At 30.3% G+C, this 113,434-nt stretch overlaps 2 protein-coding genes across 2 annotated transcripts; one reads left to right on the top strand and one right to left on the bottom strand.

The window, feature by feature from the left end:
* Window positions 1–15,147: 15,147 nt before the first annotated feature.
* LOC127286674 (proline-, glutamic acid- and leucine-rich protein 1-like) lies at window positions 15,148–75,914 on the top strand. The gene is made up of 7 exons (XM_051313187.1): window positions 15,148–15,355; window positions 24,178–24,576; window positions 53,546–53,907; window positions 64,638–64,814; window positions 74,048–74,315; window positions 74,419–74,571; window positions 74,896–75,914. The coding sequence occupies exons 1-7, from the start codon at window positions 15,263–15,265 to the stop codon at window positions 75,193–75,195; spliced, it is 1,752 nt and encodes a 583-aa protein (XP_051169144.1). The 5' UTR covers window positions 15,148–15,262; the 3' UTR covers window positions 75,196–75,914.
* Window positions 75,915–93,419: 17,505 nt separating this feature from the next.
* LOC127287187 (uncharacterized) lies at window positions 93,420–96,606 on the bottom strand. Its single transcript, XM_051313997.1, has 4 exons — window positions 96,569–96,606; window positions 95,675–95,942; window positions 94,290–94,639; window positions 93,420–94,192 (listed from the first exon to the last, which is right to left on the bottom strand). The coding sequence occupies exons 2-4, from the start codon at window positions 95,935–95,937 to the stop codon at window positions 93,960–93,962; spliced, it is 846 nt and encodes a 281-aa protein (XP_051169954.1). The 5' UTR covers window positions 95,938–95,942; window positions 96,569–96,606; the 3' UTR covers window positions 93,420–93,959.
* Window positions 96,607–113,434: the final 16,828 nt, after the last annotated feature.

Below are 113,434 nucleotides of genomic sequence, written 5' to 3'. Positions count from 1 at the left end.
AGCTGAATATTTAATTGTGCGAGATTTGTTGATGCTTCTTTTGCCGCTTTGTCAGCTGCTTCATTGCCACCGATACCCAAGTGACCAGGGATCCAGACTAACACTGTCGGGCGTTTCAAGTCAGAAAAGACCCTTAGGCGGTTTCTAATTGCGAGAATTATGTAGCATTTTATATTATAAATATTCTTAGAGTTTAAGTTTTTGAGAACGCTAAGTGAGTCTGAGAAGATTACTGTATTAGTGAGATTAGAATTAATTATATAATCAAGTGTAAATAAAATAGCCAATGCTTCAAGAGAAAAGATAGTGGCAAATTTAGAAATCTTGAATTTAGAAGTTATATTTAGACTGGGACAAACGAAAGCGCAACCTGCCAAGTTGTCCTTGTCTGACTTCGAGCCGTCAGTGTAAAAGAAGGTATGAGTAGGAAAGTTCATATTAGTTAGTTCTTTAAATGAAGCTGAAGGGTTTTGGGACCCTTGGAGTGATTTACCCAAATCAAGATAGATTTGGGGAGTGAAAATATGATCCTCAAAGAGGAATTCGAAATAAGGATCAAGATCCTTAGTTCTGATTAATTCGCTGTATAACTTTGATTTCGCTCATAGGCAATTAAAAGGGGATAGTTAAATTGGGCAGCAAGCCTGTCCGGTAAGGGGTGATTATGGATAGAAGAGATTCTATATAAGTACTTTTTTGCGAGAAAATTATATCTTGTTCTTATGGGGGGTTTAAAGCATTCTGCTAACATTACATTGTTAGGAGTGCTCTTCCTGTAGCCAACGGCTAGTCGAAGAGCTTGGTTTCGAATTTTTTCAAGGCGGGAAAGATTCTTATGGGACTTAAAGTTTGTAGCAGTGAATCCATAATCATAACCGCTTCTAATTAAGGAGTCAAATATTTGAAGCAGTAGTTTAGGGTCTGCCCCCCACCACGTGCCTCTAAGAACTCTTAAAACATTTAAAATTTTTCTACTTTTATCACATAAATAATTAAAATGGCAGTCGGATGAACCGGATTGATGAAAATTAATACAAAGATACATAGCTGAAGGGGAGGGTTTAATTAATACATTATTTAATGATAAGGTAAGAGTAGGGTCATCTAGATCAAGTTTTTTGTTACTAAAAATAACTAATTTTGTTTTTTCCGGACAGACTTCCAGGCCTCTATCCGATAAGTAAGTGGAGAGTGAATTAAGACTGTCTTGGAGAGAAGTTATTATTTGGTTGATGTTGGGGGAGCGACAAGTAACCGTCAGGTCATCCGCGAATTCAGAGATTATACAATCTGCAGGAATACAAGTATAAAGGTTCCTAGTGTAGATAGCGTAATTAATGGGGCTAAGAATGCTACCTTGAGGTAGTCCAACAGTGCTAATTTTATGGCCAATAATTTCACCGTTAATTTTTACAAGCATATTTTTACATTTTATTGAGTTGTAAATAAAGTGGGATATAGACTCAGGGATACCTATAGATCGGAGATCTTTCACTAGGATAGTAGGGATTACGCTTGGGAAAGCACCTTTAAGGTCAAGGAAGAGCGCGCCTGTAAATTCACGCTCGGCAAGACCGGTCCATATTTTCTGTTGAAACCAATGCAAGGTTATCTGTACAAGATTTACCTTTTCTAAAACCGTATTGAAATGGACTGAGGATCTTGTTGCGTTCAACAAACCAATTTAATCTATTGTATATAATTTTTTCAGTGACTTTAAACAAACAGGAGGCTAAGGAAATTGGACGGAATTTACCAGGAGTGGATTTTGGAAGAAAAAAGATGAGAAAGTTGTTCCAAGAGGGGGGAAAAACACGGTTTGAAATAATTCTGTTAAGTACCCACACAGCACAACATCTTACACTAGGCCTACAGCAGGCTTACATGTAAGGTTTGTAAGGTAACATCGTAAGCCCATAGTAGACTTACAGTAAACCTAAAATGTCCGCCTTACAGTAAGCTTACATGGTAGGGTCGAGGTAAGCTTACATGGTAGGGTCGAGGTAAGCTTACACGGTAAGGTCGAGGTAAGCTTACACGGTAAGGTCGAGGTAAGCTTACATGGTAGGGTCGAGGTAAGCTTACATGGTAGGGTCGAGGTAAGCTTACATGGTAGGGTCGAGGTAAGCTTACACGGTAAGGTCGAGGTAAGCTTATGAGTAAAGGCTGTGGTAAGGTTATTATTAAGTTGTAAGGTTGAGGTAAGGTTGTGGTAAGCTTACAAAGTAAGGCAAGTTATATTCAAATAATAATATTAATAATAAATAAATATTCAATAAAAAAATTTTTCTTTTGCCTTATTCTATTTTGGGAACCTATCATTTCGCAGAAAGTTTTGAAAACAAATTTGGGAGGAGTAGGATTCGAACCCGGGACCGAAGTATATACCTAACAACCTAACCAACTGAGCTAAACGGGGAACTGACAATGAGAAAAGTAATCTTACTTTTAAAGTGGAACCAAGAAGATAATCAACTCCTTAAAAGCAAGATTACTTTTCTCATTGTCAGTTCCCCGTTTAGCTCAATTGGTTAGGTTGTTAGGTATATACTTCGGTCCCGGGTTCGAATCCTACTCCTCCCAAATTTGTTTTCAAAACTTTCTGCGAAATGATAGGTTCCCAAAATAGAATAAGGCAAAAGAAAAATTTTTTTATTGAATATTTATTTATTATTAATATTATTATTTGAATATAACTTGCCTTACCTTGTAAGCTTACCACAACCTTACCTCAACCTTACAACTTAATAATAACCTTACCACAGCCTTTACTCATAAGCTTACCTCGACCTTACCGTGTAAGCTTACCTCGACCCTACCATGTAAGCTTACCTCGACCCTACCATGTAAGCTTACCTCGACCCTACCATGTAAGCTTACCTCGACCTTACCGTGTAAGCTTACCTCGACCTTACCGTGTAAGCTTACCTCGACCCTACCATGTAAGCTTACCTCGACCCTACCATGTAAGCTTACTGTAAGGCGGACATTTTAGGTTTACTGTAAGTCTACTATGGGCTTACGATGTTACCTTACAAACCTTACATGTAAGCCTGCTGTAGGCCTGGTGTAAGATGTTGTGCTGTGTGGGTATTGATAAAAAGACAAGCAGAGCTTCATCTGGGAAATGTTTAATAATATTATAATCTATTTTATCAAGGCCTGGTGATGATTTGATTTTACATGAATTTATTGCTATTTTAAGTTCTTCAAATGAGAAGGGTGCTTCTAAAAATGGATTAGGGTCAAAATTATTTGGAAAATTATCATGGAAAACTGTGGGAGGATATAATTCGTCAACTAAGGAATGTAGTTTATTTATTACTTCACTGTCTGCCGAGCATGAAGCTATTGGTGGTTGAGTAAAGCGATCTTTAAAATTTTTAATAACTGACCAAATTTTTGAAATAGGAGTATGTCGATCTAAGGAGTCACAAAAAGTTTTAAAAGATTGCCGTTTAGTTTCATTGATTGTTCGTTTAACTATTGCTTCGGATTTTTTGTATTCAAGAAAATGTTTGTAATCAGAACATTTTTTGTAGTTTGTTAATGCTAATTTACGTTGTTTAATTGCTTCATCGCATTTACTGTTCCACCAAGGCGCTGGGGTGAAGGGACGTTTGTTTGGGATGATGTTGCGCGGTGTGTTGTGTGAATGTTTACGCTGGGGGCAAGCAAATTCAATTGAGTCATCGACAAGATCTGTAAAGTATTTGTAGTCGGAAATCGGATCTGTTGTGTTTAAATTATTAGTGTCAGATTCTACGGCCAAACGGAGTTTTTCTGTGAAAAATGTCCATTTGATTGTTTTAAGGTTATATTTGTGAGAGGAAAATGTAGAGATGGGTATAGTGATACCTAAGGATGTAAATATTGGAAAGTGGTCACTACCCATTGCGTCATTGTGAACAGTCCATGAAGAAAGTGTATAAAGGTTTGGAGAAATGAGGCTTAGGTCAAGTACCGATCCAGGATTAGGAGGACGACCTACAAAAGTAGGAGGACCATTATTCAATAGAATAAGGTCGGCAGTATCTAATTGTTCACAAAGATTGTATCCGTTCGGGCAGGTGTGGGAGCTTTCCCAAAGAGTACTATGACTATTGAAGTCACCCCCTATAAAAACAGAGCTGAAGCCAGAATTTTTAACATAATTGAAAAAAAGTTTCCAATAGTTAATAGGTGTTTGTTTGCCCGGAACTCTATAAACTGAAATTATTAAAAGTTTTCCCAAAGAGGAATCAATGGACACCGCTAGTGTCTCAAACATATCCTCCTGGGAAAAAATTGTATCAATTTTCGTAAAAACTAAATTTTTACGGATGGCTATCACAAGACCACCACCCTTATTAACGGATCTGTCTAATCTAATAAGATTAAAGTATTTGAAGGCCTTTCTCCAATAGGATCCTAAACTCTTGCGTTGCGTATGCATTGCGTCGGTTGCTATTGGCAACCAATGCTAAAATCAACGCGTCAGTCACGCAACGCAAAAGTTTAGGTTCCTATTGGAGAAAGGCCTTGAGTGTATTAAGATTATCGCGTTTATTCGGCTTCAGGTATGTTTCGCACAGGAGGAGGACATCGAATTCGTTGGAGAGTTTATGGATTTCGTGAGTCTTGTTAGAGACACCACGACAATTCCATTGGAGCAGATTTAATTTAGGGAGATTGGCCATCTTTTTGCGATGTAGGACCTAGTAAAAGGCGGAGGTTTTCTAAAATGTTTGTGAGAAGTGCTTGATTATGTTTTACAGTTTCAGGGGGTAAGTTGGAAGATTTATCAGTGACCTGGTTATTCAACCAAGAAGTGAAAAAAGAAAATGACTCTGTGTTTGAAGAAGAGTGAAAGTTGGATAGAAATGATGATGACTGTGTTGGTGTATTGTCTGTAATGTTTGAAAGGGCAAAGCCATTAGGCAACGAACTGGGAGATCTCCCGTTGTTCCAATTGGTTGCAAAAAAAGATGATGATGTGTTTTTGGGTTATTTGTGTTCTTTGGATGTAGGAGAAATTGGAGAGCGAGTTTTTTGAGAAGATATTTGAGCAAAAGAGCGTCTTTGAGAATGAGCCTTGTCAGGTTGTGTTGTAGAGGGGGTTGGCGAATCTCCTAAATTAGGGAAATCAGAGAAGTTGAATTTACTGGATAAATTTTTATTTGGACGAAGGATTCGTTTAGCTTCTTCAAATGACATTTTATGTGTTGTTGCATAATATCTAATCTCCTTTTGAAATGAATATTCTTGGCACTGTCTGGATGTTGTTTTGTGCGGACCGTTGCAGTTTAAGCATTTCGGAGGTGCTGATGCGTGAGGGCAAGGATTCGATTCATCATGTGCGTTTGTAGTGCCACATTGGTGACATCTAGTTTTTGACCTACAATTTTTTGCAATGTGACCAAAACGCAGACATTTTAGACACATGCGAGGGTCGGGTACGTACGGTCGAACAGGACTACTACCTTTAAAGATGGCGACGCGCTCTGGAAGGGTGGTTCCCTGAAATGTCAAAAGGACGGTGGTAGATGGTTCGTAGGTAACTTTGTTATCAACGACCTTTTTGCGGTTGAATCGCAAAGCGTTTACAATCTTGCAATCTATGTTGCTATGACCAATAATTTCCGCGTTTTCAAGTATCTCTTCAGTGGATATATCTAGACCGATATTATTCACGATTCCCTGGCACGTGACAAAACATGAATGGATGATTGCAATTAAGCCTCTCGATTTCAGAGAATTATCGGATACGATCTGATTTGCCGCTCTACCACTGTTCATCACGACGCGAACTTTACCGCGACCGCTCGGGTGAATACTCACTACTTTACCTGGGTAAAAATTGTGCAGTATTTTACCAATCGAGACGTGATTGAGGTCCTTTGACGCATCTGATGATTTCGGATCACGTTGAATGAAAACCGGACAATTGCCTTTGTTGGAGTTTTCGTACTTCGGAAATTTACTTTCGTTACGCGAATTATTTTTTTTGGGGATTTAATTTTTCCGCCTGATGTTTAGGAGGGAAGTGAATTTATCGCCGGGAAGCTCGTTGTCGCGTAAAAGTTTTAAATTGTGGTCTGAATCAAGTGACGAATCTGAATTTTGACGAGATCTTACATTTTTAAAATTCTGACGAATAGAAAGCAAACCTCTCGCAGCTCTCTCTTCCTCCGACCCAATGTCATCTGGACCAGGATTCTCGCTGAAATCCATCGGGTCCTCCAAGCCAGAGGCCATGCCTCGGCTACACATGCGCAGCCCAACGGCTCACGCTAACCTAAAAAATTTCTATACAAGAAGGTGTAATGCCTGTGAAGCAGGCAGTATAAATACGCTAAGAGTTTATAAGAGGAACTCAGCACTCGCTGAGATCGATAAAAAGCACCACTAAGCACAGAAAGACCTAAGAACGGTATAATACTACGTGTATTACGTGCCAAGTTTTCTACACGATGTATATTACATTTGATCACGTGATTTAAGAGCGGCAATTTTAAATTCTTCATTAAAATACATCATTCATTACTTTACACTATTGAAAGAGAAAGTTGTTAATATAAACAAAATTAGGTAATTATTAATTATTTTAACAATTATAAAACAAAATTTTTAATTATTGAAATGTTTTTATAACGGTTTTATTTCTAAGTTGGTTTCACAGATAAGAGTGAACACCGGGCCACGTGCATAATAACATAACCTATATTCTAAGTATTATATTGTCAGTCTAGTCGTTTGGTATCTCCCAAAATAAACAATTTTTAAATAAAAACTTTATAAACAATAACAAACAATAATAATACGCTTATAGCCAGTGTTTTTCATAATGTTTTGACAAATTAAACATTTAGCAACATTTTTATCAGTGCCTAGCTCTTTCATCCGCTCAAATTCCATTTTTTCCCAGGGCAAACCCTCTTTAAAAGATTTTCTTTTACTTTTTCTGACCATTTCTATTTTATTTTAAGACTTTAATTTAAATAGAATGATAAGAAAAATTCGTTATGGCAAAAATCAGAGGATCATATATAGATGTCAAAATGTCAATGGTTTTCTACATGGTTTTATACATTTTATACGTATACTACGTCGAAAACGTATTATACGTACAAAACTTCGTGTGACGCGTCACAACCCATCACTGCTCGGGAAGTATGCAGTGTCCTTGCTTTTCCGTGCGAAAAAAGGACACTGCATACTTCCCGAGTATACACTTTATCAAAAGTGCGCTAAAAATTATAATTCGGAAACGGCCATACCATAAAGGCGTTTCTCCAATATGGTCCCAAACTCTTGCGTTGCGTGACTGACGCGTTGATTTTAGCATAGGTTGCCAATAGCAACCGACGCAACGCATACGCAACGCAAGAGTTTAGGATCTTATTGGAGAAACGCCTTGAAGGCCTTTCTCCAATATGTTCCTAAATGTTTGCGTTGCGTGACTGACGCGTTGGTTCGTAACCGCAGTGACGTCATCAAAGCATTGATACCAATTGCGAACAAAAAGTTTGGTTTATGATTTTAAGACACTGAATTATTTAATTATAAATGAAGGGTAGAATGACAAAAGGGGTCAAGCGCCAATTTATCGAAAATGAGGTTTTTGCATAAAAAAATCAAGAAAATTCATTTACACATTTCTGTAGAAGGATTTCCTTTTTTATTGCGTATTTAAATCAGTTTTTAATAAAAATTAAATTAATAAAATAGCCTCAAATTTACTTTATTGCAACCTGATTGAAAAACAAAAGAAAGTGGTGTTCAATTTTGATCAAAAATATTATTTTTTAGGTTTTATTTTAATATTTTATTTTAATTTTATTTTAATTAATAAAATTAATAATAATAATAATATATTTTCAATTTTAAACAATTTTAAAATCATTTTATTGTTATTAATTTTTAAATATTTTTATGACTATACTAAGTTAACAATTGAATTTAAAGATGAAAGTATTGCTCAATTCCAAAGCAAGCAATTAATTCGTAATTTTCTTGAAAACAAACAATTTTTTAAAGGAATTTTTTTTCTATTCATTTCGTCGATTCCATAGAAAGAAACTAATTTTCCAGTTTTTCTTTAAATGTAGGTTTATTTCAACAAATTGTTGTTTATTTATTAAAACATACTAATATATCGAAACGGTTTTCTCAGTTTTTTTTAAATAACCTGCAAAATTTTTAAAAATGTTTTGTTCGCTTTTGGTATCAATGCTTTGATGACGTCACTGCGCTTACAAACCAACGCGTCAGTCCACGCAACGCAAACATTTAGGAACCTATTGGAGAAAGGGCGAAGCTTCCGTAGAAAGACCTTTAGGATATGGTCACACCTCGGTAGATAGCGAGGCTACCTGACAGGCTGTGTCTAGTGTTCTAAAGACAGTAAATTACGTCAAGAAGAGAAAGAAGATTACGGTAATTTACCGGTAAATTACCGGATCGTTTTTTCTCTGAGAATTTATGAGAATTTTTACTTGTACTTTTATCCTTGTCTGACACGTGCGTTGTCATAACAACGTGTATGACGAGGATGAAAGTACAGACATATGTTCCTGACTGTACAATTATTATTATAATGGAAAATATCTTTGTTACAATATATAATATATATATTAATATTGATATAATATTACATTATTATATTGAATCAGGTACATTTATATGCCTGCACTTTTATCCTTGTCTAACACACATGTTGCCATGACGACGCACGTGTTAGACAATGATAAAAGTGCAGGCATATATACCCGACTGTCATCTTGTCAGTAAGAACACAGAGAAAATTAGGGTGCAGTCCCATGGACCAGATTAGCAGATCAGACGTTGACCAATAAAAAAACAGTCTCTAACGGAAATGCAAAATTTGCCGCGAGAGACTAACTTTTGATTGGCTGAAATCTATTCTGCTAATCTGCTCCATGGGACTGCACCCTAACAGTCTATTATATTCATTGTTCAAATTATTAATTTAATAACATGTCGGTCGTTTATTTATAACTTAAGGCGCTTGTATACCTCACCGATCCCGATTATACTTCTGTCGTGTACACAGAAAAAACCTGAATTCAAATTGAGTATAGATTCTATACTCAATTTGATTCGCAACAAAAATGAAACTGGTTGTTTCATTTCGAGTTCTAAGGTAAAAGTATCAAAATGAAACAGGCAAGTTTCATTTTGAGAAAAAGAAAAATGGAAAAATATTGTGTAATAACGAATAATTTTGCACAAAAACATGAAATATAATAATTACAAAGAAGTAAATAACACGCTAGACTTAATATATTTGATTAAAAATTGCTTGTAATCGCGTAATAAAATAATAAAGGAAATATGTTTTTAGGTTAGAAAAATGAAAACATGTGTTTTGACAACAGGAACGGTACTGCCAACTTAAATAATAGCGGTAAATTTAAAAACTTATGAAATTAATTATTATCTACGTAAATAATAATAAATAATTTTTATTTAAAAACTTCTAAATATTCGTACTGGTCAAAATAATCTTTCTGGTGTTGTTGAAATATTAGAAACAATAATTGAAATACAAAATTACTCTGCTTATGATGCCAACTTAGAAATCTGAAATTCCAGCCAATATCATTTTGAATAACATGAAGTTTGTCCCATATTCATTTCGATACCCAAAAGAAAATGAGTTGCAACAAAAATGAGTCCAAGTTTTTTCTGTGTACCATTGGAGTAAAAGAGACAAAAAGATATTTCCGTCTCTTTTACTCCAATGATACACGACGCAAGTATACTCGGGATGGGTGAGGTATACAAGCGCCTTTGCATACTATAAAAATACATATTTAAATTTAAAAAAGGCCATTATCAATCACTTAAATGAATATTCTCATATATTCTCATAAATTCTCTTTTTTTCGGTAATTTACCGCAATTTTCTTTCTTACCTTCTCAGGTTTCAATTTTACCGAGAATTTTAAAACACTAGCTGTGTCAGTTCATCGAGATATTTCGAGTTCAAGATATGACGTCAGAGGCCTGGAGGGACAACAAACAGACGACTTCTTCTTCTTCTTCTTAATGACTTGAGGCACAGCCAACTGTCAGAACAATAAACTTAGAAGACGAAAAAGTTCTAGAATACACTATATGCTACACTGTTGGTAATACAGGTTAGACAACAGCAAAGTAAATCCAGCTTATTGTAAATGGAAATTGAGATTGAATCAAATATATTGTTCGCTTGGAAACGGACAAGTCGAGTACAAGGAAAATGACTTTGCCATACGTTGAATCTATTCATGAATCATAATAAACTCCCATGAGAAGAATACATGTGAGAATTGAATTCAAAGCGTATAGGCCATACATTGATATATATAATTGATCTCAATAGCAATTTCTAAGTTTCAATCGGAAAAAATAACACAATGGTTGCTTAAAGTAAGACTACCGCAGTCAGGCTCCCTCTGGGCAAAGCAATGAGAGACAAACTCAAGTTGAGAGAGAAACATCAATTGTACTTGTAGCGCGGGAAAATGTCAACACCGGGTTTCAAACACTTTAAATATACTTAAACCTTGAACAAGGGGTATACAGTTAAGATATTAAACTGTCGAAGACCACAACACTACAAGGTGACACCACAAATATACAAAAGATGTTTACATAGTTCTACAAAGCATTGTAAACCGCAGAGGTCACAGCACAATAACAGTGAGTCGTCTCAAACTCAGATAAAACCAGAAAAATTTATGAAAGAACACGCGGAACAGAATGAAGTAATAAAATAGATTCTCAGGATGACACAAAAATTTTAGATATTTCACAAAAGGTTACGATGAGCGAGGGTAGAAGTCACACTCGCTTATAGAACAAAACTCAGAACTGATCAGGATTAGAACAAACTTCGAAGAACACATCAGAGAGCACGTGGTAGAACGAACGTTTTAATAAAAAGGTTATATAGTTGCTTTCAGAAGCAGAACAAATCATAAGTATTTACTACACAGAACTTGACTAAGATGAACTAAAACTTGTTTGAAAAAATAATAGGTAGAACAAAATCGATTAAAAATGCATGGAGTGCCGGAACATATTCCGTCCGGTCACTACCGCTGCCAAGTTAGCTCCAAAACTCACACAAATATGTCACATTTCGAATGTTCTCCAATGAAAAAAAATCCAAACAGACGACACAATGTATTCTTATGGGCACGAAGTAGTATAAGGAGACCCCACTGTCCGGGAAAGCTGAAGCCGTTTTCCCCGTTTCTCTTACAATTAACGGAGGTGTCGAACCCTAACGGGAAAATTTGATACCTCCGAAATTTCGTCTGCTAAAAGTGACATGAGCGATGTAAACATGGAGACTCTCCATGGATATAAACATGATATAATTATTTATATTGTGTAAAAACACAGTAACGAAGTAAAATTAGTAACTGCAAGTGAATATAAATTATTAAACTGTTTATATTTTATTTTAATTATGGTTGTGATAAAAATATACTTCAATAAGATTTATATTTAAAATGAAACTCATCATTATTATTTGGATTTCATTGAACCCTGCTAAAAATAAAATCAGAAATCAGTCTCAAAACGTCAGAAATCCTGACGTTTTGAGACTATTTTGATGTTCTGTGATGCTGCTGACTAATTCTGACTTAAATAGTTTTTATGGGCCTGACGTTTTCTAAAAAGTGACGATTTCTCACTACGTTTTATTTTTTTTATAAAAAGGGTTCCAAGAGAGGTACCAAGGCCACTCAAACCCACCATATAACTCTATTATATTATATGTATATTCCCTTTTTCCAACAGAAGGGTCCTTTCGAGGGTCCATCAGGTTTTATGACATTTTAATGCAAAATAAAAAATTATTTAAATTTAAATAAATATTTTTTTAAATGTTATATTTGTAATTTATAGATTTTAACGATTCCAATGATATAAAACATTATGTAAAAACTCTAAAATTACATAATGATTATACAATAAATACTCCATTAATTAAAATTAATTCTCAATAATTTAAAAATATTTGCAAAAAATTTTATATCGTTGTAATTGTATTAACATGTACATTACGAATATAATATTTAAAAATCATTTTTTTCAAATGCAACAATTTTTAATTTTGCAATGAAAAGCCATAAAACCATAAAAGATCCTTCTGGCCTATACTTTTCTTTTTGTCCTTTTCTAACGTACATATAATATATATGGAATCAAGTTTGTAAGACAAGGACAGAAAAGGGAAGGCGTCAATGACTACGACTATACTTTTAAAGTCCCTACTTCAAATTTGTATTTATTATTTTACAGTAAGCTAGTTTCCTTACATTTAGTTATAAGAAAGCAACATATGTTGAAAACCTATTCTTACCATTGTGTTAACTCTATATATATATATATTTGAAAAAAATTAGAAATCGCTGGCTATTTCACATAAAAGTTTATTTTTTTACAACTATAGATGAGCAAAAACATTCTGGTCTCTTGTAAAATAGAATATATGAATTGATCGCTCAATCAATCTCTGAGCGAATTTGATCCAGTTTCCACTAAATATAAATTTCATTTGAACCAAATATTACATCTAATTATAGTGCAGTATGCTAAAAAGAGAAATTAAAATTAGTAATTATTTAGTTGATTTGTGGAAGAATTATGTTAAATTGAATTTTAATAATATAGTAATTAATATATGCATATTAATTAATTCTTATCATTATAATTAATTATAATAGTGATGAATGTGCTAAAACGTGAGCGAAAAACCTGATAAAATTCGCTCAGAGTTTACTTGAGACAATCCGGCAGTATCTTATTATTCTAGACTATTTTATTTGTATATTACACATATTCTTTTAAGTTCGAATTCAAATAATATTTACATACGAATTTTTTGTTTAATTAAATATTTGCTGAAGCAAATTTTATTAATTGAATACATTAATATATGATAATTGGACTACAAATGTTTTTTGATCAATATAACAATATACCTATTACTATTTTAACTTTACTTGTTAATTTTTAAAAATTATAAAATTTTTTAAAAATAATAATAATAATTATCAACAAAATATGTTGATAAAATTGAAAAAAAGTAATAAGATCTTCTATTTTCATAAAACCGTATTCTATTTTTAAGATCTCAGTTAGGTTAGTTTAGCTCAGGGGTTAGGTATTCGGTTTGCGTTCGTTAGGTTGTGAGTTCGATTCCCTGCGTTTGCGAGATTTTCTTCGATAGGAGTAAATAAATATAATAAATTGTAAAAATAATAATTAAGAATGTGTAACGTAAAGATAAAAAAATGTTGTACGATAATTTATTTTTTTAATGATAAAATATTGATTTTTTTTAATTTTTAAATATTTGTAGTCAGAATTCATGAGAAGTAAGTCAGGAATCTTCAAAACTATTTTATAGAAAGAAATGTCATTTAACATCACAAATAGTCACAGGGTTTAATGATTTATGGTATGGCAAAAAAAAGGGTCTCCGACCCTCATAAAAAATCTGACTACTATTGACGATTCTTTGACTAAACCTCACTTATTGTGGTGTTCTGTGACTGCAATCGTAACAAAAACAGTCTCAAAACGTCAGAGATCCTGACTAATTTTTTGACGTTTTGTGATTTTATTTTTAGCAGGGAAAATAGTTTTGTAAATAGATTTATATTTTGTATTGCCTTTAGCACAATTTGTTTTGCAAACTTTTATTGAACCACTAATCATATTTCCTTACACGGAGAGAAATCTGGTGCGATTTACGCATGAGCATGTCCTTAGGAATATAGTAACAGACGCTTTCAAGCAAAAATCCTAAGTGAGCGAGGTATTATTGTATGAGTCTCACCTGATATTCAGATGGAATCTTATGGTTTTTGCTTGGAAGTGTCCATGCTATATTCCTATGGACTTGCTCATGCGCAAATCGCAGCAGATTTCTCTCCGTGTACTTTTCTTTAAATTATTTACAAAAACCAGAAGAAACAAACCGATATAAAAGCAGTTTATGCAGGTTACGTCACGGCATCCATTTTGCGAAAGTTCTATGTGTTAGTAACTGTATGTACACATTTTGTGTCAGTGTGGGTAACTAGTTCCCAACTTTTCCGATAGGTTCGACACCTCCGTTAATTGTAACTATTGTAAGAGAAACGGGGAAATCAGCTTCAACTTTTTGTGGGCTTAATATAGCAGTGGGGTCTCCTTATTGGGATCTGAAATACTGCGATACGCCATCTGGTGAGAGCCTTGTTGTGGTGGCCATGTTTTCATTCCGTGTTTCTCTAACATATACAAAAGAAAGAGATAAAAAACCAAGATGGTTGTCACAAGAAGGCTCAGGGGTGGGTCAGTTTCGCGTGATTTCTGATCCCAATACTACTTCGTGCTTATGGGGAAGAACATTTGTTTCCACTTTCATCAATTTTATTAACATTTTAAACATGGAAAACGCTTGTTGACATATAATAAAATTAAAATGTGTGTTGATAATTAATTTTGATATATATTTGATTCAATTGCATTGATAGATTCTCTCAATTCGTGATAAAATATAAATATTGAGGTTAGAAAAGTTTGTTTACTAATAACATTTTACATTTTAACAACATTATTAAACAATATCCAGTATGCATGTTATTAAAAAAGATATAAAATATATATGGGAATTACCGCAGCAGTAAAATATTTCAAGTTAGTAAACAAACACCCCTAACCTCAAAATTTATATTTTATCACGAATTGAGAGAATCTATCAATGCAATTGAATCAAATATATAACAAAATTAATTATCAACACACATTTTAATTTTATTATATGTCAACAAGCGTTTTCCATGTTTAAAATATGAATATAACTGATGAAAGTGGAAACAAATTTTCTTCCCCATAAGAATACATTGTGTCGTCTGATTGTTGTGCCTCCAGGCCTCTGACGTCACATCTAGAATCGACTCTGACGTCACAAGTGAAAGAGCCTAATAACGTATAAGAGTGAGAGAAATAAGAACATGTTTTATTTCTCTCACTCTTATACGTTATATTACATGATAGACAGGTAGCCTCGCTATCTACCGAGGTGTGACCGTACCCTTATACGTTACCATGACGACCCTACTAATAGCAGAGCTGTGGCCGCTCCCTTACATCCACGCGAAACTATTTTGCGTTTACCTTTATGTCATAAACAAGAGCACGTTTTAACCTAAAAGAAAACAAATTAGCCGGCGATAATTTGTGATTGCGGTTAGTTTAAGATTTTACAATGACAAACTCCACAGAAATATTTAATTTGATCAATGGATCTAGTAAGGAGTACAATACATTAGAAAATTTGATTTTGTTAGAGACATCAGAGGTATTCATTTTTACATTTTACATTTTACATTGTTTCTCATTTTGTTTATTTTATTTTTTTATTATTTCTTTTCTATTCACTACTTACTATTTTTATGTCGTTTTTTGTCTATTATAAGTACTTTAAATTAATTTTTAACCTACTCGAGGCAGATGATAATTTGTCACGAGTCCGTTGATACTAAAAACTCTTTTCTCCAAAATATGTTTTTCCGTTGTAGGGCAGTATTGTGCTTTTAACCCGAGTTTTATGGCTTAAAACAATGATTTGAACAACTCAAATTTAAAAACTATATATTTGATACCTCCCGTTCATAAAATGCTAACATAAATGTTGTAAAATTATTCTAATTTTAAAAATAAGTGCAATATAAAGTTAACGAAAAAAAATTATGCAAGATAGTTCTTTTTCAATATTCAGTGCCAGACAATTCTAATTGTTTGCATGCAATATAATTTTATACAAAATTAAGAATTATAATAATTATAATTATATTAGAAATAAGTTTATTATATTATAAAACAATATAAGTTTAATTGAATAATAGATCGACTAATTATTTAAAAATGCATTTTAAATATATTAGGTCTGCCGTGTTTTCTAAAAACTTAGGTAACTGCAAAAAAATCGAAAAATGAGTTTTTTATATCGTTGGAATCGTGGAAAAAAGATACACCTGTTAATGCAAATTATTTTTAAAAATTGTTAATATTATTAATAATAATTTTTGCATAAATAATTGAAAATACCGGTAACTGCAAAAATTGATGAGTGATAATTTGAGAAACTTAGGTAACTGCTATAAAAACTTGGGTGTCTTTGGGTGTTGTGACGTATTTTGTAGGTAGTGATTTGAAGAACTTAGGTAACTGCACCAGTGCCTAAGTTTCTCAAAACACGGACCTCATTTTTCGAGCCCTCGTCGCATGGAAAACTTAGGTAACTACAGAGTGCTATCAGAGCACTGCAGTTACCTAAGTTTTCTATGCGACGAGGCCTCGAAAAAGGAGGTCCGTGTTTTGAAGGACCAAGTAACTGCAAAATCTTATACATTTCTTTAAAATTACAATGTTTTTTGTGCAATTAATAATTTGTAATGACAATAAATAATGAAATAAAAAACTCCAATACTATATATATATATATATATATATATAATTATACCTAAATAATAATTTATCAATTATTGAAAAATTAAGTATTAATTTTAATAAATAACATAAAAGCATTAATAAATTAAGAAAATGAAGTTCAGTAATATGTTTATTTCATGATTAATATATAATTAATTTAGTTCAATTATTTAAAAAATTAAAATCGTTTTTAATTATTTAAATAAACGTTAATAAAGCAGCGAACTACATTACCTACAATAATTTGACTTTAATATTGTAAAATTAAAATAAATTCAATCATTTAGTTTAATATTTGTAAAAACCAATAATTATAATGATAACTTTCTCATCTTATTAAATAATTACACTTTATTATTTATTATTTATTTTTATATTATTTTTTTTTATTTTATTTAATATAATTATTTAATATATTTTTACTATTTTTTAATTTTTTTTATGTATTTTATTTTATTTTATATTATTATTTAATATATTCTGAGTTAATACAATATTTGACTCTAATATTGTATAATTAAAATAAATTTAACCATAAAATTAAATATTTGTAAAAAACAATAATTATAGTGACAACTTTCGCAGCTTATTACTACATTTTACTACATTTTTAATAATTTATTGAATGTTTAAACAAATACAACATTTATTTTTACATAATTAAAAAGAATAAATTTAGACGAATCGAAGGAACAAAACGGCATTTAAAAATTTTAATTAGGCTTTGCGGTACATATCAATGAAGTTTAAACAGTTTTTCGCGTTTTTCTCGAAATCTTTCATTCTGCAGTTACCTAAGTTTTTAGAAAACACGGCAGAGGTATTCTATTTTCAAATGTATGAAATAAAAGAACCTCGCACCGCATACATGGAAAATTGGGGTCCGGTGAAATTTCGTAATTTCGTACCTTTTGACCTCTTAAACAGAAAATTTTAACGTCAAAATTTAAAAAAAATGAACCGATTTTTTGGTAATATTTAAGTTTAGAAAAATAGTTTCTTCGCTTTTAACACTGTTTTCTTAAACTTAAAACCTAATTGAGCTGCCGGATCAAAGAAAAGCACATACCTAATGTAATTCAAATGGGTTATGTGCCCTTATTTGATCCGGAAGTTCAATTAACAAAAAATCTGTCAATTTTTTTTAATTTTGTCATTAACATTTTTTGGTCAAAAGGTATAAAATTACAAAGTTTTAAGAAATTTCACCGAACTCCAATTTCCCATGGTTGCGGTGCGGGGTTATTTTTGAAAATAGAATAAAAAACCACTGCCAAGTTGAAGTATGAGTTTTTTGATTCACTTCACGAACAGTTTGCTTCCTTATGGAGATTTTTTGTGATCAATTTATAGTGACTTATTTAGTATTATAATAATATTTGAGAAAAGGTGTTAAGTTGTTGCTCGGCAATTGCAAAAATACATTTTTAACATCAATAACATCGTAATATTTTATAACAAAAGATTCAATACTAAGCCAATAAATTTATTCTTAAATATTTTCTACGTTGGTTATGATAACTTTAAAGTTGCATAAAGTTTTTTAAACAAATAATGCAAAGAAATTAGGTTTTTCAAAATTTTTCTGTTTTAAAAGGTCAATAACTTTGGACAGAATAACAGTAGAATGTTCGCTAAAAGTTCAAAAGATGCGCCTTGAGAACTTTACAAAATTAAATTTATTAATTAAAGAAAAGAAATATATATACAGCACGGACGTATCTTACGTACGGCAGAGTAGGTGTGAATGGGGACAAGAGGTCTTTGAGGCTTAATTTACAGTTTTAAAATTAAGTTCGACGTCAAGATTATAACTTAGTATTCTGAGTATTGCCAAGCTTTTATCTTGAAAATTGTCAGCAAGATAAAAAAAGTTATCGCTAAATGCATAAAAACTTGAAAATCAAAGTCAAACTGTTTCAGTATTTTGTCTCGCATTTGAGAGAAAACAGACTTAAAAATCATACAAAATTTTTTTCTTATTCCTTATGAAAATACAATACAATACATTTTTAAAAATATAGGGTAAGTCCGGGGCAGTTGGCCATGCGGGAGAGATAGCCAATTCAAATATTTTATAGAATTTGCTGCTAGGTATCGCTTATTAAATATTAGTTTGCTTTGTTTTGTGGCAAAACACAATTAAAAGAAAAAACTTCACGAAAAATATTGAAAAAGTATGTAAAAATCTGATTTGTTATTTTGACTAGTTCGGAAAAAAAGTGATGAGTTTACATTTCTCACTGGTGTTATGTTATTTTATAGAATAATTTTGAATTTCATGTTTTTCTGTAAAGTACATGAGCCAAGCTTTGTCATAACTTTATATTTATTCAAAAAATTTATTTATTTATTTAAATTTTAGTTGTGTCAATTTGTCTCCTGACATTAGGAGAGATGGCCATGTTTTTTCGAGGTGAGATGGCCATACTGTTTAAGTTATTGGCACCCTTGAGATTAATGTGTTCGCTAAAAAAACATTAATTCTGTGACAAATTACATTTTTTATGACATACATTACAACAAGACACTCCAAAAAAGATTTTCAAATTTAAATATGATCAAATAAAATAATCCCTATTGTGTAATTAAATCTTAAAAACATTTATAAACAAACATAACACAGGTCTACAAAGTAAGACTTTTTTATATATAGCGGAGTGGTTTCCAATGTATTTTTGTGTGCTGAACCCGATTCCGGGTTCCAAAATTGCGTATCACATCAGGATTTTGAATAAAGTGGAGGTAAAGTCTCCAAAAACAGTGCTTTTGAGGGTTTTCATTATTTTTTTATCCTTAACCAGACGTGCTAGACACTTCTATATATGCTTAAATTGAAGCATACATCGTACACTTTAAGACTCATTTACGCAGGATTAAAAAAAGATTTAAAATTTTGAAAAAAATGTGGGTAAAAACCCAAAAAATCTTTTTAGGTGACTTGAACCTATTTTTTTTTTTAAATTTCAAATTTTTTTTCCTTGCGCATATGAGTCTTAAAGTGTAAGATATAAGCTTTAATTTAAACCTATTTAGAAGTCTCTTATTACGTCAGGTTAAGGAGAAAAAAAATACTGAAAACCCTCAAAAACACGGGTTTTGGAGTCTTTACCCCCACTTTACTCAAAATCCTGACGTGATACGCAATTTTGTAACCCGGGATAGTTTTCAAGACACAAAAATAAATTGGAAACCACTCTGATATCTCAAAAAAATACCTTGTAGACTTGTTGTGGTGAGACAGACAAACAGAGAGCGCTTATAGAAGACTGGATTCAGTGAATTGATTGTCACCTTTGGCTTCATGAAAATTGCACTGAATTTAATGATAAATGTTCGAAATGTGGTCAGAAGAAGAAAAGAAGACATTAATCACTTTAAATTAAGAATTCTGATAAAGCGAAAAGCCAAAGAATGATTTTAAAGTTTTGGCCATTTCTCCCGTACGCCTATGGCCATTTCCCCGTACATTCCGGGAGAGATGGCCAAACGTGTTTTTTAAAAAATATTAATTTTAAGATTGTTTACATTTAAAAAATTTATCATTTCTATTATTATTTGTAAGTTAAATGTTCAATGTTTAATTAGCAATAAAAGTTAATACATAAATCACTTTCTTCTTATTTTTACAGGCCTTTAAAAAAAACTATGGCCAACTCCCCCGGACTTACCCTAACTGAAAAAATTTGTTCCTATTGGATTACTAAACTATTTTCAAAGTGTAAAATTGTATAATAAATGTGTTCGTCCATATATATATATATATATATATACCTCCATTCTGTTTAACAAAATATGCAGGCATAAAATAAAAAAAATAAAAGACATAAACCAATCAAATTTAATCAATTTATAAGAAAATTTTTAGGTTTGTCCGTCATATTGGATCCACCCTTTTTGAATTTTAAAAATCGGACTTCGAATTCATATTCAGCGACAAGAAACACCTTTCTTTACCAAGTTTAACGAAAATCCGTTAAAATTTGTTAAAGTTATTCAAGTTTTTACATTATTACTTTTTGAATGATTGATTTTTAAAGTTTTATGATACAATACCATTCAATTGGTTGAACTAGGTTGAACCATTCAGTTTCATGCGATTAAAGCTTATCTAAATTTTTTTCTGCTCCATAAAATTAATTTAGGGAGTGTAAATAACAACTTAATACAAAAGAAACCCCCAAATATTACCTTTTAAAGAATGAAACTTACGTAATTTGTAAAAAATAGAAATTTTGTCCCCATTTACCCCAACTGACCCTAGGTGTCAATAGATTTTTAAAATTATGAACAAAAAACGATTTTTAAAAAATTTTAAATGCAAAAAATGCAAAAATATAGTTATAGTTAGTTAGTTATAGTGCCCACATTCTCAAAGAATATAAAATCCATGCCGAGTTCTGGGTAGGTTAACAATAGTTCTAGAGTTCTATAACTTTTGTTTCAATAGTTCTGTATATTAACAACAAAAAACATGATATTAAAAAAATAAAGTGCTAACTTCATCAAACACTAAAATTTTTGCAAAAAAGAGTTCTGACATTATTCCGATAGTAAGGAGGGGAAGTTGGGGGAATTGGAGCCCCTTAAGGAAAATGATTAAAAAAACCAACTTATTGTTATAATAAAATATTGTTTTGATCATTTTTTACTCCTTTTGTTATTTAACTTTAATTATAATTAATTAGGAATTAAGAACAAAAAAGAAAGTTTGCAAAAAAAATGTTTTCTGAAAATTGCATCTTCTCCTATTACCCTACCTGTGGGGTATTGGGAGCTCTCACTTGAAATTCTAATAAAATGATATAATTTATATTTTCTTTATATTATTATATTATATAACACAAATATTGATTCTTAGCAATTAAATATGCAACAATATCAAATTTTATAAATGAATCTTGTTCAATTTTCAAAAAAATAAGAAAAGCCATATCGAGATAACGAAACTCTGCTGGCTGGCACAATTCTCTTATTACTCCAAAGAATTTTCAAAGGCCACAATTTGAAAAAAATAAGAAAAACATAAACAAATTTAATTATTACCTCTATTTTTATTCATGTATCTAAATCCACACATATTTATCTCTAATAAAATCACAAAACATAATTAAATAATAAATTTTTAACTATTAACTTTGATCTCCAGAAATATTTTCCATTTAAGGGGGAGCGACACCTTTGAGGTCTAGTTTGAACCTGTTTTTCATGAATTTTTTTAAGACACAGGAATAAAGTAAACAAAATTTGGTTTCGAGGATTTTATTTGTTAACTTTTTCAGTTTACGAAAATATATTTATACTTAAAAAAAGTTTCAATTTGTTGCCTATAAAGGGCGCCAAAGTTGATCCTCTTTCTCTGCAGGGCAAGATTCCGGATAGAGCGTTTAAGATAAAACAAAAATTCAAAATTTTTCTAATCTGTGATAAATTTAGCTTTAAAGTACGTAGGATATTTTAAAAATATTAATTTTTGTGGATTTGGCAGCTGTTTGAAAGAAAAACTCGAATTTTAGGGCAAAATTTTTTCAAAAAATCTATTGCCCAAAAAATCAATCCGATCAAAACTGTTTGAGCTAGACTCATTTCGAGAAAAACACGTTTAAAGTTTTGACAAACACTCGCAGCGCTCTTGGACACCTGCAGATTTCGATTTTTTTCACATGAAATAACTTCGAAATCACTTCTCATGATATAATTTCTATTCTATACATCATAAACTATCGTTTAAACAAAAAAAAATCGATTTTTTTCGGATCAAATGTGTCACTCCCCCTTAAGAAGAAAAACTCGAAAACTTGATTTTTCCTTGTAGTTTCTACAAATCTGTCAGAAATGTGACCGTTTGTCTTCGTATGACATACAGGGAGATTGTTCAATTTTTCAGAGTTATTTACATGAAATTCAAAGTCTCTGTGTACTTAAAATTTTAAAGCTTTCATTATCCACTCTCTCCGATTACCACTAGCTTTGCCTACAGTGTTCTACAATTCTTTTATTAAAAAAATAGTTCCGCAAAATTTCAAAAATTATTTAAAAATTTTTAATTTTGAAAAATTTCAAATTTTAGTGGAATTAACCAAAGTTCTGGCATCTTCATTAATTTGACACCAATTGTATCGCAATTTCAGGTAACTAAACAAAATTTTCTGTACTTTCAAAAAATGAAGAAACGAATTTTTTTTACATTTCTTTTATATATTTATAACTTTTATCAATTTCCCTGACTACCTGAAATTGCCCGGGTAAATTAAACGGGGAAACTCGTGTAAATGCATTTTTTTTCAAGATTGTTTTACAAAAAAATAGTAAAGTTTATTGAATTGAAATAAAGCATACCTTAAAATGCAGCTTACAGGTCTCAAATCTCAACCGAAATTAAAAAATAAAATTTTTATCTTTAACCCCTTCACTGTTATTGACCTCTATAGAGGCATAAAAATATCGTGCCACCAGTGTGTATGACCGCTATAGTAGCATCTAGAAAAAAATAAGTAGACACAATACGATAAACTTGTCAATGGGTATTCTTAGGTATGGTAACATCAAGTTTTTTTTTAAAAAATTTTTTTTACCACATACGGGGCACGGAAGCTTTATTTCTGCTACACAGCGAAGGGGTTAAAATACACAAATACGCTTTGCATGACGAAGAGAAAATTAAAAAAAAATTTTTGAAAATTTGGGACTATTTTGAAAAAAAATCAATTTTTTTTATAAACAATCTACAAAAAAAATTATTTAAAAATCTAAAAAAACAGCTCGTCATGCAATATCCATTAAGTTAAAAAAGATTTCTGGTAAGTTTCATAAAAATCGGTTAAAAATTATCTGAGCTCCATTGCATGGTGCGCGAAAAAACACGTTTTGAGAAAAACGGGTTTAAAGTTTTCGATACAAAAAAATTAGTGTTTTAACTATTGCCGTTATTATGTTATGACGTTATGACATTATGTATTCGAAAATAACTATTGCACTAAAACCACGATTTACTATCACTTGACAATGACAATTAATAAAATTATATTGACAAGAAACCGAAACAATATAGAGAGATCTCGTGCTCATCGTTAACTGCATTTGGTAGCATCTGAAGTGCTAAACTTATGTATACTATAGATATTCATATACATCTATTTGTAGATTTTTTTAAAACGAGTTTCCCCCCTTAAGAATATGTTCGAAAAACATAACCTCAACCATTATTGTAAAATTTCGTGTTACAATATATAAATAAAATTATTAAAAAAATCAAAATATAACATCACTATGAGTAACATTACGTAAAAAAATTTTAATGTATAAAAAAATATGTAGCTAAAACCGTTCATACTTCAAGAAAGAGTCTCTAGCGGGTTAAGTAAACAGTTTTGAAATTCCCTGCAGACAATTTATACTCAAATGTTAGATAATGTGAATATCGTCCTCTTTCAATTTACTATTAAAAATGATTAAACAATAATTTTTTTTGCTTTCTCTAATATTTTAATGGCTTTAATAGACCTAATTTAGTATGTATAACAAATTGCAATATTAAAAATATTGAATTTAGAAAAAAATTTCTGAGAAAAAACATGCGTTTTTTTATCTTCTATGAAGTAGTGCTTTTGAAAAATCCAAATTTACGCTCTAGCGTACTGGTTTTTATTGTATCCAGCTCCTCAATTTGTTTACGTTTTTCTGTTTTAGGAAAAGACTCATGAAGAATTAATTATAACAAGAATAAATACCGAGCTTAAAAAAAGACATTCATGTGTTAATGGATTTAAATTAGTTCATTACATTCTACCAAAAATATCAGATGAAAATTTACTTAAATATGGATTACTGTGGATTACAAAATCAATACAGATTTTGGGCAGTATTGAAAATAATATTTCTGAAGTAACTTTTGCTTGTCAAACTTTAGCTGATTTAGTAGTTTCATGTAAAAGAAAATCCGAATTACATAAGCATATATCGATGCAAAATGTGAAACAAATTATAACCAGCATTAATAATTTGAGAGAAAACGAAACATGCGGCGCCATTTATTATCTCATTGCAGTTCTTCTTTGGCATTATTCTGAAGTCTGTGAGCGATATCAAGTAAGAGGAATTAAATCAAATATTGACATTGCACAAACACGCAACTGAAAACAAGTAAATTTTATTTTTATTTAAATTATTAAAATATCTAAAGGTAATTTATTATATTTGTGATCTCCTACTGTCGGCTAAGCAGTAGTTAATTTATGTTTCATCTTTAAAATGTAGCTATACAGTGAGTTCTCGCGGAGCAACTCACGAAACATTAAAACTCAAGAAGCATTCAGAATTTTATAGGGGGCTTATTTGCAAAGTATTCAGTTTCAAGTGAGCACGCGTCATTACTTAGTGGTGTGCAATACCACCAAGTATTGTTAGGTTTTTTCAAAAACTGTAGGAGAGGGTGGAGGTTGAAATTTTTTGAAAAATTTAAACAGTGAATTTTTGAATACTTTTAACAGAAAGATGAAAAAAAATTGACCTATATGTTTTCGAAAAGTATTTTCCTGCTCTTTCGAATGGTGCAAAAATGTTTTCAAAAAATTCAAAATTTGACCTTTTTTTTGAAAATCAGTAATTTTTTGACCTTTTTTTAAGTTTGGTCTCTTTCTTTCATATAGGGCTCGTTGGATGCGGAACTACGTCAGCTTTCAATTGGTACCTTCAGGATTGCAATAACTTTATTTATTTGTGAAATATTTCATTCTTTATTAACTTTTTTAATTAATATCTCAAAAATAACGAAAAAGGACGTCTCAATATTTTTTGTGGTGAAAATACACATTTTTAACTTTCAAAACAAAAATAAATAAATAAAAAAAACTGAACTTAAAAAAAAATTCGAAAGAAAGTTTAATTTTCAAAGAAAGAGTTAAAATTGGAATTTTTTGAAAATTTTTTTGCACTATTTGAAAGAGAAGGAAAAAACTTTTCGAAAACATAAAGGACAATTTTTTTTTCCTTTTTCTGTTTAAAAGTTACAAGTCTTCAAAAATTCACTGTTTAAATTATTCAAAAAAATTCAACCCCCTCCCTCTCCGACAGTTTTTAAAAAACCTAACAATACTTGGTGGTTATAGTACTCACCCCTAGGGCTAAACTATGTGCAAGTTACAGCCCGATCCGTTCAACTTTTTTTTTCACTTAGTACGCTACAGGAATTTTACCCCACCGATATTTTAATTTATTAATAGTTATTTAAATTACAATTAGTATTTTTTAATTTTATATAATATATATAATATCTGTATGATTAACTGTATCGGGGATATTCCACTTGTTACTATTAATTGTTTTCTCCACACAATTACATCGTCTTCCGCTGGGAGAAATTTATGAAGTTCATGAAGCATTTCATATGAAAATACGTTGTCATTTCTCGGATTTTTCTCATAATTCGGTAAATTGTAGTGATAGTGGTGCTAAATAAGTGTACAAAATTTGAATTTGAAATTTTTAATATTTTTCGAGATATTTACAATAACAAATTAGAGCAATATTTTCTTGTTTTACTTATAACTTTTTCCCAACTAAAAATAGAGAAAAATGTTGAGAATGTTTTTACGCAAAAGACCTTAAACTTTTAGAAAAAATAAAATTTGTTTATAACTTTTAAACAATTTGTTTAAAAAATAAAATTTGTTTATAACTTTTAAACAATTTGTTTAAAAAATAAAATTTGTTTATAACTTTTAAACAATTTGTTTAAAAAATAAAATTTGTTTATAACTTTTAAACATGTTCTCCCTCATTTTGAAGTGCGAAAAACATTATAAATATTGTTTAAGTCATAATAAATCGATGGTTAAATTTGTGAGATGTCATTATTTTTTGTTCTCGAGATATTAATTAATACATTCATTTTTTATTTGGAAGATCATCTAATTCTGTATCAAATAAAACCAGTGTAAATAGCATTTTTAACAATTCAAATTATTAACAGATGATTATTGAAAATCGTTGTTTCAGTACCCCACGGCACAACTCGGCAGAGGTTGCCTATACCTACTAGGCATGGCATTTTTCAGTCTTTCTCTAAATAACATTTTATAATTAATTTTCGATTCTTAGTAATACTTAATATTCTTTTTTTGACGCAGAATTAGATAATTTTGCAAATAGAAAAAGAATTGACAATTTATCTTCATTTCTTCAATTATTTAAATAATTTTTATTATTAATTGAACACCCGTTTTTCCAAAACAGTTCATATAGGGCTCGTTGGATGCGGATTTCGATAAGCATTGGAATGGTATTTTTAAAATTATTCTAATTTTATTTGTTCGTAAAATATTTCATATTTTACTAACTTTTGTTAGTTAATTAATTAATATCTCGAAAACACGAAATAATGCCACCTTAAAAATTTAACCATCGATTTATTATGACTTAAACAATATTTATAATGTTCTTCGCACTTCAAAATGAGGGAGAACATGTTTAAAAGTTATAAACAAATTTTATTTTTTAAACAAATTATTTAAAAACTAATATTTTTTTTCTAAAAGTTTAAGGTCTTTTACGTAAAAAACATTCTCAACATTTTTCTCTATTTTTAGTAGGGAAAAAGTTATAAGTAAAGCAAAAAAATATTGCTCAAATTTGTTATTGTAAACATCTCGAAAAATATTAAAAATTTAAAATTTGTACACTTATTTAGCACCACTATCACTACAATTTACTGAATTTTGAGTAAAATCCGAGACATGACCCCGTATTATCATATGAAATGCCTCACACATATATTGTAATTATATGTTAGGCTCAAAACCCGAAAACGCTCACTAAGCAAAAAAATCGACCACAACGCGTTCTGGCTCCTTCAATTTATCAAAAACCCAAAATTCGTGTCGTGGCACTATGCATGTGAACTTAGCCCCCCACTTTTAAAAAATTGAATTTTTTTTTAGAGTTCTGACTTTCTAAAGAATAGTTCTAGAGTTCCTGATAAGTTTTAGAAATAGTTCCGGCGATTAAGTACTACAAAAGACCCTGATAAAAGTTTTTCCTAAACTCAAAATTGAAGAAACTACAAAACTTTGAAAATTCAGAAAAAAATTATTTATTTAAAAATTGAGTTCCAAGAGTTCTGATGGGAGTTCTGTATGACACCTTTGGAGTTCCAAGAGTTCTGACGAGAGTTCTGTTTGCCCCCCACAGAGTTCTACTAAAATCTCAGATAAATTTTTTTTATAAACTCAAAATTAAAAAAACTGCAGAACTTTAAAATTTCATAAAAAAATTATTTATTTACAATTTGAGTTCCAAGAGTTCTGATGAGAGTTCTGTTTGCCCCCCACAGAGTTCTACAAAAAACACTAATAAATTGTTTTTCTAAACTTAAAATTGAAGAAACTACAGAACTTTAAAATTTCATAAAAAAATTATTTCACTTAAATTGAGTTCCAAGAGTTCTGATGGGAGTTCTGTATGACACCTTTGGAGTTCCAAGAGTTCTGATGAGAGTTGTGATTGCCCCCCAAAGATTTCTCCAAAAAAAAACTAATAAATTTTTTTTCTAACATCAAAATTGAAGAAAATACAGAACTTTAAAGTTTAAAAAAAAATTATTTCACTTAAATTGAGTTCTAAGAGTTCTGATGGGAGTTCTGTATGACAACTTTAGTTCCAAGAGTTCTGATGAGAGTTCTGTTTGCCCCCCACTGAGTTTAGAAAAAAATGTATTAAAGTTTTTTGTAAAAATCAGTGAAAGGCAAACAGAACTCTCATCAGAACTGTTGGAACTCCATAGGTGTCATACAGAACTCCCATCAGAACTCTTGGAACTCAATTTAAGTGAAATAAATTTTTATTGAACCTTTAAAGTTCTGTAGTATCTTTAATTTTGAGTTTAAAAAAAAAATTTATTAGTGTTTTTTGTAGAACTCAGTGGGGGGGGCAAACAGAACCCTCATCAGAACTCTTGGAACTCCAAAGGTGTCACACAGAACTCCCATCAGAACTCTTGAACTCAATTTAAGTGGAATAATTTTTTTTAAACTTTAAAGTTCTGTAGTTTCTTCAATTTTGAGTTAAGAAAAACAATTTATTAGTGTTTTTTGTAGAACTCAGTGGGGAGCAAACAGAACTCTTATCAGAACTCTTGCTACTCAAAAGGTGTCATACAGAACTCATAGAACTGAATTTAAGTGAAATAATTTTTTTTAAACTTTAAAGTTCTGTATTTTCTTCAATTTTGAGTTTAGAAAAAAAATTTATTAGTTTTTTTTTTTGTAGAAATCTTTGGGGGGCAATCAGAACTCTCATCAGAACTCTTGGAACTCCAAAGGTGTCATACAGAACTCCCATCAGAACTCTTGGAACTCAAATTTTAAATAAATAATTTTTTTCTGAATTTTCAAAGTTTTGTAGTTTCTTCAATTTTGAGTTTAGGAAAAACTTTTATCAGGGTCTTTTGTAGTACTCAATGGGGGGCAAATAGAACTCCCATTGGAACTCGTGTAATTCGTGACTATAAAATTTTTTTGAATTTAAAAACAATATTTTAACTGTATATGGGCAGAACTATTTTTGAAAAGTATAGAGAACTCTATAACTCTGTGAGAATTATTCAGAACTCTAAAAAAAATTTCATTTTTTCAGAAGTGGGGGGCTTCGTGAAGTTAGCTCCCGATTATGAAAAATCGATATTTTTAAGACTTAATCGCCGGATCTATTTCTAAAACTTATTAGGAACTCTAGAACTATTCTTTAGAAAGTCAGAACTCTAAAAAAAAATTCAATTTTTTAAAAGTGGGGGGCTAAGTTCACATGCATAGTGCCACTAGCAAAAAAAATTGAAGGAACATCTTTTATGTCTATGAATTCCTTGGCCACCTTCTTTTGTACCCAATTTATAAAGCCCGGAAGAATTGACATCCATAACAGTCGCTAACACATTTCTTGGAGCAACTCGTCCTCTATCAACGTCAGGCACTCTGTTTGCAACATTGGTGCCAATTGCAGCTTCCGAAAATTTGGAGTTGGAGAAAGAAACCATTTTTGTGCCTGTTTTTCCTGTCCACATTTAGCACCTTCCCTCTCAGCAATTATGTTTCTCCTACTTGAACAGATCTTGCAAATAATTCTTTTGCCCAAGCCTTGATCGTTGTCGTCAGTAATTCCACTATTAGCATGAATAAATTTATGACACTCATCAGTTTGTAGATTCCGTGGTTTCATTTTCACATATTACACAATATTTTTGTGCAACTTCTACATCTTCATTATTTTCAGCATCACTAATTTGTTGATCGCTTTCTTTATTAGCATCTTCTTGATCCCTTTTCTTTAAGGACGAAAGAAGTACTTCAAATTGTTCCTCAGTTTCGATAGAAGCATACGCGTCACTAGTAAGAGTTAAGGCTGCCAATCCGATTGGCCTCATAAGGACTTCTCTTTATAACGGAATGAATGGCTCGGTTTTTTTTTACTTTGTACTAATCGGAGAACCCCTGACCACCTTTCTGAGTTGTTATCAGCCATCCATGTTACCAGCATATCGCGGACATCTTTGTTCGACCGTTCAACTAAACCTTGGCTCTAAAAGTGTCGCGGCTTGCCGTGAACAATTTTCATCCCTGGCCACATTTCGGTTAAATTTTTAATTATATTATTACAAAATTCACGGCCATTGTCACTCTGGAGTATAAGAGGAGCTCCAAATAAACAAAAAATATCCAAGATTTGATAAGCCACTTCTTCAGCAGTCTTTGTTTTAAGTGGACGAAGAATTGTAAATTTTGTCAAATGGTCTTGATAATTTATGATGGACTTCAGAATTGCAATAACTTAATTTATTTGTAAAATATTTCATTTTTTATTAACATTAATTAATTAATTAATATCTTGAAAATAACAAAAATAATATATTTATAATGTATTTATAATAATTCATTCTTTTAATTTTATGTAATTAAATTTAAAAAATAATAATTATATAATAATATTAATAATTATTACAATTAAGTTAAATTTATTAAACTAAATGTGGTAACAAATAAATAATTAAATATATTCGCAATATTTTCTAAATTTCACTTTTGACCGTTTTGAATTTGCCACAACGCGTTGTGACTGTTTTTGCTAATGCTACGACACTAATTTCGGGTTTCTGATAAATTGAAGGAGCCAGAACGCGTTGTGGTCGATTTTTTACTCAGTGAGAGTTTTCGGGTGTTGAGCCTAACATATATACTTCATAAAATCCAAAAAGAGGGTAATATCCGCTGAATGATTCGCGAGTTTTATGTACTCGAAATTTTCAGAAAATTGAATGGTTTGCAAGAACTTACTGACCGAATTCATTTCAAATTAGGCAGGCTGAATATTTCCATGCTGAAAATTTATTTCATGTACGAAATTTTATTTTTTAATAATTTTTAGACGACACGTATTTCTTTATTTGTCTAAAAATTTTTCTTTGTTAAGTTACAACGATTTTAATTTTTCAAATCGGAAAAGTCATTTATCTTAATATTAAGAAAATAATTCTTTCAAGTGTCATATTTTTTAGACTAATTGGAATATGTAATTATTTCTTTTCAGGTCTAAAAGAGCTTTAACTCTTCTTTAAAAATCCGGTAAGAAAATTAAAAAATATTGATAAATAAAAAATTGGTCAAGTGCGAGTTACACACTCGCTTACCTAGGGTTCCATTCACGATTATTTAAATGTTTATATATATATTTAAAAAAAATTATTTTCCTATAATTTTCTTTCAATTTGCTAGTAAATATATAGATATATATGTACACAGTTTGAGATGAACAATTTTTAAAAAATTGTTAAAGTTTAGATAAAAAGGAATTTTGAGTTTTTGTAGCGAAGCAATATTTAAGGGGGGAACACCAGTTGTAACTTTCGAAATATCGATTTTTTTTTTGGTGCATTTTCTTAAAGTATACATATTTAGAAATGTGTCTGTAAATTTCAAAGTTGATCCGGTGAAAAATAAATGAGATATACAGAACACTGCAGCGGCGCGTCCCGTGGCTTCATACAAGGTGGCCAGCCATACCTGACCCTAACGACAGATGGCCTTTTCCTATGATTTAGAAACGGCAACCACTGCGGAAGAGTTATTATATGGTCCAGGAATCGATGACTCTTTGTAACTTAGAAACAAAATTTCTTCTGAACAAAAAAAAGTAAGTTGAAACTTTTAATGCGTTTTTCTCAAAATGACATTTTCCAAGTCGGTGACCACGATTACTCGAATACCATTAAACCGATTTATTTAAAATTTAGTGTGCTTCATTTACACATATAAGTCTAGTTCGTGATCGAAGGATTTTTTTTTTTAATCAAAACTTTTTTTTATATAGCTGAAAATCGACCGTATTTTTTTAACGAAAATCATACTTTTGACTTTGACAGGTCGCCATTTTGTCAAATTTTTTTTTTTTTTTAAATCCTTCGATCACGAACTAGATAATCTTATAATAAATGTAAATCAATTTCATTTTTGTATTTCAGACGAAGTATACTTGCAGAATGCTGGTCACCGCAATTCGCCTTTTTTCTTAAGACGCCACTTCAATGGCTCATATCTCCAAAAGTTTTTGTTAAAAAAATTTTTTTTTTCTTTTAAATTACAGCTTTTTACATGTACTTTTAACTAATAAATAGTATTCTTTAAAAAGATTCATTGTTCTTTTGGAAAATATTCTTGAAAAAAGCATTATTTTTTGAGTTACAACTGGTGTTCCCCCCTTAAGTCAATTTCAAAAGGGTTAGATATATTTTCGTGAGATATACACATGAAATTAAATATGTGTACTAAGTTTCAGCTTCTTAGTTCTAAAACTGTGAAAGTTTGCTATAATTCTGTGGTTGAAAGGCATAACAGCATAACTGACATTTTTATCAAATTTGAGATAACACCAGATTCTAGTACATTTAGTAATGCTTTCCAAAGATTCATAGTTGAAAAATCATTTATGTAACTATTCAAGTAGAAAATGATGAAAAACCTAATCGCATAACTGCACTTTTGGCAATAGGCAATAGGCATAAGCGCATAACTGCATTCAGAATAAAAAAACAATTGACGTAATCTACAAAATTAAAGTAATATTTTAAAATAAAAATATTATTTATTTATTTATTATTTATTTTTATCTTATAATAAGGAATTTCAGAAAAAATAAAATTTTTTATTAGTTTGACTAATTTTTTGATTTTCTCTTTTCATTAATTCTTTTGAATCACAGGTATCTTCATTCTTCTCGATATCTTCACAAAAAATATTAAATTTGAGAAATTACGGAAATGTAAACATAAAACCTAACCAATTTTATTACCTATTTTTAAAAAATATTCGTTTGATTTTTTTCATAGATACAATAAACATAAATAATAATTTTATTCTTTTGCCTTCATTATAATCATCTTCTTCAGATATATTTGTTTCAGACTCAGATTCGAACGTCGCTATTAAATCCATTTTGACAATTTATTATGACATGAAAAATAGAATGAAGTTGGTTACATATTTAAACTTTAACAGCATAAACACATAACTGCAAAAAAACTTTCAATTTGACTAAGAATATATTAAATTTCATATGAATTCGTGCGTTTTATAAAATGTGATAAACGTATTTTAAAAATACATTAAATAATGAGACTAAATGCCGAATACCAAACACATCCGTTGATTTTCTGATTTGACAGAGCTAAATGAATATTAAAACTCATATTTTTCAAAATCGTGACAAATGCAGTTGTGCTGTTATGCCTTTCAACCACAGAATTTTCCTTTAATCTACCCGCAAAAATACCTATGTATACAAAGTTTGAGCTTTGCTCTAACTATATTGCTCTAAAACTATAAAAGTTAATGGGGGGCACTCTTTTCTACGAAATTTCGAGTTTTTGGAATGTATTTTTAGTAAATTGACTACTAAAGTGGGGAAAAACTGCAACGATATCAATTTTTCTTACTCTCACTACTAAAATTTGTCTCAGGATCGAAAATTAAATTTCACTAAAAAATATTTCGTTGAATGTCTATGCAAGTGGTTACCCATCCAAGTACTAATCGCGTCCAACGCTTAACTTGCTTAACTTCCGTGAACCGATGAGAACTTTTTTTTAAATATATACTTTATTATCACAGTTTTAACATACAAAAATATTTATAACAATAGATAGTTCTGTAAGTGTCTTATTTTAATATCACGTAGTACCCGCTGAATAGAATTCAGCTTAAACCCACCAATTCAGTTTGTTTTTCGTTTATACAATATTAAAGATTTAATGTGAGATTTTCTTTGATTTATAGCGAAAAGATGCATTAATACAATATTTTATAATGGGAAAATATAATTAACAAAATCCAACATACCTTTACGCTTTACATATACAGCGTCGGTCATTGAAAAAGTTAAGTACCTGATATGGTAATTAATGTTTGAGTTTAAATGGAAAATAATGTCTATTCATTTCTTTGATATTTTTAGTTAGTTCGTTTGACGATAAGTTATGTTCATAAAATTTTTCTGCTAAAGACAATGCGTACTCTCTAAACATTTCGTTGTTAGTATTTTCTTGCTGTTCAGAAATCTTTGTATATCTGTCGGCATTTAATATAAATCTTAATCGTTTATTCTCGTATAGAGTGTTTGTGGGTAATACTACGTGTTTTTAAATCAGTCATATTCAAACAAACATTTAAATATTTATAGTGAATGGTTATTAGTAATTCTTTTTTTATGAATACCTGATCTTTCATAGAACGAAAAAAATCTGTAGGTCACTAAAAAAATTAATTTGTATTAAAGAAACAGAGAATTAAAAAAAGCCACATGCGTTCATTACTACGTACAGGCTTACATTACATATGTCTAATACTACGCGAGCATTATTATGAACGTTTTTAATTCTACACATCAATAAGAATCAAATTGTCTTTTAAAATTATTGATATTAACTTTTAATTAATTTTAAAGATACAAAATAAATCTTTTTACTTTATTATTATTACATTTTTTTAGTTTTTTTGCCCGTTTTTGCGCACATTTTCCACGGTAAGCAATAAGGTTTCCCTCGTGTAATTCAGTCTGTCAGTTTTTGGCATTATGCTATCACGAAAATGAAATTTTCACAAATTCGTTACATTGTGCTCCACGAACACGATCTGTTAAGAATAATCTTAGGTTATGTTATTTTCGACGGCGTAGCAATAGACGCATGCGTGAAAATTCCTGTGTGTAATTCTAATTGTAAGTTTAAAATTAAAAATAAAAATCGTAAAAACATGATATTTAATTTACATTTATAAATTCTACTGTTATTACTTTATTTGAAAAAAATTTAACATAAAATAATTAATTACTAAATACATACATATAATTATATTTCTAAAAGCACTCTCAACTTACTAATGCAACTTTTTATGCCTTCGTCTGACATAGCGATTTTCAAAATGAAATAAAATATTTAAAAAATAAGTTTTATTTAAGATTTTTCAGTAAAAATAATAATTAATATTAATCAAAGTTTTATTATACATATTTTATAGTCCATTTTTTAAAATAAAGCTTATTTTTAGTATTTGTTCGGGATTCTAGGAGTTAATTAACAAAACACAATAAAACACTTGAGTACGCAATAAAGAAAACTAAATTTATTAAACTATTTAAAATCTTCGTCCAATATTTTATACATATAAATAGTTTGTCGCGACTTATTTTAAGGATCGAATAAGGAACCCACTTGGGTCTGGCCTATACCGTGTCGTCGTTATCTCTGAAAAAACCTCTCTCCCTTCTACACGCTATAGTTCCTGACTCTCACAAATAATTACAGAGGTCACTAAATATTTCCTGAAAATTCAAATTCTATTGGGATCTGAAATCATAGGGAATTATGGGGAAACTGACCTCGTTGCGTCAGCCATCTTGATTTTTTATCTCTTTCTTCTACATATATTTTAAAAAGGATGAAACGAAAAATGGCTGACACAACGAGGTCGTCACCAGATGGCGTATCGCAGTATTTCAGATCCCAATAACTTTCTAACAGTATTTTAAATGAAATTCGTAGTAATCGGAGCGTTCATAGCAATACCCACAAACACCCTAGATATTGTATCGCACCTAACCTCACTTTTACTGACACGAAGCAACACAAATACACTCAAATTTTACAAAAAAAAAAACAGAAATAATATTCATTTGAAGCCGATTCTCAATAACTAAAAGAATCATAAGCTTGAATATAAGAGATGTACCTGATATAATATATTTTTTTGGGCGGGGGTTTCATAGACAAGCTCACATGTGCTCAGGAGAGTACTATATGCTTTAAGCGCCCCTAACTTCAAAAGAAAATAAAGTATTTTCGATGCATAATCTAACCGGATTGTAAAATTTTAAACACAGAAGAAGAAAAATAACCTAAAGTAAAGCCTCATTAATATTATTTATGATTCAATTATAATTTAATTAATAATTGTTGCGTTTAATTTGGGGCTTCATCTAACCCTTTTTAGTTACGACACTGAGTCACGTCGAATTTTTCTTTACTTGACACACAAAGAGAAAAACCATGCGTTTTTAGTATGAAGAAGCATACGTTTAATGTATGAAACTTTCTCATACGATTGCAGTATGACATTCATAGTTTCTTAGTAAGAAGTTCATACGCCGAACGTATTGAAGATAAACATACTACGATTGTATGAACTTCATACTCTGTCGGTATACTTCTCATACAACTGACTATTAAGCCACGCTCACTTTCACTTTGCATATTTCTGAAACACCTGACCGCTTTAAATTCTTTGTTTAGTTTTGAATTAATTAAATCATTTTTCATTATACTTTACAGATAAAATAAAAATTAATACATTATGTATTCTTATTATTATTTATAAAATTATAAAAAATTATTAATAAAAGGAAAACAATTATTTGATAAATCGATTATTAAATTTATATTGCATATAATTCGTTTAATATCAAACAACAAAATCAATAAATTATTAATTATATTATAAATATTATATTATTTGTAACATATATTTAAACTCGACCAAAATTTAAATGTAAACCATGTTTATGACAACATCTCTAAAAATTTTAGCCACATTGATCCATTATTTACAAAGAAAATTGAAAAAAACTGTTTTTGACGTACCAGAGTAAATTTTTTCTTGAAATAGAATGCTGATTTTTATATAGATAGGACAGTTTTAAAAAGAAAGTGTAATTGTTACTTCGTTTACTCATGTTTTTAAGTATAATATCCAATAATTTAAAATATTTTAAAATTTCATAAACAATTTTTATTTAAATTTCTTGCGATTGCTTAATTTAAACCGTGGGACATTAAACACTGGGATAGGCAAAAATTTAAGTTTATGAAACGTGGACTTTGGCAACACTGATTATAAGTTGTGTCAGCTATACGTATGCGCATTTATACTTACACAGCTACTAAAAATGTGATTTTTTTATGCTACAAAACAATAAAAAATTCAAAATTTATAATCAATAATTATTAAAAATATTGTTCGACGACATTTTAAAAGTAACACTTGATAAGAGAACGACTATTTAAATTTTGCTCCAAATTGTTTTTAGGTTATGACCAAATTATGACGTATGATCAGCAGTACTGTAAACATGAAAAAAAATAATAGCAATTTTTTATATATGAAGCTTGACATCGTATTATAAAAATGTAAAATATTATTAAATTAGGAGTGTTTTGCAACATTTGTTAACGTTATTTAATGCAAAAAATGTATCTACAAAGTATGAAGCAGAATATTATTATTGAAATAATTATTCGGTACTTAAAAGTAGGTGTCCCACTGTTAAACTCAATCCTTCAAAACAAGAGAAATCTATTAAGTTTCAAAAACTTCAAATTTTTTTATTTAATCACAATATAATCTTAATAGAATCTGTGCATTGTGTAGAGAAGAGTTCAAACTTTATGGTAATACCAAAAAGTGTTCAAAAATATATAAAATTGACATATTAATATGTCTTTGAAAAAAAAGTGTCCCACTGTTTGTCCCTCTCCCCTATATATATAAAAAATAATAGCAATTTTTTATATATGAAGCCAAATTCGAAGACCATCTGCAATTGCATCTCCGTTTTTTAGTACCAATTGAGACTAGCTTTCATGAATTTTTTCAAATTTTTGTAGTACATAAGTCGTTTTTGAGATGTGAATTTTTCAAAATTTGATAATTTTAATTACTTTTAATTTTTGAATGCTCATAACTTTCTTAAAAATGCATCAATTTTAAAAAAGTTTTTGTTTCAAAATGTGTGTTTTAAACGTACTTTTCAAAAAATATTGAAATTTGTTTTCAAAATAAATACTTTATTATATTTATTTTATTGCATTTCTACTATTAAATTTTTAAGTTTTAAAGATAAAGTTATTTTTCTCAATTGACGTACTGATCGATTTTTTTGAAAAATGTTTTCAAAAAAACTATTTCATCTTACGAAAATTTGTATACTTACTTTTTAAAAAAATGGAGCATGAAACACTTATTTCTTTTTTTATTTATCACTATCTCATTAATTTAAATTATTATAAACTAGCAAAATATGCGCGCATATTTTATGAATGAGAAAGAAGAGCAGTATATTGGGATCTGTACTACTTGTATGAAAGTGAGCTGCTACTTTCTTATTGAGCAGCTTGATTTTATACGAGTCATAGCAACATCTTAATTTATTAGACATTTTACCTTGTGATGTAATGATGTTAGTAACGTCGATTTTTGGAGCAAGATCAAACTTACTCATTGGTTTTGGGGTAAGATTAACATTTATGTATATTAGAGTAAAAAAATCGAACAAGTTCGAGTTACACTCGCATTAAAACCGAGGGTTCCGTACCCCTAAACCTAAAATATGTGGCGTTGAAAGTGTAATGGCCAATGGAAAAATTCCAATTTTGCTTAATTTTTCCAGTAAATGTTGAAGGTAAAATGATCATTTTTCCTGGTCTAACATTCTCTCCTTTCGATTTATTATTAATAAAATCCATTAATCCACAATACAATTCTGCTCGAAGCTTTTTTTGTAAGGCAGTAATATTGCGAATGCCTTGAGATGGTTTTATGTTTACAGTCCATCCCTGATCATCTGAAGGAAACAGTAAAGGATAAGTCATAGGGTCAACATTCGCACTGAGGCTGGAAATTGGAATACTTTTGGAATCTTTAGGATGCACAGTGGGATAGATTGCAAATCTAGGTGGACAAAATTGATAACTCAGTGGTTTCTTGATATATTTATATAAAACTTGGTATCTAAGGGTTTTAAAGGTCACTGATTACGAATTTCAAGTTAGTTTTTACATTTCCAAAATGGCGAATCCAATATGGCCGCCGAATTTTGAAAAACATTATGGATTTTTATAAAACTTGGTATCTAAGGGTTTTTGAGGTCGCTGATTACGAATCTTAAGTTAGTTTTTACATTTTCAAAATGGCAAATCCAATATGGCGGCCGAATTTCGAAAAACATTATAGATATAGTTAAAACTAGGTATCTAAGGGTTTTTGAGGTCGCTGATTACAAATCTGAATTTATTTTTTACATTTTCAAAGTGGCGAATCCAATATGGCGGCCGAATTTTGAAAATCATGATGGATTTTTATAAAACTCAGAATCTGAGGGTTTTTGAACTAGCTGATTACGAATCTGAAGTTAGTTTTTGCATTTTTAAAATGGCGAATTCAATATAGATGACAAATTTTGAAAAACATGATGAATTTTTTTGAAACTTCTTAACTATAGGATTTTGAGATCGCTGATTACTAATAATCGAAAAATTCTTTGCAGTTTCGAATCGATAAGTGTCAAATAAATGTTATGCATCATATTGAATAAAGTTTAAAATATAAATTCACAATCAACAAATAATTGTATTTGTTACAAACAATTGATAATAACAATAAATAAACAATAAGTAATTAATAATTTAAAAATTAACTCATTTAAAAAAGGGTTTAGTTTTTATCATCTTTGGTCAACGAGTCGAGAACGAGTAGCGGCAACACTTCATCGGGTAGTTCTTTCTGACATTTTTTTGGCAAACCTCGTAATTGAGCAATGATAGGATCTGTCTGTTGAAGCATCATTTTCATTAAGTCAGTCGTTGTATCTATGCGACTGCATTTTCTTGTGTGTCTGTCTCGAACTTGTCTATATATTTTATTACTGGCTTCTTGAGCCTCTTCGGACATCATGCCTATTGGGAGAATAATCGCTTCAGCAACTGCACCTCCATGAATCAGGATTTTGTGTACGCTCACTGGCATCCGATACCATGAATATTTTTCAACGTACAAATTTGCCGTGTCCTTCGCATAATTATTAAAATTCGTTATGTTCAAAGAGTACCCACTAGATAAAGCTATCAAAATAATTCCAAACCTTCTAATCAAATTTTCATCAACTCCTGTGATACTGGCTGAATCTTTGTAATTTTCAAAAAAAATTCTTGCTACATTTCCAGTGTTGGATGTGCCTTTCCCTTGAACTACTTTGTCAACTCTAATTCCCATTTTTTGATGTAGCTCGTGATGTACTCGTTTTTTCCGCGTTTCTATTGTAGCAGCTTGTTCTGAAGTAATGCCTCGAATGGTAAGTTTTTGTAACTCTAGTTTGTAGGATACATGAAGAGCTAATTCCAAAAACTTTATCCAAGCGTGTAGCGTTGTCAAACCATACTTCAGATTATCCACGTTTATATCAGTATGTTTTTTGTTCCTAAGGTTGTTCATTTCCGTCGGTTTTGATTTGCACAAATAGCACGTTTGTGTCGATTTATTATCAGTCAAAGCATTTATTGCTTTCACGTCAAGCATAGTTAGGTGCATAATGAACGTACATTTCACGTTGAATTCGTGTCCATCTTTTTGTATTAAAATATCGAAGTCAGATAAGTTAGAAATTTCAGTTTCTATTGCAGCGATTTCTTGACGGATCAGCTCTGCCGTTTCTTTCTCATATAAAAATTTGATTGGCCTACATAATCGCGTGGACGATGGCCTTGGATTTTGCCATACAATTTGCTGATTTTCATTTTTGTTATTCTCATTACAGTTTTCAAAAAGTCCAATAAGGCTTGGTTAGTGTCATCCGCAAGAGAATCAGTAGGTTTTTGCATATATTCTGAGTACCCCGAACTTCCATCTGCACCCCATTTGCAAACTAATTGAACTGTTCTAACTTCAGGTGACAATTTGATACTGTGCAAAAGTCGTGTTGCGGTATGTTGCAATAAATTTTGTAAAGGTACTTGAGCACCTGGAAACATTTTAAAAGGCGTAGAATACTATTTATAGCTTTTTCGGCTATTTTTACTCACCTCTGTTTGACACAGTCACCCCCTCTGGAGTACACTGCAGTTTCACTTTCTTAACTTCTTCATAAGATGGATAAATATTCGAGTTTCGTTTTTTAGCTCCCAGCCGGGTTTGAAGGTACATTTCCTTTGTCATTCCTGCATTAAAAATATACGCTAAAGCTTCCTCTGGAGTATATGGAATAACTCCTACTGCTAATTGAGCTTTCTTCAAATCACGACGCATATATACTGCTTGAGAAGATGATAATTGAGTAGATTGGACAAGGAGATCTGCTGCAGCTCTCTTTCCTTCATCATACAAAACAGTTTTTGTGACAAATAGTAACTGCTCGCTTGAAACAGTACTTTTTATTTCTTCTACTCTTCTTTTTTTCGTTTTTAAACTACATTCGTTAAAATCCTTTTTTGGGCGACCGACACTACTTCTTTCTGAAATATTTTAATTGCAAGATAGTGGAACACATATTTGTCTTCAAGATTAATAAAAATTAATATTAAAAAATAAATTACTGGAAGTATTTGTTAAGCAAAACTGTAAATCAAGCCATTTTTCATTTTTTGTCAAAAACTTTGTGTGTATTCCACGTACTCCAACAGCTTTCCACCTTGTGGATAAATTGCTGTAAAATCCATCAATTTTCGTCTTGATTTCTCTTTCAAACAACTCTTCTTCAATCCAATTTTTGCCTATTTTATCTTTTAAAAAGTTTAAAAGACATGCTGCTGCTTCAGTCGTGTACCTCATGCATGAAAAAGAGGAATCTTTAATTTTAGTGTACAAATCACGATTTGTAACACAAATATTCACAGCTAAGGAACCCATTATTCCTAAAATAAAGTAAACAAATATAGTTATTTTTTGTCTTTATTTTTTGAATTTGATGAATTTCAAAATTTTTTTATATCATTAAAATTACATTAATTATTATGACAATTTAACTACATCAGCACACAAAGATAGCGAATAAATTATATTTTAATCTATGAAACAGAAGATACTGATAGTTAAATTGATTTCTTTAAGAGCACTGAATTTAACCTTAACCGTAATGTCATCTTTAAAATCAAATATAAGACAAAGTAAGCAAAAGTAGGCTGTATATTTTTTTGTGCTTTTAGTTTATGTATTTAGTTGTCAGAAAATGTAAAGAAAAAATTAATAAAGTTTAATAATTTTTATTTCTATACTTTTTAATCGATGTATAATTGTCTTTGGTATGTACTTACCGTAATTGATGGTTTTAACTATTATAAATTAGACTAAACGAAACTGACAAAGCAATAAAGTTAACTCATACAATCCACAATAATACTAAAAAGGAATATATCCAATTTTAAAAGATATTGCGTGTTAAACACGTCTAAATCGGAGACTGAAAATCAAAGAATAATGAGATATTGGCAAAACCACATTGTTTACACATGAATATAGCTACTTAAAATAACTTTTGGGTTTCTATACTTCAGGGCACTTCTAAAAAAATACTTTAGATTAAGTTTTTTTGTGCATTAGCATGGATTTGTCGACTTTCATTTTTGGTATTTTGTCCACCTAGATTTGCAATCTATCCCACTGTGGGATGTATACATATATCGCGTTCAATAAGAGATTCACCATCTTCGCTAACAAATACAATTGCTACTTCATTACAAGATGGAACATTCAACTTGTTTTGATCTAATAACCTGTCGCGTTTAATCTACATTTCAATATTTCTTACAGACTTATTTGATGATTTAGCTTGTTCTTCTTCTTTAAACTCAAAATCTCGCATCATTTTAAATGCTTTAGCATATGGAATTATCTCTCTAAGTAAAATATCAATTTCCGATAATAATTTCATCAAACATTTATTATTATATTCGTTATTTAATCTTTCGTTTACAGCTGCATTTGAATCAATTATATACAATTGGCCATATTTACGACTATCGTCATCATTTGGATGAATACAGTATGTACAATGATATACTTGTCCATGAATGCAGAAAACATACGGACCTTTTCCTTTTGGAACTTCTAATTTAGCTCCCATGCTAGCAAAAGCAAATGAACTGTTATACGAACGAATATTTTCTCTTGTAATTTTTACCTACAGAGGTAGAGTCACATAATAAATTGGTTAAATACTCAGGAAAAGGAGTTAAGTCATTTAACTTTACTTTCTCTTTGTGACAACAGCTATAAAAATTATTATCTGAAGACCTTTCACACAAATAATTTTTAGAAATATTTTTTTCATCAAATTCATCTAAAAATATAATTGCAGTTCTTAATGTTTCTAACTGTTTAGTATTCTTTTTATTTATTTATTTGTTAAATCTTTTTCTTGACGCTCTTTTTTTATTAACCTCCGTTTCCAATAAAAATTTAATATTCTTACATAGTACATTCCTTTGTTGGCGTTCTTTTTTTCAACCTCTGTTTCTGTCAAAATTTTTACATTTTTACGCATTAAATCGTTTTCTAGATGCTTTTTCTTTTCGATTTCTGTTTCTAAAAACAATTTTTTATTCTTACATTCTAAATTCCTTTGTTGACGCTCTTTTTTTAATCTCTGTTTCTGTCAAAATTTTTACATTTTTACGCATTAAATCATTTTCTAGACGCTGCTTTTTTTCGATTTCTGCTTCTAAACGCAATTTTTTATTCTTACTTTCTAAATTTCTTCGTTGGCGCTCTTTTTTTCCACTTTCTGTTTCTGTTATAATTTTATCATATTTTCATTTTAAATCGTTTTCTAGACGCTGCTTTTTTCAATTTCTGCTTCTAATAATTTTTTTACATAGCAAATTTCTGATTTGACGCTCTCTCTTTTCTATTTCTGTTTCTTGTCGATTACGTTTTCTCTGCCTATCCTTTTCTTGTGTTTCTTTTTTTTGTTCTATTGTTTCCGGAAACCTAGCCTTTTTTTCTTTCTTTATCTTTTAAAGTATAAGGTCTTTTTGTTTATTTTCTATGTACAGTGGAAATTTTAAATCTAATTGCTCCATCGATTTAGGAAAAAGGGTAAAATTCGGATTTCTGCACTTCAATTCTTCGCTGTGGACAATACAAAGTCGCTTTCAATCGTTTTCAATAATTAAGTTTCTAGGTTCAGACGTTATTTTTGCAGGAAAAGGAAATAAACAATTCTTTTTAAACATTAAGCTTAAATGCTGTCTCATTCTGCTGTAAGCGTAATCAGGAGTATTCGGCATTATTCACAATATTATTATTTTTATTAAGTATATTTATAATTCGTAAACTCAATTATTGCTTAATTACTATTAAAACTAATCAAATGTTATTGTGTTGTGCTTACGAAAACTCCCGCAAACACAACACAATAACAATTGATTAGTTTTAATAGTAATTAAGCAATAATTGAGTTTACGAATTATAAATATACTTAATAAAAATAATAATATTATGAATAATAATTATATTACAACTATTAATATTATTACAATCGCAATATTAAAAAAAATAACACCTACATTTACAGGCAAACACCTCACTCTATAATTATTAATTAAAGTTTAATAAAAGCTTAATTTAAAAAAATTTTCCATAAATTAACTATTTAAATACTTATTTATCAATTTTAATCATTTATTTCATCATATTTCACTAACTTATTATGATATTTGGCCTCGGACCGAACTGGACCAAGTTGGGACTCTACTCGGTCCAAACACAGTCCACACAATCCGCCAGCGAAAATCAATCACCACAATAAGTTTTCGTGTTCGAAAAAATTCTTTAAGAAAAATATTTCCTTTTTAAATAATACACCTACTCTGAAATTTAATTTTTAAGTCATTTGTCACCCAAATTCTTTTCAAATTATTTTTATCTTTATTCTTTACAAGAACAATTTAACACTTTTTTCAATTTAAACAAAGAATTAATTATTTAAAGAAATAAAAATTAAATTAACTCTGTAACAAAATAAATTTATAACTAAAATATATTTTTATTTGAAATTACAAATGAAAATAATACTTACAAAAAATACTTCCTGAAAAATATCACCACAAATACACCTAGTTTGAAAATGAATCTCTTATTATTTCTCAGAATAGTTATTTTTTTTATAATTTTTAAACACTTAATTTAGAAAAAATCACTTACCTAGTCTTCATTTGTCACCCAATTTCTTCTCAAAAGAACAATTTAACACTTTTTTTAAATTTAAACAGAGAATTAATTACTTAAAGACATAAAAATAAAAAGAAGTCCGTAACAAAAAATAGTTTACAACGAAAATATATTTTGTTTAGAAAATACAAATCGTAGAAAATTTACTTCAAAATTCGAGATCTGAATCTTCACAAGAGAATGCGATAAAAACCTAAAGTTCAAGTTATAACAAGGGAGAAAGAGAAAGAGAGCGCGAGAAAATGTGAAGAACAAAAAAGATGAAACAACGGCAGTCATCGATTGCGTCCTGTAAGGGGAAGTTGTATAGCCCCACTCTACAGGCCGAGCCATAAACTCGGAGCTCGAGGGACGCATGCACTGAGCGGGGCCTGAGCGACGTTCTTGGGCCTAATGACATTTTCTATTTTTGGCCCTTAATGAGTTTTTCACGAAAATTATATTTTTAAATATTAACAATTTTTATTTTTTTTATCATATTCTTATTCCTTGGAAGTTTCACGATTACGAGCATATGTTGTTCAAATTAAAAATGTCAATATTTAAAAATTTTATAATTTTCGTGAAAAACTCTTTAAGGGCCATAAATATAAAACGTCATTAAGCCCAAGAACGCCGCTCAGGCCCCCTCGGTGCATGCGTCCCTCGAGCTCCGAATTTATGTCCCGGCCGGTAGAGTATGGGTATACAACTTCCCCATAAGGACGCAATCAATCATCGCCCGAAACAACATGAAACGTACCGTGGCTCCTCCCTAAACCAATAGCAAATTCTTACTGTCGAACTGTAACGCCTTTTTTCTTTCTATCTAAGAAGAGTCATATAAAACTATCCTTCACAGCTGATCGAGCCTGGACAGAATGAACGAATGAAAGAATCCTAAGATTATTATAGTAACTAGCTAAAAGAAACGCGCGTGGTATCTATGATTTTTTATGAAAAATTAAAAATTTATTTTTATTTGACGAAAAGTTATTGGAATTTTGATCTCACAAAATTATAATATTATTTTTGAAATCGTTACTGTATTACTATTTCAATATTATGGTGTCATAATAATATAATACATATTATTGTACAGTCAATATGACCTTTAAATTCTGTACTCAAATAAAGATTATATGCTACGGTAATCGAATTGTTAGCAATTATATTTAATTGACCCATCTCAGGATCCATGCAGGGTGAATTCCTATTTTGTTTACCACAAGGCCCATGAACTTAAAATCGCTTTACAATGTTAAAAAGTTCTGGATTCTTTATTTCGTCTGTGATTTCAGCACATATCATTTTATTTAAAGTTTCTGAATCGCAGATTTGTACACGTAAAAATATAATTAAACGCACATGTGGCAATCCCCGCTTTTTTCTTCTTTATGAAAGACGATACATATAAAATTGTAAATGAATAAAATTACAAGTACCTTGAGTATGCTTAAGGTTAACAGTCCATCCAGGATCACCATAAGGAAACATTGTAGGATATGTCATGGGATCAAAATTTTCACTAACAATAAGACTCGAAATTATTTTCTCATTATTTGCTGTTGTGCATACTGAATGTCCATCAACATGTAAATCCCTCTTCAATTTCGGTAGATAATTTCTTCATCTTACATGACAAATTCTTTTCTTTGAGTATTTTTTTTCTTTTTCAGTAGACAGAACTCTGTTTTCATTTTTACTGGCAAAAGTCTTACAAAAATATGAAAGGTTTAGACCACCATTTTGAAGTTCTTTAGCTCGATTTCTGAAAAGACAATTCCAATCATTCTCTACAAATCGAAATCCTAATATTAGACATTCTAACTGCCGGAAAATGATTTAATTAATTGTTTTCTAAAAATGATATCAAGTGCTTGCTCATTATATTATTATCAGTTTCATAAATTAATCTTTTAATTTACACGGTTAACCAATACAGATGTTGCAAATGCTATTTCATATACTTCACACTTAACTGTACCAATCGGTTGTTGATCAAGAGCTTCAAAAACTACTGTTGGTTGAAAAGGGAACAATCTAATTGAATATTCTACTTGGAAGAACATTCAAACACCCTGCATTAAGACTTTCAAAAATATAAAGTTTTATTCCATCAAAATAGACAAAACCAATAACCTAAATCGTATTACCACTAAAAACTATTTTAATATGTTTAACTTCTTCTTTAATTGGAAAAATTAAATGAAGCCTTTGTAAATACAAAGTACTTTGCATAACGAAAAAATAATTTGTATCTTTTCTCAATCATTTTTAAAATTTATACATATGAGAGATTCTTTTTCAATCGCCCCAGCCCAAAAAGTCAGTGTTCTGGGATTGGCTTCATACTTTGGTAAATTGTTGTCCTATATGATAGTAATAAATCCCTAAAATATAAACTAATTAAAAAAATATTTGTAGAAAGTAGAGGGGGTTGAACTTTTGACGTTAAGGGTAACATTGTCATTTTCAAATCCGTTTAACTATGACAAAAGTTAATGGATTTTAATTTATCTATAATGAATTTTATTGCATTTTTCACGTACTTTTCAAAAATGTATACGAAATTTAAAAAAAAAAAATTTTAACCCCTTTTTTCAAAATCAACCCTTATTTTTCGATTTTCACCCCTTCGGGTATTTTTTTTTTTTTTTTTTTATTTTCATTGGAAAGCTGAGGTTTTTTCCGATGAGCTATGTAAATATGAAAATGGGACAACAATAATTTTGTGAGAAACAGAATATTAAAGTAGGCGGTGCCGATAAGGGTGCCGTTAAGGGTAACATTGTCATTTTCAAATCTGTATAACTATGACAAAAGTTAATGGATTTTAATTTATCTATAATGAATTTTATTGCATTTTTCACGTACTTTTCAAAAATGTATACAAAATTTAAAAAAAAAATTTTGACCCCTTTTTTTCAAAATCAACCCTTATTTTTCGATTTTCACCCCTTCGGGAATTTTTTTTTGTTTTTTTTTATTTTCATTGGAAAGCTGAGGTTTTTTCCCATGAGCTATGTAAATATGAAAATGGGACAACAATAATTTTGTGAGAAACATAATATTAAATTAGGCGGTGCCTATCTAAATCCTCAAAGATGATCTCCAGGTACACCCCTTATCGGCACCGCCTACTTTAATATTCTGTTACTCACAAAATTATTGTTGTCCCATTTTCATATTTACATAGCTCATCGGAAAAAAACCTCAGCTTTCCAATGAAAATAAAAAAAAAAAAAAAAATACCCGAAGTGGTGAAAATCGAAAAATAAGGGTTGATTTTGAAAAAAAGGTGTTAAAATTTTTTTTTTAAATTTCGTATACATTTTTGAAAAGTACGTGAAAAATGCAATAAAATTCATTATAGATAAATTAAAATCCATTAACTTTTGTCATAGTTAAAACGGATTTGAAAATGACAATGTTACCCTTAACGTCAAAACTTCAACCCTCTCTACTTTCTACAAATATTTTTTTAATTAGTTTATATTTTAGGGATTTATTACTATCATATAGGACAACAATTTACCAAAGTATGAAGCCAATCCCAGAACATTGACTTTTTGGGCTGGGGCGATTGAAAAAGAATCTCTCATATGCATATAATTTAAAATTTCATTTACATATTCAATAATTTTTAAATCTTTATTACTTAAAATAAAATACTCTTTTATGTTCGACATGGTAACCTTCTTCAAATTTTAAGCTCCTGGTAAAGTCACTTTTCAAAACAAATCTTCCATTTCAGTTTCCCGCTTTAAAAAATTTATTTGGGTGATTCTCTCAAAAAGAACTAATGACGCTTTCACGGTAATCTGTTCAAAAATAATAAAATTGATTGAAATTATTAATAATTCTGTAAGCCATACGTTAAGTTTTAACAATTTTCAATTCAATCAATTCAATTCACGATTATTTTAATATTTATATATGTTTAAATAAAATAATTTTCCTGTAATTTTCTTTCAAATATTTTTTAATTTATTTTGACATATTGCTCAGAATTTCACGATTACGAGCATATGTTGTTCCAAATATAAATGTTAATATTCAAAAGTTTTATAATTTTGGTACAATAAACCTATACGTTGTGTTTTAAACCAATTTAACCCAAAGGTGCTGGCACCAAAGATTTTCTTCTTGATTTTGATTCTCCAATAATATAACCACATGGTTATTGCTCGGGTGCGGCTGGTAAGATGAGGGACACCACTTCCCCTTACAAGACAGTAATTAAACGATCATCGACCATCTTAATAAACAATAATAGAAAATAAACCCTCGATCGAAGGCTGTTTTTGAAGAAACAAATTACAGGTAAAAACCCTCGAGAACCCTCATTATCAAAGCAAAGATATATATGTATATTGTATAATCGAATAATAACGAGAAATTTCAAGTGCTAAGAAAATGTAAATGAATGAAGGAATGAAAACAAAGATTATTAAAAGATAATAATAATAATAATAATTTTGCGGGGAGCAAGAAAAATCTGAAAATAGATATACTCTCGATCAGAACTGCATATGCGTCATTTCAGTCTTCAGACAAGCTGAAAGTAGGCGTGGCGTAATCGTTAGTTGTATGACTATCATGCCGATAGAATATGAAACTCATACAACTAGACTATGTTCGACAGCATACTAAAAACACATGAATTCATACATCAGGCGTATAAAAATTCATACTAGGAAAGTATGAACCACTTTCATACTTTAAACGCAATGTTTTTCTCTCCGTGTTATTATTGAAAAAAGAGATCATATATTGTTAAAGAGACTTCTATTAAATTAGAAATTTTGTCTTTTTCTCCACTTTAGTATTAGTCAATTTACTAAAAATACATATGAGTTTAACAAAAAGTTATACACAAAGTTTCTCCGTGTAATTTATGGGTGAAGTACTTACCCATAGTTCTAAATGTTATGCGAATTGCAGCCCGATCTAAGAAATCTTTTTTTTTTAATTATATCACTTCAGAAATTTTGCCTCATATATATATTTTAAGTTTAGAAACAGTATTTTATGCAATGCACAACAGTAACCCTCATAACAACAAAATATTGAGGATATTCTTTGGACGTCCTATGAATATTCATCAACTTTTGGAATATCCCTATTTGATGTTCTGAAGATGTTCCACGGATATCTTATTAACATCCCAGGGATATACAAACCGCCGAAAATCGATGGATATTCGTAGGTCGCCCAAAAATATAATTAATATTTCGTTGTTCTTAGGGTTACTGTTGTGCATTTGTACATTTGTTTTAGAATTTTTAAAGAGGAACAACATTTATTTATGAAACTTTTTATAACTAGTATATTTTTTGGAAAAAGTGAATTTTTTTTTAAAAAAAAATTTTTTCTCTTTAACCAGCATCGGACACAAGTGAATATAACTTGTGTCCCGTGCTGGTTTTCCTATGGAAAATGTTCTTTAATATGAAGAAAATCTACCATGAAAATTTGAACCACAAAAATGGTGGGGTTTTTGAGTAATTTCAATTTAAAGTTTTTTTAGTAAAATAGCCGCCATTTTGTTATTTATCAATATTTTTTAATTTTGTTACCGGATTTTTGAAGAAAAGTTAAAGCTCTTTTAGACCTAAAAAGAAAGAATTATATAGGTAAATCCACGTAACTTTTAACTTTCAAGAAAAAAAAATTTCTTTTTTTAATTTGCAGGCACATTGATGTCACTTTGTATACATGTTTAAGTACATTTTAGCACTACAAATTCATATGCGTGATTCTTTTTTAGATCACGCTGTCAATGTTTAACTCTTTAAACTCTTTAATGTTAATAAATTACATATAAAATTGAAAAATTCAACTTATATTATTTTTGATATCGGAATGGTTTCCAAGGTATTTTCGTCCTCTGAACACGATTCTGGCACTCAAATTTGCTTAGCACGTCAGAATTTTGAGAAAAGAGGGGGTAAATAGTCCAAAAAAGTGTTTTCAGTTTATTCTTAACTTAATAAAATTTGTTTCACTCAAAATCCTTAAGAGCATTTGAACCTTCGTGACGTCACAAATCATGGCGCATGACACGCAAACTTCTCAGGTATGTGAAAAGCACAATTTTGAATATTTTTTAAAAAAACCTTTTGGAAAATGTTCAGAATAACATAGACTCTGTCTGTTATGTGCGGAAAATTCAAAATTTTGCGTTTAAAACGTTTTTTAAACAATGTTTAAGTTGGTTGTCACAAGTAAGGAAAAATACACGAATTGCTTATATGTAGGCCATTTTTGGAAAGACCAGGATCAAAATTGGAAAATTCTTATGTAATTTATCAAATATTTAAATTAATTTTATTATAAATAATAATAATAATTAAAATTGTTTATTACTAATTAAACAATAAATTGTTGTTGTTTATTCACTTAAAAAAAAAAAAAAAAAAACATACAAAAATGCAGTTTTTTCCTAATTTTGAAATATACCAATTTAAAAATTGTGAAACATAATATTTAAAAATTGAATTAGTTTTCAATTTTTTAAATCAATAATTATTCTTTTTTATTAAAAAAAACACATATAAATTGCATTTTTCAAAAAGCACTTTTAAAAAAGCAGTTTTTGGAGAATTTTTCAAATTACTTATCTCAATGTTGTAAAAAATAATGGCTAAAAAGCAGATTATTCTTCAATTTTTTAAATAAATAATTATTGTTTTTCATATAAATTTTTCAAAAAGTACATATAAAAAAGCAATTTTTTGACAATTTTTTAAATTGCTATTCTCAATATTGTAAAAAAAGAGATTAAATTTCAAATTGTATTTCAATTTTTCAAATAATTAATTATTGTTTTTTATCTTTTTTTCAAAGGAGAAAATATAAAATAGCATGTTTTTTAGAATTTTTAAAATTACTCATCTCAATGTTGTACAAAAGGTTGAAAATCCAATTATTTTCAATTTTTTAAATAAATAATTATTGTTTTTTTTATTTATGTACTTTTTTCGGATAGCACATATAAAAAAGCAATTTTTTATATGTGCTTTTTGACAAAAGTAAATAAACAACAACAATTTATTGTTTAATTAGTAATAAACAATTTTAATTATTATTATTATTTATAATAAAATTAATTTAAATATTTGATAAATTACATAAGAATTTTTCAATTTTTATCCTGGTCTTTCCAAAAATGGCCTACATATAAGCAATTCGTGTATTTTTCCTTACTTGTGACAACCAACTTAAACATTGTTTAAAAAACGTTTTAAACGCAAAATTTTGAATTTTCCGCACATAACAGACAGAGTCTATGTTATTCTGAACATTTTCCAAAAGGTTTTTTTAAAAAATATTCAAAATTGTGCTTTTCACATACCTGAGAAGTTTGCGTGTCATGCGCCATGATTTGTGACGTCACGAAGGTTCAAATGCTCTTAAGCGGCGTTTTTGTGTTCAAATATATGTATGAAAATGATTCGATCACACCAAAGATTGACCTGTTTAAAGCAAAAATGCAGTTGTGCCTTTCAAAAATGTATAAATTTAAATGAAATAACGATTTTTAGTACCATCTTTAAACTGTTGCTACAGGAATACAATTCGAGGCACATCACTGAAAAAGGTTTTAAAATTTTTGTTTTTTCATCACCTTTTAAGAAATGCATTGGACTTTTTTTTTATCCAACGTCGTAATAGATATTTTCATAAGAAGACGTTCAATTGAATTTTTTTAAAAAGTGCTATCACTCAATCAAACCTTCGTATTTTTAGTTTTAGTGGTGGCACATTAATAGGATAGTGAATATTTTTTGACAAAATATGTCGGTTAGATATTTTTATAGTAGCTGAAGTGATATTTTACACGCCGCAAAAATAAAAACGTTAAGAATATAAACTCTTTCAAGAAATTCAAATTAAATTTAAGCATTTTTTCACTTTTTAACTTATAAAACTAATTGTCAAATAAATATTTTGTTCTAATACTGTACATAAATGTTCCTTTGTATATAATTTAGCCAACAAATGAAACCCAAAGTTTTAATTTAAAATAATTCAGATTTTTAAGTATTCGATTCGAGAATCACAAAAGTTAAAAGTTTCGTGGATTTGCCCATATATTCCAATTAGTCTAAAAAATATGACACTTGAAAGATTTTTTTTTTAATTTTAAGATAAACATTCTATTATGTACTGTTCCTTCGAGGGCTTTTTAGTCCTATAGGAACTTCAAATATTTAAATAAATGACTTTGCCGACTTCAAAAATTAAAATCATTATGACTAAAAAAAAAAATTTTTTAGCCAAATAAAAAAATACGTGTCGTCTAAAAATTATTAAGAAACAAAATTTCGTACATGAAATAAATTTTTAGCACCGAAAAAATTCAGCCGACCTGATTTAAAATGAATTCAGTCTACTGTAAAATAATTTTAGAAATTCTATAATTATTATTAATTCTTTAACACAAGTTTACAAATCAGTTTCTCTTTTATGCAGTGTTATCCTACAATTTTAATTAAATTTCTTATTATTAATTATTTAATTATTACAAATATTCATTCTAGGATTCTATTATGAAAATAATTTTAACTCAAATTGATGCTAATGACGAAAACTTAGTTACTGCAGGTGCCAATTGCTTTACCCTAATAACGAAAGCTACGGAACGTTCATTTAAGCCACCAAAGAAATTTGTAAATTACATTAATTGGGTGTATAATCAAATGTTATTGTGTAATAGCTTACACGTTATAATAAATCAATTGTTTAGTAACGTTTCAGAATTTATTTTCATTGACAAAGTGGAATTTGAAGATTGTGAATTACTTGATTTGCCAAAAATATCTGAAGACAACATATTAGAGTATTATAATGGATTAGAACGAAGATTTATTAACTTAAATATTTACTTATCAACTATGTTGCGGTAAGAACTTTTCTTTTAATTTATTTTCATTAATTATTGTGTGCAATTAGGAGGTTAAAGCTTATTTTGCTTCCTCATAGAAAGCTTGTAACGGGGTTTTATAATTTATAATTAACATAAATTGGGCATCTAAACCCGCCAATTCAAAATACACATTATACGAACAATCTCACAAGGGGATCCTCCAAAACATATGAACATCTGATGCCGGACGTTGAGGCAGGCCAACAATAACTACACTTACCTCGAGGACGCTCAGCTGACTCTAACCGACGCCGCTTCTCGAGTTGCAGGAAGAATTCGCAAAGGAGAAAACACTTAATAATACAAAACACTCCCAAATTTAATATAAAGAAACTATTTATTTAACACTAAACTACAGCAAAGATATAATAAAAGATATATAAAAATACGATTGAGAATTAGAGCACGTCCGCTCTCTAACGATCGGTTAATTGAACTGCCTGGTAGATCCCCCTGCCGGTCCTTGTATCATCCCTATGATTCCGTCTCTCTCGCTCCTATGGACAACCCTGGCCTACGAAATAACTAATCGGCCCTATTCGCCGCCCCCCGTGAACGTTCGTACGTCACGCCTGCGTACATCAGTTCTACGATAGATTTCGCGAAAGCAACTGAATTTGACTGCCACATAGAAAAGCAAGACGAAAACCCAACTAACGAATGCTTCGTTACAATCCCCTCCCCTAGGCCGATGTTACTCTCAGTAATATCGCCTATCAATCTCACAAAGAGCCACAAAAAACCAAACCACGAAAAAAAACCATTAAAAGGGGGAAGTAAGCATTCTAACACAGTTCACAAAAAAAAATAAACTTGCTTTTTATTTATTTTATTTAATAAAATGAAAATTTAATAGCAAAATAAGGAAAGAAGATGACAGAATTAATATTTCTTTGAACTTAAAATTGAATTTCATGTCTCTTCCCTTCCAAAAAGAAAAATCAACACTAGTGGCGTCGACTACGACGCTCCTTGAGGAACTCCAACTTAAGTTCCTCTTTGAGTTCCTGTGGAACTCCCTCCAAACGTTGGTCCAACTCTCGCAGCTCGTCGAGAAGGGTTGGACCAGACGCCGCCACTACACGAGCCTCAGGCTCGACGTTTTCCTCCCTAGGTGGGGGCCGCTCAACTTGTTGAGGAACCGGCGAACTACGACGGTTCCTTGGTGGAGGGTCCTCCCATTCCACCAGCCGCTGAGATGGCCTTGACGACGAGGTCCCATCACGCTGACTCAGGAACTCGGCATGCACGCGTGAGCAGCGTGGACACGTGTTAAGGGTCACCTCCCTCCTTCCGCAGTTTTTGCAAAAAACTGCCCATTCTTTTGGGCAATCAGAGAGGCGATGGCCTCTCTTCCAACAATTGAAGCAGGACCTCATAGGCGGGTCCAACCTTGGATCCGTCAGTATTGGGTCCAAACCCTTGAACATAATACCGGCCAATACAGCCGGTAACTGCCTCCTGCCACTCGCACTTATCACTGAAGATGCTGGCGCCGGTAAGGTTTGGATCGCGCAAACCTCCGCCACCCCTGCCTCCTTAGGTAAGTGAGACGCCGTCGGTTTATACACGGGCCTCGGCACACCACTTACATAGTTCTCCGACTTGAGAGGATGTCGGTTTCGATATTCGACTTCGAACTCCTGACGAAGTCGAAGCCGCTCTACTCTTCTCTCCGGGGACAGTTCCACCGGAGCCACCGTCCTCTCCAAGTCGGCCACCGCCAAACGGCTCTCCCACGCTTCCTCACTCTCACCGGGAGCACGTTCCAATTGGTACGGGTCACGCCTCTGACGAAGTACCTTCTTGACGGCCCCGGTGGCCACAATTTTGTCCGTGGACGCCTCCACACTGGTCTCAGCAGCCACTTCAACAGCTGCAGCCTCATTCAACTCACCACTCAACCGGGCCACAGAATTATCACAAGGAACAGATAGTTCCGCCATCTCCACCGGTTGAGTGGGGGTAATGCCTCGTTCCTCGAACACTCTCTGGACCAGGGCTTCCATCCTGTCCAGCCGCGGTGTCACAGCAGGAGGTGAGAACTCCGGCAGCGACTTTTTAACTGCTGAGGAACGACCGTTCCATCCCCGACGGGAGCCACAGCCACTTCGCCACATCCTTCTCTTCGATGATGATGAAGGTAAATCCAGTCGCCGTTTGGGCATCCAATCTGAAATCAAAATATATTAGTCACCACTCTCAACCATTACTTAACTCTATTTACGAGGAGGTATATATCGTTTCAAATCCGAGACATGCACTTTGGCCACTCGCCGCTTATCTTCAGATTTGAGTTCATACACCGAGGGAGATAGTCGCCTAATTATCTCGAACGGGCCTTCGTACTTAGGAGCCAACTTGGCTGAGAACCGTTGATTCGCGTTCGATAATTTATGCGTTGGCCAAAGTACTAGATCGCCTACACTAAACGTTGCCTCGCGCTTGTTTCGATTATAGTACTTCGCCTGTTTCTCCCTTTCCTCGTCTAAAAAACGAGCCACCAAATCCCGCAATGCGTCCAATCTACGCATTCTATCGCACCAGACTTCCGGATCAATGCGCTGTACTAATCGTTTCTCTTCAACCTTCCGCCGTAAACTCTTAACGGGGTTAGGTTGCCTACCAAAATTGAGAAACGCCGGTGATACCTTCGTAGTCGCTTGGACTGCCGTGTTGACTGCATGACGGAACTCGTGCACATGCTTGTCCCAATCACGGTGGTCAGAACCTACAAAGGTAGCAATCATTGTTTTCAGTGTCCGATTACTTCTCTCAACGGGGTTGGCCTGAGGGTGATATGGTGGTGTCGTCAAATGACGCACACCATACTCTTCGAGTGTTGATTTAAGATGGTTATTGTCGAATTCTTTCCCGTTGTCTGTCAACAAGAAATTCGGAGTTTCCCATCTGCATAAAATCAACTCCTCGAAGGCCTTGGCAATTGATTTGCCATCCGCCGATCTCAGAGGTTTCACCTCTATCCATCTGGAAAATAGGTCTTGGAACACTACCAAGTGCCTATTCTGGCTTTTGCTAGGAGGAAACTCCATGCAATCAGCCGCCACTACGGTCCAAGGTCGTTCCACAATCCTCTGACCCATGAGACCTTGAGGTCCTTCTTGTGACACTTTGAACCGTTGACACTCGGGACATTGCCTGACAAACGTCTGAACATCATGCCATACTCCTGGCCAATAATATTCCTGAGCTACGCGCTGATACGTTTTCTCAATGCCCAAGTGTCCCGCCGAAATTTCAGAATGTGCGTTTTTCAGCACTTCTGCCCTATACTCAAGTGGAACCACTAATTTCCACCCCACTTCATCGCCAGTTATCGGAAGTAATAATGGGTCATTCCGATGACGATATAACCTCTCTTCTTCGACCAACCAGCCAGGAAACCTCTTCGGAAACTTAACGACCATCTCTTTCCTCTTCAAATACCACGGATCTGTGATTGTCTCGAAGGCCGCTAACTCGGCCTCTTCTTCATCGAACATGCGAGACAATGCGTCTGGTACATGGTGATTCGCACCCTTCCTATGTACGATGTCGAAATCCCACTGCTGCATCTCCAATGCCCAACGTGCCAGACGCCCTGTAGGATCCTTCAGATTCCTCAGCCACTTTAACGCACTATGATCCGTTATGGCCTTGAATTTAGAGCCTTCCACATATGGTCTAAATTTACGAATTGCCCACAATAGGGCCAAACATTCCCTTTCGGTAACGCTATAATTGCGTTCCGCCGATGTTAATGCTCTACTGGCATAAACAATGGGATGTTCGCCATCCTCAGTCTCCTGTGTAAGCACAGCTCCAATCGCTGAGTCACTTGCGTCACATTGTATCGTGAACGGCTTAGTGAAATCAGGACGGGCCAACACTGGTGCCGAAACCAATTTCTGTTTCAACTCCTGAAACGCCTCTTGTTGGTCACTTTCCCATACCCAATTCTTATCCTTGTGGAGTAGCCGCAAAAGTGGTATTTTAAGCTCGCTATCCTTCTGGATAAACCGCGAATACCATCCTACCATTCCTAGGAATCTACGAAGTTGTTTGATATTTTGTGGAGCTGGATATTCCAGAACCGGCGCTATCTTATCCGGATCTGGCCTCAAACCGTCTTTATCCAAAACATATCCCAAGTACGTGACCCTCGAACAACCAAATTCGCATTTACTCGGGTTCACTACCAAACCAGCCGCAGCCAATTTCTTTAGGACAATTTCCAACCAATGAAGATGTTCCTGATAATCGTTTGTCACGATAATAATATCATCTAGGTACCCGAACACCACTGGTTCGAATTCTGGACCGAACAAAGAGTCGACCAGCCGCTGAAATGTCATAGACGCGTTAGTTAGTCCAAAGGGCATTCTTTTGAACTGGAATAACCCTAAGCCTGGAATTGAAAACGCTGTATACTTTTTACTCTCCGCCGACATTGGTACCTGATGATAGGCCATCTTCAGATCTATTTTGGATATATAACTGGCCTTCCGTAATTTATCCAATATTGAGTCCACACTAGGGATCGGATAAGCATCTTTGATGGTTACTTTGTTCAGATCTCTGTAGTCGAAACATAACCGTAAAGTACCATCACTTTTTTTTACAACCACTGGTGCTGAGCTCCAATCGCTCGCAGCACGCTCAATGATCCCTTGCTCCAACAACTTTTTAACCTCTTTTATGAGCCACTCAAGAATCATGGGTGACATCCTTCGTGGTCTATGCTTGACCGGTGCCGTATCACTCAAACGAATGTGATGTTCGGTTAAGGATGTCATTCCTAACTCTGCCGTTAGGGGTAGTACCAACTGGTTGACCATTAGTTGAACTTCTTCACGCTGTTCATCGGTCAACTCCGATATTCCTGCACACTCCGCAGAAATATCGCCACGATCCCGCTTATTAAGTTGAGTCGCAAATTTATGCCACTCACCTTTCTTAATTCTCCAGAGGCCCTTGCCCAATTGGACATCCATGTCCATGTCCTTGCAAAAGTCAATGCCCAAAATAATATCCTGAGTCAAAGAATCAATTGCTTTTAACTCAAATGGTTGTGAATGACCGTCGACTGTCAACCACAATCTCAATTTTCCTAATGTACTCGTTGAGCCGCCAAGGGCACTCTGGACCGCTGTATCGGCCGCCTCTAATTTTTCCCGAAACTTGGCCGCCAATTTGGGACCCACAACTGATATCATCGCACCTGGATCAAACAACGCCATATATGGACGATCCGCGATAATTACTTTTAAAAAGTATCTATTTTCAGCCCTTGTCCCATCAATCATTTCGTTAGGTTCGGGGAATTCCGTTGCATCACTTGCAACTTCTCCCCTCCCCTGGACTATACGTGCTGCCAAATATTCAGCACTATTAGTCCCACCAACACCACTAGTAGGATGTATTATCCTTTGATCACTGGGACAATGTGTCCCAGTGCCACTAATGCTTGGTGTCCCTCTCTTAGTACGGAGTGAGTCCTCCTCACTCGAACAACAAACTCTATTTGTCTGCCGCGCAGACTTTCCACTAGGTGAACACTCACCTTTACCACTTGTGACTAGTAGATGAGTCCTGAGTAAGTTCTCCTTACTCGCCAGCAACTCATTTTGTGAATGGCCCACGACCATATCACTGGGTGATCCCTCACCCGTTCTACTAGACACGTTTTGTTGAGCCCTGAGTGAGTACTCCTCACTCGCCAGCGACTCATTTTGCGAATGACCCACGGTCATTTCGCTGGGTGAACTCTCACCCCAACACTTCATCCCTCTATTTTGAGCCTTGAGTGAGTCCTCCTCACTCGTCATCTGCTCAAATTGAGTTTGCCTCGAAGGCCACTTCCTTGGTGAACACTCACCAACTCTCTCTAATAAACTCCTCTCATTTTGAGCCTTGAGTGAGTCCTCCTCACTCCTCCTCTGCTCAATTTGAGTTTGACCCAATAATTTCACTCTGGGTGAACACTCACCCCTCCGCTCTTCACTCTGTTCCTGTTGAAGCTTGAGTGGGTCCTCCCCACTCTCATCAGAGTACACCTTCTCTTGCACTCTCAGGAACACCTCTTCACTTGTGGTGACTGAGCCTAAGGTTGGGGGGGAGGGTTTGTCGGTCCCCCCCCAAACTCGTTTCCCCACATTGCTCGCAATGGGGCACAAGTTGGACAATTTTTAAACACAGTGCCTTTGGTCCCACAGACCTGACACTGGCCACCAAGAGATTCCGATTGTTTATTCGGGCATTCCGAAGCAAAATGTCCCTGAACTCTGCACTTGAAACAGACCCTCGTTGGACATTGGGACGCCCTATGTCCCACCACCTGACACATGTTGCAGGTGCCTAAAAATGGCCGTGGTTCCGGTACAGTACCACTGACCGGCCTCGATGGTTCGGGTACTCTTTGTCCCGAAAACCTCTTTGGAGCTACTGCTACGGGTGCCTGTCGTGCTGACTGTTTTGCCCCGTTTTTGTTTGCTCCCGAGTTCCACTGCCCTTTTTGCATTTGGAATGCATCGACTTCCTCAGCTTCCTTCCTCTTGGTCACCTTCTTCTTTCTAGAGTTGGACTTTTTCTTAGCTGGCTTTTTGTCCTTGTCTGACCCCGAATCCGACAGAGAATCCTCAAGCAGCGCATCTAGCTTGCTTGCCTTTGCTCCACCTCTTGGTGCCGCCGATGGAAATCTCATTTTTTCCTTAGTGGGTGGTGGCATATAACGCTTATCCAGATCACGAATCTTCTCGTATCTCCTCGCGTATTTTTCCAAATCACCCAAGTCTTGCACCTCCTGGTTTGCAATGAACCGCCTATATTCGGGTGTCAGTCCTCTGAACACTATTTTTAACATTTTATCTCCCGATAGGGGCCTCTTAAAGTGATCTGCGATCATTTTTAGATTGGTGATATATGACGAGAGTTTTTCGCCTTTGGCTTGGGTTCTGGCTTTGAGCTCGTCCCAAATGTCATCATCGTCCAATACCCTAGCAAACTCTCTCATGAAAACTTTTTTAAAGGTTTTCCATGAGCCAATCTCATCCCTCACCACCCTAAACCACCTCGTGGCCGACTGCCGCAGAACTCCTGGGACTGCCCTGAGAATTTGGCCATCACTCAGGCCATTGCAATACTTGCAATCTTCCAATCGTTGCATAAATTCTTCTGGGTCTTCTTTCTCGCCTCCCGAGAATTTAATCTCCCAGTCTTTAAGTAGTCTGACCGTCCCCTGATCCACCCTGGATTGCTGGTTCCGGTCCTGCCTATCTTCGACACTCTCCGAATCGCTTTCCGATTCCGAAGACGACAATGTTTGCCATGACTGCCTGTCGCTCAACCTAGATTTGGCATAATTGTCCTTTTTGCCCTCAGAGTGATAGCTCTTGACGCTATCCTCACCACAGGACTCATGTCCTGTGGGCCTCTTCCTCTTTGGTGTGGGCTCACCCTTAGCCCGTCGTCCCCACTCCTTAGATTCTGGGGCCTCTAATACACGTTTCATGTCCTGTACTATTTTCGACACTTCGTCTATTGTCACCTCTGCACTCTTTTGACTAGTTGTAGACTGATTTACTCCCTGTTTAGAGATGGCACCTAATCTTTGTTGAGGTAACTCGTTGGTAAGTGGACCCCTTCGTGTGTCCGCTTCTGGATTGCCACCCCGTTGATCGGCGCCAGCCTGAGTACCCGTCTTCCACCAACCTAACGCTGTTTTTTGGCTGTGGGTGAAAAAGGTCTGTGCTTCAGGCCCCCTTTGTAGCCACTGAGCGATATGATTCATATTCCAAGTTTCAGGAAAACTGGCCAAGTTAGCGCCCGCATTGACATCACCCGTCATTGACACTTCTTTTCCGCCAACACTGGACCTGGGTATCTGTGTCCTCTGTGATCCAATCGAATCATTTTCGTCAGTGCTATTGAGTTCCTCAGTCACCGCTATATCAGCGCCACTACTTTGTCCCCCTATTGCCCCCAGTGATTCCTCTCGCTCACTGGCCACTGAATCCGATCTACTACTCCTTTTTCTTAAAGGGCCAGGAAGTCCTTCCAAAATGAATACGTTGGATGAATCTGCCGCATCGTATTTATCTGCCCACGGCACATACAATGTTTCTCCTAAAACAATTCTTGTTCGGAGCCTCAAAAGTCGTTCATACAGCATCCTTGACTGTTTAATTCGAAAACGACATCTTCAATTGTCATTTGTTTGACCTGTTCCCAAATTTTTCGGGCCTTCGGATCTTTCAGAACCGCCTCCATTTGTCGTTTAAAAACGTCGGACTCCCTACTCATGTTGAAATAATTAATAAATTTCAAATTCCCAAAAAAAAAAAAAAAAAAAAAAAAGTTTCGAATTCAATTGGCTTATTTTTCAAAATTTTTCCACCCAAAATGGTGCCACAAAATTAAGAAAGGACAATAGTAACTGCCAATACACACACAAAAAAATTTATTGACACGTTAGTTTAAAAGAAATTTTTGCTAACTAGTTTGTAGCTAGCGCCCTCTTTAAAATGGACAAAAATACGCCGATAATAAAATAGTACCGTACAACACACAATAAAAAATTAAATAAAAAATTTTTTTATCTTATATTAATTTATCTACAACCTGCATTGATATGCAGCCACCAAAGAAAAAGAATTTAAAATACACACCACGCGAGCCTCTACAAAAAAGAGAAAAAAAAAAAAATTTTTCAACATTCAAAAAAAATAAATAATGAACAAACACAATTAAAAAAAATTTGCTAACCTTGCGAATAAGCAAGCCACAGTTTAAAAATTGATAAAATGTTCAATAATTTAAAATTCTTTTACTTGTCCACGACAAGTCGTAAAAAAAAATTTAAATTCTTCTTCGCAAGAATTTTTCACCACTCACACAAAATTTTGGAAATGGCGTCTAAAATCTTATTTCCCGCGGAAAAGATTTCTCACGATACTATTAACGCGAATGACGTCACTTCCACACACGCCGAGAAAAAAAATTATTTAATCTACTAATTAAAAATTTTCGATAAATTGGGAATTTTCCGAGAGAGAAAAAAAAATTCCTATAAAATTAATCTCGACAAACACAACACTAATCAATACTAATTTTCTTGATTAATTTAACTAATTTCAGGTTTTACCAGAACCGAAAAGGCCACAAACACTTGCGCGCGATTTTTCGTTCCGATGACGTAATTCCTGATACCGCCAATTTCGCTCAATGTGACGTCACGTCCGAGCACATGGCGAATAAATTAGTTTTACACACTGAGTTCAATTTCCCGATGTATATTCCCAATATACACGGCCACACGAAATACACAAAAAAATTCAATCAATAAAATAAAAAATCACAAATCAATATATACCTCCAAATAAATAGTTTTAATTACACATATAAAAAAAAATTTTCCTCTGCCTCAATGTCTTGGCGTCGCCCCACGTTGGGCGCCAAAATTGTAACGGGGTTTTATAATTTATAATTAACATAAATTGGGCATCTAAACCCGCCAATTCAAAATACACATTATACGAACAATCTCACAAGGGGATCCTCCAAAACATATGAACATCTGATGCCGGACGTTGAGGCAGGCCAACAATAACTACACTTACCTCGAGGACGCTCAGCTGACTCTAACCGACGCCGCTTCTCGAGTTGCAGGAAGAATTCGCAAAGGAGAAAACACTTAATAATACAAAACACTCCCAAATTTAATATAAAGAAACTATTTATTTAACACTAAACTACAGCAAAGATATAATAAAAGATATATAAAAATACGATTGAGAATTAGAGCACGTCCGCTCTCTAACGATCGGTTAATTGAACTGCCTGGTAGATCCCCCTGCCGGTCCTTGGATCATCCCTATGATTCCGTCTCTCTCGCTCCTATGGACAACCCTGGCCTACGAAATAACTAATCGGCCCTATTCGCCGCCCCCCGTGAACGTTCGTACGTCACGCCTGCGTACATCAGTTCTACGATAGATTTCGCGAAAGCAACTGAATTTGACTGCCACATAGAAAAGCAAGACGAAAACCCAACTAACGAATGCTTCGTTACAAGCTTCTTAAGGGGGAAAAATCCACTATTGTCGTTTTGTTTTTTAGGTATTAAATCGTTTAAAATTTCATTGAACCTGGTTTTATCATTTGAAATTTCCATTATGCCTGATATAAAATTCGCAACGATAATTAACGAAAGTTAGTTTTAAACTAATCGAAATTATTTGTCTTTACACTATAGAGTAATTAATTATCGAAAGTTTGTTTGCGTTATTGGGTGATTAATTTTGTTTATTTCATGGAAAATGAAGCTATTACATATAGCATTTTCAACATTGCCCAAGTTTGACCCGGAAAAGTTAAATGATATGAATATTTTTAGACATTGACCGGCAATGCCATGAAATGAACAAATTGTTATGCCCATTTATTGTTTTTAAAAAAAAATTTACAAAAACATATGTGACCTGGACAGTTAAAAGGGACCTTTTGTCCGAAAAAATTAATTTTTTATTGATTGGTGATTCTGATAGAAAAAAGTTTTCTCTATCAGAATCACCAATCAATAAAAAATCGATTTTTTCGGACAAAAGGTCCCTTTTAACTGTCCAGGTCACATATGGTTTTCTAAAATGGCGTTGTCGCTTAAGTTTATGTACTCGAGTATTTATTAAGGATTAAATAATTTTTTTCAGTGGTTGCGGAGAGAAGAATTGTGTTTCTCCTACAGATATTTTGCACATATTGTGTAGGGGTTTGGCTATTACTCCATTAAATTTAAAGACAGAAACATCTGTAAGAACGATTTTATTTTCCATGTTACCAAGATTACATGTGAGCTTATTAACGACCATAAGTGCATTCATTGAAGGGTGAGATTTTTATTATTACATTTTTTTGTATAAGCATTAGGGCCAAAATATGAAATTTTTATTATGATATTGTTTAAGTGGTTTTAATTGTATTTTTATTTATTTAATTGTAAAATTGTATAGGTTATATGATGGTAAATATTTTATAAGACCTATTACCAATATTTTAGAAATTCTAAAAGAATTTATATCTGAATTCTATTAAAGTTATATGTGGTACTTTACATTATTTCTATCTTGTTTGTATTTGGTTTTTACGGGATTTTGTATAAGGTTTCCATACGGGTTTTACAGAAAAGTATGGAATATGTTTAAAAGGGTTCTATCTGGGACTTTCAGAATATTAACAGGTATATACACAGGTTTATAAAAAAATTGTAAAACGAAGAAATTTTTACATTATTTTTAAAGATAAATGAAAAATTCCCTTCAAAGTTACGAATTTGAAGTTAGCTTTTGAAAAATCAAATTGTGGATCCAAAATGGCGCCCAAAAATATAAAAATTTGATCAGATTTGCTTAGTGTTTCACTTCGATACGATATTTTCAACTTTTTCGAGCGATATCTTCAGTTACCAACACAAATTTTGAAACGAGTAAATCGTGCATTCTTTTGTTCGATATGAATCGCACATAGTTTGTTTTTTTAATGTTATCGAACGATTTCTCGGTTAATATCTAATTTGACAGTTATAATAAATTTTTATCAAAATGTCAGATGATACAAATTTTAGAGAAAGCAGGTGAATTGTTCTCTTTTTAAATTTACCGTAGTTTAACGGTTATTAAATTCTTGTTACCTTTAACTATCAAATTAATAAACAATTATTATTATTTTTTAAACGTACGTCAGTTTATCCAAAATAATTTTTTTTTACAATTGTAAAGATATTTTCTTTTTGCTTCCTCGTGGAGGAAGCTATGTAGTCCTTTCGTTTATAAACTTTTTAAAAATGGTGAAAACAAATTTTCCTCTATATAGAAACATGTTATATGAGATCCTGATCAATTGTCCGGATGTATGTATGTGTGTGTGTGTGTGTGTGTGTGTTTTTTTTTGTGTGTGTGGATCGTTTTTGTGAACACGATATCTTTAACAGGTTTTAATGGATTTGGATAAAATTTGGTAGGCTTATTTAACACATTAATCTCTCAAAAATGACGAGAGGATTTTTAAAAATACCCCAAAAAAAAAATTTTATCGTCTTTTTTCCAAAAATTTTTTTTTAATTGAAAAAATTTTTAAATCGAAAAATTTAAGGTAATATATAATATAATCGTCTTCTTTATGTCAAGATGAATTGATTGATATATATAAAGTATAGATTTAATTGAAAAATTCTCATTTTAGCCAAAAAATGATGTGTTTATTTAAATTCATGTTTATATATGAAATAATTTTATTCCCTGCATTGAAACGAATTGGTTGGTATATATAAAGTATAGATTTGATTTAAAATTTGAGAATTAATAAAAATTGAAAAATTGAAAATTCATATTTTAGCTAAAAAATTTTGTGTTTTTTTTAAATTCAAGTTGATGAATAAAATAATTGTATTCCTTGCATTAAAACGAATCGATTCGTATATATAAAGTTTATGTTACACTCAAAATTAATTAAAATTTTCTTTAGTTTTCAAAAAATTTAATTAATTTAAAACATTTTTAACTCGAAATTTTTTAAATCAATCAATTGAATTGGACAAATTCATTGCTTCCTTCACGAGGAAGCGAATTTTTTGCTTCACACAATGAGGAAGCATAATGTTTATGAAATAAACATAAAGGACCCCCTCCTTGTTTATTTTAATTTCAGATTGTCATTAAAATAATGCATAATTATAATTATAAAATATTTTTGATTTAATGGAGGTTACAAAAGCGTAAGAGGAAATTGAAGAAATATTTTCAAGGTCCAGTGCTAAAAAAATAAAGAAGGAAGTTTTTGACTCAATTTTCGAGTACTCACGCGATGAGTCTATTGAAAAAATTGCAAAATGTAAATCTTGCGCAATTTTACAAAAAAATATCATCATAAAAATGAAAGACGGTAACACCTCTGGAACTACGCGCCATTTAAAAAAATTCCACAACGAAGAATACATGAAAGCACAGTCTTGCTCTAATTCTTCACTATCTTTAGGGGTAATTATTTATTATTATTAATGAAAAAAAATTTCATATATTTTTTCCTTTTGTTATTCTTATTTTTGATTTATTTACAATTAAATTCATTAAAAAATAAGTGATTATTTTATTTATACAATATCCATTAAATTAGCAGCAATATATTTATACTTATAATTATAAAAGTATAATATTAAATATTTAAATTAAATCAGAATTTTGATTAAACTGTCTTCAACCGAATGTTAGTGGAATTTACTGCCAACAAATATTTACCAATCAGTTTTTTCGATGACGAAATAACAAGAGAATTTTTTACTTATATCAAAGGAGATTTGAAGATTCCTCAAAAAAATGGCCTATGATCAATGATTACTGAAACGTTTGAAAATATGTTAATTTATCACTTGTTAATTTATTCATTTTTTTATTTAATAATCCCTATAAAATAAATAAGAATAATAAATAACTTTAATTAATTAAATTATTAGAAAATGATTAAATTTTCAAAATTAATTTTAAAGTATTCATTTCTAATCAACTGAATTAAAAAAAATTAAAAATTTTAATAACAATATTAAAAATGTATAATAAAAGTTAATTAAATTAAAAAATAATATTCTAATAATAAATTAATAAAATTTAATTTAAATTAATATATAAATTTAATTTTTTCAAATAAATATTTAATGAATAAGAATAAAAAAAGTGTAATAGAAAATTTATAAATAGGTCACTATATCGACAACGATTGGGTGTTACAATCCGTGACATTAGATTTCATACCAGCTAAAGGTGGCTACAGTGGAAAGGATATCGCACAAATTTTTGCAAATTTCTTGAAAGAATATAAACTCCAAAATAAGGTTAATGGAATCACAATGGACAATGCTGCTTCTAATACGAAGTTTATTTTTGAATTTAAAAAGTTAATGGTCCAAGATTATATTGATTTTAATCCTCAAGAACAACAGTTCAAATGCATCGCTCATGTAGAAAATTTAGCAGTACAAGATTTTTTGAAGGAATTAAATCTGGAAAAAGAAAATGAACTTCTGTTAGATTATGAAATTGAGGAGGAAGACCTTGAAGAATATGCAGAACCTGAAAATAACGAAATACCATCACCTATCGGAAGACTGAAAAAATTGTTTATAAAACTCAAATATAGTGAACAATTACAGCACAAACTTGAATGTTGTGTAACGACGAATACGAAAATGCTTTCACCAACAATAGACGTCAAGACTTGGTTGAACTCCACTGTTTCTATGATAACCAAGGGTTTGAAAATGAAAAAAGCTATTGATCTTTTATGCAGTTCCAATTTAGATTTACAAAAATATTCTTTAAATGAAAATGATTGGTACCTTTTAGGGTCAGCTCATCATCATCTACGGCATTTCAAGTATATCACACAAACACTATCTGGGGAAAAATATGTAATGTTTCCTTTAGTTATAGTTGCTTTCAATTTACTTCTCGATAAAAATAGACGATTCAATTGCAGAATTAGAAAACAAAATTCATCGAAATATAAATTTAAATGACCTGAAAATAAAGAATGCTCTCCTTGCTGCCAAAGAAAAAATGTTGAAACATTACAATAAATGCAATTGGGTATATTGCGCGATTTTATTCCTTGATCCAAGGCAAAAAACTGAAGTTTTCAATAGAACAGAATGGTGGAAAAGTATGGAAGCTCAGTCTATGCAAAAGTTAGAAGAAATTTACCGCAAACATTATTATGTTGAGCCTGAAACTGAAGAATTGAATATTACTCAACCTCCAGAGCAGTCGGAAGAAAAGAATGCAAGTGATGATTATGAGGATGAAATTGATTTGTTTCAGTTATTCAGGAAAGAAGACACAAAAAGAAGCAAAAGAAGTTTCGAAAGCAGAGTAAACCTGAAGAAAAATAGAAGAGAGAAATTGAGGAGTATTTAACTGCGGATCGCGTTGACGAAAAAACTAATATTCTTTTATGGTGGAAAATCCATGAAAATTTGTTTCCCAATTTGGCACGCATGACACATGATTACTTCGATGGTCCCGAGCTACTTCATACTAACTCGCCCTCAAGTTTTTATTCTATCACATCTCGAGCTCGATTTATAATACTAGCTCAATTCGAAGACCTCACGTTATTCTGTACTAACTCGTCAGAGCACCATTATTTCAACTCAACTCTAACGCTATGCGCTAAACTATCTCAACTCAAACGCGCCTTTTTATAATGTCTCAACTCTTGGCATTGCTTATAAATTGTATCAACTCATTTTTTTGTAATATTTTGATTTTCGTATTTTCAGATACATATTTTTATAATGCTCATTCTGTAAAAATTTTAAAGCGACAAAATTTAATAATATTATTATTAAATTTTTTAATTATAAAAATATCTATCTGAAAATACGAAACAAAATATTACAAAAAAATGAGTTGATACAGTTTATAAGCAATGCCAAGAGTTGAGACATTATAAAAAGGCGCCTTTGAGTTGAGATAGTTTAGCGCATAGCGTTAGAGTTGAGTTGAAATAATGGTAATTCACTCATTTTTTAAAGGTACTAAGATTTTTTTTAATTAAAGTTGAGAAAGTGTAGATTTATGTCGTTTTTGAAATTTTTTCCTAAACATATTAGAAATAGTTTAAATATTCATTTGATTATTAAATAAACAATTTTTTTTGTATAAACAATAAAGGTTAATTGGAATTTCTATTGCATTCCAAAGAGACATCATTTTCCTATATACTCACCAAATTTGATTAAATTTCATTAACAAGCAACAGAGTAATTGCAAATTTATTGGAAAGGTATTAAAATATTTAATTGTTAATAAATAATTAAATAATAAATTTTTTTTAAAAACGTATTTCAGGAATGTTTTTAATTCGGCTTCCTGCAATAGATTATGAAAAAAAATTATTTAAATTTGAAAACTCAGTTTTAGGTCGCCCAGTTGGGAAATTTTCACCCATGACTGCTAAACTGTCAAAATAAAAACAATATGGTTTTTTAAATCGTTTCTAGGTTCGGATTGCTCGAGTGAAACACTAGATTTGCCTAAAACTATCTCTTATTATGAAACTGAAATTTGTTTTTAAAAGGCATATCTAAAAACACCCAAATAATAAAATTAATAACAAACTTACATTTTTAAAAAATTATAATTACTATATTGGGTAGGTCATTTTGAATTTTTAAAAACCAACTTCAAATTCGTAAACAGTGACTCCAAAAACTCCCGAGTAAAAAGTTTCAGACAAATCTGATAAAGTTTTAGAAAATTGTACGCCATTTTGAATTTTTGAAAATTAACTTCAGATTCATCATATTCGTAGTCAGTAACCCCCTAGAAGCCCTTAATATGGCTTGTCTGAATAATTCAAATAATTTTTGAAGCTTCAAAAACAACAATTATATTTTTATTATTTGCATTTTTTTTATTCCAGGCGCCATATTTATCGTCCATATTTATATTTTCAAAAACGGCTAATGAAACTAGACATCTTAAGCTACAATTTCATGTATTGAATCATGATAATGATTTAAAAAGGGTTTCTTAATTAAAGTTTCACTTTTACGTACTAAGAAATTCCATTTAATTATTTATTTAACAAATGTACAAATTTTTTTATTGGTTTAAGCTTTATGAAAGAAGTCTGTTATTATTGTTTCTTTTTTAGTTGTGCTATTCTTAACAAGATTTTCAAGCTCATAAATTTTGTTAAAATCTGATGTGTTAATATTGTTCAAAAAACATCCAGACAACCAGTAATATAATAAATTCAAAAGGGAATCTCTTCATAAAGATTTATTCTAGACAATAAACCTAAAAAACGATTTTTTAGAAGATTTTTTGTTAATTTTAGGGTTCCGTACACCTTCGGTGTACCCTTATGAAAAGTTTCTTGTGAAAGAAACCGGTTTTTATCGAAAATGTTGCAAAAAATGACCCTGTCCCTCCTCTTAACTTCTACATTTGTTAATCTGATGAGCAAAAATTCAGTACCCATAGGGAGCGTTCACAAATTACGCAACGTTTTTTTTTTTATTTTGACCCCCCCCCCCTCTCCATGTGACACGTTATTGCATACATTAGCGCCATTTTTTCTGCTGTCCGTAACAAAGTGCTTGACCCCCCCCCTCCCCCAAAAAATGTTACGTAATTTTTGAACGCTCCCATACATGTTTTCACGTGTAGATGACAGGAAAAATATAGCGAGTCTAATTGAACCGCCAAGTCGTAGAAGGGCATACGCGTGAAATTCAGGGCTTTAAGTTGGTCCCTGACATGAAAAAATTTTTTTTTTTAATTTTGATTTTTAAATATTATAATTATTCTTGTAGAGAATAAAATTACGCAACTTTTTTCTCAATAAAGTTTTTTCTTAAAGTGAATTGTTTTCAAAATAATTTCAAAAAACTTGATTTTTTTATACCGTAATATTTCATTCAATTTTATGTTCAACTCGTCATAAATCCGAAGTTTTTTTGACTTCAAATTCGGAGGATTTACTCATCAAAGTGTCCAAAAAGTGTTAGATGAACAATAAATAAATTAAAATAATAACTAACATTTTTATTAATTTATTTATGTTAGAGACAAAAAAAAATTATTTAATATTTTCAAATGAAAAAAGTCTGTGACGAACTTTCGAATTGGAAAAACTTCCAGCGGAAGAATTGTTTATAATAGTTCCAGAAAGTTTTTCCAAAAGGTTTTAAACTAATTTGATTAAACATTTAGAATTTATAACAGTTATACTTTTTGGTACGCAGCGCTAGGCCGGCCGTGAGCATAGTAATAGTGGCGTGATGCTTTATATCCTGGATATTTAGTTGTTGTAAAGACTTTTAGTTTTTAAAAAATTATTTTAATGTTTTTGAATATACATTTTTAAACAATTTTTAAAAATTATAATTTTTATTTTTTGTATGCATCATATTTTATTAATGTTTCAAACTCAATATTCATTATTTTAAAGTTTTTGATGTCCGTCCTCTATTTGTAAACATAAACATAGCTATTCCTATATTGTTGCGTTTCTATAGAAAATAGTTTTTACGTACAATTGGATTTATTAATTAATAATTATTTAATTATTGCACTTTTAAAAAACGAATTGTACGTAAAAACTATTTTCTATAGAAACGCAACAATATAGGAATAAGTATGTTTATGTTTACAAATATAGAGATTTATTTTAATAATAACTCCAACAATATACTTTAAATGAATTAAATATGAAATGCAATAATAATATAAATTCTCGAGACAGAGTCTTCTCTGGTAAACGATGCAAAATCGACTGCCTATTGATCGCCAACTTCCCCTAGATCCGTATAAGAGGGGCGCGCTCTCTTCCTTTCTGGTCATCCCTATCGCTCTATCCTTCTCCTTGGAAATCCTTACGCGGAAAACTGCCAGAACATCGTTACATATATAACAATTTTATAATAACATAAAATATTACTTTATTTTTAAACAGATGAATGATCTTTTTAATAATTTTAAATCAATAAAATTTTAACTTTTGATTTAAACTTTTTAAGATATTTTTTGATAGATAAACCATTCTCTGAGACAAAATTACTCTTTTTTACAATCGTCACAAATAAAAAATGTATCTTGGTCTGTACACGACACATGAGCCCAAAGATGTCATGTTTTGCACTAAATAAATTTTTTTCCTGCAACGCTATTTTTAAATGATTCAAAGCAGTATAGACATTCACAGTCATCAAAGTCATCACCTAAATTCTTCTTTAAGCTCTTAGACTTCTTTGTCACTTTTGGCTTTTTTCTTATGTGAATGGTTTTTTTAATTTTATTTTTTGCGTTTTTTGCCTTAGCTTTTCTTTTTTTCTCTTTAAAATTTTCTTTTTTTACTTGCTCTCCCTTTAAAGCTTTTTCCTTTTAAGTGGAGAGTCAATCATAATTTCCGTATGACGATGTTTTCTAGATCTTGCATATGGATCTTTCCTTTGATCTGCTCTTGGTAAAGGTTTTAATTTCAAAAGTGTTAATAGACAATTTTTCCGAAACATCTGAATCATTTTCAGCCTCAATAGAAGTGTGCAAAGAACCGGGTAAAATTCCTTCAGTTGTTGTATCTTTCGGTTTTCTGGTCTATCTGTTGAATACGACGACAAAAATTCTTTATCCCGGAAAATATCTGTTAAATGGGTATATTCCTGAAATTCGAAACCCAGCAGTTATATTTGAAGGAGTTATAGCCAGAGGTAGCGCTCTTTAAACTAATTTCGGTACATCATAAATTGACATTGTTTTTCCTGGGTGATTATTATTTATCCAAAAATCACCAGCTGAGTTTAAATACTTTTTGAATGGCTCATATACTGATCGATTTAAAGGTTATAGTTTATGTGAACAGTGAGACGGAAAGGATGGGACAATCACGCCATTTTCTTTAAGATAATCCAGTAAAAGAATATATAAATGGGATTAATGATTGTTAAGGAACATTAAAATTGTATTTTTTATTTCCTTAATAAATTGACAATATGTGGTAAAAAATTGGCCTAGTATTTTCATTTATTATGAATGTATGAAAGTATAAACTTATATATTTCATTACTTATACACTTTTTATGGATACTGTACACACAAAAAAAACTGTCGATTTCGACCTTTTGACTGACAATCATCATATCCAACATAATTAAAATAATTATTAAATTATTAAACACGCGAGAAAAATTCCCCTCACACAGATTTATCAGAAATTTAACTCTCACCAACGAACAAACACGGAATCTTACTGGCTATTATGTTTATTCGCATTTCACCCTGTATAACCTCATGTCTATATATGCGCCCTTTGCGGTGGGGATCTCAACTTCACTATTAATATACCAAAGTTCTACCATTAAGAGATTTTGGGGTGTGTCTAGTTAAGCAAAAAATATAATGTGAAGAGTGTTAGCATGATTTGAAAGAGTGTGATTAATGACACGGTTATTTCATTTTTTGTGAGAATGAACAGTGAGAGTTATGATAACATATTACGTCTACATATTTATTCTTATTGTGTTTGTTTATTTTATTTAAATATTTACAGTTTTTTCAATTTTCAGATTCAGACATGAGTTAATACCTTTTACGAACTCAATTTTGAAACTTATACAACAAACTTTTGAATGGACCGAGAAAATATCAAATGAACAGATAACATTTAATCAAATTGAATCATTTAAAAATGTAAGATTGTTTGCTTATAAAGCACTTAATACATGGTTAACATATACAGGATCAGTTACAGTAATTGAAACGTTCACAAAATGTTTTCTTCCTCTTATTATAAAGGATCTTAAAAGTTTATCAAAATGTGATTTAGCAGTATCTGTAAGTTGAAATATTAATTTAATTTCAATTGGGGGAATGGGGTACCAATCATTCTCAATTTGAACCTGTACCTACAGACTACAATTCTAAAATTGTTATAAAGTGTTTTAGAGACAATCGGCATGAAAACAAATCTTTCCAAACTTCTAATCAAGGACATTTCCAATTAAATACATATGTATGCGAAGAGGCTCTTTTGTCATTACAAAACATACTGTTAAACGCTAATTGCTGGCTGAATTCTTCTTCTTATGAGGTATTTATTTCCTGATTGTTTATGTAATTAGTTTAAGTTGAAAAACTATAATTACACAAACAACATTTTTGTTTAAAAAAGTAACTGATTAGCAAAATATTATTAAATTGACCAATCTTTGAATTTTATCCTTACTTTTTAGTATGTGTTACAAAAGTATTTTTGTTAGACTTAAACTTTAAATAATTTTCTAAACTACTGAATAAACTTCCTTATAGATGTGAATGTATGATTCAAAATAAAGTAAATTTCATTTATTAACCATTTTTTTTAAATAAGTATATTTTTCCCGTTTATATTAATTTATTAATGATTTTTTTACAGCCAATTAAAAACGAAGTTTTAGGTACTTTACAAGATTTGTATTTGCAATCTTCAATAGCTAATGGCATTAAATTAAAGGGGCATTTTCGTTTACAACTTTTAAAAACTATGGAAGCTCTACAAATGAATTTTCATCCATTGCTTCCACCACCAACACAATTTGCAACAGAAATATTTGACATGGCTTTAATGGATACAGATGTTAATATAATTAAAGAAGCTAAATTAAGTATAGCTAGAATGGAAAAGATTGTTCATCCTGGTGCTCCCACGTTAAATTTTCCAATTATATCTGAATAATTAAATTATTTATGTTCGACATCTAGTTGAAAAATTCTTAAAAACATCGTTTGAATTAATTAATTATTATACTTAAACAAAAATTTATAGTACAATGTATGAATCATTAAAATTTTGATAAAATGTTTTAGAAAAATTATAATAATTTAGGTTAATTAATTATATTTTATATAATAATTATATTTTGAATATCAGTTTTGAAATTAATTATTGCTTCCGCATAGAGGAAGTATTGTTTTCATGAAAAAAATTCGAGTCTTATTTTTGACCACTTTTTGACGATATTTTTTTCAGTGATGATATTCAAAAATACTGCTACAGAAATCCAAAAATTATGCTTAAAAAAAATGTCCGTATGTATGTACTAATATTATATTTGCCTCGATATTAGATATTAGAGTAGAAAATGATCATACAAAATTTGAATGTAGAGTTTGCGGTAAAATTTGTACTTCTGGAAAATCACATATTCAGCGACATGAATCTACTTTGGTTCATAAAAATAATTTTAGTCTTTTGGAATATACTTATCTGAAAAAAAGAAGCTTCTCCAACCACCCATTCTGTAGATTGTCAGAAAGTTGCAGCAATTGATTGAAGTAATGTAGATTCGATAGAAAATGATGTAATTTTTTTTAAAATACTTAAAATTTAAATTCTTCTAATTCACGTTTATCTTTTGATTCGAAAGTCAAAGAAATAAAAATTAAAATAACAGACATATTTGTGAAAAATAATATTCCATTCAGTTTGTCGTCAGAGTTGGTAAAATTTTTTCAAAATTTAGATCCTATCGTTTTAAAAGCTATTAAATTGGGGCGCACAAAAATGACTTGAATCGCGAATAATGTTCTTTATGTGTTTGAAAAAACGTATTACCGACGTTTTACAAAAGCAACCTCTTTCAGTTTACGTAGATGAAGGTAGTATAAGTCAAAAAGTGGTTACCGATATTATTTCGGTATGTGGAACCAAGGACATTTGAAATCAGAGTAGAATTCTTGCAGCAGATTAATTTTGATGTAACTGATTGTTATTCTTTAGCCACGGGTAGTTTGAACTCGATTTAAGCCGCAGGTTCTGGCACTTCTGATTTTTTGTGCAAAAGTGTTCTCTGATGTTTGAATATTGAGAAAATTTTTTTTTTAAATCTTGTATCGAGCTATTTTAATATGCGCGCAAAATTTTGAAAATTAAATCTATTTTGAATAAAATTTATTTTCTTGTAGAGGGTCAATGAGATTTAAAAAAACTAATCCAAGGATGTATACTACCATCGGAAATTGTGCGACCTCTGCTTTTTTGATTACTATAAGACGGTTTAAATCTTCAAAAATAAAACAAATTGTAATTTTTTGTATACCACCTTGTCACGCTTTATTTTTTCTATTTAGAACATTTATATAGCAGATAGTATAGGAATTTATTTTAGAAATAATTTCTTTTAGGAGAAATGTTTTGACAACAATATTTTAACAAAGAAGAAGTGTGTGTTATTCATATTAACATATTATAACATATTATTCATCATATGATGAATAATATGTTACATAAGAGTTTATACATATTCACACGCACAGTTGTTCTTCTTTGTTAAAATATTGACTTTCTGCAAGTAAATAAATTTTATTCAAAATAGATTTAGTTTTCAAAATTTTGTGCTCATATTAAAATAGCTCGATACAGGATTACAAAAAAAATTTTCTTAATATTCAAACATCAGAGATCACTTTTGGACAAAAAATTAAGTGCCAGAACCTTTGTATAGCGTTGCTGAAAACTTTTGAGTGAAAATAAGTGAAAACATCTAATTGCAAAATTTTTGTCTCCGATTTTTAAGTTATTTACATTTTTTAATAGGTATATGCATATGGGTGATTCTCTCAAAAAGAACAAATTACGCTTTTAAGATATTTTGTTAAAAAATATGAAAATTAATTGAAAATGTTTAAAATTCTGTCAGCCATACGTTAGGATTTAACAATTTTCAATCGGACCACTAAAGAAAATTTTAAAAAAAGGTAAAATAACTGAAATATTGAATAAAAACTGATGTTACGGAATGGAGTTTTAACACTAGTTTTCATTCAATAATTCAGTTGTTTGCCATTTTTTTGAAATTTTCTTTAGTTATCCCAAAAAATTTGTTGAATTTTATCGTATGGCTGGGAGAATGTTTATTAATTGAAATTAATGTTATTATTTTTTAACAAAAACCTCGTCCAAAACTTGTGCACAAATAATTAGTTCTTTTTGAGAGAATCACCCATATACTTTTACCCCCTAAAATATTTTTTCATAAATATTATTTATTTTGGAAATGAGGGGGGGGGGTGAAAGTTGTGGGTAATGAAATTTTCTATTTGCTATTACTCGGAAACGAATAAAAATAATTGAGTGAACTTTGTTTTAAATTAAAGATTAAAGTCTATATTTTCATGTCTAATCAAAGTGCTTGTTGTAAAATTAAAATTTTCAATTGTTATTAACATTTTTTTTTAAACAATAGCAATTTAGAATGTGTTCTCAATGTCAGACAAAAATAAGACTAGGCTGATTTGATGCGCAAAACTCTAACGAGTAAATTAAAAAAAAGAAAAATGAGTAACCTCCAATATTTAAAAAGTTATGAATATTTTTCTGACGCCGCGCAGGCAGCGGCGAACTCGTTGACTCGCTGACGCGCGAGATTAGCTTGCCGCTCGCACTTCCAAATGATTGTATACGTTTCTTATCGAGAGTTTCAAAAAATGTATATAAAAATATAATAATAAATGTGAAAAGTTTTTAATTTTGCAATTTAAAAATGCCTCGTGCAAATACTTGTTGTAATCCGTTCGGTTTTGAAAAACATTTTTCTAAATCTGGTGTTTGTAAAGTGACAAAGAATTGGGATTCAAGATTTCGAGTTCTTCAAGGACTTTTTGTTTGCAAGTCGTGTAAAACTCTTCTTATATGTTATATGTATTCTTATATGTATTTTATATACATTTTTTGAAACTCTCGATAAGAAACGTATACAACTTTAGCAGACTATAAATCGAATTAATAAAAACAAAAGACTAAAGCTTAATTTTTTGTTACCAACTTCATACATATCTGTCAAGCTTGTCAAGACAATATCTGTATGATTTCCATTGACTATTTCCCAAGATTTGAAAATTCTTAGATTTATATATATTGAATATATAAATTAAATATATAATATATAAATTAAAAATTATAAATTAAATATATAAGTTTGGGGGGTGGGGGATGATGTGTCACAAATATATAAATACTTATAAAAATAGTCAATTATTTGGAAGTGCGAGCGGCGAGCTAATCTCGCGCGTCAGCGAGTCAACGAGTTCGCCGCTGCCTGCGCGGCGTCAGAAAATTATTCATAACTTTTTAAATATTGGAGGTTACTCATTTTTCTTTTTTTTAATTTACTCGTTAGAGTTTTGCGCATCAAATCAGCCTAGTCTTATTTTTGTCTGACATTGAGAACACATTCTAAATTGCAATTGTTTAAAAAAAAATGTTAATAACAATTGAAAATTTTAATTTTACAACAAGCACTTTGATTAGACATGAAAATATAGACTTTAATCTTTAATTTAAAACAAAGTTCACACAATTATCTTTATTCGTTTCCGAGTAATAGCAAATAGAAAATTTCGTTACCCACAACTTTCACCCCCCCCCTCATTTCCAAAATAAATAATATTTATGAAAAATATTTTAGGGGGTAAAAGTATATGCATATACCTATTAAAGAATGTAAATAACTTAAAAATCGGAGACAAAAATTTTGCAATTGGCTGTTTTCACTTATTTTCGCTCTTTTGGAAAAGCTTTAAGTAAAAATCAAATTTCTTAAAAAAATATGCTGGTTTATCAACTGTCAATGCCACGGTAATGACTGGTCCTTACAATTATTTTCTTTTTAAAGTATATTAGAAGAAAAAAATCCTTATTCGAAATATCTTCCGTGCGTAGATCATTCTCTTAGTCTTGTTGTTCAACACGCGTCTTTAAAAATTGCTGTGGTAGATCATTTAATTTTAGTGTAGCCAGATTTCTTAAATATGAGCACAAAACTTTCGGCAATATATCGTGAAATTGGTATGAACAATCGGGAGAATCATTTCAGAAAATTTCCAGTCATTCTGATACACGTGGACTTGTTCGTCATCAGTGCATTGTAGTGATTTTTGAAAATTGGGTTTTGCGAGCGTTGATGCCAGACTTGTTAAACTTTAGCGTATTTCCTTTATTTGAAATTTGCACTAAATACTTTCAATACTTTTAATGACACATTTCAAAAGCGTGAAACTTTGACACAGGAACTCCAGCCTCAATCAGCCGGTCTATTATTGTGGATTTTGGAAAATGTATCTATAGGCCCAAGTCACCCTGCAAGATGAATGTTTCGTAATGTTAACTTTAAAATCGTTTTCCGTGAAATTAACGTTTGGGAGCCTCAGCTATATATAAATATAATAATATAATTAAACAATTTTAATAAAATTAGCTAAATACCAGTCCAAAACAATTTTTTAAGAATTAAGTTAGATTTAATATTTAGTATTTGGCAGGATTAATACGCTTTACGATTAATACGTAAAATCATTAGTAGCTATTGTAACTTAGCAGCTGTTTTTTTACTTTTAAAGTAAATAATAATCAACGGTTTCATTACAGTAGTACATATTGTGAATTTTTAGCAACATATAGACAAATTGTTTACTAATAAATTAAAAGTAAAATTAAACGTATTTATTTTTAACAAATAAATTGATAGATCTGGCGCTTTCAGTGCGGTTGAGTTAAATTCCAATAGAGGTGCTCCTGGTGATATGTTTTAAACTGCGCAATCATCGATAAATCACTGGATGCCTATGTAGTTAAAATCGTTCACCACAAGTTGAACCCCAGAACTGTTATGACGATTTTAAAAAATGAACTATGTAGTTTTTGTACAGTACTTACATAACTTCTAAAAAGCTCCACAGAGAGACGTTCTTTCTGTCATGTTATTAAAAGTTAAGTAACTTCCAAATTGTGCAAAAATAAATATAAATATGTTTCACTTGGGGTGAACCAGTAAACCAATTACTATCATTGGTTATCAATATTTTGTCACAAGACGGTAATTCTTATAGAATTTTTTCAGATAGATTACGAATGTATGAGCAAAACAATTTTATTATGTCACCATTTTGTGAAGAACGGGATTAATATGTCATGAAAATGCGTTTTAGCCATTTTTTGAAAAACCAAACAATGATTCGTAATATTACAGATCGATTACAGCTAATAAATAAATATTTTTAAACACTGATTTGTTAAAGGAATATATTATTGATGCGTCAAATGTACACGGTGGGTTTTAAGCGATTATTATGAAAAGTCAAAATAACCAAGATTTTTCTTTTGGGATGTATTCTACAACAAAAAAGAAGCTGTTTGCAACAAAAATGAAAATCATCCATCGGTCCCTTTTTGAGAAAATTGATTTTTTCTCCAAAATCGCATAATATCTCGCTTTTGAATAGTTTCATGCAAATAATGTTTAAAATTGCATATAATTATTTATATATACTCTGTTCCAGGAGAGATCGATATTTTTCTGCGCATCTTGGTGTAAAAGGGTATATTTTTAAGTGAAAAAGGAGTTTTCTAGATTTTTTTCTGACAAACATAGCCAATGATATGAAAAGGATTGTAACATGTGTTGCTTTTCCTAAAACTAAAATCAAGCAAACATATTTAAAATTTTTGTGACCTGCGAGCCTGGTCTCCAAAAGGCAGTCGGAAGGGTATTTTATGGTTTTATGGCTTTTCATTGCACAATTAAAAATTGTTGGAATTTAAAAAAATAATTATATAAATATTATATTTGCAATGTACAGGTTAAAACAATTACAACGGTATACATTTTTTTGCAAATACTATAAGATTAGAGTTTGTACATATGCAAATCATGAAATTGTATAACATTTCCAAAAGCAAATTTTAATATTTAGACGTAAAAATTTATATCGTTGGAATCTTCAAAATCTGCAAATGGTAAATTTAATATTTAAAAAATTATTTCTTTGGATTTAAATATTTTTTATTTTGCACCAAAATGCCATAAAATCTAAACGACCCGAAAATGGATTAAAAAAATTTAGTTGTCAATAAACATGTTTCGTCAAATTTAAAAGAAATTGAAAGAGAAAGCTTATTTGCTGAAACGGAAAATAATATACGTCTCCTTTTATAGTTTTCTGCGCGTAAAGGGCCCAAATTCGTCCTGAAAAATATCGATCTCTCCTGGAACAGAGTATATATATATGCAATTTTAAACATTATTTGCATGAAACTATTCAAAAGCGAGAAATCATGCGATTTTGTAGAAAAAATCAATTTTCTCAAAAAGGGACCGATGGAAGATTTTCATTTTTGTTGCAAACATCTTTTTTTTGTTGTAGAAAACATCCCAAAAGAAAAATCTTGGTTTATTTATTTTATTTTAGGGTTTTAAAAATTTTCAATTTCAGTGATATATATGGGGCATTCTATTTTAAAATTATACCTCTAGTAAACAATTGACAATATAAGACATTTTTGAAATAATTATTTCTCCCATTTAATTAAATCAAATTACTTTTGCAATGAGTGGTTTCGAAAGAGAAATTTCTAAACTTTATTATTGTAAAAAAAATTTTTTAAAAAAAACTTTTAATTAGCATAAAAAATTTAGTTTGAAGGTTAAACTTATAAATATCTCAAAACACGTTGTCTCCGATTTTGACAAAATCTGTGTCAAAAGAAAGCTTAAATATTATATTTTTTTTTCCGTAAAGTTTATAATGGACATTTTCGAGGATTTCGAGAAATTAATTAAAATTCTCAGACGTTTTAAAGGTTAAAAAGGGTTGAAATTTGCATGAATAAAGAACCTCTGTTCAAATACAGCGGCATTTGTTTTTACGAAATTTTTAAATAAATAAATTTTAAAACTTCAATTTTAATCTTAATAATTTTTTTAAATTTGAAAAATTTTTAATTGCAAATAGCTAAAGATCAATATATTTATTGTTTACAATATTTTTTTTCTCTAATGTCAAGTGATGTATTAATGTAAGGTTAATAGAAATTAAATTTAAAAAACAAAATCCGCTCTTAAAGAAATGGTTCTCCATTCATACAAATTTCAATTCTTTTTAACCTCCGAAACGTCTGAGAATTTTAATTAATTTCTGGAAATTCTCGAAAATGTCCATTATAAACTTTACGGAAATAAGAAATAGAATATTTAAGCTTTCTTTTGACATAGATTTTGTCAAAATCGGAGACAACGTGTTTTGAGATATTTACAAGTTTAACCTTCAAACTAAATTTTTTATACTATTTAAATGTTTTTTTGAAAAATTTTTTTACAATTGTAAAGTTTAGAAATTTCTCTTTCGAAACCACTCATTGCAAAAGTAATTTGATTTAATTAAATGGGAGAAATAATTATTTAAAAAATGTCTTATATTGTCAATTGTTTACTAGGAGTATAATTTTAAAATAGAATGCCCCATATGTATTAAATAAATATATATATATATATGTACTTTGAAATACAAAAGACTAGTAATAATACTGAAATCATATAATTTTAAGTTTAAAGATCGAACCACTTTTCATTTAAATTTCGCAAAAAAATTATTTAGTTCAGGTGCTTTGATGAAATCCTGTTACGGAGCTTTGTTGCAATCAGACCAGCATGAGAGAAGAGTCACTCATTGTCAGAAGGCACAGACGTCGCGAGTACGGGCAGATATTTTAAAGCATCTTTATATACATGAGGATATTCTCCTTTCATTATTTCCCACCCAATCAAAGGATTAGGATTGTCTTTTCTGCTCACAATAGGCCGGTTTAAGTGCTGCCTAAATTCAATTGGTATTCCTCCTGCGGCATCTAGTCCGGTGATCGGGAATACTGGTCTTTACCATCTCGTCAAAGTCAAAGCAAAGACTTTCTTCACTTGTCGATTCCTCATTTTGCAATTGCGAAATCATATCAGTTGTATCATCTTTAATATAATTTGCGACCATTTAACTAAAAAAAAGTTAACACAAACATGTAGAGTTAAACGTGAAAATAAGAAGCTACAATAGATTACAATTTTAAAAGAGGTAAAAGAAGAAGGAAATGTGTCAGTCAAGAAAATTATAGTTACCAACGAGGGACACAGCATTAGCTTCTGAGCGTCTCTTTTAAATCGAGGATCCAATAAAGTTGACACGGCATATGGTTTTAAATTTTCAATTCCAGAAAATTTTTTTTCTATTAAAGCCAATAATCGTTTTTGTAAGATAAAGACAATCGGAGTTGCTGGAGTCGGGTTGCATTCTCACTTTTTCGAAAGAACCTTACTAAACGCTTTACTTTCAAGCCTCTGAAGGAACCTTATAATTGTGAAGTCCGATGCACTCTTGACCAATTCCGTTAATTTAATGCGCAATGCAACTTATGTGCTTTAATATTCCAAATTCTTCTCTCACTGCACCTTTAATATTAGCGCCACCGTCTGTAACAACAGCTATTATTTTATCGTACTTAATATTCCAATCGTTGCATACTTTGCTTAAAACTTTGCGCAAATGTTCGATAGTTTTTCGTTCCGTTAGTAGTGTGGCGCAGAGATCAACAGACTCAATACTTATGCCTAAACAAAATATAATTATTTATTTCAATAGATAGATTAATTTCCCAAACTGGTAAAAAAAATTAAGGTGTCAGCAAAATTTTATTTTCAAAATTGAGTACGAAAAAACGTAAGTTCGAAGAAAGAGAGAAAAATATAAAATTTTACAGTATTTTATTGACTTGCGGCCTCCTTGAAGATAAAAAATATAAATTTTTCCTACCTTCTTTGTAATGAGCGGTAACCCCTAAATACGATTTTATCGTACAGTTGTGTGTCCAGATGTCAGTTGTAAGGCAGATTGATTGAGCCTGAGAAAAAAACTTGTCCAAACTTTTGTCGCAATTCCTCGTATTAGAATTCGATTTTTTTGGAAATTGTCGGCTCTGACGGAATGTGATACAAAGGTTGAATTTTTTCACGAATGTTCGAAAACCTTCTCTCTCTGTCGAGCGTAGTAGTAAGTCATCTTTGACTATCATGTAAATTAATGAATTTGTGATAGCAATATATCTGTGTCCACCTAATGCGAACGAAGAAAGGCTTGAAAGACATTTGTCCAGTGGTCCAGGAAAATTAGCGGAAGTAGACGAGACAGAAGTAGTCTGATTAGATAAAATATGAATTCAAAGTAGGAAAAGTAAGAAAAAAGTATCACTTCCATGCTAAAAATAAAATCAGAAATCAGTCTCAAAATGTCAGAAACCCTGACATTTTAAGACTATTTTGATGTTTTGTGATGCTGCTGACTAATTCTGACTTAAATAGTTTTTATGGGCCTGACGTTTTCAGAAAAGTGACTATTTCTCACTACATTTAATCTTTTTGTAAAAAGGGTTCTAAGAGAGGTACCAAGGCCACTCCGACCCACCATATAACTCTATTATGTTAAGAAAGTCATTAAATTTGTAAAAAAAAAAAATTTCTATATTTTTGGTATTATTGATATGAAAATGAGATATTTGGAAGATTCAATTTTTCAGGATTCTGGACATCCAATAAAATCTATACACAGTTAAAAATTAAAAAAATGAATAGTTAATTTCTATGAATATTTTAAATATGTATTTATTTGAAATCCTCAGGACAATTTTTTTTTTATTTCTTTCAAACCGCTTATTTAATTTTACCCACTACAATTTACCGTTTTTATATATTCCCTTCTTCCAATAGAAGGGTTCTTTTGGGGATCCTTCAGGTTTTATGATTTTTTAACGAAAAATAAAAAATTATTTAAATTTAAAAAAACATTCTCTTAAATGTTATATTTGTAATTTTTAGATTTTAACGATTCCAATGATGTAAAACGTTATGTAAAAACTTTAAAATTACATAATGATTCTACAACAATCTAGTCCATTAATAAACATTAATTTTTAATAATTTAAAAATGTTTGCAAAAAATTATATATCGTTGTAATTGTATTAACATGTACATTACAAATATAATATTTAAAAATTATTTTTTTCAAATACGTATTATATATATGAGGCAAAATTCCTGAAATGTCCGAACAAAAAATTAAAAGTTCTCGAATTTAATCCATACTTTTCTAAAATGTTTTTATTGTTGGTGAAAGTCTAAAAATCAATTATTATTGAATTTAATAAAATAGTTTTTGAATTACAACGTTTTTAATTTTTGACTTTTGAAAAAAAAAATTTTTTTCAATGTACAATATTTATAAGTAGAATGCATAAAAGTTAACATATACATAATGATTTTTAAAGCTTTTTTGACGGGCTACACGCTGTTAATAAAATTTTTTTTTTAAATAACATTTGACCTTGAAATTCAAGGTCAGATTGTTAATTTACGTTTATCTCAAAATCGGATTTTTTAAAATTATTTTTAACTATCTCAATGGAAAGCTTGACTAATTTCCTACAAAACATGTAATTTTCAGAGTGGGATCTTTTAAAGTTTTTGAGATATTAATTAATTAATTAATGTTTATAACAAATCAAATATTTTACAAACGAATAAAGTTACCGTAATTCTGAAGTTAGTAATTGAAAGTTAACGTAATTCCGCATCCAACGAGCCCTATATGAAGTATTTTGGATAAGTAGATTGTTAATAAACAATTAATTAACATTGCAATTGTTTATTAACAATCTACTTATCCAAAATACTTCATATAGGGCTCATTGGATGCGGAATTAGCTTAACTTTCAATTGGTTAGTTTAGATTTACGATAACTTTATTTGTTTGTAAAATATTTAATTTTTTACTAACAACAAGCATCCAAAAGCCCTATATGAAGCATTTTTGTTCAATTTTAGTTAAATAACAATAAAAAATGAAATATCTTACAAACAAATAAAGTTATCGTAAATCTAAACAAACCAATTGAAAGTTAAACTAATTCCGCATCCAAAGAGCCCTATATGAAGTATTTTGGATAAGTAGATTGTTAATAAACAATTGCAATGTTAACTAATTGTTTATTAACAATCTCCTTATCCAAAATACTTCATATAGGGATCGTTGGATGCGGAATTACGTTAACTTTCATTTACTAACTTCAGAATTACGGTAACTATATTCGTTTGTAAAATATTTGATTTGTTATAAACATTAATTAATTAATTAATTAATATCTCAAAAACTTTAAAAGATCCCACTCTGAAAATTACATGTTTTGTAGGAAATTAGTCAAGCTTTCCATTGAGATAGTTAAAAATAATTTTAAAAAATCCGATTTTGAGATAAACGTAAATTAACAATTTGACCTTGAATTTCAAGGTCAAATGTTATTTAAAAAAAATAAATTTTATTAACAGCGTGTAGCCCGTCAAAAAAGCTTTAAAAATCATTATATATATGAGAGATTCTTTTTCAATCGCCCCAGCCCAAAAAGTCAATGTTCTGGGATTGGCTTCATACTTTGGTAAATTGTTGTCCTATATGATAGTAATAAATCCCTAAAATATAAACTCATTAAAAAAATATTTGTAGAAAGTAGAGGGGGTTGAAGTTTTGACGTTAAGGGTAACATTGTCATTTTCAAATCCGTATAACTATGACAAAAGTTAATGGATTTTAATTTATCCATAATGAATTTTAATGCATTTTTCACATATTTTTCAAAAATTTATACAAAATTTAAAAAAAAAAAATTTTGACCCCTTTTTTTCAAAATCAACCCTTATTTTTCGATTTTCACCCCTTCGGGTATTTTTTTTTTTTTTTTTATTTTCATTGGAAAGCTGAGATTTTTTCCCATGAGCTATGTAAATATGAAAATGGGACAATAATAATTTTGTGAGAAACAGAATATTAAAGTAGGCGGTGCCGATAAGGGGTATACCTAGATTTTTTTCTCACAAAATTATTATTGTCCCATTTTCATATTTACATAGCTCATGGGAAAAAACCTCAGCTTTCCAATGAAAATAAAAAAAAGAAAAAAAAATTCCCGAAGGGGTGAAAATCGAAAAATAAGGGTTGATTTTGAAAAAAAGGGGTAAAATTTTTTTTTTTTAATTGTTTGTAAACATTTTTGAAAAGTACGTAAAAAATGCATTAAAATTCATTATAGATAAATTAATATCCATTAACTTTTGTTATAGTTATACGGATTTGAAAATGACAATGTTACCCTTAACGGCACCCTTATCGGCACCGCCTACTTTAATATTCTGTTTCTCACAAAATTATTGTTGTCCCATTTTCATATTTACATAGCTCATGGGAAAAAATCTCAGCTTTCCAATGAAAATAAAAAAAAAAATACCCGAAGGGGTGAAAATCGAAAAATAAGGGTTGATTTTGAAAAAAAGGGGTCAAAAATTTTTTTTTTAAATTTTGTATAAATTTTTGAAAAGTATGTGAAAAATGCATTAAAATTCATTATGGATAAATTAAAATCCATTAACTTTTGTCATAGTTATACGGATTTGAAAATGACAATGTTACCCTTAACGTCAAAACTTCAACCCCCTCTACTTTCTACAAATATTTTTTTAATGAGTTTATATTTTAGGGATTTATTACTATCATATAGGACAACAATTTACCAAAGTATGAAGCCAATCCCAGAACATTGACTTTTTGGGCTGGGGCGATTGAAAAAGAATCTCTCATATGTTAATTTTTATGCATTCTACTTATAAATATTGTACATTGAAAAAAAATTTTTTTTTCAAAAGTCAAAAATTAAAAACGTTGTAATTCAAAAACTATTTTATTAAATTCAATAATAATTGATTTTTAGACTTTCACCAACAATAACAACATTTTAGAAAAGTATGGATTAAATTCGAGAACTTTTAATTTTTTGTTCGGACATTTCAGTAATTTTGCCTCATATGGAATCACGTTTGTAAGACAAGGACAGAAAAAGAAAGGCGTCAATGACAACGACTATACTATTAAAGTACTTACATCAAATTTGTATTTATTTTATAGTGAGCCAGTTTCCTTAGATTTAGTTATAAGAAAGCAACATATGTTGAAAACCTATTTTTACAACTGTGCTGACTATATATATATATATATATATATATATATATTTTTTTAAAATTAGAATTCGCTTGCTATTTCACATAAAAGTTCATTTTCTTACAACTAGATGAGCAAAAAACTTCTGTCCCCATTTATCCCAAGATTTAAAAAATTTCCTCAAATTTGAGGTAATTGGGGACAGCATAGTTCTTAAGAAAGGTTTAAGAAAAAAGTTTTCTTAAGTATATTACTGTATTAAGGGATGAAAAAACTTGATAAAAAGTTGTAGTAGATATATAATAGTTGAACCAATTGAAATTTTCTTTATTTTTTTTATTTCAGTAAGGTAAATGTCCTAGTCGCCGCACATGTACCAGTGCATAGTGGTTTAAAATCAATAAGTAGGGTTCAAAACTGTCTAGAGCCTACAAATCGCAACCGATTTTGGAATTTTTTTTTAAATAATCTTTAATAAAATTGTAAGAGATCCCTCGAGCCCGATTTTTGATTTTCAATTTGCATAAATAATTATATTAATATAAACAAATAAAATCACGTACTTTTTTACATATTACTCATATTTTCAAAAAAATATGTAAAGTTTTTATGGTTAGGTAATTAAATTTACTCTTCTTGATCTCTGAATTGTAGAATGATAATATAGACCCATTAGTAAATTGTTATAAGTTGTTATATATTCAAAATTCAAAATGGCGGATCCAATATTGCGGACAAATTTTTAAAAATCGCTTAAATTCGCTTGAATCTGGTTACTCGGGGGTTTTTGGGGTTGCTGACCACGAATTCGATGTCAGTTTTTCAAAACTCAAAATGGCGGATCCAATATGGCGGACAAAAATTTTAAAAATCGCTTAAATTCGCTTGAATCTGGTTACTTGGGGGTTTTTGTGGTCTCTGATCACGAATTCGATGTCAGTTTTTCAAAATTCAAAATGGCGGATCCAATATCACGAACGAATTTTTAAAAATTCATTGGATTCGCTTAAAAAAGTTTTCTTAGAAGCAGTTATTATTATTACAAAATTATGTTTCCTCAAGAAATTTTTTCAAGTTAGTATTTAGATTATATTTTTATTCCCGAAATGCTATCAGATTTAAAATACTGAAATAAGCTTATATTTTATACAAAAATACATAAAATAAAAAATACAGAAATACATACAAAATCACAAATTATTATCAATAAAGACATGTATCCGACATAAAATTGTATATAATTTGCCACAAGTATTAAATTAGAAACACCGATTTCACTTCACCGTTAAGTATTGAAGTTATTCTTTGAGATCTTTCGTCACGAATCGAGTCAAGACTATCAGCTTCGCGCTTTTCTTCTACTGCTTTCGTGCCTGCTTTTAATGGGATCCTGATTTTTGCCTTTATCGCATTATTTTAATGAAACAATGTCTTGTAATTTAGCTTCATCTAGAATTCGTTTTTCGATGTCACTGGATAACAATTTTGTACGTTTTTTTTCGGATCAACTTTTCCAGACGTTTCATGTCGTTTTCAGCCTTCTCAACGTGAAATCGTTTAACAATGTTTTCACTGCTCAGTGATAATGTTCAGGAACTTTGCTTTCGCTAGCGAATCGTTTCTTCCTCAACTAATAGTTTTCATCTCCTGAGTCCTGCTTTCTTTCTGTTATCGTAATAATCACTGCCACTTGCATTTGCTCATTTTCTGAAGCGTATCTTTTTTATCTTCATCAATTCCTTGACTCGATTCTTTTTTTATGCGCTTCCGTTTTCTCCAAGTGTCATCTAAACTTGAAGAGTTATTTGAACTCGAATCAAAGCAACGGAATCACTGCTTCACTGTATGACGTTCTCTTTTATCGCTTTCTAGTGAGAAGTTGGTTCCACCATTACACTGAAAATTGAAAGTATTGTTTTATGAATGTCTGATAAAATATTCGAATTAATAGTAAAGTAGAATTAAAAAAGCATTTTTGTGATCTTAAGTTAATGTTATAGTTATGTTAAGGAGTTGCACTAATTTGAAATTTTTTTTTGGCTGAAAGTACTCTTTATAGGCATAAAAATAATATGCCATTACTGATAAACCGATATTTCAAGTGGTTATTTATTTATTTATTATTTATTTATTTCAAATAGTTATTTATGATACAAGTGCGTAAAGTCGTTGATTATACGAGTGATGCAAATCACACGAGTATAATCTGATTTACGCACGTGTATCATACAAAATTTTTTGCAACACTAAAATACTTGAACTTGCATCAATATTATATTGGCAACTTTGCTGCAAGTTTAGGTGAGGGGGGAGGGGTGTTTAAAATTAATAATTTGAAAAGCTTGTATTATAGATAAAATTATGTATCAGAATTAGCGATTTTTAGTCCCCTAATTCTCCTCTTTCTCTTTTTTTTATTAAGCAGTCAAAACAGTGCGTAAAGTAAATATCAGTGCATGAAGTGAATCACTTTACATACCGTTTTATAAAGAGGCACTTTACACACAGATTTCGGTGTGTAAAATTCAACTTTAGAGGTTAGTGTTGCAAAAAAAAATTCTTTGTAGTTCAACAGTAGTATACAGTAGTATAGGTATTTAACAGTAGTATAGGTTCAAAATAGCCTACTGTATTTTAAATTTCATAAACAAATTTTTATTCTTCAGTAAAAATTATTGGAAAATCTTATTTTTTGGTCATGTCAAAGTGGTGAAACCCCTTAAATTGCATTGAATATTGCTGATTGCAGTGTAAATAAAGATGATACCTTGAATATAACGAATTAGCCCTGCAGGGGAAGAAAAATAAGCCGCTAACATGTTTCTCTGTTCGTACGGATCATTTGCAACATTATTAATGAAAACGTGTTCGTTTCTACAAACGACATGTTCTCCTTCAACGACTCGTACGGGAACAGAATACCGCCTTCTGTCTGGAGGAATCATTATTTCATGTGTTATGATGAAATTGTGCAAGCATACACATGCTTTGACAATGTTTATTGAATTCTTCAATGAGAAATTGAGACGAGTGTGAAAAACTTGCCATTTGCTGGTCCACATTCCATATGTATCCTCTATGCAATTCCTTGCCCGAGATAACCTTGAGTAAGAGTAATTATTGAACAATATATTTATGTTGTAAATTTTGCTTAACGTATACTAACATAAATATTTAAATACACAGGCACGTAAAAAAGAAATATATTTTGGCCGAGATACTACAGAAGTATATTCTCATGTTTTTTTCCCCGCTGAATCCGAATCCAAAGTCAGAATAGTCAGATTAGCTATTGTTTTTGAGTTATACTAAAAAAACGAATTAAAATTTTAAAAAAAATTATTTTGCTATGACACTGCAGTAGCGTATTGGCGATTCAAACAGCTACACTAGCGCCACAGTTGAACTAACTTAGGCGTGACTCGCTCTAAAGCAGTCTCTGTTGTGACAGTTTATTTCAAATTATTTAATTATTCTGATATTTTTATTGCGTTTGTAAAATAATTTTTAAGCGTTAAATAAAAAAAAATAATTTAAAACACATGGAGTGCTACAGAGCGAGTCACGCCTAAGTTAGTTCAACTGTGGCGCTAGTGTAGCTGTTTGAATCGCCAATTCCCATTTCATTTTTCCCGCTGAATCCGAAGTCAGAATTGTCATACTTGTTCAGAATTTTGAGATAAACTCTAAAAACTGCTTTAAAAAACAAATGAAAATCAAATGAAGAACATTTTCTTTCGGCAGAGACACTTGCACTAGTGTATTCACATGCATTTTTTCCTGCTGAATCCGAATGTGAAGACCGAATTGTCTGATTGGCTCAAAATTTTAATATAAATAAGATGAAGTAAAAAATCTGCTAAAAATCATGAATTAAAGTCAAAAGAGTCAATTTTTGTTTGCTGCTACACTACGTTAGTGTATTGTCATGTACTTTTTCCTCAAATGCAAAATGCATATTTGGTCTCTCTTTAGTCATCTGAATTAGAGAGAAATACCTAACAAAGTGTCCGCAAAATTTTATTTTTAAAATATTCAATTTTACCCTAACTAAAAATTCAATTGATTTATATTTGAATTTGAAGAAAAAAATGGCTTTCAAATTTTATCGTCAGTTTTTTTCTTTCAGGCGGTCAATATTTTAGCAAATATTTAGTGTACAGTTTTACAATTTTTCATTGACTTTATTAAAACAAGCTGAAAAGTTCTAGAAAACTTAATTGACTATTTTAAATAGTCTGAAAATTTTAAGCATATTCTGACAAATGAGATGAAAATTTTTTAAACATTTTGGTGGAAGGGTAAAGAATTTAATTTTTAAACCTAAATCAATTAAAAGTTGCATTTAAATATAAAAATAAAAATTTTATTTCCATAAGAAACGATGTAGGTAACATAAAGTCTGGATCTATAATAATTTCAGTCAGCTGCAAATTTAAAATCTACTAAAATTTGAACAGATAAAAATTTTGATAAACTGAAATTTTATTATTTTCAGTTTAAGATTGATTAAAATTAGAATTGATTTTAATTTAGATAGTGAGAAATTTGGATGAATTTAATTTAGAGTGGATTAAAATTTCCTTCCCTTTAAGTTTTTGTCAATAAAAATAAAGATTGATTGAAATTTTGATAAATAGGAACAGTTTAGTAGATAACAATTTGCATAGATCAATTACAAATTTAAGGAGATTAAAAATTCGATAAATTGAAGTTTGGATCATTAGAATATAAGTAGATTGATTAGAAACAAAATTAATAATAATTTAGGTAATTTAAAATTTGTTGATGAATCAGATTTAGAAACGATTATTCTTTCTAGGAACAAATGTTTTGACTGATTAAAGTTAAGAATTTTTGCGTTACTAAATTTTAAATTGATTACAAAGTTTAATAAATTGAAGCTTTTATCAATTGAATTAAATTAAAAATTATTGATAAAATTTAAAGAGTGAAAAAATCGATGATTATAATTGAAAAATTTTGTTTACAGGATTCAGAGGAAAATTCCATGACTTCTCCAGGTTTTTTCCAGATTTTTAAAATTCCCTGATTTTTCCAGGTTTTCCAGGTAGCGTGGCAACCCTGCCCATGAATCTAAATAACGTTTCGAGCAAAAAATTCTTTGTAACATTCGTGATTTTAAGCATTTTTTGAGTTAATCTCAAAATTTTTATCCAATATTTCAATTCAGACTTCGAATTTTAATTCAGAGAGAAAAAACTACTGTAGTGTTATAGCAAAACAATTTTCCTTTTTTTGTTTCAATTGGTTTTGTTGAGTCGTTTTTCACTCGAAAGCAAGAGCCAATCTGACTATTCTAACTTCGGATTGGAAATTCAGCGCAGATAAAGACATGAGCATATACTGGAGTAGTGTCTTGGCGAAAAAAATTTGTTTTGTGTGCCTGAGCTATTCTCAAACCTGTAGGTAGATTGTAATTCATAGTAATTTATGAAAATGTTAAAATTTATATAAATTTTTTTAAATACATTTTCTTTTCACAGAAATTTGAAATTTTCAAAAAACGAAACCTGGCATGAACACTTCAATTTGAATAAAAAATTATCAACATCAGAATATCAAAATTGTATGTATATCAGTTTAATTAATAGTAATTAATACAATAATGATTTATTCGTTTAACTTAAATAGCTTTTATTGAAAGTGGTTTCTTCTCTACAGAGACGGCGGTTTCGGTTGTAGGGTAACATGAAATATCGCTTAATATCAAATATTGCATCTCCAATGAAAAAGAAGGGCATCCTGATATTGCTGCGTGGCAGAAAATCATCTTCCGGAAGGTCAACTTCATTTCGTTCAAGAGCTTGGAATAAATGAGTATTCCTAAACGCTGACAAGTCGCTGATAGAACCTAAAAGGATTTTAAACAATTTAGTCATTGATATCCCAGTAAACGAAAAGCAATTCAGCCGAAACAAAATGAATTAAGATTTTGAAATATAATTTACCGTAATCGCCGACGTTTACCCAAGTAAAACGGTAAAACGCATCACACATCGCCAGCAATTTGAAACTAAAAAATTTCTTATAACAGTAAAACATGCTTCCTGAATGCGGAGGAGCTTTTATTCTTATCTCCTTGCCGTCGAGGGATCCTAAGCAATGAGGAAAATTCCACCTTCTTTGGTAGCCCTCTGCAACAACTTTTAACTCCTCTGCTGACTTCCAGGCAAGGTAAATTGGTGACAACAATTCCCAAATGATTGGACACACTTCACCTACAATTTTGTAGGTGGTACTTTTACCTACATGAAATAAATTGGCTGTAGAAAACAAGCTGTCTCCGTGAGCCATGTAGCTGCAAATAAAACAAACGACTACATCAATATTTATAACCTGCTTTCTTTTTCGAAAGTATAAAAAAAAATTTTTTTTGCGAAAATAGTAGGGGAGAGTAGGGCTAATCCTGAAACAGATACTTAATTGATATATATTTGAAAATTTCTATGGAAGAAAATTTATATTTAATTGACGATTTCTTGAAATTAATAATTGATGGTAATGTTCATGTAATGCCATTAAAACCTTTACAAAAAATGTTTAAAAAAGTTCATCTTCGTCTTCAGATTCAATATTCGGCTCACTACAACAGTTTTGGCAATCAATTCAACTGTCAGTAGTTCACTCACCTATTTTATAAGCTTTACGTTGGCCATTCAATATACAAATTCTGATTTGTCCGGTTTAGCCCTACGCTGTCATCTCTGAGTAAAAAAACACGATGTTACGCAAATAGACAACTACTACTGTTACAGCAATAATGAAATGCCATAAAAACCTAATGACATATATGCATCATGTCAGGAGGTATTCAAAGAGTGTCTAAACTTTTTGATACTGTCCACTGTTTAAGAGATACTTGACCTGTCCGAATTAGCCTCATGTCCGGATTAGCCCCACCCTCCCCTAAGTAAAATTTGAAGGACATTTTATAATTATATAGAAAAGAAATATTTTTTTACGGTAGACATGATTAGTGAAAGCAAGATCGTACGAAACCAAAAGACAATACTATGTACATTACATCATAATTTTGATTTCACATAATGTCCTTGTGTAGGAGGGATGTAATGAAAATTAAATTATGAACTTTTCAGTTAAATTCATAAAGAAAATCGTAACTCTCAATTCGAGGTCTATGAAAAAAATTTTAATTTATAAATCTTCCACAACCAGAAAAAATTGTCTTTCCTTTAAAAGTTATAAAGCAATAAGTATTTAAAAATGGTGTAATAATGTATTAATATAATGATAATATCTAACCGCAAAATTTGAATGAGGCACTTTATCAACTTTATAGTTTTATCAATTGTCAATAAATTCTTCATCATACCTTAGTGTAAGGGCCAGTTTAAGCTCTCCACTCAATGGTTTCCTCAAACTAGTTTTCAGAAGCCTGAAGTGCAGAATGTTGTACAAGTTTTGAAAGCATTCAACGTCCATTCTGACCAGGTTGTAAAACTCCTCGGAGTCGTTATTTGCACAATACCATCGACGACCCTCAGCCATTTGTATCTGCTCCAAATACCTCCGCACTAAATTCAGTAGGTTTAGCCAATGATGCACAATCACCAGAATCATAAAATAGTTTAACATCCTTGCTGTAAAAAATTTTAATTAAAGATTCATATTTGAGAGTATCTATTCGGTTAATTAATTGTCAGAATAATATGGTATAATTACTGGATTAGTGCTCTACAAAATTAATATAGTTTGTTTATTAATAAAATTAAATGAAAGGAAGGTCACTGCTTGGTTAAAAAAATACTTTGTAACATATTCGAGAGAAAGTTAAGGCAAGCAAAGTTGGTAAATTTTAGAAATGGATCAAAATATGATGATAGTAATTTGTGAAAGAATCACCTAAAAGTAAACAATTTTAGTTTACATTGAAATGAAAAATTTTGTTTACTTCTCATAAGATGCAAAGAAATTTCTGAAATAGTAAAAAAAAATATTTTTGTTACAGTTACAGGGTCCTTCCAGTGAATTTCGCCCAAAATCATTGCGGTCTACTTTCAGAAAAAAAAATTACCATTTGTAATAATGATTATTAATATACATACAATTAATTTTTGTCAATTACTCAATGACATTTTCTTTATTTGCCTTTGAATTATAATTTGTAAGTAGAGTTGCAAGGAGATAATTTAAATTTACAGCTTCGTAAATGTAATAAAAAAACTTAGAAATAATTGTATATATTATCAAGTCTTTCATTACTTACACGCCGACTTGCGAACGAGAAGAAAATTAAATATACCCATCTAATACACTCTGCACATTTTAATCCAAACTGGAGAAAACCATTTCTTGCTGTAACTCGCGACAGTTGGTACTACGATGCGCGCGCAACCAAGTACAATTTATTTGCACTTGTGCAACACAAATTGTACCTATTGTAGAAGCAGCTTAAAGTGTGTTACATTTACCTACCAATCCCTGCTGTACATTTCCAGTTGCCGGTTTCACCACTAATTATGACTTTGACGCAAACAAAAATTGATATATTGAACATTATTACACATTTATATTATATTTATATGATTGACGTTTTTCTCACATTTTGATGGTACGTAAAAATTGAACATTTTTATCTATTTTACAATTGAATTTTGTGTTGTAATACTTTTTCGGAAATTTATTTTGGCGAATGCGTCCAGCATGTGTCTCGGCCAATAGAAAATTTTAAAACAACATTTTTTTTGTCTTTTTTCTTGATTATTTTTTACAATTTATTTATTGAAACAATTTAGTTCTCTGTTATAATTTCGCATATAGCGAAATTTGTTGGTTATGGCGGTCCTGTGTCAACAATTATCAGACGGTATTTTGCCACATTATTTAGGGAATTATAATTATACCTATTTGCTTTTTGTATTTTTCACTTAATTTGTTCAATTAATGAAAAATTTAATCGTGTATTGTACTCTTCGGAGTTTTTTTTTGTTTTGTTTGTTTATATGTTAATGTAATAATTTATTTGTTCATTTTTATAAATTTTATTTTCTCAGGTATATTTGTATTCACTTTATATATTTTTTAACGATCTGTTTTTTTTCATTCTTCTTATTTGTCATATTTTTTTATAATATATTATTAATTATATTATATATATTATAAATTTGAAACCTGAAAGACTTATAAAAATCGGACAAGTGCAAATTATACTTGCACTGAAATCGAGGGTTCTGTACACGAAGCGAACTTATTTGGTATTAAAAAAAATGTTTAAAAAATATAAGTTTGGGATGGCAAATAATGTAAATGATACGTAGAGAAAAAATTTTCTTAAATTTTTTTACAAAATTGTTCCTTTTTGTATCACTTATATTATTTGACATACCAAACTTATATTATTTTTTAAACATTTTTTTTATACCAAATAAGTTCGCTTCGTGTACGTAATCCTCGATTTAATTTTATGAAATTTTATTTTCAATTTAAATAAACATTTTCTTTTTAAAAAATGTGTAAAGAATATCGAATAAAAAAAGGAAGAATAGGAGGAAGAAAAAAAAATTAGAAAAAATTAAATAAATCAGAGAAACGAATAAAAAAATTATGGAAAAAGTCTACTTTTTTCAAAAAATTTTCTTTTTCGAAAAAAAAATTAATTAAAACAACTTTTTATTATTATTTTTAAATTATTTCTATAATCTGGTCATAAAAATACGTAAAAATGAATAAATTTGAAGACCTTTAGAAAAAAAATTTCTTCATTATTGGAAGAAAATTCATGATTTTTTCTAAAATTATCAATTTTTTCTTGACAGAACCAGATCCATCAACTTTAATCGTCCTCGCTCGAGAACACGTGATATGACCAAACTTTTGATACTGAAAAAGATTTTTCCATGAAAATTAGTGAAAATAATTCCTATTTTCTTTCTGGACTAGAATTATCTAAAAGACAATTTTTGTCTCTCTTTCTGAGACGAAAACACAGTAGAAAAAGCACCAAAGAACCCGTGACACGACCACTTTTTTTTGACAATGATTTTTCTTTGAAATTTACAGAAAACAAATTTTGGTCGTGTCACAGGCTATCTGGTGGTTTTTCTACTGTGTTTTTCACCTGAGAAAGGGAGACAAAAATTGTCTTTTAATTAATTCTAGTCAAGGAAGAAGGTTGGAATTTTTTTCTATAGTTTTCAAGGAAAAATCTTTGTTAAAATCAAAAGTTAAGTACATTAAAAAATTGTATTAATTCTTTTTTTTAACAATTTCAGATCTTGGATTATACGACCTTTTCGACTTGGTGAAATTCAATTATTTTTATTAATTTTAATATTTCTTTCAAAAATTTAATTATTTAATAAAGTTTCAAATAAAAACTCCAAAATTGAATTGTTGGCAGAAAATAAATATAAAAAAAAACTACAACAGATAAAATTTACAGAAAATTTATTTTCAATTTCAAATCTTCTGCAAAATTTTTTTGACCATTAAAACTAAAATTTTAAATTCAAATAAATTGCTTATATCAGACTTCAAAAAAATTTTTAAAATAAAACTTTAAAAATTTTTTTTAAACAAATTTGTTTTACTTAATTAAAATGTAGAAAATTTGTCTTAGTTTGATTTTAAAATATTCGAAATAAATTTTCTTGATAATATTCTTAGAGAATTATTATTATTAAAATTTAAGTAAAATGAAGAAATCGATTTTTTCACCTTTTTTGGAATGTAAATCGACTAAAATGATTTTTTTTTTGCATCCTACAGTCGATCCAAGGCCTGCAATTTTACAATAAATTTATCAAAAATACAAAATTGTTGATTGACAAATTTACAAAAAAATCGGACAAGTGCGAGTTACACTCGCATTAAAACCGAGGGTTCCGTACCCCTAATCCTAAAATTTGTTGTGGAGTGGAGGTCTTTCTTCTATCATTTATTTATTTTCAATATCATAAGTTTTTAAAATTTTTTTAATTTTTTTATCATTTAACATTTTCAATTTTATGATTTTTTTTAGATTTCACGAAATAATAAAAATATCAACAAATAAAAAATGTCAAAAGATAAAAAAAATAGCAAATGGTAAAAAAAAGAAAATGGCAAATTATAAAGAATGGCAAAACACTACAAAAAATATAGCAAGCACAATGGGAGTTCTCGCTATATTTTTTTGTAATCTATACGCAAAAATACGTAAAAGTGTATGAATTTGAAACTCTTTAGATAAAATATTCTTCGTTTTTGGGGAAAAATCATGATTTTTATCGAAAATTATCAGTTTTTCCTTGAAAACACTATGATAATTAACTCCAATCGTTCTCGCTATATTTTTTTTGTAATCTACACGTAAAAACCCTATTGAAAAAAAACACGTATAATTGTACGTATAATAATACGTATAATTATACGTATTATTATACGTATAATTATACGTATAATTATACGCATAATTATACGTATTATTATACGTATAATTATACGTATAATGAGACATACGAATTTGAAACAAGAATTATACGTATAATTATACGTATATTAATACGTATAATTAATTATACGTATAATAATACGTATAATAATACGTATAATTATACGTATTATTATACGTATAATTATAATTCTATTAAAAATAGAATAATAGAATAGAATAGATTAATTAGTAGCAAAATTGCGCTGAAAATTTTTAGAAATTTTAAAATGCAAATTAAATTTCACGAAAAAAAATATCGTCGAATGTCAATTCAAGCAGTCACCCATCCAAGTACTAACCGCGTCCAACGTTGCTTAACTTCCGTGATCTGATGAGAACTTGTTCCTTCGCCTTGGTGTTTCCGCTGTCTTGTCTTGATTAATAACTTTGTCGTATAAGTATTGTATCGCACCTAACCTCACTTTTAGTGATACTTATACGACAAAGTTATTAATCAAGACAAGACAGCGGAAACACCAAGGCGAAGGAACAAGTTCTCATCAGATCACGGAAGTTAAGCAACGTTGGACGCGGTTAGTACTTGGATGGGTGACTGCTTGAATTGACATTCGACGATATTTTTTTTCGTGAAATTTAATTTGCATTTTAAAATTTCTAAAAATTTTCAGCGCAATTTTGCTACTAATTATTCTATTATTATTCTATTCTATTATTCTATTTTTAATAGAATTATAATTATACGTATAATAATACGTATAATTATACGTATTATTATACGTATTATTATACGTATAATTAATTATACGTATTAATATACGTATAATTATACGTATAATTCTTGTTTCAAATTCGTATGTCTTATTATACGTATAATTATACGTATAATAATACATATAATTATACGTATAATAATACGTATAATTATGCGTATAATTATACGTATAATTATACGTATAATTATACGTGTTTTTTTTCAATAGGGAATACGTAAAAAAGTATAAATTTGGATCCCTTAGGATAAAATTTTCTTCTTTTTTTATTCGAAAAATCCATGATTTTTTCTAAAAATATGAGTTTTTCTTAAAAACAATATGAACATTAACTCCAATTGTGCTCGCTATATTTTTCCTGTAATCTACACGCAAAAATACGCACGTATACTAAATATGAACTGCCTTCGTTAAATATTGTGTGCGCTAGGAGGATTAATCGCTTTTTTTCAAAATTTTTGATTTTTCCTTGACAACGCTATGTAAATTAATCCGAATCATGTTCGCTATATTTTTCCTGTAATTTTCACGTAAAAATACATTAGTGTACCAAATTTGAGCTCTCTATGTAAAAAGATGTGGCAACCAGGGGGGGGGGTACATAGTCATTTTTAGGGATTTTTCGTAAAAATTCATGGTTTTTCCTTGACAACGCTATGATAATTAATTCCTATGAGATTCGCTATATTTTTCCTGTAATCTACACGCCAAAGTACATATGTATACCAAATTTCAGCCCTCTAGATAAATTCGTGTGGCCGCTAGGGGAGGGGTACATGCCTTGCTTCACTAGTCTCATTAATAGGGTTCCCCCTTCGGGTACGGAACCCTAATAAAAAATACTAGTCTCTTTTTTTTGTAATTCAGAACAATAATTCTGAGTTTCGTAATAGTTCGATAATTGTTCATTTTTTATTTTTTATAAATAAAAAAATAATAATAATTTTTTGCAGAGAATGAATCCAGTAAATTTAAATTCAATGAAGAAGAAGTTGATTTAATTATGCCGAAAGATCGAATAATGTTACAACGATCAATGTGGATGCAATCACTCTCTCTATCGACATTGAAAATGAATAATATTTGAGCTGCTTCACTTGCAGGTATTGTTCAATTAAAAAAATATTAAAAGGGACAGATTATTATTTTTCGACCAAGTTCGTTGCGGTCTAATTTTAAAAGAATTTAGAAAGGATTATTTATGGCACCTGGAAAACAAAAATTAATTTATTATAGAATTTTGAAATCATAGAATTTCATTACATATCTAATGTACTTTAAGTCAAATTTTCATTTCTTTAAATTTTTATTTAACATAAAAAAGTAATTACCTATTATTTTTGTATTAATTTATGTTAATTATTTGATATATTTGTCACGCGTTGAGAAAAAAGGGACCTTAGAAGCAAAAAATTATAGGTTATATTTTGAAATTTTGAATTTTGAACTTTATTATATCTAAAATAATCAATAAAAACTGATTTTTATGTTACTGAAACGAAAAGAAAGTTTTAATCAAGGTAAAACTGTCGTAAACATAACGTATAATTCGTTTGCTTCTAAGATCCTTTTCTTCGCGACGCGTTATTTTCAGTTGGCGCAACGGGTTTTTAGAATAGTTCAAAACGTCCTTCTATATTTTATGTGAATAATAAACCTTAAATTTTCGATACAACGAGAACGGAAATTATTGAAAGTATCGATGGTCTGGTAATTGCTAAGAATTTGTTAATGTGGATAAAAAATTTCAATAGTCTTTGATTGAGTCAAATTTTAGATGTGTATTATTCTAATCGAGGAATTTCATTCAATAGAAATATAAAAGCCTGCGAGAGAGGACGAAATTTTATTCATATTGCACCTGAAACTATCATAGGAGAAGAGGTAATTTAAATAATTTAAATTATTATTTCCCACACTTATTTTATACACTTTAATTCAATTTTACAAAAGTAAATTTAGCAAATATTCAATTTTAATTTTATTTCTCGTTATAATAAAAGAATTATTACTTAATAATAATAATAATAATTATTATTATTATTATTATTCTGTTGTAAACTGTCGTCAACATCGTTGACCTGATGATTTCTTTCAAACTTAGTCATTTATAAAACAATTATTTTTGTAATATTTAGTTCAAAAATTATATCTTAAAATATCAACTCTGTAGAGCAATTTTGAAACACGGAAAGAAAATAATTATTTTAAATTTTGTGAAAGTATTTAAAATTTTATAAAATTATTTTCAAATCCTGGAAAATATGCTAAAAAGCATAATTTTCATATAAAAAATTATAAAGTTTAGAAAAATTTTTATAAACCCAATAATACAGGATTTAATAAAATATAGTATTATTTACTAATGAATTAAATATATTTTACCAATTTTTAAAAATAATTTATTTATTGTATTCCTATTATAAAAAGGTCATACATAACGCATAACCGTAACGCTTTTCCGTGATAATGAAATAATTAATAATAATAATAATTATTATTATTATTAATATTCTGAAATTTGTGATTGTGATAGTTGGTGACAATAATAAATTATTACTAATAATTGCAATTAATTACAATAATTAACTAATAATAGATTTTTTTTATGAATTTTGAGCCCTTTTAATTTGCATTTTAATAGAAAATTGTAATGTTTATTAAAGTAGAAAGTAAAAAAATAGGAAACGAATTAGGTAACGTTACTTAAAATTTGACAAATTAGGGCATTAATTAGGACAAATGAAAATTTCTGATTACGAATAATTTGTAAGAAGGTTTTCATTGACCTGATAATTTCCTTTAAACTTAGTCATTTATAAAACAATTATTTTTTTAAATATTTATTTTAAAAATTATATCTTAAAATCTCAACTATGTTGAGCAATTTTTAAACACGGAAAGAAAATAATTATTTCAAATTTTGTGAAAGTATTTAAAATTTTATAAAATTATTTTCAAATCCTGGAAAATATGCTAAAAAGCATTATTTTCATGTAAAAAATTCTAAATATATCAAAATATAGGTACTTTAGAAATTTTGTTTCTAAAAAAACTCATTTTCATTTAGTAGTAGAATTTTTTCCTTTTTATAATAGTATATTTATGTAAAATTATTTTTTCCATTTTGGAAGATAGGTAAAAATAAATTTTTTTTAAAATACTAATTTTTGTCCAATATGCACGATAACCCAGTTCAAAATTCCGACCTCGTTTACGACGTCGTATTCTAAGTAGTTTGCGACGTAGTAAACGACGTAGTAAACGACGTAGAAAACGACATAGTAAACGACGTCGTAAATGAAAGCGGAATTTGGGATAGCAAACTACGTCGTTTACTACGTCGTTTACGATGTTGCAAAAATTATTTTAATATTATTTATTTAGTAATTTAGTAAGTCCAATATCCAATATTAAAAATTTTAATAATAATTTAAAAAATCAATAATTTAAAAAAAATTTATTTTTATTATTTTTTAATACCCGTGTGGAAAAGTGATGTGGGCCCCCAGTGGGGGCCCTTATGGATCGCCCTCATGCCAATAGGGGCGCATATGGATGATCCATAGGGGCCCCTCATGGAAACGACATGCTCATCGATGAGGGCGCCCGCATGGGCGATCCATGAGGGTGCCCCTACGGGCGCCCTTATGGGCCCTCACGTTTGCCCTCATCTTGCCCTCAAGTTTGCCATAATGTTTTTTAATCAATAATATTAATAATAAACGTTAATTAATAATAAATAAGCTTAAGTTATGAATAAATAACATATTTATTTAATAATTATTCAATTTTAAATTAAATTCTTACTCAAATTGAATTTATTAATTAACGTTCTAATTAATTAACTGTCGGATATAATTAAAAGTAATAATAAATTAATTAATTAAAAAATTAAGAAATATGTAATTTATGCATACTATTAACGGATATTTTCATTTTTCAATTAATTCATACATAGAATTAATGATTAAACGCAAACCTGAGAAATAAATAAATCTAACGCATGGGGGGAATCGAACCTACGACCTACGGACTATGAGTCTAACGCTTTACCAACTACGCTACGCACGCTACTTCAAAACGAATGCTAACTTCTTGATGCTATTTAAACTTAAAAAATACCTAACAAAGAAAAGTGCTTAACATCATTTAGTTAAAGTTAAGATATTAAATTATATTTTCCAATCAAATGCAATTTATAAAATATAATTAATTATATGCTTTATGATTATTATCATGAATCATCTCAGGTGAATTTTCAAAAAAAGTGTAAATATATTTTTATTAAAAACGCGTTTTTCGTTGTTCTGAATCATTGGAAACATTAATTTTTTGGTGATAAAAAAATATTTGATTTTCGGACTTAGAAAATTTTGCTAATCGATCATGAGGGCGATCCATGCGGGCCCCTACGATGGCCCTCATCTATTTTGCCATAAGTGTGAGTGTTATTTTCAAAAAAGTGTAAATATATTTTTATTAAAAACGCGTTTTTCGTTGTTCTGAATCATTATAAACATTAATTTTTTGGTGATAAAAAAATATTTGATTTTCGGACTTAGAAAATTTTGCTAATCGATCATGAGGGCGATCCATGCGGGCCCCTACGGTGGCCCTCATCTATTTTGCCATAAGTGTGAGTGTTATTTTCAAAAAAAGTGTAAATATATTTTTATTAAAAACGCGTTTTTCGTTGTTTTGAATCATTGGAAACATTCATTTTATGTTGATGAAAAAATATTTGAATTTTGGACTTAGAAAATTTTGCTAATCGATCATGAGGGCGATCCATGCGGGGCCCCTACGTTGCCCCTCATGGATTCGCCATATGGATCAGCCCTCATGGGCCCCCGCCGGGGGCCCCGAACTCTTGAGGGCAAGATCGTGGCTTTTTCCACACGGGTAGTTATTATTATTATTTTATTTTTAATATTTAAATTAAAATAAAAAAATGGTCATCAAAATATTAGTGAAACCATTTCTTCCAAAAAAGAATTTGTCTCAAATCCAATAAAGGAGAGACACCGGGCAGAAAAAAATTTCGACAAAAAAAAAATTTTCGATCACTGCTTATATACCAATCTAATAGGTCCGTTAACCTGGCTTGTCCACATTGTCCGATCTGGATAAAACCTATTTGAAAATTAAGGGCTAATTTAAGGCTAATTTAATGCCCTAATGCCGAATTTAATGCTCGGCATTTTCTTTAAAAAACTTGTGGACAAGCTAGCTTAACATTAAGGTGGCTTGTCCACACAATGAAGGAGCACTCGTAGGAAGGTCTACTATAGGTCAAAATTTAGGGCTTTTTTAAGGCTCTTGAATGCTCTATTGTCGAATTTAATGCCGGCATTATTTCGCGAATTATTTGCAAAAATTCAATTTTTACGTTATCTCAGTTTGTCCACATCATGAAGGAACACTCGTAGAAAGGTCTACTATAGGTCAAAATTTAGGGCTTTTTTAAGGCTCCGCAATGCTCTATTGCCGAATTTAATGCCGGCATTATTTCACGAATTATTTGCAAAATTATGTTTAACATTACAAAAGTTTGTCCAAAAAACGAAGGAATACTCCTAGGAAGGTCTACTATAGGTCAAAATTTAGGGCTTTTTTAAGGCTCCGCAATGCTCTATTGACGAATTAAATGCCGGCATAATTTCGCCAAATATTTGCAAAAATTCAATTTTTACTTGATATCAGTTTGTCCACACAATGAAGGAGCACTCATAGGAAGGTCTACTATAGGTCAAAATTTAGGGCTTTTTTAAGGCTCTTGAATGTTCTATTGTCGAATTTAATGCCGGCATTATTTAGCGAATGGGGGGGGGGGTACAACTGTTTTTCCAAAACGAAGGATTAGTCGTAGGAAGGTCTACTATAGGTCAAAATTTAGGGCTTTTTTAAGGCTCTCGAATGCTCTATTGTCGAATTTAATGCCGGCATTATTTCGCGAAATATTTGCAAAAATTCAACTTTTACTTGATAAGCTTGCCCATTTCTGCTGCTACTCAGCCACTAGTCAGACCCTAAATAGCGTCGCTCGTCTGAAAAGTCTAGCCAAAAAGGTTGTTAATCCTAGAAGTACCACTTCCACGAAAAAAGTTTTTATATATGCTAACATTTAGGGCTCAATTAGTGCTAATTTAGTACCTCATGCAAAAATTTAGGGCCCTTTACCTATTTAAAGTAACCCTTCGTACTGCTAGCTTGACGTCAAGCTGGATCTGAATTAGTAGTTTTCTACTAATGAAAGAGTGCGTATTCGTTTACTAATTGAATTAGTAACAGTTATGACTAATTTGTAGTAAAAAAAACTACTAATTGCTAGTAGAAAACTACTAATTTATGGAGTAAGTCGTATTTTTTACTATTTCAAATTAGTAAGCCGATTTACGCTATGAATTAGTAGTTTTTTTTACTAAAAATTAGTAAAAACTGTTACTAATTCAATTGGTAAACGAATACGCACTCTTTCATTAGTAGAAAACTACTAATTCAGATTTAGAGAGTAGGGTTCTCAACTAAGACTATTTAAATTTTTCAAAAACCACCCCTAAGTTCAAAAAAACATCTCCAATTATTAAAACTTGATTTAACCTAACAATAATCATATAGGACATAGGAGCTAAATTAGTGTTCTTCAATAGCACTAAATTGACTTTTTAAAAATGCACTCCCAAGCACCCCAACCATGTAACTGATAGAAAACCAAACACAAAACCTACCCTCAAATAATTCAAACTTAATATTTTCAAAAACAAGTACTTATATGAATTTAGGGCTAATTTAAGGCTCTTAAATAGAACTAAATTAAATGTTCGAAAATGATCCACTAACTTCAAAAACTACCCCTGGGTAGTTCTAACTCAATTTTTTCAAAAAACAAGTACTTAGAAATTAAGGTTAATATAAGGCTCTTAAATAGAACTAAATAAATGTTCAAAAGTGATCCACTAATTTTAAAAACTATACATGAGTATTTCAAACTCAATTTTTTCATGAAAAAGTACTTAGGAATTTAGGGATAATTTATGGCTCTTTACGAGCACCGAATTGGATATTCAAAAATGATCCACCAACTTCAAAAACCACCCCTGAGAAAATCAAAATCAATTTTTTCAAAATCAAGTAATTAGAAATTTAGGGCTAATTTAGGGTTCTTAAATAGCACTAAATTAGATGTTCAAAAATGATCCACCAATTTCAAAAACTACCCCTGAGTACTTCAAACTCAGTTTTTACAAAAAACAAGTACTTTGGAATATAGGGCTAATTTAAGGCTCATTATTATAGCACTAAATTGCATTTTCAAAAACGATCCACCAACTTCAAAAACTTCGCCTCAGTAGTTCAAAAATTTCTTTTACATTTTTTTATCGAAAATAACGATTTTTAATAAACAAATTAATTTTTTTAAACTGTGAAAGCTATTATTTTTACTTTTTTTTATTTTTACATACCTGAAAATAGTAAGAACATTTTGCAAAAAAAAATTTCGAGTAGTCATCCAAAAAGGGTAATCAGGTTATCAGTAAAACATTTTACAAAGTATTTTAGTAGTATTTCCATGTATGTAAATATAAAAAAAGTAAAACAACGGGTCTAAAATTAAAAAAAATAATTTGTTTATAAAAAAATCGTTATTTTCTATAAAAAAATTCAAAATTAAATTTTTGAACTAGTCGGGGGTAGTTTTTAGGATTGGTAGATCATTTTTAAACAGCCAATACAGTGCTATTTACGAGCAATAAATAAGCAAGTAATTCTTAAGTGCTTATTTAAAAAAAAATCGTTTAGACTTGCTAAGATAGTGTTAAATTTGGCATAAAAGCATTTAAGAGTTTTAAATAAGCCCTAAATTTTGACACCTAGAAGACCTTCCTAAAAGTATTCCTTCAATGTGTGGACAAACTAATATAGCGATAAATTTGAATTTTTGCAATAATTTCGCGAAATTATGCCGGCACTAAATTTGGCAATAGAGCATTAAGGAGCCTTAAAAAAGCCCTAAATTTTGACCTACAGTAGACTTTCCTGTGAGTGCTCCTTCATTGTGTGGACAAACTGATATCAAGTAAAAATTAAATTTTTGCAAATATTTGGCGAAATTATGCCGGCATTAAATTCGGCAATAGAGCATTGCGGAGCCTTAAAAAAGCCCTAAATTTTGACCTATAGTAGACCTTCCTAGGAGTGTTCCTTCGTTTTTTGGACAAACTTTTGTAATGTTAAACATAATTTTTGCAAATAATTCGTGAAATAATGCCGGCATTAAATTCGGCAATAGAGCATTGCGGAGCCTTAAAAATGCCCTAAATTTTGACCTATAGTAGACCTTCCTAGGAGTATTCCTTCGTTTTTTGGACAAACTTTTGTAATGTTAAACATAAATTTTGCAAATAATTCGTGAAATAATGCCGGAATTAAATTCGGCAATAGAGCATTGCGGAGCCTTAAAAAAGCCCTAAATTTTGACCTATAGTAGACCTTCCTAGGAGTATTCCTTCGTTTTTTGGACAAACTTTTGTAATGTTAAACATAATTTTTGCAAATAATTCGTGAAATAATGCCGGCATTAAATTCGGCAATAGAGCATTGCGGAGCCTTAAAAAAGCCCTAAATTTTGACCTATAGTAGACCTTCCTAGGAGTGTTCCTTCGTTTTTTGGACAAACTTTTGTAATGTTAAACATAATTTTTGCAAATAATTCGTGAAATAATGCCGGCATTAAATTCGGCAATAGAGCATTGTGGAGCCTTAAAAATGCCCTAAATTTTGACCTATAGTAGACCTTCCTAGGAGTATTCCTTCGTTTTTTGGACAAACTTTTGTAATGTTAAACATAATTTTTGCAAATAATTCTTAAAATAATGCCGGCATTAAATTCGGCAATAGAGCATTGAGGAGCCTTAAAAAAGCCCTAAATTTTGATCCATAGTAGACCTTTCTACGAGTGTTCCTTCATGATGTGGACAAACTGAAATAACGTAAAAATTGAATTTTTGCAAATAATCACGAAATAATGCCGGCATTAAATTCGACAATAGAGCATTCAAGAGCCTTAAAAAAGCCCTAAATTTTGACCTATAGTAGACCTTTCTACGAGTGTTCCTTCATGATGTGGACAAACTGAGATAACGTAAAAATTGAATTTTTGCAAATAATTCGCGAAATAATGCCGGCATTAAATTCGACAATAGAGCATTCAAGAGCCTTAAAAAAGCCCTAAATTTTGACCTTTAGTAGACCTTCCTACGAGTGCTCCTTCATTGTGTGGACAAGCCACCTTAATGTTAAGCTAGCTTGTCCACAAGTTTTTTAAAGAAAATGCCGAGCATTAAATTCGGCATTAGGGCATTAAATTAGCCTTAAATTAGCCCTTAATTTTCAAATAGGTTTTATCCAGATCGGACAATGTGGACAAGCCAGGTTAACGGACCTCAATCTAATGGCACCTCAACTGCGAGAAACAGTTATGATGTTCGCCCTCCCTGTGGCGTTGAGCGAACTTAAGTCCAGAGCTGAGCCATCAGCGCAGCGCGGAAACATTTGAAAAATTTGATTTTATTAGATATTTTATTTTATTTTAAATATGACAAATAATTAACTTAATAAATAATTAATGTCATAAATAATTATTAATAACATAATGTCATACTTAATAATTCGTTAATTAATTATTTTTAACGAAAATTTGACAAAAAAAAAATTTGTTGGCCAAAAAAAATATTACCATTAAAAAATAATTTTTTTGTTAAATTTTCGTAGTAAAAAAATTTTTTTAATACAATTATTTGTGACCTAAAAAAATATCACGATGAGAATATAATTAACAAAAAAAATTACTCGTAGCACAGAAAAAATTTCACCATGAGAAAATAATTTTTTTTAAATTTTATTTGTAAAAAATTTATTGGTAGCTCAAAAAAAATATCACGATGAGAAAATAATTTTTTGTCAAATTTTCTCTGTAAATAAATTAATTAACTAAATAACGTACCGTAAAACGGGGTTATTTCGCTCATTGCGGGTAAATTCGCTCACCCACTTTTATGCTTTATTTCAGCTTTAAAATAAAGTTTAATACATTTATTACCAGGTTAAATTTTCGTAGTAAAAAAATTAATTAACTAATTATTAAGCTAACTAGCAAAATTAAACGCGCGCAAGCGCGCCAAATTGAGGATTTAATTATTTGTTATAAAGAAATTAAAGATTAATATTATTAATAATAATTTAATTTATTAGAATATTATAACATATTCAATGATAATAATGAAAATTATATGTTTACAGGCCTCGGATTATACGACTTTTTCCGACTTTTTTCAAAAATACGACTTTTATCGACTTATTTTAATAAAATGCGACATTTTTTTTACATTTGAAAAAAATGTAAATAAAATACATTTTTTTTGTATAAAATGTAGATCTTCTTCAGATCTTCAATTCAATTATTTAACAAATGAACTAAAATGATTCTTCACTAAATTAATTATTTTTAATAATTTTAATTAAATGAGCGGATGGGAAGAAGAACTCGCCGAGGCGCTCGGCTGACGCTGTATTGCCGAGTATCTATTGTCCAAATGCCAAAAAAATTAAATTTTGAAATTTTGAGTTTTGAAAAGTGCTACCTTATAGGAAATAGAAAGGCGCATCTTTTTTTCCTTTGAAGTTTTTTTGAAAAATAATTAGTTTAAATAATAATTGCAAAACACTGACAAATTTTCATTTTCATTTTTCATTCAATTTTAAAACATATATCATGCTAACTTTGACAAATGTTGATAAAATTAATTGGGATTTGATATACAAACGCGTTTGAGTTCACAGAAGACGATAGTATATTAATAAACTTAAAAATTATCAATTGTTTAATAATATTTAATAGTTTCTAATTATGAGTAAAAAATCACGTTTTCTTACCTTTGCTGACAAAAAGTCTGTGGGGAAGTTTCGAATTCAAAGAACTTCCAGGGAGACATTTGTTTATCAATGTATAAGGAAGTTTTTTGGAAAATTTCAAATTGATTTGTTGAATAGTTTAGAAAATATTCAAGTCTTAACAAATTACGCGTGGCGCGCTATCGAGTAGTGGCGTAGATTGTATGCGTATTCTGCTGTGCCCAACATATCTTATGATTACATTTATTTACTACTGCAAAGAATTTGTTTTACATTTATTTATATTTATAATAATCAAATTTTTAATAGTAAATAATAAAAATACATAAAATACTAGGTGTACATTAAGTTTATTTTTTCCACTTTTCTTTGCACACTACAGAATATTTCCTTTCCACATTCTAATAACATATTTAATTATTATAGTAGTAAAGAATGTTTTTAAATATATTATTATAAGAGATTGGAATCATAGTAGTTAAATTGTTGAAATAAAATTTATAAAATATTTTTTGTACATATTATTAGTAAAAATACTTGCAAATTTTATGCACACAAAAATTTTTGAATAATAAATTAATTAGTAAAATTAAAAATAAATAAAATTCATTTAGTTAATATCAATGATTTTTTATTCGAAATTTTTTTAGTAAAAATTTATAAATTTAATAGATATATATGAATGTAAAACAAATTCTTTGCAGTAGTAAATAAATGTAATCATAAGATATGTTGGGCACAGCAGAATACGCATACAATCTACGCCACTACTCGATAGCGCGCCACGCGTAATTTGTTAAGACTTGAATATTTTCTAAACTATTCAACAAATCAATTTGAAATTTTCCAAAAAACTTCCTTATACATTGATAAACAAATGTCTCCCTGGAAGTTCTTTGAATTCGAAACTTCCCCACAGACTTTTTGTCAGCAAAGGTAAGAAAACGTGATTTTTTACTCATAATTAAAAACTATTAAATATTATTAAACAATTGATAATTTTTAAGTTTATTAATATACTATCATCTTCTGTGAACTCAAACGCGTTTGTATATCAAATCCCAATTAATTTTATCAACATTTGTCAAAGTTAGCACGATATATGTTTTAAAATTGAATGAAAATGAAAATTTGTCAGTTTTTTGCAATTATTATTTAAACTAATTATTTTTCAAAAAAACTTCAAAGGAAAAAAAGATGCGCCTTTCTATTTCCTATAAGGTAGCACTTTTCAAAACTCAAAATTTCAAAATTTAATTTTTTTGGCATTTGGACAATAGATACTCGGCAATACAGCGTCAGCCGAGCGCCTCGGTGAGTTCTTCTTCCCATCCGCTCAAATACATCACAAATTCAATTATATCAAAATTATTTTTCAATTAAAATTTTTATAAAATTTAACAATTGTTTATAATTTAAAAAAAAATATCACAATAAAATTGAATTATTTTTTAAAAATTTCAATTCAAAATAAACTAAAATTCAATTATTACCCGAAATTTTAATTCAAAATCAATTAAAATTCAATAATTATCCAAAATTTTTAATTTAAAATTTAATTATTTACCAAGTTTTCAATTTAAAATGAAATAAAATTCAATTATTTTCTAAAATTTCTATTCAAAATTAATTATCCAAATTTTCAATCAAAAATGAACTTAAATTAAATTATTATCCAAAATTTCAATTAAAATTCAATTATTTCCCAAAATTTTCAATTCAAAATGAACTGAAATTCAATTATTTTCCAAATTTAAAATCAAATAAAATTTCATTATTCTCAAAAATTTGAATTCAAAATGAATTGAATTTTCAATAATTTAAATTTAAAAGCATCTAAAATTTCTAAAATTTTCCATCGAAATTTTTTTTTTTGAAATTTAATAATTTCAATTATAACTCTAAGGAAATTCAATTATTTTTAACTATTTTAATAATATTCTTTGAAAATTCAACTATGTGAAACCATTTTTCAATTAAAAATGATTTTCAAATTATTGTATTTTGTCCGCAT

Source organism: Leptopilina boulardi, unplaced genomic scaffold (assembly GCF_019393585.1).
Source record: "Leptopilina boulardi isolate dan_hultmark-lab unplaced genomic scaffold, ZJU_Lbou_2.1 LbouV2_122, whole genome shotgun sequence".
NCBI lineage: Eukaryota > Metazoa > Arthropoda > Insecta > Hymenoptera > Figitidae > Leptopilina > Leptopilina boulardi.
Note: the sequence above shows the minus strand (reverse complement) of the source record. Positions and strands in the feature narration are given on the sequence as shown.

Bases quoted from the DNA above. Each gene is read 5' to 3' on its own strand.
- LOC127286674 (XM_051313187.1), top strand. From the start codon at position 15,263: ATGACAAACTCCACAGAAATATTTAATTTGATCAATGGATCTAGTAAG. The intron at 15,356-24,177 runs GTATTCATTTTT...TTTCTGTTTTAG, and splicing joins TTTTGTTAGAGACATCAGAG to GAAAAGACTCATGAAGAATT. The intron at 74,572-74,895 runs GTATTTATTTCC...ATTTTTTTACAG, and splicing joins TGAATTCTTCTTCTTATGAG to CCAATTAAAAACGAAGTTTT.
- LOC127287187 (XM_051313997.1), bottom strand. From the start codon at position 95,937: ATGTTAAACTATTTTATGATTCTGGTGATTGTGCATCATTGGCTAAAC. The intron at 94,640-95,674 runs GTATGATGAAGA...TTTTATTTGCAG, and splicing joins AAACTGGCCCTTACACTAAG to CTACATGGCTCACGGAGACA. The intron at 94,193-94,289 runs GTAAATTATATT...AAATCCTTTTAG, and splicing joins GGTAAACGTCGGCGATTACG to GTTCTATCAGCGACTTGTCA.